The 144,179-nt window shown below is 36.4% G+C and overlaps 2 protein-coding genes, 1 long non-coding RNA gene and 1 pseudogene across 5 annotated transcripts; 1 reads left to right on the forward strand and 3 right to left on the reverse strand.

The window, feature by feature from the left end:
- Positions 1 to 8,487: 8,487 nt before the first annotated feature.
- LOC148274871 (uncharacterized) lies at positions 8,488 to 16,227 on the reverse strand (annotated as a pseudogene). The gene is made up of 4 exons (XR_015824177.1): positions 15,595 to 16,227; positions 13,348 to 13,633; positions 12,281 to 12,931; positions 8,488 to 10,577 (listed from the first exon to the last, which is right to left on the reverse strand). The product of XR_015824177.1 is annotated as an uncharacterized LOC148274871 (transcript).
- Positions 16,228 to 16,251: 24 nt separating this feature from the next.
- On the reverse strand, positions 16,252 to 22,729 carry LOC148274872 (uncharacterized). Its single transcript, XR_015824178.1, has 2 exons — positions 22,524 to 22,729; positions 16,252 to 16,838 (listed from the first exon to the last, which is right to left on the reverse strand). It is a non-coding gene; the product is annotated as an uncharacterized LOC148274872 (long non-coding RNA).
- Positions 22,730 to 25,100: 2,371 nt separating this feature from the next.
- On the forward strand, positions 25,101 to 63,207 carry LOC148274873 (uncharacterized). 2 transcript variants are annotated; one of them, XR_015824179.1, is made up of 10 exons: positions 25,101 to 25,244; positions 49,114 to 50,776; positions 51,478 to 51,616; positions 52,750 to 52,845; positions 53,470 to 53,589; positions 53,665 to 53,756; positions 56,223 to 56,321; positions 56,618 to 56,766; positions 59,843 to 60,059; positions 61,529 to 63,207. XR_015824179.1 is itself a non-coding variant. In XM_088236503.1 (10 exons), the coding sequence occupies exons 2-10, from the start codon at positions 49,143 to 49,145 to the stop codon at positions 61,592 to 61,594; spliced, it is 2,643 nt and encodes an 880-aa protein (XP_088092629.1). In that variant the 5' UTR covers positions 25,117 to 25,244; positions 49,114 to 49,142; the 3' UTR covers positions 61,595 to 63,207. The 2 variants fall into 2 exon arrangements, 1 of the variants encoding a protein (XP_088092629.1); XM_088236503.1 differs by having other exon boundaries at positions 25,117 to 25,244; positions 53,634 to 53,756.
- Positions 63,208 to 74,054: 10,847 nt separating this feature from the next.
- fra (neogenin protein frazzled) lies at positions 74,055 to 139,698 on the reverse strand (the record flags this gene model as incomplete). The annotated part of the gene is made up of 31 exons (XM_088236501.1): positions 74,055 to 86,896; positions 88,421 to 88,540; positions 89,494 to 89,615; positions 91,361 to 91,469; positions 91,575 to 91,692; positions 91,769 to 91,905; positions 93,826 to 94,002; positions 94,760 to 94,909; positions 97,733 to 97,839; positions 98,640 to 98,784; positions 99,916 to 99,957; positions 101,772 to 101,966; positions 104,285 to 104,443; positions 105,335 to 105,482; positions 107,207 to 107,487; positions 109,057 to 109,218; positions 113,822 to 113,942; positions 114,797 to 114,970; positions 117,924 to 118,139; positions 118,724 to 118,888; positions 119,591 to 119,717; positions 122,314 to 122,959; positions 126,021 to 126,136; positions 127,465 to 127,628; positions 127,937 to 128,078; positions 131,720 to 131,807; positions 132,727 to 132,833; positions 133,424 to 133,575; positions 135,297 to 135,451; positions 137,283 to 137,416; positions 139,524 to 139,698. Coding segments are annotated over 31 exons (4,997 nt in total), but the record flags the coding sequence as incomplete, so codon positions are not given.
- Between the last annotated feature and the right edge of the window lie 4,481 nt (positions 139,699 to 144,179).

Below are 144,179 nucleotides of genomic sequence, written 5' to 3' on the forward strand. Positions count from 1 at the left end.
AAATTAGTATGTCTACCACACCGATGGTGCATAGGGAACTTTCTTTCAGATGTGATTTTACACTGGAATATTCCTCTGACCGGCACCGGAAGCGATTAAGACCGATCGAGACTATGGACGTAATTTTACCAAAAACCACGGTAAAATTCCGTAATTTACTGTATTTTACGGTAATTTTCGGTAAGAAACGAATAGACGTACTAATTTTTATTTTTCGAGGACATATTGTTGTAAAAAATACGAGTAGCTTTGTTTTAGGACACATTACGTGACAGTGAAAACCGGGTTTTAACTTAAGGATTTACTAAGGATCATACTGAATGGTCATTTCTTCTGCAGCCTTATTCTCTCCACTGCTGGATAAAGGCCTCTTCCAAACGTCTCCATTCCTTCCTATCACCCGCTTTCATCATCCACGTTTTACCGGCAATAGAGGCAATGTCGTCGACCCATCTTTTCTGTGGCCTTCCAACACTTCTTTTGTTTGCCCACGGTCTCCACTTTATTATTCTGGGTGTCCACCTGCCATCATTTTGCCTCGCCAAGTGTCCTGCCCACTGCCATTTCAATTTCGCAGCACGATCCATGATATCCACGACTCTCTTTTGTCTCTTAGACATACACCGATCATCTGTCTTTCCATGGACCGTTACGTGCATTTTAATTTCTGGCTACTTTTTTGTATTATAGACATGGTTTCTAGTCTGTATGTTGTCACCGGCAATATGCACGATTCATATACTTTTCTTTTCAAGCATATAGGGACTTGTTTATTTTCAAAAATATATTTAAGTTTGCCGAAAGCAGCTCAACTTAGCCCTATTCTTCTTGGTAACTCCGCTATCTGGTTATCTTTACCGAGTTTGACTTTGTGTCCTAGATAAATATATTCATCAACCACTTCGATTTTATTACCGTTAGTGAAAATGTTTCGTCCTGTTGAACTCATAATCTTTGTTTTATGAATGTTCATTTCCAAACCAATCCTTTTTGAAGCCTCATGTAGTTCTATAATCATTTTGCCTAGTTCATCCATGTCTTTACTTATGACCACTATATCATCTGCGAATCTGAGGTGACTCAAGTACATGCCATCGATCTTTACACCCTTATTTTCCCAATTTACGGTTTTAAATACATCCTCTAAGGCTAGCGTAAAGAGCTTTGGCGATATTGTGTCGCCTTGTCTGACACCTTTCTCTATTTTGATTTTATCAGTTTTTGTGTCCTCATTAATCCTTACATCCATAGTAGCTTGTCATAAATGAATTTTATTAATCTCATGTATCTAGAATCAACTCGGGCATTTTGGAGTGCTTCAATAACAGCCCATTTTTCAACTGAGTCAAACGCTTTACGATAGTCGATAAAAGCTAAATGTAGTGTTATGTTGTATTCAGTTGACTTTTCTATGAGTAGTCGAATTGATTGGATGTGATCTCTAGTTCCAAAGCCTTTGCGAAAGCCTGCTTGTTCTACAGGTTGATAAGAATCAAGTTTTTGTGTTAATCGGTTAGTTAGTATTTTTGCTAACAATTTATAGAGGTGCGACAGTAGACTGATTGGTCTATAATTTTCGAGATTGTCACTGTCGCCATTTTAAACAATAATTTAATTTCTGCATTTTGCCAATCGTCAGGTATTTTTTCCTCTTCTAAACATTTATCAAGTAATATTTTTATGGCTTCTGTTAGCTTTCTACCACCTAATTTTATCATTTTGCTAGTAATTCTGTCTTCACCTGGGGCTTTACTATTTTTCATATACTTCAGGGCATACTCAATTTCGTTATGCTCAATTTCCGGCAATTCTTCAGATCCTACATTCATTATTCACACCTCTTCTTGCACGCTATGGTTTGTATTTGATGTAAAGAGTTCCGTGTAGAATGTTTCTATCACTTTTGAGATTAAATCCTTGTCTTTGACTAATTTTCCATCTTTGTCTTTGATTTTTGTTGTGTTTACCGCGTGATTCAATTCCCTTTAACACCTTCATGTTTTTATTGTTTTCTATTGTTTGCAATATGAGGTTTGTATTATATGTTCTGATATCTTTTCTTATTTCTTTTTAGATTTCTTTGTTTAGTATTCTATAATGATCCGAGTCTCTATCAAGTGTTTTCCTTTCTTCCATTTATGTTAGAGTGTCATTTGATAATTTGTTTGTTTTTTGCTGTCTAAATGAAATCTTTTTGAGAGACGTGTGGATACTTGTGGTTATTTTTTCATTTAAGTTGTTTATTTCCATTTGTTTAAATTCATTTTCGTCATCTAATTTACTGTTCAATGGTTTCTGAAAGGAGCGTCCCAAACTTATAATTAATCTCGACAACCACCCGATGGATCTAAACCTGGTTTTCACTGTCATGTAACGTGTTCTAAAACAAAGCTACTCGTATTTTTTATATCTTCGAAAAATAAAAATTAGTACGTAATATTCGTTTCTTACCGAAAATTACCGTAAAATACCGAAGAATACCGTATTTTACCAAAATCTGGTAAAATTTTCGTAAAATACCGCGGTAATTTTACCGCCTTGCATCTCTAATTGAGACACGCTGTATTTGCTGTTCCAACACAGTGGCCTGTGTGCCATCAGGTGTGGATAAGGGTGTGAAATTTGATCGTATGATTATTTTCTCATTAAGTAAATGTTTTAAAACTTAAGGAATGATTTCAAATGATAAAAGGGGTAACTAGATGCACACTAAGAAAACTCTTTTGAACGTGTTACCGAGGTATTTGTTACATTTATTATTAGTAATGTGGGAATAATCGGAATATTCGATTATTAAAAAGATCGAGACATTTTGAAATGCTAACAATTAATCGAGTTCACTGGTACTAATCGGAAAAATAATCGAGATATCTCGAGTGAATTCATTCGAAGTGGTTTTCCGAGACAATCGAGATATGAATTCGGACTTGACATTTCGAGACAATCGAAATATGATCTCGGACTTGACATTTCGAGACAATCGAAACATCAATTCGGAATGGATTTCGAGACAATCGAGATACGAATTCGGACTTTACATCTCGAGATATGATTTCGGACTTGACGTTTCGAGACAAACGAAACATTAATTCGGAATGAATGTCGAGACAATCGAGATATGGATTCGGACTTGACATTTCGAGACAATCGAAACATCAATTCGGAATGGATTTCGAGACAATCGAGATACGAATTCGGACATTACATTTCGAGAATTGATTTTGGTCTTGACGTTTCGATTATTCCCATCATTTATTGGTAGTTTCAATGTTTTAATTACATATTTAAGTTAACATGTTACAACAGAGATGAAAAAAAGATGAAAGAGCTCTCTGTGCATGCTTCCATCCTCAGTTATGTGAACTCGACAGCAGGGACGGAGGAGCATATGAAGCAAGTGAGGCTGAGCCTCACTAAGAAATCGTTGCTTTTCACAAGTACCTAATATGTATTTTGATTCGCATTACATCAACACATTATGAAGATAAAAAACTAGCAACCAATATAAAAATGCTCAAAGATGCCTTTGCATGTACAAACATGGTCCGTACTGCGTTATTTACTGTAGGTTCCTACATAACATTTACGCAAATTATACGTATCCTTAAAATCTGAGCTTCACTAGATATTTGGTATTAAAGACGCCACTGCTCCCAAGTATTTAAAGCTGTCAACTTTCTCAATCCAGAGACTGATCAGGGTCAGGACATGACTTTTTACACATGATCCGAGTCTTTTTGGTATTAATAATAAAACACTAAATAAATGGGTATTTTTTATTACAGCTATTTTCAAATTAATACAAATGTATATGAAATTAAAATACTTAATACTTACGGAAGATTTGAGGAAATGTGGATGTTCAAACATGAGCAAAATGATGATTTTATTATTTTTTTTTTTTTGCACCACAACAGGCCAGGATGCCCAATTACAGTGGTGAATTACATCACAGAACACCCAGGCTTGAGAAAAATCTAATTAAAATTTTTGTGTTCTCACCGGGAATCGAACCCGGAACCTTCCGTGCGTGAGTCAAGCGTCTTGACCACTACGCCACGGAGGCCGCCAATGAACGCCAATGAATGTTACACTGTGTGTAAAGTGGCCACTTAAACCAGCCAATGACGGGTCATAAGCCGTATAAATGCCTAGACTTCCATATTCCCTTCTCGAAAATGGTTTCGCTCTCTGTTGAAATAAATTTAAATAATGAACATGCTTAAGTTATCGAAGTCATAAGTCAACGCTCTCGTGTCGGTTTGTATTTTGTTTTCCTCGTAAATAAATACAGCTCACTGGCGAAAAATCGGCGTTTACTGTAAAAAATAATACAATATATTGCATTTGCAAAATAGTAAGGAGTATCTAATACAAAAAAGAGAAAATAAATTAAAATTACTATGGCGGCTGCTTTTCGTAACATTTGGCTTGCCGACCGCCGCGCATGATAAATAATAAATAAATAAATAAAAATAGCAGTTTTGGAATATTTTCCATATTTACACCGGTGAAATTCAAATATGTGATTGCGCAGCAGGATTATACGTCGCGAAACGTAAATATTTTGACATTTAATATTAGGTGTTCGCGGATGTTGCATTGTGAACGCGAATACGATAAACAACCATGGTGAGAAATTGTTTTCTCGTGCCGCGAGAGTGGTTCCGAATAGCACCCCCCGTTGTTTTAAGCAGAACATAGAAAATAATTTACTGTACCCGATAACACCAATATGGACTGCTTTCTGCATAACTGAGTTCAAATGTTTTCCATCTCTGTTGTAATATATTAATCTTAATTACTACTCGAGGGGTTGAATCTAATCCTTGTCTCCATAAATTGGAAAAAATTAAAAATATTTAACATTCTCAGATTTCAAAGTTTGCATCTAGTACTCTTAAAAGATGGACCTATACTATTTTGTTTAAATTATATTAAATATTTATTAAGTTATATTTAATATTAATGTTGATGTGGTCTGACGACAGATATTTTGATTTCAAAATGGTCGCCCGGTCTGCTTTTGCTAAATAAGCTTATAAATGGATTAGTCAATTAAGGCGATCTGATCATTTACAGCGCTTATGACCTGTCATTTCTTTAACAATTTTAATACACACATACATTCCGTCGTTGCGCCTTGGAAACCGAATTCGCATTCATTTTACCAAATACGTTTTATCAATATTTAAAGCATTAATTTTGTCGTTAAACATTTTTTTGGAAGTCTTTAAATATTTGTATATAACCAATTACCGAATTTTCTGTGACTCTCGGTTTTGAAACGTACCCGTCTCTTCGAATTCGCATTCATTTTACCAAATACGTTTTATTAATATATAAAGCATTAATTTTGTCGTTAAACATTTTTCTGGATGTCTTTAAATATTTGTATATAACCAATTACCGAATTTTCTGTGACTCTCGGTTTTGAAACGTACCCGTCTCTTCGTCAGGACAATAATTAAACCAACATGCAAAACCCACTATACATCTTCACCATAGTTGTTGCACAAAAATATAAAACCAATACGACATGCATTTAAAAAAGCATATAAAATGCCATAAGAAAATAATTCATTCCCTTACGCATAAACTAGAAATATTGTGTTGGTACCTACCTACCTACTACATGAATTACAAATCAATCAAACAACCTTTCAATATAGCCCGTTATCCGATGTTCCATTGTATACCTATTAAACTCACGCTCCTCCCTTCAACCCCTCCCTCTTTTTTAAACCATTTCTCCCACAACCAATATTTTTATAACCAATCAGTGCATGTGCTTATTAAAATGCATGTCGTGTTGGTTTTATATTTTTGTGCAACAACTAAATGAAGGTGTATAGTGGGTTTTGCATGTTGGTTTAATTAGTGTCCTGATGAAGAGACGGGTACGTCTCTAAACCAGTAGACATCTCAAAGCCGGTAAGTGGTTGTATACATTTTTTTTTGTAATAAACTATCTAAAAATAAATTTATGTATCGTGTAATCATTGCTTCATTTTTTTATGTTTTGTATTTTTTTTATTACTCCGCGTGTGGCGTCACTAGTTCTCTTCGGTGAGCTGTCCTAATTGGTGGGTTGGCTTCCCGAAAACCGACAATCCAACACAACCCTGTTTTAAATTTTTGAGGGCTCAGGGCATGTCTATGTGTATTAATTTGTCAACGCCTTTACCATTTTTATTTAATTTTTGTTACTCATTTTTAAATTTAGAAAAAACCGACTCAACTTTTTGCTCATCAAGTTATGACAAAAGGATGAAGAAAATCAAATGCGTCGTCGTTCTACAATTATGACGAGATGATCAAACTGTGCTGCATTTGCGTGCAGTACCATATGCACCATTGGGTCCGGAAGAAGAGAATAATGATGACTACTGTCTTTTCAACCGCCCATTTCAATAATGATTGTATTTCATTCACAGAAAAACCTGGTTCATTTAGTCGCTTGTATTTTTAATCTCCAAGGCTTAAGTATAAAAATTTGTATAAAATTAGATCTAATATTAATAATATATATAATATTGTATTGAGGAAGAATGAGGGTGTTTTGTATCGCTGATCCAAGGGGTGTGTTTCATAATAAAGTTTTTATGCAGAATTTTGTTTCATTTCAAGTCGCAAGTTCCCATGTTTTTTACATAGTTTTCTCAAATAACAATTTCTGCATTTTGGTGAAGGATGCAAGTCGCTATTAGCTGATTGGCAGGGGGAGCCGTTTGAAGCTCCTTGCTGATTTACCAGGGAAATATCACATACTACCAGTGGCGGATTTGCCCTAAGACCCAGGCCTAGGGCGGCCAGAGGCGGCCAAACGTGACAAAAAAAAAAGAAAATACGGGCGAACGTTATACACGTAAAGAGGTGCAGCAAAAGAATGGTCGGAAAACATCAGAATCACTACTTTTTTCGTTATAATTGACACATTTATTTATTTACATACGTTTATTGTACATAATTTGAGACTTATTTTTTTTAAAATAAATATTTGCGCAACAATGTTTGATTATGTCCAAATGCTTGCAGACTGGCTGGATTTCCTCCCTAGGGAGTTGTTCATATTTAAATTTATTTCAACAGAGAGGGAAAAAGTTTTAGAGAAGAAATTTGGAAGTCTAGGCATTTACAGGGCTTATGACCTGTCATTGGCTGGTTTAAGTGGCCACTTTACACACTGTGTAACATTCACCATTCTGCCCATGTTTGAACATCCACATTTCCTCAACTCTTCCATCTGTTGACTTTTGTGAAGTGAAAGAGCTGAAACCTTTATCACGTGGGTGAGATTCATCCGGCTGAACCAAATCACCTGCTAGGCAACGCCTGGAAACAATTTTCCAATTTTTATACTTCTTCTTTTACCAGGTAGTAATTCAACAATGTTTGATTATGTCCAAATGCTTGCAGACTGGCTGGATTTCCTCCCTAGGAAATCTGTTGAAATAAATTTAAATATGAACAACTCCCTAGGGAGGAAATCCAGCCAGTCTGCAAGCATTTGGACATAATCAAACATGGTTGAATTACTACCTGGTAAAAGAAGAAGTATAAAAATTGGAAAATTGTTTCCAGGCGTTGCCTAGTAGGTGATTTGGTTCAGCCGGATGAATCTCACCCACGTGATAAAGGTTTCAGCTCTTTCACTTCACAAAAGTCAACAGATGGAAGAGTTGAGGAAATGTGGATGTTCAAACATGGGCAGAATGGTGAATGTTACACAGTGTGTAAAGTGGCCACTTAAACCAGCCAATGACAGGTCATAAGCCCTGTAAATGCCTAGACTTCCAAATTTCTTCTCTAAAACTTTTTCCCTCTCTGTTGAAATAAATTTAAATATTTGCGCTCTTATGATTTACCCAAATATTTCATTTTGAAGGCCATTTCCAACGAGTTGTAAATAACTCACTATTAGAAAATGGAATCAAGTTGGGGTAGAGTGGGATTCGAACCACGGACCTTTGGTCTGTGAGTCCGAGACACTAGCCCCGTGACCACAACCTTTATTTATTCATTTACACCTTTTATCGAAAATACAATTTAACGTTCACTTTGCCCAGCTAACAAGGGTACATACCCCGTTCCAAGTTAACAAATTAATAGAGAGCACAGACTATTACAATATAAACTTACTTGTATACACATTTTGATACAAAACTTACTCTTTCATACCAATAACCATAGAACTAACTATGGTTTTCATTCCCCTGTGCCCAGAATTCTCTGGTCTGCCAACAAACATACCAGTCTTGATTTCTTTGATAACAAGTTGTCTTCTTTCAAACGATCACTGAATCAAATTCAATTATAAACACCTCTCTCCCGCTTCCACGCCCACCGAGTCTACTATATACCATTGTGTCTTTCTACTTGTTTTATAATAATTTTCTATGCATAAATATGTCCTTAAAAATGCCCATTGGGCGTATATATAAATAAATAAAATAAAATAAAAATTATGAAATTAAAACGCGTGTCTTTATCCACTTTAATTTATTTAAAAGAACAAGATTTATGGATTAATCTTCCCATCAGCATTTATACAGTGAGATTTTCAAAAGGCGATTATTGCAGGCTTCTGTATGAAAGAGACCTGGCTGTTTTTAGCAGAACAAAATAGACCTTACGGCACCTGATAACACCAATATCTCATTTTTTCTAAATTGTGGACTGGCTGCTTTCTGCGTGACTACGTTCAATGAGGAAGTTCAGTGGATTATAAATTTATTTTTATTAGTTAACAGATCATCAAACTTTTGTGTATCGTATTATCAGCGCTACGATTTTTGAAAGTTTTACGTTTCTGAAATTAATCCGCGTGTGATGTCCAAGTTCTCTTCCGCTTCTCCTCGGTCAGTTCCGCCGATGGGTCCGTTGGCGGTAAGTAAATTAGCAAACGTCCACAACTCTCTTATCATTGATTAATTCAATAAACTATAGTCCTTAAAATATAGCTTGATTAGAATAACATTTGTCAGAAAAAGTGACGACATAACTTACTGTAGTAACGTCTAAGAAGTTATTTATATTGACACATGAAAAATCATTCATATCTGGCGTGTTAATTCATTTTTTAAATACAATGCTAAACACATAAATCAAGATAAATATATAAAATCAGCTTTAAAACTTCATTAGATGCTGTTAGTAAAAAAGCAAAAATGTCTTATTTTTTGGTGAATAATTGTCTTAAACACACTAGAATAGGCTTGTTTTTGCGTTTTATATTAACAACAACAACAACAACAAACCATCACGCCGTTTCTCCGTAGGGGTAGGCAGAGAGGATAGAACGCCATAACACTCTATCTTGGCATACAGACCTCGCTTCCTCTACATTCATACATCTTCTTATGCACGCACGCCGATTATTCCTACTTTTGACATGTCCATCTTCGAGTATTTGATGGACTCGATCGTGCCATGTTTTTCTCGGTCTTCCTCGTTTTCTGCATCCATCAACATTTGCATCGTAGATCCTTTTAGCCCTTCTTTCGCTGTCCATTCGCTCTACATGTCCGAACCGACGCAGCACCCCTTTCTTGATTCTGTCGATAATGCGTGTCTCGGCCTTACACACTTCACGGATCTCGACATTTGTGCACCTATCATACATCGTTTTACCACACATTCGCCTGAGGGATCGCATTTCGACAGCATTCAACCTACTTTCATCACAGAGTTTCATGTTTGCATGAAAAACCTGATAAAATCGATTTGATCGGTACATGATCAGTGATCAGTAATTTCCCATCACTATTGACATTAGTTTGACAGCTGTCATTCTAATCAAGCTATATTTTAAGGACTATAGTGACATTGTTCAAAGTAGTTCATATTTATTTTTTTTAAAATTACATTTTCAAGAATCTTTGCTGTATGATTTAATGCTCTGATTTTTACCACGCATACGAAAACATTTTTTGTTACCAATTCCCCGTAGGGCGGAAGTTTCTCATAGGCTAAGTTCGTACAAATGAAATAATATAAAATTACAGCATTGCTGAAACCGAGCTTAGCTCACATTACGATTTTTTGTGGAAACCCCCCGTGGTCAAAACCCGCAATATCGCCTCCGCCCTGCCGGAAATTGAACCCAGGACCTGAAGAATGGTAGGCGAACGCGTTAACCGCCACACAATGTGATGGGCGAATTTCCACTGGTGATGATTCAGCTCTGTGATGATTTAAATTTCGCAATAAAACGCATAAGAATTATGATTAGTTATCTTCGTCAAGCGCGGTCTCGTTGCCGACAAGTGGGTCGGTTTTGGCGAGCGAGGCGTTTTTTTCGTATTCCTCTTCGTCGTCGTCGTCGTCGTCGTAGTCTTCGTCGTGCCGCGCGATGAGGAGATTGTTGTCGTCGTCCTCGTCCTCGTCGAACCCGAAGCAGTTCTGCATGTCGAGCTTGGTGTCGACGGGCTCCTTCGGCTGCTTGACGACCGGCTTCTTGTCCTCGTCGACCGCCTCCATGGTGTTGATGATCCTGACCGTCTCGCGGCCGTCCTCCTCGAGTTGGATCATTTCGAAGACGACGTACTGCCCATCTTCGTCCGAACCGTCTTCACCTAAAAAAAATTAAGGACATTATTCAACTACAGCGAGACCTGGAGAGTATTCATAAATGGACTGAAAAATGGCTTCGCAAACATACATAATATACAGTAAAACCTCAATTTTACGTTCCTCAATTTTATGTTTTCCCCCTTTTTACACCGAAATGTTCAATACCCATTTTTCTTCATACATTCTCATACAAATATTCCCCCCAGTAAACATTTTTTACATTTTATATCACCCCGGTTTTACGCTTAATAATTTTCGGAAATCATTTGATGCGTCAAAAAAGCCAAAATTACATCGTAATAATGAGGCCGCAGCCCGCGCGCCACCGCGTGTGCCACGCAAATGAAGAATAAAAACAGGTAAACAACTAATAAAAAATAAACACTGATCAAGCAAATTAAAATTGCACAAAAAGCTTAAATAAAAATGATCTTAAAAGTCCCAATCAGAACTAGCTCCCTCGGTATATTTGAAAATCTTAATGTCAAATCTATAAAACAACTTTATGTAAAAGCTTTGTTACTATACGCACGTAAACATTATTCTCTATCTTCCGTTACAAAAACAAGAGTTACTAGATACTCCACCCTGATGCTGCAAAAATATAACAAAATAAATACAACCTTCGGTCAAAGAGGATTGGCCTACTACTCGGTTAAAGAGTACAATCTACTTCCATTATCCATAAGGACAATTAGTAAGTTCTCACGATATAAAATTGCTATTAAGAAATGGATAGTTGAGGTGGGTAGCGCACGGATCGATGAGTGGATCAAGCCAAATAAATCAATAAATGTTAGGATAATTTATACAGCGCCATTTTTGTGAAAATCACCTCGAGGGCGCTGTACAATAAATAAATATCCCAACACGTCTTGCGGCTACAGAGCGCATGGACGGTTGGGATTCTAATTCCTCGTCTCCAATTATGATATATATGAGCTAGAAAACATCACGTCTTGCAGCTACAGAGCGCATGGACAATAAGAAATCTAGCCCCTATTTACATTTTTATTTTTAAAAAAATTATTTAACAATGAAGTTTAGAGTGTAAGTGATATTTTAAAAACGAAATAAAAAGTACATTTATAAAATTGGAAGTTAGATAACAACAAGTCTCGCAGCTACTGAGCGCACGGACGGTTGAAATTCTAGACCCATTTACTAAATTTAGATATTTGATAGTTGATAACATTTACATAATGTGATAGTTAACATCACAAAAAGTCTTGCAGCTTCAAAACGCATCGACAAATGGAATTTCAACAACAAGAATGATTTTCAAAAGTTAATAATAAAAAATAATTTTAAAAAACGCAATAATAATACATTGAGCAAAGAACTAGCAGGTAAAATGTGCGAACGGTTTATGAAATTTGTTCTATTGGTTTGTATAAATTGGTTATGTTTGTTATGAATATTTTAGTTTTTTATTGTTTATTGTGTTAATGATAATTAGGTTAATTGGATGAATTACGTTTTTTGTATTGTTCTTATTATGTTAACTTTGTTAAATAGCTAATCTTAGGCATGTTTCACATTTTGTAAAATGTTTCCCTCGGCACGGGACACCCCCACCCAGTGAAGGAACATTATTCTGTATAAAAAAAAAAAGAATACAAACAATGTAAAAGTATAAATAAATAATGTGATCGCACGTCGATAGTAATTTGTGATTGAGCTACTGTAGAGTAAAATAAATTACCTTCTAAAATAATCTCGGTGCCGTCTAATTCGTCCACGTGTTTGACTTTCTGCTTGCGTCCGATCTTGAGCGCTATGTTCTCCTCGTGGACGTTGGACTCGGGATCGTGCATGGCGAGGTGTCGTATGAGGTTGCCCTGTGAATGAACTTCCGGCCGCACTCCTCGCACTCGTGGTTCTTGGGGCGCGGCTTGGGCGGCACGTACTCCGGTTGTGGTACAGGTTCTGGTGGCGCTTCAGCAGCTGCTTCTGCCGGAAAGCGCTGGTCGCACAGGTTGCAGGTGAAGGGCTTCTCGTTGGTGTGGATCAGCATGTGCGAGCTGAGGTGCAGCGCGGAGATGGAGGCGTACGGGCAGACCTCGCACCGGAAGGACTTCTCCCCGTCGTGCGTGCGCACGTGCACCTTGTAGGAGTAGCGGTCCGGCAGGCGCTTGCCGCAGCGCTTGCACTCGAGCGGCTCGGTCGCCGTGTGCAGCTTGCGGATGTGGCCGCGCAGGTCCGCCTTGCGCCCGCACTTGGCCGGGCACAGCTCGCACTGGAAGGTCGGCTTGCGGTCGGGGTAGTGGGTCAGGCGGTGCGCCTTGAGCGAGTTGGATTGGCTGAAGGAGGCGGTGCAGAGTTCGCACGTGTACGGCCTTTCTCCCGTGTGAACCTGACCAAAGTAGACCAAAATAAATGTTAGCTCCTGTCTATAATAAAAGGCAATGTTTGTTTGTGCGTCCTCGGTGGACTGAAATACTAAGGGACCAATTTACGTGTGGTTTTCAGAGAAATGTAGATCTTTGCCGCGAGCCTGTTTACAGCTATTATAACGAGTGATGCTTATAATGAGCGAATTCAGTCGGTCCCGTCTTCCTCGTAATAACCAAGTTCCACTGTTTAAATTTATTTCAACAGAGAGGGAAAAAGCTTTTGAGAAGGGAATATGGAAGTATTTTATGAACAACTCCCTAGGGAGGAAATCCAGCCAGTCTGCAGGCATTTGGACATAATCAAACATTGTTAAGTTCCACTGTAATCATAAAAAGATATAAACTGAAAGAAAGTAAATTAGGAGCGAGGGATTACCCGGATGTGGCGCTTGAGCTTGAAGGTGTCGGGCGAGGCGTAGGTGCAGTGCGGGCACTGGTAGGGCCGCTCGCCGCTGTGGCAGCGCCGGTGGCGGCGCAGCTTGCTGTACTCCACGGCGGCGTAGTCGCAGTCGGGGCAGCGGTGCGGGCGCACGCGCGTGTGCCGGTAGCGCACGTGCCGGTGCAGCTCGCCCGTGGTGGCGAAGGCGGCCGGGCAGTGTGAGCAGTGGTGCGGCCGCAGCCCCGAGTGCGTGTTCTCGTGGTTGTTCAGCGCCGCCAGCGACCTGGCGGCAAAACGACCGACTATTAGACGCCGGCTCCTTTTATTCATTTATGTCGACAATGATATAAAAACATTAAAAAAATACGATTTTGACTTACAGCGTCATGGGCGAAGTGATTTCTAAATTACAAAACTTTAAAAAATCATAGCAAGATAATATGATACATAAAAATGTTTAAAAAGACCGGTGAACTTCATAATTGCCTTTGCTGAGTTTTTAAATATTAATTTGCAAGAGGGGGTAAGCCATTGTCCTGCAAAGATAGCCTGCCCCTTCATGCTCGGGACAGTGTCTTAGTCCATTGTCCTGTTCTTGTGCGAACCCTGCTTTAGCCCTACGTCGATATTGTTATTCGATCGTCTCCTCAAACACCCATTTGAATATGAACGCACTCACAGGTAAAAATACATGTATAAAAAAACTTGCGACATTAAACATCTTTCATTGTGCGAAAGACAAATAAAAAAATATATAAAAATAATACGTAAAACTTAAGTGTTAATACAAAGACATGGCAGATATTAGAAAACACGGCACATTGAAAAAATAATAACCTCATTTTGTTCAGTTTATACTATTGCATAGAATTAAGAATAGTCCAGAAGCCGCATACGCACATCAAACAGAAGGCGACTCAACTATTCATAAATGAGTAGGTTTACGTTTTGACCAATTAGTTTCTTTGTAATTAATTAATTAATTCATTGTGGATAACTTATATAGCACCATTTGCGTAATATAATACCTCAAGGGCGCTTTACAAAGTGATTATATAAAGATATAAATTTAATTTCAACTTTTTAATTTAAGAAAAATAATGTACTTTGTCACCACATGCTAAGAATTTATTCAAATGATTTAGAGAACAAGTGGGTTTTAAGTTTCTTCCGAAATATCACTTCACTCTCACAGCCTCGCACCTCTGCTGGGAGAGCATTCCATGCCGCAGGGCCTGCGACCGCAAATGCACGTTCGCCGAATTTAGTGCGCTGTTTGCGTAGAGGTATAATAACTTTTCCTTTCGACGTAGCTATAGCTGATCTAAGCGTAAGACGTCTGTCAGCTAGTTCATCTGGAATGCAGAGTTCCCTTAGATATTCCGGAGCAGAGTTGTGCAGTGACTTATACATGAGCCAACAGAGTTTGTATTCCACCCTCTGAGGTAAACGTAGCCAGAGTAATTCCTGAAGTAGTTGAGTGACATGACTGAATTTAGAGATTCCAAAAATAAGTCTCGCTGCGGCATTCAATACAGACTGTAAGTGAGTCATTTTATTCATTGGTAGACCTGCAAAGATACCATTACAATAATCGACTCTAGACAAATAATCTACCCACTAATGTTAGAGACGCCCCTTCTTTATTTACATTTAAGTCAAGATTGAAATGTCACTATCTAAATATTTAAATTGTTCCTTTATCCTTCTTCTTTCCTTCCCATCCCCTCTCCTCTCTTCATAGTATAGTTAATATTTTTTTTATATATATTTATTTTAGTTGATCTTTGCTTTTAATTTTTGTACAAAATTGTAGGATTCAATATGTCCATGTATTTATAATTTTCTCAAACTGAACGGTTTGGGTAGGTAGGAAGAAATCACCTTAAGGCAATTATATGTATGTATATTGTATATGTATATAAAGTGTCAAATAAAATAAAATAAATAGACACTACAAACGCATTTATTAATTGACGGGCGGCTTCAACTAGCAAATTTTTGCGTATGCATTTAATCTGTCTCAGCTGGTAGAAGTTCTACTAATTTGAGCGTCAAGAGAAAGGTCAGAATGAGGGAAGACTCCCAGTAGTTTAACGGTGGGTAAAGCCGTACTCCTTACATTGGGCAGTGCCATATCCTGAATCAAATAGTCTCGTATGTCTCTATCAGGTCCCCCCTTTCTCGCCGCTCCTGCGTGAAAATGAGCCGTATATATAAATAAATAAATAAAACATTTTTTACCTAAATCCTTTAGCGCACACGCTGCACTTGTGGGGTCTCTCCGCGGTGTGAATCTTCATGTGTCGGGTGAGGAGGAATCTCTTGGAATTGGAGTAGTTGCAAAACGTGCACAGGAAAACCTTCGCTCCGGCCGCCGCCTTCGCACCCTTCGGCTTGACGATCTGAGACTTGTCGTTTTCGGGTTCGGATTCGACGGGGGCCTCGGCGCCGTCGGCGTTGTCGTTGTCCTCCTCCGCGAAGTCGTAGACCGTCATGTCGTTCTCCTCCTTCTCGCCCTGCTCGTCCTCCTGCACGATGTACACGTAGCTGAGCTCCTCCTGCGGGGACGCCGGCGCGTCATCGAACGCCGGCTCCTCGGCGACGGCCGACTCGCAGTCCACGAACTCGGTGTTCGCCGGCTGGAAGTAGAACTGGCCGTCCTCGTCGACGAAGTACGTGCCGGGCTCGTTGGCGTCGGCCTGCTCGTCCGGCTGCGTTATCTCGATGACGGTTTCTTCCGCGCCCTCGAGCTCCTTGTTGAACGTGTCGATGTACTTTTGAATCTCCATCGTCGACTCGCTCTTTATCTTCTGCTTTCTCGTCGACCTCACGCCTGCGTTCGCCATCGTAATGGAAATATTACACTTTATATATTTTATTATATTTTTTCTAATTAAATTCTAACAAAACACCCACCCTTGTAAAGCAAAAAAAAAACACTAATTAATAAATAATAAACTACTTATTTAAAATTTGTCTTTGTACATATACGAAATGAAGCACGGTGGTATAAACTCATAGCTGCCTGTTTATAAATAAATAAAAAAATGTTAGTACATCTATTTTTTACACTAAATTGTCTTTGAGCATTTGAAAAGTAAACCAGAAAGAATGTAATGATAATTTTACTTTCCTTATTTAAAAAACACATAGACGAATCGTTAATAATTGTCTTCACACTATATTTTCACTGCATTGTCTCTGGGCGAATTTAAAATCAAAATTATCAGACATCAAAGTGAAAATGAAATTATTTGATTGCTTCAATTTGATTCTTATTATTGAATCATGTTATTCCCTTGCGAGTGTATTTCGGCGAGTATCGAAGCCCACTGCTGGTTGACTTGTCTGAGTTGGACGTAGTTTGAGGTCATAGTCTCCAAGTCTTTCCTGACGCAGCGGATGACTCCGAGGAACTTGACGAGGGTTTCGGCAGTCTTCTGGAGGGCGATCAACTCGATTCGGAGATCTCTGATATCAATTTCCTGCAATGAAACACACATTTAATTAAATTTATGAATGTATTATTATTTTCTTTATTTATTTATTTATACTTTTAATTTAAATTTATTTCAACAGAGAGGGAAAAAGCTTTTGAGAAGGGAATATGGAAGTCTAGGCATTTACAGGGCTTATGACCTGTCATCGGCTGGTTTAAGTGGCCACTTTACACACTGTGTAACATTCACCATTCTGCCCATGTTTGAACATCCACATTTCCTCAACTCTTCTCTCTAGACTTCCATATTCCCTTCTCAAAAGCTTTTTCCCTCTCTGTTGAAATAAATTTAAATACGAACAACTCCCTAGGGAGGAAATCCAGCCAGTCTGCAAGCATTTGGACATAATCAAACATTGTTATACTTTTAAATTGTATTTTTTTTTATACAGAATAATGCTCCTTCACTGGGGTGTACCGTGCCGAGGCAAACATTTTACAAAATGTGAAACATGCCTAAAATTAGCTATTTAACAAAGTTAACGTTTTGAATCGGGTTGTGGTCCTGTGGCTAGTGTCTCGGACTCACGGACCAAAGGTCTGTGGTTCGAATCCCACTCTGCCCCAACTCGATTCCCATTTTCTAATAGTGAGTTATTTACAACTCGTTGAAAATGGCCCTCAAAATTAAATATTTGGGTAAATCATAAGAACGCAAATATTTCTTTTTATATAAAAAAAAAAAAAATAATAATAATAATAATGACAATAAAAAAAAACGTAATTAATCCGATTAACCTAATTATAATTAACATAATAAACAATAAAAAACAAAATTATTCATAAAAAACATAACCAATTTATATAGACCAATTAAAAAAAATTCATAAACAGTGCATACATTTTACCTATTTGGCTTGATTCACTCATCGATCCGTGCGCAACCCACCTCCACTATTCATTTCTTAATAGCAATTTTGCAATCTGGAATACTACCTCCCATGATAAATTACAACAGTGCTACTAAAAGTGAATTTATTTATTTATTTTACATAAACGGCATAAATTGCCTTTAACATATATTGAACATAAATATGAAAAAAAAAATACATTCATAAAAACATAACAAAAAAATTATAAAATTGCATAACTATAACAATAGTAACAAGTAGGTAAATACACATAAGCAACCAAAAATATTAACGAAATAAATACTTAAATATGAAAAAACAAAAAAAGGAAAAATATTTTTAAATTTAAAGAAAAGTTTAAGAATAATATTAAATTATTGATAAATACTTAATATATTTCAAATATTCTTTCAAATATACATACAAATTGATGCGTCAATCCTTAAACCACTCTCATGCGCATGTTTGTCTAATAATAATGTAAAAAATAAATACAATTGAGCGGGAATTTTGCATACCCATTTTAAACAAAATAATACAAACTAAAATGGACACCAAGTTGTTGGAACAATAGACATCTTCCCACTCCGGCAACTACACGTGGACCGGGCCATCTTCCTGGAATTTAGCAAACAACATGTGTTTGCACATGTGCGACACTGCGACAGTGACTACCCAAAATCTACGAAAGCTACCCTTCGGATATTTTTATCTGTTATGTTATCCATAGTGTTGAAACGGTGCTTTATCTGTTTAGTTTTTTAATGTTTACTTTTTAGCATGAACACTTTACAATTTTTTTAAAAATATATATGTAAATCAAAAAATGTAGTACTTCCTGTAATTAGTACACATATTATTTATATTCTTATGTATTTCATTGCTTTATGTTTGTTTTATTATATATTAAACTATATTATTTAACTAACTAACTAACTAACCATCACGCCATTTCCCCGGAGGGGTAGGCAGAGAGGATAGAACGCCACACCACTCTGTCCTGGCACACTTCCTTTGCTTCCTTCACATTCATACATCTTCTCATGCACGCACGTCGATTATTCCGACTTTTCTCATGACCACTTTCAAGAATTTGTTGTACTTGATCATGCCATGTCTTTCTCGGCCTTCCTCGACTTCTACAACCAGACACATTCGCATCATAAATCTTTTTAGCCGTTCTTTCATCATTCATTCGCTCCCTCCACATGACCGAACCATCGCAAAAGACCTTTCTTAATTTTGTCGATAATGCTTAACTCAGCCTTGCATTCTGCTCTAATTTCGACATTATTATTTATATTATTAATATTCAAAGCATTAACTTTGTGGTCCAACATTTTAATATTATGTTAATAAAATTTGTATAAAACCACTCACCGACTTATCTGAAAAGTATCGACTTATCGACAATCGGAAAAGAAGAAAAAAGGGAGGGGAAGGGTAGGGTGACCATTACAATGAAATATCGAATAATGGACTATATTGGAAAGTTACTTGATTATTAATTAATAGGACATTATTTTTCAAAGCCTTCTTTATGTAAAAAAAATCTCCATATTATTTACTTTCAGTCCTTTATTATTTATGTGTAAAACTTGAACACCGGTATCTTTATTAAATTCATGATTTGAGTCTATGATGTGGTTGGCGAATTCTGAGAAGTAGACATCTTTTCCGATTGTTAATCCTTTTGAAATTATTGAACCACACGTTAACTACTGTAGTAGCATTTTATTTTTATCAAACAAAGAAAACATAGATAAACTAACTGTATTACAAAATAAAGCCATAAGAATCATTTTGAAAAAAAAACATATATACGAGGGTAAAGTCGATGGTAAATGAAATGAAATTATTAACATATAAACAAAGAATATTTTACAATACAATGATATTTGTTCATAAAATTATAAACTCTAATAAAAAAACAGAATTTTGGAAAAAAATTGATCGGAACCAGCATGAACACGATCACAATACTAGAGAAAAGAACAAAATTAGACTTCCATTTAGGAAAAAGGCAAAGTCACAAAATTCCATTTTATTTCAAGCAATTAAAAAGTATTACGAAATGGAAAAAAATATTTATGAAGAAAAAAACATATCAAAATTTAAAATAATGGTCAAGACATATGTGATAAACAATTTATAAATTAAATATATTTGCAATGTTATTATTAGAACACACATAACAATATGTATGATATGTGTGCCCTATTTTAAGATTTAAATAAAAAATTAAAAAATAGTCTATCGCAAGAGGCTAAATTAGCAGTTCATAATGGAGTTCTGGTACCAACCCTAATGTATGGAAGCGAAGCATGGAGTTGGAAAAAAAGGGACGAAAGTAGACTGAATGCTGTTGAAATGCGATCCCTCAGGCGAATGTGCGGAAAAACAATGTATGATAGGTGCCCTAATTTCGAAATTAGAGCAGAATGCAAGGCTGAGTTAAGCATTATCGACAAAATGAAGAAAGGTCTTTTACGATGGTTTGGTCATGTGGAGCGAATGAATGATGAAAGAACGGCTAAAAAGATTTATGATGCGAATGTGACTGGTTGTAGAAGTCGAGGAAGGCCGAGAAAGACATGGCATGATCAAGTACAACGAATTCTTGAAAGTGGTCATGTGAAAAGTCGGAATAATCGACGTGCGTGCATGAGAAGATGTATGAATGTGAAGGAAGCAAAGGAAGTGTGCCAGGACAGAGTGGTGTGGCGTTCTATCCTCTCTGCCTACCCCTCCGGGGAAATGGCGTGATGGTTAGTTAGTTAGTTAGTTATAAAAAAATATTAGCTTCATAAGTCATGAACCCTCGGTGGTGGCGTAGTGAAGCATGTGTCTAACCTGAATGAATACAGTTATTTATTGACGTTCTATAGGACTCCGGTAGCCTGTTGTACTCGCTACAAGCAAGGTATAGCGGAGACCTTAGACCATACCTTGTCGTGCGTGATCCAGGTACGTGAATATATACTGATGGACGTCACGATTAAAGGTATAGCCAATATTAGTCAGAGAGTCTTTATTCACACCTTGAAGCACCGTTTTGCAATCTCATAATACGGTATGACCAAAAATGGGAGAATGTCAGTAAGTTTGTAAATGTCTTACATACATTAAGATTGTTAATTTTAATCAAATTTTTCTGCTGAAATTTGTATTACTGCGAAAATTGCTTTACTGAAATTTTATCAACTACCTTTGGTTTAAAATCTTCTCCTCGTATTGCTTTTAAATTTTAAATATTACTTGTTATACCTGTTGTTCTTTCGTTTTTCTTTGCTGCATTGACATGTTTTTGTACTTTTAAACTACTTTTAATTAATATTATGTTAATAAAATTTGTATAAAACCACTCACCGACTTATCTGTCTACCGGTTTCGAGACGTAACCCGTCTCTTCGTCAGGACACTACACCAACATGCAAATACCACTACACACCTTCATAAGTCATTAACCCTCGGTGGTGGCGTAGTGAAGCATGTGTCTAACCTGCATGTCGATTTTATATTTTTGCAAATCTACTATGGTGAAGGTGTGTAGTGGTATTTGCATGTTGGAGTAGTGTTGTTGTCCTGACGAAGATACGGGTTACGTCTCGAAACCGGTAGACAGATAAGTCGGTGAGTGGTTTTATACAAATTTTATTAACATAATATATTATTTATGTTTAAGTAAAATGTATATTTGTATAATAACGATTTTTAATTTCTTACATTTGATTAGCTAGGCATTTATAATGAAGTAGTTTTAGTTTTTCTTTTTTATGTTATTGTTTTATTAGTATAGGACTACTTATGCTCTAAAGATAGAAAATCTCCATCTTAGAACAGGCTCTGCCATGTTAGGTGGAGACTATCATAAACAGAACACTCTTGTTTTCATTTTACATTAATTGGTTTTGTATATATTCCCTGTTATTAAGTATTTATATTATTTTTTGCAATATTTTTATAAATAAAATAATGTTTATTTTTGTAAATTTATTGATAATTTTAAGTTGCTAGAATTTCACCCGCCCATGCACTTTGTAGCTGCAAGACGATTAGTAATCTAGCTTCAATTGCTAAATGTTATCAAATATCCTAATTTAGTAAATGGGGTCTAGAATTCCAACCGTCCATGCGATCAGTAGCTGCAAGACTTGTTGTAATCTAACTTATATTTTTATAATTTTTTTTTTAGTTTAACTTTTTAAAATATCACTAAAACTCTGAACTTCATTGTCAAATAAAAAATGTAAATAGGGGCTAGATTTCTTATTGTCCGTGCACTCTGTAGCTGCAAGACGTGCTGTAATCTAGCTTTTTTTTACTATATATATATATATGTGTGAAGAACTTTTTAAAGAATAAATGCAAAAAAATAGACAGATTAAAAAAAAAAAGAAAAAACATTCTTATCTAGACCACATACGTGCCTATAAAATAAGCCATACGCAAAATCTTGCAACAGCGGACGATCGAAAATTATCAATTATATGATTTTGTGCAATAAATCCAAATACAAATCATGATTAAACATAAAATGACTAACGGTATACAGATCAACAATGATGAAAATTAGTGGTTTTGACATGTACCGTTTTCGCAATGTAGAGCACAGAAAGATCGAAGAAAGTGGGTGACAATAAACGACACATTCGATTGATTTGGTTCATAATTGTAATTACGATAAACACGCGATAAATACTGTTTAAGACGCGAAATAAACAAAGATTTGTCACAAGGCGAAGTTATAATAAAGAATAAATCGTTTACTTGAGCGCTATGACATAAGGACTAGCCTAACGAAGCCATTGTACACTCACCTCTTTTCCGTTGGAGAATTTCGACGCACTGCTCATAGCCATTTTAATAATAATTTAGATGTTTTTGAAAAGTTAAATCACTAAATATCTATAATTCCCGCGCAAGCGCCAAAATCTAAAAGTTATGTCTTTCGGCTTTACAAAATGGTCTGCAGATGGAGACGAGGTGTCGTTCGAAAATACCCGTTGACAAAAATGGCCGCCGCGCATCGCATCGCTATCGAACATGCCTTTTTCCGCAATGGCATCTCTAGGCTTGAACAAAATTCGAATTAAGACCATTTACGAACAGAGTGGGATTTCATAAATAATTTTAGTCCTGTTTTTTTTTAATTTAGCTCTAAATATCAATTTACAAATAATCATTACCTATAATGTTAACAGAATTCTCATTTGTACATTGTTATTTTTTTTTTCTATTTATCAATTAATATAAATCTACTTTTTACTGCCCAGTGTATTTAAATATCAACAATAAATCATTACGACGTTTCCAATAGGGGTAGGAAGAGAAGATAAAACGCCATAAGCACTCTGTCGTTGCGTATGGATCTCCCTTCCTCTACATTCATACATCTTATCACGTAAACACGGAGATTATTCCAATTTTTGACATCACCCATCTTCAAGTACCTATTTGTTGAATTTGGTCATCATATCTCTTTCACCGTCTTCCCCATTTTCTGCGTCCATTTGTTTTTGCATGGTTAATCTTTATAGCCGTTTTTGAACTGTCCATTCACTCTACACGTCCAAAGCAAAACTATTTTCAAGTTTATCTCGATAATGCGTATCTTAGCTTCTACTGTGTTTTGAAATGTGTTTTTGCTACGTGTTTTAATGTGTTTTTAAATATATATTTTTTAACGGTGATTTTTACAATGTTTTTTTACTACATTTTCGCCATGACTAATACTTTTTTATTTTTTTATGTTTTGATTACTGTTTTTATAATTTGACTGTCATAGAATGAGGTTAATAATTATATATGTAGATACAGTCAAAGCAACTATAGATAAATGTATAATTTTATGTATGGTAATAAAAATAAATAATAAATTGTAATGGCACTATAGTTACAAACAATGAGGAAGTTCAGAGGTTTTTTTTAAAAAAAATATTTGTTAATAAACTGTTAAACTAAGTCGAAATTTTTTTTTTTTAATTTTTATATATCGTATTATCGGCGCTACGATTTTTCAAAGTTTTGTATTTCTGAAATAACTCCGCGTGTAACGTCAGAGGTTCATTTCCGCTTATTCTCATTCAGTTCTTCCTATTGGTCCAGAAGCGACAAGCAGACCGGAAATCTTCCATAGCTCTCAGATCATAGGTTGATTCACATGAACCAGTGACGTCATTTAAACTAGTGCGTTTTTATCAAAGTATTTTTTATTATTTTTTCTGTACATTTTCAAGAAACTTTGTGGTACAATTTAATGCTCTAATTTTTACCCCGCGTAAGAAAACATTTTTTGTATCCAATTTCCCGTAGGGCTGAAGTTCCTCATTGCAAAACGTCTCAATCATTATTTTACATGAGAAAAGATGACCAGTCTTACACTTTACGGTCAGTTGATAACTTGCGTGTGTTGTATTGATTATGATTTTTTCAAACTAAAAAGTATATTAAATACGAAAAATGGCATAAATTCCTTATAAATGCGTATTCTCCTCTATTTTGAATATCCCATTAAACAATCATGTATATTCCTACAAATTAAGTTCACCGGATTGAATGGGGTCCTATTCAATCCAAGATTTTTCGAAATTCAACTAATTAGTATAATTTATTTTAACCCCGCCTCATTTGCAAAGTTTGGCAAAAATAATCAATCCTTTTAAAAATAAAAAAAAATACTATAGCAAAATAGTCCGTTCTTCCATACATTAAAATTTATCAGCACATATGTAGTTTACCCTTTTAAACAACTTTTTAAGTCTGACGACATAGCGAGAGCTAGTCAATCAATTACTATCAATCTTTATAATATATAAGAACTTCTTATTATATATTTTTAAAAAGTTAATCTTTGTAGCTGCAAGACTTTTTACCATTTTAGCTTCCATATTATGTAAATAAAATTAACATAATTTTTTTCCTAACTAACTTCAACTGTCAACATTGTCTAGATTTTTTAGCGACCATGCGCTTTATAGCTGCAGGACACAAATGGAATCAAGGACATGCACATTATTATTTGTAAATTAAAAACGCTTAAACTGAATCACTTTTTTGCAGCATAAATGGGGGCTAGATGTCTAAACGTCCATAAGCTTTGTAGCTGCAAGGCGTAGTGGGATGTGTATTGTACAGCGCCTTTGAGGTCGTTATCATAAAAAGACAAGCAAACGGGCATAGAGGATAGAATGCCATATCACTCTGTATTTGCATACAGACCTTGCTTCCACTAATGCACCTCCTCATTTTCACAAAAATGTCAGCATTCTAAAATAAAAAAAAACTAAAATCATGCCCATTTATATAATAATGTGTTATGAGTGTACGTAAGTACTGATATGTTAAAAATTTGTTCATATTATGGTAATCATTTTCGAAAAGAAACGCGCGCATGCGCAGCTCAGCTCGGCCACTGAAAGGAACGCGATGCCGCCATTTTGACAGTTGTTTGCCTTTTGTGTATTCTTTAACTTATTAAAGATTTCGCGAAATCAGGAAGTGATCCTCAGTTTATTGTGTATATAATGTAATAGCAACAGGTAAAAACATTTTTTAATTTTTCAATTCCAGCCTTCCGTCCGTATTTACAACGCAAATGATACGTATGTATACGCTCAATACAAAAATAAAAATATTCTATAATGCCGTATTAAATGTTGGTTTTCTAATTGAAAACTGCTTCGCGGTTGTTTATTTTAGCGGCTATTGTTTTTAAAAACATGTGGGGACGATGGTGGCTTGTTAATTCGTCGTGTTTTTACGAAAAAACAGTGCATTTTTAAGGCGGGAACCATTCTAAACATAGACATTTAAAAAAAAAACAATATGGATTCACGTTAATTTTACGAGCGTCGGGTGGTTGTAAATATGCACAAATTTCAACTAATTATTTATTCGTCCCATCAATTCAAAGAAATACACCCGCGACTTAGATTAATGTTTATTTAAAAAGGGGGTGTGCGTTGCCAAAAAAAAAAGTATATTTCGTAAGGAATTCAATATGAATGCACGCAATTATTAAAAATAAAAGCAATCTTTAAATGTTTTCTTGTTATTCAATCTTTTGAATATGCTTGTATCAAAAAAATATCATTCAGTTTTCAAACAGATTTTGAATTTGAACTTGTTATTATTTAAAACAAAACAATTTAAATAAATCTTTTTTGTTCTCTGTTTGTACACTTTTAACGTGTATTTGTTCAAAATTGGAATAAAAGTAGTCTTCATTTGTTTTCTTAGTCCAACAATGTTTCGAGGATGTCCAAATGCTTGCAGACTGGCTGGATTTCCTCCCCAGGGAGTTATTCACGAGGGGAATAGGCGAATGTTGATGGATGCAGAAATAGATGAAGACCGCGAAAGACACGGCATGACCGAATCCAACAAATAGTGGTAATAAGGGGTGCCGCGTCGGTTTGGACATGTAGAGCGAATGGACAGTGAGAAAACGGCTAAAAGGATCTACGATGCGAATGTTGACGGATGATTGATGCAGAAAACGAGGAAGACCGAGAAAGACATGGCACGATCGAGTCCATCAAACACTTGAAGATGGACATGTCAAAAGTCGGAATAATCGGCGCGCGTGCACGAGAAGATGTATGAATGTAGAGGAAGCGAGATCTGTATGCAAAGATAGAGTGATGTGGCGTTCTATCCTCTCTGCCCACCCTTACGGGGAAACGGCGTGATAGTTTGTTGTTGCTGTTGTTGGAGTTATTCATGTTAAAATTTGTTGCAACAGAGAGGGAAAACACTTTTATGAAGGGTATATGGTAGTCTAGGCATTTACAGAGATTATGACCTGTCACTGGCTGGTATAAGTGGCCACATTACACACTGTAACTCCTATATTCCCTTCTCAGGGGTGTTTTCCCTCTCCGTTGCAACAAATTTAAATATATACAACTCCCTGTGGAGAGGATCCAGCCGGTCTGCAAGCGTTAGGACATACTCAAAACATTTTACAGAAGGGAGTATAGAAGTCTTGGCATCCACAGGGCTAATGACCTGTCATTGGCTGGTTTAAGCGGCCACTTTACGCACCGTGTAACATTCACCATTCTGTCTATATTTTTTTGAAAATAAATATTTGCATTCTTGTAATTTACACAAATATTTAAATTTTGGTGGCCATTTTTAACGAGTTGCAAATAAATCACTACTAGAAAATGGAAATCAAGTTGAGGTAGAGTGGGGTTTGAACCTCGGACCTCTGACCTCTGATCCATGAGTCCGCATCACTAGCCACGGGACCACAACCCGATTAAACATCTACGAATTCTGCCCATATTTAAACGTCCACATTTCCTCAACTCTTCCATCTGTCGATTTTTGTGAAGTAAAAGAGCTAAAACCTTTATCATGCGGGTGAGATTCATCCGGCTGAACCAAATCACCTTTTAGGCAACGCTTGAAAACAATTTTCCAATTTTTATACTTCTCCTTTTACCAGTTAGTTAATTCAACAATGGTTGAGTATGTCCAAATGCTTGCAGACTGGCTGGATTACCTCCCTAGGGAGTTGTTCATATTTAAATTTATTTCAACAGAGAGGGAAAACATTTTTGAGAAGGGGAATATGGAAGTCTAGGCAATTACAGGGCTTAAATGTTTTCCCTCTCTGTTGAAATAAATTTAAATATGAACAACTCCCTAGATAAGAAATCCAGCCAGTGTGCAAGTATTTGGACATACTCAAACATTGTTTAAATAAACCAAATTATTAATGGCGTTCTTAATCATTTTGCAAAAACGTTAGAGAGGGGGGACAAATTGATCAATGTAAATTGATCGAATAAAAAAATAATTCATTTGATTTTGTTCATGAAAGGGTATAAATGTCTTATTTTTTGGTGAATAATTGTGATAAACACACTATAATAGTTTTTTTTATTTTTTTAATTATATAAATAAAACACGAGTGATACTTTAATCCACAAATTTGGAATATCCAGTGACTGCTTTCATCGCTTTCGCGACATCTTCGAGACTGGTATCTTTATTAAAGAGTTAAATGTATTTATACAGAACAGAGGTAAGGATAGATAATTCAAAGTTATATGTAAGTAAATTAAATAAAGTTATTTTTATCTTAAGGATCATTATCAACAAATTTTCTTTGGGTTAACTAATGAATTGATATAATGCTATTTTAATGAGTTTAAGTTAAAGTATCACTCGTGTTTTATTTATATAATAAATTACAATGAACTTCCATCGAGAATTTTCACTTACAAACTTAAATGTTTTACACTATAATAGGCTTGTTTTTGCGTTTTTATATCAATTTTCGGAAACGGAGTTTCGTGTTTGCATGAAAAAACTTTTACAATCGATTTGATCGGTGATCAGTAATTTCCCATCACTAATGATTTTAATTTGACGGCTGTCATTCTAATCGAGCTATATTTTAAGGACTATAGGTCAGTTATTTTCCGGCCATCCTCCAGAGTAGGTAAATTAAAAAAGTTTGACAAAGACATGCGGTTGATTTGTTGTATAGTAATATGCAGTTTGAAATTACTGCATCTTATGGATGTTTATGTGTGTATATGTATGTTCACATGTATGTATGTATGTATGTATGTGTATATATGTATGTATGGATATGTATGTGTGCATGTACGGGTATAAATATGTATGGATATGGATGAGGATGATATATAGATATAGACTTACATATAGATATAGATATAAATATAGATATAGATATAAATATAGATATAGATATTGGTATGGATATAGATATAGATATGGATATGTTAATAAATAATGTTTTTAATAAAATGCTTTGTGCCTATTAAATATATACACACTTCTGTTTAAAATTTTGGTACTCCGGTTCTATATTTATTTATTTTTTATCTTAAAATTGCGTGATAATTCACTTATTTTTTGCTTTTTTTTTTACATCTTCTAAATATTTTTTTTGAAAGCATCAATTACATGTAATTTTTTTTCGCTCCCTGTATCTAAGTTAGTAGTAATTATTATTATAAAGCCATGTAGGACTATCATATGATTAATTGTAAAGGATCTTTACCGACAAGCCATATTCATTGGCTTGGTGAGTCCTGTAAAAAAAATTAAAAAATTTCAAAAATGTCTTAAAATAACTAAAATGTAATATTGTATGTAAATAATAAATAAAATAAATAAAAATTTTCTTTAGACTCTTTCAACGTTATTTATTCTCTATGGTTTTATGCGTAGTAACTAGGAGGCCCAGTATGACCTTGCCCTCCACTTAAAAACACATAAATAAATATAATTTACATCTTTTCTTATCTCTGCTGTGGGAGTGTTCGCAATATAATTGTTTTTCTTTGCTACGCCTGATAAACCTTTTGTGTGACTTGCGATCTGCGTATGCGTCTTGCGTCGTTTACTCTAGGATTAAATTGGTTTTATTAACTCATACACGGACGAATCGACGTCACGCTGATATCATCATCATCGTGGCGGTCGTGGTGTCGTAATTGAGACGCTTGCCTCGCACTTTGAGAATTTTTCATTCAATTTTATTTTTTCATATATATGAACTTTACAAAATGGAATATCTTAATTCATACATATAGAAATAATTAAAATAATTAGGTATATATAAAAAAAATACATAATATTGAATTATTTAAGACAGCGTCAGCACAGATTGTTTCATATTCCGATATACAGGAGCACCCTGCCGTTGGAAGGGCTACCGCTACACTGAACAACATCGCTCCGGATAATCTGTTCCATGTATCCGAATGGGTTTTCCGGAGCAGGATTCTCCTACTACTTTAACATGAGACTCTTTCGTATATTTTTTAATATTTTTTATAATATTTACGTATTGAATATATGTTTGTAATGTATATGTTATATTTAAAATAAATTAATTGAATGAATTAAATATCCAGAGAATAATATGTTAAAAAAGTAAGAGAATCTTGTAATGAAAAAGACTTGAAAAATGACAATGTCCAAAGTAATATTGTTCAACATAGAGATAGCCCTTCCAACAGGCATTTGTATATTGGAATGTGAAACAGTCTATGCTGACGCTGTTTAGATAAGTATATTCTTAACGTAGGATTCATTGAATCACTTATAAACGTCAATAAATTGCAACTTGTTTTATCGCAGGAGGCTAAACTAGCAGTTCACAATGGAGTTCTCGTGCCAACTCTAATGTATGGGAGCAAAGTATGGAATTGGAAAAACGGGTATGAAAGTAGGTTGCTGTCGAAATGCGACCCCTCATGCGAATGTGTGGTAAAACGATGCATGATAGTTGCACAAATGTCGAAATCAGTGAACTGCGTAAGGCTGAGACACGCATTATCGACAGAATCAAGAAAGGGGTGCTGCGTTGGTTTTTTTTTTTATACAGGAGTTGCTTAATTATTTACCTTGCTTATAATATACAAGGTTTATATTTCAAAAGTGGATTTTTCTGCAATTAAATTTCTTTAAATTTATCTAAACTGTTGAGATCAGGAGGGATATTCTAATGTGGACCAATCAGGAACTTCTCAGCATTTGCTCATGTCGAGAGGAAACCACTTAAAACTCTTCAGGAGAAGCCGGCCTGTTGGCAGCAGTCAACAGGCCTGCCGTTCCACTAGAGGAGTGTTGGGCATTTTGTTCCCTACTTTGGTTTATTTTACCAATTGCCCGCACTATATTGACCATGTGTGATACTACCTCTCGTGTGAGTTCTTTATTACCTATCACCGAAGGGATGTCGCATAGATCTTCACCCAGGCCTCTGCATCGCGCCTCCAGCTGTGGCGCTGCGTTGGTTAGGGCATGTAAAGCGAATGGACAGCGAAAGAACGGCTAAAAGGATGTATAATGCGAATGTTGATGGATGCAGAAAACGAATAGAAAGACATGGCACGATCGAGTCCATCAAATGCTTGAAGATGGACATGTCAAAAGTAGGAATAATCGGCGTGCGTGCATGAGATGTATGAATGTACCGGAAGCGAGCTCTGTATGCAAAGACAGAGTGATAAGGCGCTCTATCCTCTCTGGCTACCTCTATGAAGAAACGGCGTGATAGTTTGTTGTTTGGAAATAGCGAGGAAACATTAGTTGACATTTTAGTTAGCGTTCTCTCCATATATTCACCCTTATAACAAGCTTCTTCTCAACAATATTGTCAACAGCTGAACAAAAACTCTTCAATCATTTAAAAACATCATTTTTGAAATAAAGATCTAAGTAATAAAATCTAGATGGGGGACTATAGTCCTTAAAATATAGCTTGATTAAAATGACAGCTGCCAAACTAATGTCAATAGTGATGGAAATTACTGATCACTGATCATGTACCGATCAAATCGATTTTATCAGTTTTTTCATGGAAACATGAATCTCTGTTTCCGAAAATTGATATAAAAACGCAAAAACAAGCCTATTATAGTGTGTGTTTAAGACAATTATTCACCAAAAAATAAGACATTTATACTTTCAACAATGTTTTGAGTATGTACAAATGCTTGCAGACTGGCTGGATTTTCTCCCTAGGGAGTTGTTCATATTTAAATTTGTTGCAACAAAGAGGGAAAACATTTTTGAGAAGGGAATATGGGAGTCTAGGCATTTACAGGGCTTATGACCCGTCATTGGCTGGTTTAAGGTTTCAGCTCTTTCACTTCACAAAAGTCAACAGATGAAGTTGAGGAAATGTGGATGTTCAAACATAGGCAGAATGGTGAATGTGACATAGTGTGAAATTGTAAAATTTTTTATTCGATCAATTTGTCCCATCTCTAACGTTTTTGCAAAATGATGTAACCTTGTAAGGACGTCGTTAGTAATAAGGTTTATTTTAGTTTTGTTTTTAGTTTTAAAGCTGATTTTATATATTTATGTTGATTTATATGTCAAGCATTGTATTAAAAAAATAAATTAACATGCCAGATACAAATGATTTTTCATGTGTCAATATAAATCACTCCTTGTACGTGACAACATTCACCATTTTGCCTATGTTTGAACATCCATATTTCTTAAAAATGACTACCGAGCGGGTGAAATCCAGTCTTTAGTCTACCAAAATTTGGATAATCTCTAATAATGTACCTGATTGGTGTTTTCGCCGACAGCATTGACAAAGTATCCCACATATGGTTAAAATTGCGTGTAAAAAATCCAAGCTTTGTGAACTTAGTAAGCACAGGCTCGGCACCTCATTACAATTTACTACTTCTTTTGTAGTTTACGAATGACATCCTTGTTTCGGGGGTTTTTTACGTTTTTTTTTTATTATTTACATTCTTTAGTCGGTGCATAATTGCGCAGGTTTGGAGAGTCCGGTCGTCAATTTTAAAAAAATATTTATGTTGGTATACATGCGTCTGAAGTATGCTAAAATTTTCAGCTGTATTCAACGTTTACTTTGTGGCAGCCGCTAAGGTCAGACGTGTTTTCATGAGCTCGGCTATTTTTGTTTGTTAAAAAAAGTGGATCAAAGAATTTGTATCAAATTTTGTGTAAAAATTTAAATAAAGTGTAACTAAATGTGTGAAATGTTAACAAAGGCCTATGGTGAGTCTGCTATGAGTAGAACAAGAGTTTACGAGTGGTTTAAGCGTTTCTAAGGTGGCCGTGAAGACGTTGAAGATGAGGAACAGCCCGGACGCCCCAGCACATTAACAACCGATGAAAACGTGGAAAAAAATCATAAAATGGGTATGATTGATCGCGGAATCACAACCAGAGAAGTCGCTGATGATGTGGGCATATCGATTGGCTCATGCCATGAAATTTCTTCAAATGTTTTGGGTATGAAACGCGTGGCAGCAAAATTTGTTCCAAAATTGTTGAATTTTGAACAAAAACAGCGGCGAATGGAGGTTGCTCGGGTGTCACTAAATGACGTTAACGACGATGCAGAATTACTGAATCGTGTTGTAACAGGTGACGAAACGTGGGTTTACGGATATGACGTCGAAACTGAGGCATTCTGGATCACCAAGACGAAAATCGCCGAGCTCGCCGAACACGCCTAACCTTAGCGGCTGCCACAGACAAAGTAATCAATTAACACAGCTGAAAGTTTTAGCATACTTTAGGGGCATGTATACCAACATAATTTATTTTTTAAATAGACAATCGGGCTCTCGAAACCCGCGAAATTAAAAAATTCCCATTATTTTCTGAACACACCTCGTATATAGGCATATTATTTAACGTGGAACATCGCCAAGCTAAGCTTCAAATATTAATTTAATTAAAAATAAATAATTACCCCCTGCTTGCTAAAGCACGGACGATCTAGTTTATTAGGCACAATAGTTGGTACATATTTGAATAGTTATTTGAAATTTGAGCCCAAAGCAAACAACAGTAGCTTGATTTGATGTGTTATGTTCCACACGATGACACGTAGATATTTTTGCCTACATAATATCATACAGTGTGATTTACAATCTTTAAATTACTAGCGCTGTGGTAAAACTCGGCTTTCCAACAATACATTCAGCTCGTCTGAATTTTTGTAGACAAGACGAATACTGATTTCAACTCGGAGAACATCACAGGAAAAAAAAAACATAAAAGGCAAACTTAATAATTTCTATAATTTATAAAAATATAATTTACTCCCTTTATAGAAAAATCATCGGCCTCGTGGTGTAGTGGTCAACGCATTTGCCCGCTGTGCAAAAGGTCGCGGGCTCGATTTCTGACATGATTGATATGAAATATTTATTTAAAAAGGTGTCTTCACACTAGAATATTTCATTCTTGCTCAAACTATAATGCTTTTTTTTCATCTATTGATATATTTAACATGCCCCTTGATTTATTTAAAAATAAATTAAGACTCATTCTTTCTGGCTGCGATACGCTCCCACTTGCTATTCAATAATGCTCACGCTTACACATACCTGAACACTTCACACGCTTTTGTTATACCACAATTTATTGATTTATTTATTCATATTTTTTCCAACTATGATTTAATATGTATGATTTTTATTTAGAAACTTCGCTGGTCTTCATATTATTTTGTTGACTGTTTGTTTCTGTAAAATAAAAAATAAATGGTCCCTGGACTGGTACCCGAAGCGTAGAATTGAAGCGTAGCGTGAAGGCACTGATGGAATAAAAAAATAATTCATTTGATGTTGTTCATGAAAAAAGTATGGATGTCTTATTTTTTGGTGAATAATGGTCTTAAACACACTATAATAGGCTCGTCTTTTGCGTTATTATATCAATTTTCGGAATGATTGCATGAAAAAAGTGATAAAATCGATTTGATCAGTGATTAGTAATTTCCCATCACTAGTGACATTAGTTTGACAGCTGTAATTTTATCAAGCTAAATTTTAAGGACTATAGTGTGAAATCACAGCCACACAAGAGATATCTCAAAATTTTGCTCTCTAATTTAAGAGGCATATTAATACGAGAAAGTTGTTTGTCGCAAGAGCCCAGTGGACGTTTCCACGCCACTAGATCCTCCGGCCTTGCGTCGTGCGCATGTTACTACGCGCCCCTCCGTGTTGCCATGAGTGCATTCCCGCACGCCAAACTAATAGTTGCGAAGGTAATGTTGGCGCTTTGCAAAGTGTTATTTTAACTTCACTCCGTATCCCCAAAGAGCCTCGTCTACACATCACTGGGAGCTCCTGATGACAAAAGGTTTTTTGATAATAATGTGCTTCTCACTAGCAACAATTAGAACCTGCAATTCTTGGTAACAAAGGTCCATGGTGTATACAAGGGAAGCGATTTGCTGATGAATGTTGATAAATCGAATGTGATGGTTTTTGAAAGGGATGAAAGTATGAACAGTCAATTGTCTTTTGTATGCTGACGATGCCGTGCTTCTTGCCAACAACCAAGAGGAACTGCAATTTTTTATAACAAAAAAGTCTACGATCCAACAATGTTTTGAGTATGTCCTAATGCTTGCAGCCTGGCTGGATTTTCTCCCTAGGGAGTTGTTCATATTCAAATTTATTGCAACAGAGAGGGAAACATTTTTGAGAAGGGAATATGGGAGTCTAGGCATTTATAAGGCTTATGACCTGTCATTGGCTGGTTTAAGTGGCCACTTTTACACTCAAAAATGTTTTCCCTCTGTTGCAATAAATTTAAATATGAACATCTCCCTAGGAAGAAAATCCAGCCAGTCTGCAAGCATTTGGACATACTCAAAACATTGTTGAATTAACTACCTGGTAAAAGGCGAAGTATTCAAAATTGGAAAATTGTTTTCAGGCGTTGCCTAGTAGGTGAATTGGTTCAGCCGGATGAATCTCACCCGCATGATAAAGGTTTCAGCTCTTTTACTTCACAAAAGCCAACAGATGGAAGAGTTGAGGAAATGTGGATGTTCAAACATAGGCAGAATGGTGAATGTTACAGTGTGTAAAGCGGCCACTCAAACCAGCCAATGACAGGTCATAAGCTCTGTAAATGCCTAGACTCCCATATTCCCTTCTCAAAAATGTTTTCCCTCTCTGTTGTGATAAAAATCTGCTGATGAATGTCGATAAATCAAATGTGATGGTTTTTGAAAGAAATGAAAGTATGACTAAATGTGAAATCACTGTGAATGGAGTTATACTAAAACAAGTAGATGAATTTGTGTGTCTGGGAGGTATGTTTACGAGGGATGGAAAAATTGAAAATGATTGAAAGGAGGGTGAGTGCACTAAAATCAACCGGGTCGTGGTCCTGTGGCTAGTGTCGCTCGCGGACTCACAGATCAGAGGTCCGAGGTTCAAACCCTACTCTACCACGATACTATTTTCTGATCATCGCCATTCCCTTTCCGCACCAAATGGTGCATAGGGCACTGTTTTGGTACACCAGTCGCAGGGCGTCTCGATCATTTTTGTCACACGAAGGTAAGGTGATCAGTCTCACGCTCCAGATACCAGTCCAGGGCCCCGATTGCAATGGGAAGTTGACGGAGTTATCTTCGACTGTCCATAAAGAAATGCCGATATTTGTGTACGAAAATGAGCATACAGGGTGTTCTTTAAACCCTGTCACATCCGAAACCACAATGATCAGCATGGGCGAGAAGACATATTGGCATGTTTAAAAAAATATTTAGTATGAAGAAAATTTGTAAAAATAAAATATTAAAATGACAAACGGTTGCTTACTTCTGCAGGGGAGAAGCGAGGAGGGCGCGGCCGCATGGTCAACGGTGTGTCAGACTCCCCCCTCCTCGTTTCTCTCCTGCAGAAGTTAGCAACCATTTGTTTTTTTTAATATTTTATTTGTTCTAAAAAAATATTTTAATGTGCCAATATGCAGATGATACGCAGATTTATTTTTATTGCAAACCAGGCCAGAGAAGTGTGCTTGTCAATTTAATTGATGGATGCATCAAGAAAATAGGAAACTGGATGGCTGAAAACAGACTAACATTAAACCCATCAAAAACTGAACAACTGTGGGTGGCTTCAGCCAGACGACAGAATTTGATTCAGGATACGGCTCTACCCAATGTAGGGAGTACCGCTTTACCCACCGTTAAACTACTGGGAGTTTTACTCAATTCTGACCTATCTCTTGACGCTCAAATTAGTAGAACGATAAGTTCATGCTTCTACCAGCTGAGACAAATTAAATGCATACGCAAAAATTTGCCGGTTGATGCCGCCCGTCAATTAATAAATGCATTTGTAGTGTCTAGAGTCGATTATTGTAATGGTATCTACGCAGGTCTACCAATGAACAAAATGACTCGCCTACAATCCGTATTGAATGCCGCAGCGAGACTTATTTTCGGAATCTCTAAGTTCAGTCATATCACTCCACTACTTCGGGAACTACACGGGCTACGTTTTCCACAGAGGGTCGAATACAAACTCTGTTGGCTTATGTATAAGTCACTGCACAAGTCTGCTCCGGAATATCTAAGGGAACTATGCATTCCAGATGAACTAGCTGACAGGCGTCTCACGCTTAGATCAGCTACGTCTACGGCGTTAAAGTAAAAGTTATTATACCTCTACGCAAACAGCGCACTAAATTTAGTGAACGCGCATTTGCGGTCGCAGGCCCTATGGCATGGAATGCTCTCCCAGCAGAGGTGCGAGGCTGTGAAAGTGAAGTGATGTTTCGGAAAAAACTTAAAACCCACTTGTTCTCTAAATCATTTGAATAAATCCGTAGCACGTGACAACAAAATAAATTGTTTTAATTAAATTACAAATTTAAAAGCTTCAATTAAATTAATTTAACAATAGAATCACCATTTAAAGCGCCCTTGAGGTATTTTATTACGAAAATGGCGCTATATAAGCTATCCATAATAATAATAGTAATATGTCTTCTTGCTCATTCTGTTCATCGTGGTTTCAGATGTGACGGGGTTTAAAGAACACCCCGTATTTTCATGAACATTTAAAGTATCTTTTTCGGCAACCTATAACTGAACGTAGTTATGCAGAAAGCAGCCAGTCCACAATTTCGAAAAAAATTGAAATTGTTTTTTTCGGCTGCAGTTAGGTCAATTCTGTGTTCTGCTAAAACTGCCAGACCGTTTTCATACAATTTAACTGTCATGATAATCACGGCTGAGCGGTGGAAATATTAGCAATAAAATAAAACAAGTTTTACATAAAAATAATCTTTTAGTTTCATTTTATAATAAAAAATCTTTGGGCCAAACGTTAATTAATAGTAAAGATCAGGTCGACAAATTGGGAAATAGCGGAATAATATACGAACTAACGTGTACTTACATTTATTTGTTTATAAATTTGTATAAAACTGCATCTATAAAGAGTATTGCTTTCAATAATGGCTACGAACTTAATTCAATTGACAATATTTTGAATAAAAAACTTAACAACAATATTTTGAGTTTGTCCAAATTTTTGTAGACAAGGACTGGATTCAACTCCCTGGGGAGCTGTTTATATTACAACAACAAAATAAATTCTTTGAATTAAATTACAAATTTAAAAGCTTCAATTAAATTAACTTAACAATAGAATCACCATGCAAAGCGCCCTTGAGGTATTTTATTACGAAAATGGCGCTATATAAGTTATCCATAATTATTATTATTATTATTATTATTATTATTATTATTAACATATCACAACAGAGATGAAGAACATTTAAGAAAAGGTAATATAGAAGTCTAGGCATCTACAGGGCTTATGACCTGTCAATGGCTGGTTTAAGTGGCCACTTTACACACTGTGTAACATTCACCAACATTCATTTTTTTTACTTATATTCTTGTTTGTAATGTAAAAGAACTAATGTATTAATTGTTTATCATTTGTCAAAATCAAAAGCATTCCAACTGTCGCGAAGATTTGATCATTCACTCGTTTCATGACGGTGCTATTATCTCAGTTTCACTTTTCTTTGGCTGGCTGCTTCCTGCATAACTACGTTCAATTGAACATTTTTAGAAGAAATAAATATTAAAATACAGTCGAACTCGGTTATAAAGATCGCGGAAATAGCCAGATCTCGGATGTGACGAGGAAACATTAGTCGACATTTCAGTTCACGGTTTTCTCCATACAATTATTCACTGTTATAACGAGCTACGTCTCGGACATACCGAACAAAAATATTGTCAAAAATTACACAAAAAATTCAATTGTTAAAAACATCATACTTGAAATAAGAGAACCTAGAGTCCTTAAAATATAGCTTGATTAGAATGACAGCTGTCAAACTAATTTCATTAGTGATGAGAAATTACTGATCACTGATCAAATCGATTTTATCCGTTATTTCATGCAATCATGAAACTCTGTTTCCGAAAATTGATATAAAAAACGCAAAAACAAGCCTATTATAGTGTGTTTAACACAATTATTCACCAAAAAATGAGACATTTATACTTTTTTCATGAACAACATCAAATGAATTATTTTTTTATTAGATCAATTTGTTCCATCTCTAACGTTTTTGCAAAATGATGTAACCTTGTCAGGACGTCGTTAATAATTAGGTTTATTTTAGTTTTTTTTTTTTTAGTTTTAAAGCTGATTTTATACATTAATGTTGATTTATGTGTCAAGCATTGTATTTAAAAAATAAATGAACACGCCAGATACAAATGATTTTTCGTGTGTCAATATAAATAACTCCTTTGACGTTACTACAAAGTTATGTCGTCACTTTTTCTGACAACTGTCATTCTAATCATGTTACATTTTAAGGACTATAAGTACCTAATTGGATTTTTGCCGACAATATTGAAAAATAAACACACATGATTTTTAAAAAATACAAGCTTTGTGAACTTAGTAAGTGCCGGTTCGGCACATTGCTACAATTTACAGCTGCTTTTGTAGTTTACGAATGACACATTAAAATTTATTTCAACAGAGAGGGAAAACATTTTTGAGAAGGGAATATGGAAGTCTAGGCGTTTACAGGGCTTATTTTTTTTATTTTTATTTAAATCTTAAAGTAGGGCACACATATCATACATATTGTTATGTGTGTTCTAATAATAACATTGCAAATATATTTAATTTATAAATTGTTTATCACATATGTCTTGACCATTATTTTAAATTTTGATATGTTTTTTTCTTCATAAATATTTTTTTCCATTTCGTAATACTTTTTAATTGCTTTAAATAAAATCGAATTTTGTGACTTTGCCTTTTTCCTAAATGGAAGTCTAATTTTGTTCTTTTCTCTAGTATTGTGATCGTGTTCATGCTGGTTCCGATCAATTTTTTTCCAAAATTCTGTTTTTTTATTAGAGTTTATAATTTTATGAACAAATATCATTGTATTGTAAAATATTCTTTGTTTATATGTTAATAATTTCATTTCATTTACCATCATTTTCATTTCATTTTATGACCTGTCATTGGCCGGTTTGAGTGGCCACTCAACACGCTGTGTAACATTCACCATTCTGCCCGTGTTTGAACATCCTCATTTCCTCACCTCTTCCGTCTGTTGACTTTTGTGAAGTAAAAGAGCTGAAACCTTTATCAAGTCAACAGATGGAAGAGTCGAGGAAATGTGGATGTTCAAACATGGGCAGAATGGTGAATGTTACACAGTGCGTAAAGTGGATTCTAGATTACGCTGATGTTTCCATGATTGATTTAAGCTGTGAGCAACTCGATACACTTGAACGACTCCAGAATACATGCATAAGCTACATTTTTGGTCTTAGGAAATATGACGACATTTCTGATTATCGTAGGCAACTGAAATGGCTGAAAATTAGACAGCGGAGAGACTGTCACTCCCTCTCACTTCTGTTCAATGTACTTCATAGTCCTAACGCTCCTATATACCTGCGTGAAAAATTTCAACGCTTATCAGTTCATGATTTACCTCTTTGTTCTAATTCTCAAGGCACTCTCTCAATACCCATCCACAATTCCTCTTTCTTCTCTAACTCATATAGTGTCCATGCGGCTCGACTGTGGAATCATCTCCCATCCACCATCAAAGATGTTACTACATTATCTCTGTTTAAATCACGTCTGAAGAAACATCTCCTTTCTCTTCCTTATCTCTCCTCCTTTCCTTTTTCCTCTTTCCTATTTTTTCCTTTTTCCCATTGAGTAATAGTTTTGATTTAAGGTAATTTATAAACAAATACGTTTATTTCTATTTTTATATATCTTTAGCTTTTAATCTTTTTTTTCTATTGAATATGTTCTGTAACTTGAATTATAAAAATAAAACTATTATTTTATTGGTTGGTTGGAAGAAATTACCATTTGGCAATAAGCCCGCCAATGTACATAATAACATTATGTACAAAAAGTTAAATAAACAAATAAAGTGGGCACTTTATTTATGCGGGCAATCTCACCCGCATAAATAAAGGTTTCAGCTCTTTAACTTCACAAACATCAACAGATGAAAGAATTGAAGAAATATAGATGTTCAAATATAGGTAAAATGCTGAATATTACACAGTGTGTAAAGCGGCCACTTAAACCAGCCAATTACAGATCATAAGCCCTGTAAATGCCTAGACGTCCATATTCCCTTCTCAAATATGTTTTCCCTCACTGTTGAAATAAATTTTAATAAAATTTACCACTTGAAACTTAATATGGAGCTTGGAATATAAAAGTCTCTGTATTTACATGCAGAGTTAAATAAATATGGACAATCAAACATGTAAAGCAGTATTTATCATAGCATCACTTCGTTATCGTACTTCATCAAACCTCATGGTGCAAACTGATAGAAGCATTTCATCAGATAAATGGTTCCTTATCTTTGGGCATCTCGCACACACAGCGCACTAACTAAATATAGCTTTCTCGTGATACTGTTAAGCCTGTTTATTTTGAGCGCGACCAAATCTCTCTAGACTATTACGAGTCTGATCAGAACGCTGGTCCGTTGACCCGCCCGTTTTGACTCGCCCCAAATTAATTTATTTACCGTTCACTGCCCGATTTTTATAATCAATTAAATAAATAAGGGACATATGGCCTATTTCAACATTATCTAACTAACTAACTAACTAACCATCACGCCATTTCCCCGGAGGGGTAGGCAGAGAGGATAGAACGCCACACAACTCTGTCCTGGCACACTTCCTTTGCTTCCTTCACATTCATACATCTTCTCATGCACGCACGTCGATTATTCCGACTTTTCACATGACCACTTTCAAGAATTTGTTGTACTTGATCATGCCATGTCTTTCTCGGCCTTCCTCGACTTCTACAACCAGACACATTCGCATCATAAATCTTTTTAGCCGTTCTTTCATCATTCATTCGCTCCACATGACCGAACCATCGCAAAAGACCTTTCTTAATTTTGTCGATAATGCTTAACTCAGCCTTGCATTCTGCTCTAATTTCGACATTAGGGCACCTATCATACATTGTTTTTCCGCACATTCGCCTGAGGGATCGCATTTCAACAGCATTCAGTCTACTTTCGTCCCTTTTTTCCAACTCCATGCTTCGCTTCCATACATTAGGGTTGGTACCAGAACTCCATTATGAACTGCTAATTTAGCCTCTTGCGATAGACACTTATTTGCTACGACAGACTTTAAGGCACCATTAACTCTGTTACCGGCACTAACCCTCCTTTCAATATCCTTGTCCATATTTATCATTATCTTGTATCCCTAAAATGTTTGAAGCTATTATTGCCAGCAAAATCACGCCCATGTTTAAGAATATACTGATCGATGAACAGCATGGATTTAGATCTGTCAGATCAACCACCTCTAACCTGGTAGATTATACCCAGGTTATTGTCAAAGCACTCGAAAATGGTCAGCAGATTGACGTTCTCTATACAGATTTTTCTAAGGCATTTGACAAAGTAGATCATAAAATTCTCATATATAAATTACATGCCTTGGGAATAATACGGGGGTTAAGGGTCATAAGGGCGAAACTACAAAAACACAGTTTTGAGATAAATGATAAAACAGTTTCAAAAAATAATACTGTCTTTTAAGGGTAACAAATAAAGAAAATAAAAAATACAGTTAATAGAGCATAAAATGTTTCAGAGACAAAAATATGAAACGACGACGCTTTCGTCTATATGACCCTAACTTGCGCTTACATTAGTAAATTAACAAAATGATGTAAAAGGTGTTTTATTCTTCTGACTTTAAACAAAACGCTTCATTTGTAGTTTCACACAAATTTATCTAGGTAACTACTTATCGGATGAGTTTCATCTTTTTGTCACTAACAGGATATTTTGTTTGGATATTTATTTTATTTAAATCTTAAAGTAGCGCACACATATCATACATATTGTTATGTGTGTTCTAATAATAACATTGCAAATATATTTAATTTATAAATTGTTTATCACATATGTCTTGACCATTATTTTAAATTTTGATATGTTTTTTTCTTCATAAATATTTTTTTCCATTTCGTAATACTTTTTAATTGCTTTAAATAAAATTGAATTTTGTGACTTTGCCTTTTCCTAAATGGAAGTCTAATTTTGTTCTTTTCTCTAGTATTGTGATCGTGTTCATGCTGGTTCCGATCAATTTTTTTCCAAAATTCTGTTTTTTTATTAGAGTTTATAATTTTATGAACAAATATCATTGTATTGTAAAATATTCTTTGTTTATATGTTAATAATTTCATTTCATTTACCATCGACTTTACCCTCGTGTATCTGTTTTTTTTCAAAATGATTCTAAAGGCTTTATTTTGTAATACAGTTAGTTTATCTATGTTTTCTTTGTTTGATAAAAATAAAATGCTACTACAGTAGTTAACGTGTGGTTCAATAATTGCTTTGTAAATAGTTTTGCAGGAGTCCTTATCAATAAATCTTCTGATTCTTCCCAAAATTGATATTTTTTTTGCATATCAGATTAGTACTTAACACAAAACAGCATTTTTTGTAGTTTCGCCCTTATGACCCTAAGCCCCCGAATAGATCCATTACTCTCATTTACTAAATCGTATCTTAACTGGCCATCATCATCAGCCGCCTCTTGTCCAATGTTGAACATAGGCCTCCCCCTTTAGTCTCCATATTTCCCTATCCTGAGCCAACCGCATCCAACCACTTCCTGCAACTCGTCTTGTGTCATCAGACCACCTTGTCTGAGGCCTGCCGACACTTCTTCTACCCGTTCTGGGTCGCCATTCCGGGACTTTTTTGGTCCATCTAGAGTCTGTGATTCTGGCCATACGACCAGCCCAGCTCCATTTCTGGTTGGCAGCCCTATGGACCACATCGGTGATCTTTGTTCTCGCTCTAATCCATGTATTGGTTTTTCTGTCTCTCAACAAAATGCCCAGCAGTCTCCTTTCCATGGCTCTCTGTGTCACTGATAATTTGTGTAAATTTTTTTTTCGTGAACACAAAAGTTTCACAGCCATATGTCAGTACACGGAGAACACAAGCATCAAAAAGTTTCTTCTTTAAGTAAATTAAATACTTCGGAGATTTTAGGATATATTTATTTATTTATATACGGCATTTCTGCCATTTACATATATGTGGTATAAAGAGTGCTTAGAAATAAAAAGATTAAAAATAAAAAAAATCGAGTATGAAATATTAATATACTCGTACTATACACATTATTAATTACTTGAAATACATACATATTTTAAAGAAATTATACAATAACAAAATACATTAATCAATCAAATTATAACTATTCCAACCCAACCTTCTGAAAATGATTTGCTCTTTTTGATAAAAATATGTTGGTCACTTTATTTTTTAAGTTAGGCAGAGATAAACTAAATATATCAAAATGTGATGCATATTCATTCCCGGTATTCTGTAATCTAACAATAGGTGAGTTATATTGAGCTACCGTTCGAGAATTTTGACAATAAAATATTGTAGATGTTCTGCTTAATCTAGGTGGTACATAGAATGAAATCAATTTCAGTAGATCAGGGGTATATGAGAGCTTACCAAAGGCGGCCCATGCTAAACCTCGCCTTCTTTCTAGTTCTACCTCTTGATTATCTTTGCCGAGCTTTATTTCATGTCCTAAGTATATATAACTATCAATCTTTTCAATTATTTCTCCATTTACTAAGATGTTACATGATTGGTTTGCATCACTCATTACTTTAGTTTTTGAAGCATTCATTTTCAAGCCTATTTTCAGGGATGCTGTATTAACTTCTTGACTGGTAGGAAACAAAATTTTCGGATCAATAACTATTTATCAACCAGTGCTGATGTCACATCGGGTGTACCTCAGGGTGCTCATTTGGCACCCCCGCTTTTCAATTTGTCTATTAACGATGTTGCTAAATCATTCTCTTACTCTCGCTTTTGGCTCTTCGCGGACGACAACAAAATTCTCAAAATAATTCAAACTTTACAAGACTGTTTTCGTCTTCAATCAGACATTAACTCTTCTAACCGATGGTGTAAAGTCAATAAATTAAAACTAAATATTACAAAATGCAAAATAATGTCATTTCATAGAACAAAACAACCAATTTCCTTCGAGTACCTATTAGAAAACTCCAAAATTGATGTAGTCAAGTCCATCAGAGATTTAGGAGTTGTTTTGGACTATAAACTGACATACAACGAGCATATAGATAATACAGTAAATAAATCACTGAAATTACTTGGCTTCATCAACAGAATATCCTCTGATTTTACTAATGTCCGTACAATCAAAACTCTTTATTGCTCGACTGTTCGCCATATTCTAGAATAGTGGTCTGGTCTCCATTCTATGTCAATCGCATAAATCACATTGAATCAGTCCAACATCGCTTGCTTCGAAAAATAGCGTGGATGCTCGGACTAGAGAGAGATAATTATTCTTACGCTGAAATAGAGTCAATGTTAAATATTTCTAGTCTACAAAAACGTAGAACTAATATTGACTCCATATATATGTTCGGCATACTAAATGGTATAATCGATGTTCCATCATTACTGGGACAAGTAAAATTCAATATTCCGACTCATAGATTGAGAAACAATGAAGTACTGTTCATCGATCAGCATAGAACAAACTATGGCCTTAATTCTCCAATGACCCATCTTTGTCGTATTGTTAACTCAAGACAAGATCATCTGGACTTTTTTGGTTTAAGTTTACAAGGATTTAAACGAGCACTAAATAAATAGCCCAGATCTTGTCTCGATGTCCCTTATGTTTGTCAATGCTTCTTTTCTTTTTTTTAATGTTTTAAACTATTATTTTATGGTAATATTTTATTTTATTTATACTTCCCTTTGTTTCACCCTGTAGAGGATGAGGGGTGGTTTTGTCAGCTCTTTAACCTCACAAACATCAACATATGAAAGAATTTAAGGAATGTAGATGTTCAAATATGGGCAGAATGGTGAATGTTACACAGTGTGTAAAGTGGCCACTTAAACCAGCCATTGACAGGTCATAAGCCCTGTAGATGACTAGACGTCTATGTTACCTTCTCTTAAATGTTCTTCATCCATGTTGTAATATGTTAACGTAAACAGCTCCCCAGGGAGTTGAATCCAGTTCTTGTCTACAAAAATTTGGACAAACTCAAAATATTGTCGATAAAGTTGTTTTATAGATTTGACATTAAGGTTTTTTAAATATACCGATATGTTCATTGAAGGTAAGTTTGCAGTCCACGATAACTCCGAGGTCCTTAATAGACTTGACTAAATTAATATTATTTATTCATCTCTTGTGAGTACTTTTTATAAGTTATCTTTTATTTTGCCTAAAATCACTCTTAAAATTATTTATTTTTCCTTAGTGGAATCAATAATAAGATATGGTAAAAAGTCGTGGGGACATTCGACTAAAACTAATATTAAAATTATCTAGGGTCTACAGTACTCTATAGTTAAGCGAATTGTACCTGCAGAGATTTACGAACAAAGAAGTTATAATGATCTCCTGTACAAAACAATCAAAACTCTGCCTGTTCGAGGACTACTGTGGCTTTGCATCATTTTGGAACAATTTAATAGTAATACATTCAAGTTTCCTCTCAAACATAACCATAATACACGCTTCACGTCCAATGATGGCTTGGTAGTACCAAAAGTATGTAATAAATATGGAAATAGAACTCTCAAATATTTAGTACCTACAATTTTTAATTTATTACCAAAAGAAATTAAATTTAACTCACATTGTAACAAGAGCAAAATAAAGGAGTGGCTACTCGATCAAGAGTTTATATATGAATAGTAGCTTAGGTGTAAATATTTTAATTTTTCATATATTTTCTTGTATTTAAAAAATAAATTTAAATATTATTATTTGTATGAACATGTTTATTCTGATCTTTCCGGCTGTTAATTTTTATCTTTTATTCATTGTTTTTATAAATGTAAATAATATTATTAAACAAACAAACAAACCATCACGCCGTTTCCCCGTAAGGGTAGGCAGAGAGGATAGAACGCCACAACACTCTATCTTTGCATACAGATCTCGCTTCCTCTACATTCATACATCTTCTCATGCACGCGCGCCGATTATTCCGACTTTTGACATGTCCATGTTTAAGTATTTGTTGGATTTGGTCATGCCATGTCTTTCTCGGTCTTCCTCTATTTCTGCATCCATCAACATTCGCATTGTAAATATTCTTAGCCGTTCTCTCGCTGTCCATTCGTTCTACATGTCCAAACCAGCGCAGGGCTCCTTTCTTGATTTTGTCGATAATGCTTGTCTCAGCCTTACATAATGTACGGATCTCGACATTTGTGCATCTATCGTACATAGTTTTCTCACACATTCGCCTGAGAGATCGCATTTCGACAGCATTCAGCCTACTTTCATCCCTGTTTTTCAGAGTCCATACTTCGCTCCCATACGTCAGGGATGGGACCAGGACTCCGTTGTGAACTGCCAATTTTGCCTCTTGTGACAAGCATTTATTTGCCAAGGCCGATTTAAGTGCACCGTTCACTCTGTTCCCACCCTCCTTTCAATATCTTTCTCAATAATATTCAATAATAATTCTCAATAATAATATTATTAAGTTAGTATAAATATAATATATTATATATTCGGTATTTTTATTTATTTTAATTTATTACCTCCATGGAAAACGCAAATGTCAACATTTATCCTTTTTTCACTTAAAATTCTCATTTATTTTTTATTTTTTGTCACATTTAATGTTTATATCTTTTTAATTTATGAAAACTTAATTGGTCTTTTTATGTTAAAAAATTGTTGTTTTTAGTACTTATTTTGTATGACTGTATGTTTTCTAAATAAAATAAAATAAATAAATAAATAAATAATCTTCACCAACAAGCTACAGAAAGTGGCTTGGTGGGATTTTAGTTTTAGTAAAAATATAACAAGTGTTTTTTTTTTTTATTGTAAAAATGTATAATTATACTATTAAAATAATTAAAAAAAAAAAAAAAAATTCTAAAGAAACCCACAACATTCATTCTGGTTCGATATGATTTATCCGGCCTACATAATTTTCAATACTGACAATATCCAATGACGATTGGATTTAAAGAAACCTTTCTCTTGTATAACGAGTAACGCTTATAACGAGCAAATTCAATCGGTCCCGTCTTCCTCGTAATAACCAAGTTCGGCAAGATTTTCTGGTGTGGTACGAAACGGTCTTGGAAAATTCGGCAACGAGCCGCAAATCAGATTTAACTAGACATTTTCACACGCACAGCATTCCTATTTCTGCGTTTTTATCTTCCAACTATTATACGATCGTACAGAAAATCAGAAAGCTGTCAAAATAAGATAAAATCCTTATCTGCGTTGGCAAAAACCCCCCGCATCACCAATTTATTCACTTGGCCACACCGAATGCTGCATAATATGAGGCCGCAATAATCAAAATGCCCCTCTCTATTATCTATGGAATACCGGAAATTAATTTATTTAATTTTATGAGGCCACAATAATCAAAATGCCCCTCTCTATTATCTATAGAATACCGGAAATTAATTTATTTAATTTTATGAGGCCACAATAATCAAAATGCCCCTCTCTATTATCTATGGAATACCGGAAATTCATTTATTTAATTTTATGAGGCCATAATAACCAAAATGCCCCTCTATTATCTATGGAATACCGGAAATTAATTTATTTAATTTTATGAGGCCATAATAACCGAAATGCCCATCTTTATTATCTATGAAATACTGGAAATTAATTTATTTTATTTGGGATTTTTACAACTATTACATAAACAAAATGACAATATTTGAGTTTGTCCAAATTTTCGTAGACAAAAGACTGGATTTCACCCCCTCGGAAGAAATATGGATGTTTAAACACAGGCAAAAATACCTCTGTTTTGCATAAATACATTTAACTCTTTAATAAAGATACCAGTCTCGAAGATGTCTCGAAAGCGATGAAACCGGTCACTGGATATTCCAAATTTGTGGATTAAAGTATCACTCGTGTTTTATTTATATAAAAAATTACAATGAACTTCCATCAAGAATTTTCGCTTACAAACTTAAATGTAAACATAAATGATAAAACATAGTATTAAAAAGTTAAAGCTTAATTACATAACAATGAAATACATATTAATAGTAAAAATAGTAAACAAAAAATCCCACAAAGGCATGGCCTGTTCGTGGGGGTATACAAGAAAATGCTAATGAATTTTCGCTCCTATAATAAATAATGGACGGTTATAATATTTTTGTGTAACATAAGAAAGAAAAAATAAAATATTCTGTAAAAGATTATATGGTATTTTTTTATATTTATAGTAATAAAAAAAGGAAATAAAAATTATTTTTAAAAAAACACAAAAATATTCCTTATAAACAAAATAAATCATAGAAAAAAAGAGTTCGTATCTTTAGTTTGAATCCAGGATGGTGTGTGTTTTTTAAAAGAAGGAAAATTTTTAAAGTTTGTAATCAATGAAAAAATCAGAAAAAAATAATTAAAAATTTTTGGGCCTATAAAATATGCATGTCTCTGTGCGAGCCTCGTTTTACAATGTGTGTTTATTCTTGTTTCAGTAAAGTATCTCTGTCCGCCCACTCCCAAGATGTGGCTCCGCAGTGAGAAACGGGAGCGACACCTCCTGGCGGGGGCCCTAGGGCCTGCCAGGAGCAGCCGAGGGGGGCCCAAAGGGGGCCCTAAAGGCGGTCCCAAGCCCAGCGGCTGGAAGCAGGCCATAAAGAGGAACATAGCCCGCAACGGCATCAAGGGCATAGCCAAAACTGTGGACGCCATAACACAGAACCCCGCAAAACCCGCCCCGAAGACTGTCAAAGAAAAATGCGTGTTTGCTAAAAGTATGGAGAAAGGGTCCACCATCGCAGTCAGGTGCTCTCAGCGAATGAACGCTTCCTCCCGGGGCACCAGCCCCCAGACCAAACTCAACGGAGAAAAAATCACCCCACTCCGACCGAAGGGCCTCTTCCTCAACCGGCTCGAAACTAAAAAAACACAAGTCAAATCCGTACCGATCAAGCCGGAGAAAGACATCATCAACGGCACGCTTTGTTCCCGGATCAATTCAAACATCCGAGTCACGGGCGACAAGCAGATCGGCTTCGCGCGGAGCACGCTGCAGTGCAAGGCGGCGAAGAGCGTCCTCGGAAGCAAGGACGAAAGAGAAAACCGCGTCGTCAACACAAATCCCAAGCAGAATGGCCTCAGAAGCAACGTACCTTACTTGCCGTCCCCGCGGAAAAGCAGGCGGTTAGAAAAATCCGAACGTTCCACCGTCGTCAACGGGTCCCCTTCTCGGAAGGTACGGCAACTGCCCAAAAGGCCCATCAGCCAAACCGTGCCGACGACGGTAAAAAAAGTCACCGTCAAACGACACAGCAGCACCGATGTCGTCAAGTCGAATGACGCGTTGAAAGAAAAGTCCCCCGAGGTCCCGACGGCCGAAATTGTCGCCAGCGATTGGGCGGCCATCGACCAAGAAATGACCATGTATGATAAAGAACTCGGAGCGATTAGCGATTTAGAACGAATGATGAGCGAAGAGTCGGATTCCGATGCGAATATAAGCGACGCTAATCTCTGCTTACAAGACGACCGCTTGACCGAGTTCATAGCCATCGAAAATGCAGACTACGTCGAGATCAAGTCCATCGACAACCAAAAAGACCTGATAACTTCGAAAATATTCACAAGATGCAGCAGTGTTGACAGAAAAAACTTTTCGATCGACTGCAAAATGGGTAACGTCAAATGCCGGAAGGCGTCGACGAGTTCGCGGAAGAACGCCGTCGATGTTTACAGCAAAAGTGCAAAACGGCGTTCCTCGGCGATCGAGCTGACGCGGTCGTACTCGGCGAACAAAGAATCGCTGCGGATCGACAAACTGTCAGAAGACCGCATGCTGAAGATAATGGACGCCGATATCGTCGAAATCGACGAGCAGCTGGAGGTATCGGCGTTTGAAAACTTCCAGAAGTTGCCCGTGCTGAACCTCAGCAGCGCCGACCTCGAGGAACTGATGGTGAAGAAGTCCTCAGCCCGCGTCGAGGAGCTGCCCTGCGAGGAGAGGCCGCGGTTGGGGAAGGTCGCCGACGACGTGCTGGAACAGAGCGAGCAGATCCTGGCGAGCTGCGCGAGCGTCCTGCAGGGCATCCAGCAGCCGGACTTCATATCCATGCTGGACGAGGAAGATGAGGGAGATATATGTAAAAGACAAAGACGAAGGTATGTTCTTTTCATCTTCGTGTGATAAAATAAAAAAGTTATCACATATTATTATATAATATTAAGCGAGCAGCTTTAAGCTGATCTTTAAATTTGTTGCAACCAAGAGGAATTTTGAGAAAGGAATATGGGAGTCTAGGCATTTACAGGGCTTATGATCTGTCGTTGACTGGTTTAAGTGGCCGCTTTACACACTGTAATATTCACCATTCTGCCTATGTTTAAACATCCACATTTCCTCAACTCTTCCATCCGTTGACTTTTGTGAAGTAAAAGAGCTGTGTTTGTCGGCCTCGTGGTGTAATGGTCAGCGCGTTAGCCTGCCATGCAAGAGGTCTCGGGTTCGATTCCCGACATGGTTGATATGAAATGTTTATTTAAAAGGGTGTTTACACACTAGAATATTTCATAGTCCCTGGACTGGCACCTGAAGCGTAAAGACTGATCATCTTACCTTCATGTACCAAAAATGGTCAAGATACGCCGCTGTTGGTGTACCAATGTAGTGCCCTATGCACCATTAGGTGCGGAAAGGGAATGAAATGATGAAAACAGCTGAAGCCTTTATCATGTGGGTGAGATTTGTCCATCCATCATTCATTAACAATTATCAAATAAAATAATCCTTGCAGTCTGACGAAACGAAAACAAGTGGAGAAAGTGGAGAAGGAGCTTCTTGATAAAACATGTCTCGTTCCCAGGTTCTCGTCATGCAGGGCGGGCGCGGAGCCGGAGGGCTCGGCCATCGAGAGGCTCGAGGCCCTGAGCGACCTGCAGCTGCAGCCGACCAGCTTCCTGCAAGACATCAGCCAGAGTCTGGCCGCCCCCGCCGAAGAGTGGGTGAGTTCCGAACCCAGTGACTGAGCCTCAGCTCGATGACCAATTTGTATATATATATCCACTGTTGAGATTCTTACCATTCAGTAAACACAATTGAGATATTTACTATTCAATATAGCTTACTATTCCTTATAGTTTACTATTTAAAATACATAGTTGAGATACTTATTATGTAACATACTCAGTGGAGATACTTACTATTCAATGTAGCTAAATATACGCAGTTGAGGTCCTTACTATTTAATATAGCTTATATAATATAATCATGGTGGAGATAAATTCTTACATTCACTTATTTTTTACCATTAGATTTAGAGTGTCCAATTACAATAATAGCTTGTCCAATTACTATACCCTATTTAATATAGCTGAATATTTAATATACACAGTTGACATCCTTACTATTTAATATAATTATGGTGGAGATAAATTCTTACATTCGATTATTTTTTACCATTAGATTTAGAGTGTCCAATTACAATAATAGCTTGTCCAATTACTATAGCACCCACCCTATTTAATATAGCTGAATATTTAATATACACAGTTGACATCCTTACTATTTAATATAGCTTATTTAATATAATTATGGTGGAGATAAATTCTTACATTCACTTATTTTTTACCATTAGATTTAGAGTGTCCAATTACAATAATAGCTTGTCCAATTACTATAGCACCCACCCTATTTAATATAGCTGAATATTTAATATACAAATTTGACATCCTTACTATTTAATATAATTATGGTGGAGATAAATTCTTACATTCACTTATTTTTACCATTAGATTTAGAGTGTCCAATTTCAATAGCATTTCCAATTACTATAGCACCCGCCCTATTTCATATTTAATACACACAATTAAGATACTTACTATTCAATTTACACAGTTGAGATACCTACTATTTAACATACACAGTTGAGATACTTACTATATATTATACAGTGTGCGATATTTACTATTCAACAAACACAGTCGAGATACTTACTATTCAATACCCATTTTTTTTCTCAATATTTTTACATACTATTAAATCAATTTGATTCTCCTAGCTGAAGTTTTCACAACTCGATACAGTTTTCAATACTCGAATGTCTAGAACTTGGTATTTATAGCTCACCCTATTCCAGCTATCCGGAGCGGAAGGCGACGTGAGATTGGACGCCCTGCAGTCGGAGAGTCCCGGCCTCATGGGGTGTACTGACTCCGAACCCTGCGATGATCAGGTCGGAATAAAAACTATTTTTTAATCAGTTCAAAAGTTTTATTTAAATTTATTGCAACAGAGAGGGAAAACATTTTTGAGAAGGAAATATGGGAGGCTAGGCATTTACAGGCTGGTTTAAGTGCCCACTCTGCACACTGTGTAACATTCACCATTCTGCCTATGTTTGAACATCCACATTTCCTCAACTCTTGTTGAATTAACTACCTGGTAAAAGAAGAAAGAAAATTGTTTCCATGCGTTGCCTAGTAGGTAATTTGGTTCAGCCGGATGAATCTCACCCGCATGTTAAAGGTTTCGGCTCTTTTACTTCACAAAAGTCAACAGACGGAAGAGTTGAGGAAATATGGATGTTCAAACATAGGCAGAATGGTGAATGTTACACGGTGTGTAAAGTGAAAGTGGCTACTTAAAACAGCCAATGACAGGTCATAAGCCCTGTAAATGCCTAGACTCCATGGTCCCTTCTCAAAAATGTTTTCCCTCTCTGTTGCGACAAATTTAAATATGAACAACTCCCTAGGGAGAAAATCCAGCCAGTCTGCAAGCACTTTGACATACTCGAAACATTGTTTAAAAGTTTTATCTCCGAATAAAATTAAATGTATCTGTCTCTATGCTGCAGGACGAGGGTGTGGACGTGGAGCCGTGCGACGTGGACAGCGGATCCCTTCAAGCTCCAGCATCCGCCGACCAGATAGCCGCCTGGGTGGACGCCTTTGATCCTTACCTCTTCATCAAGCAGGTATTTACCCTAATTCATTTCTCGTCCTTTCATCTTTGTATTAGAATCCTAACTCATTTTGTCTCTTCCGCGCAGCTGCCCCCCTGGAGTCTGTGTTGCCGGGCGCCCCGCGAGGCCGCTGCCCCGCCCTTCCCCTGAAGACCAGAACGAGCCCGGAACTCAGTTTGGTAAGACTTTAATTTCATTTATTCGTTTACAAAAACAGTCGACAAAAGATATACTTTCAGTATATTTATTTATTCGTATTTTTTCTCTTACAAACTATAATTAATAATAAAAATAATGTGACCCCACTGGGGGGTTACCCGTGCCGAGGACACTTAACAATAAACTTTTTTTTTTTAAATATTTTTACATTTGAAAATAAACAAAGAAGACTAACTTAATCAACAGAGATAATTAACAAAATATTTGCACAGTTTTAAACATAACGTATTATTAATAATTAATTTATGTACATCTATATTATTTGTATTACAAAACGCACAATAAAAGAACATAAACATAACATAAGCTATGCACTTGTGGAGCGGTTGATTCAATATTGGTTTGGGCGAATGAAACAATCCATTTTACTTCTACCTAGCTCCACTATCCATTTTTTTATAGCCTTTTTGAACATTTTCTCGTTACTAATTGTTTGGATTATATATACAGTAAAACTGAGGAAAACGCCGAAGTGAGGAAATGAAAAATGCATGGAAAAAATAGGAATAACATAAAAATAAAGTTGATTTGCTACACTATAGTGTACGTATACTTCCAGAAATCTTGTAAAAATGGTTATAAGTGGAAATTGACAATATTTTTTTTACCTATTTTCAATGATTTCACTAAAAATATTTTTATATTTTTTCAAGTGTTTTTTTATTTGATTTAAAAACAGCATGTTAAAATTATTTTATGTGTAAATAAAAAAAAACGTAAATAGAATTTTGAATTAACATAAAATATTATACAATAATTTTTCCCCTAAATGTTGGGAAATTTTATTTATACAGTATCACTTTTTTCTATGGCATCACTAAAAACAACTGTCATATAGATCGAGGCAAAATTGTTTCCACTTTTATGACAACTTTTTAAACCATCTTTTTCATAAGTTTAAATATTTCTATTGGTATGTTTTAAACATCGCAATTTAATGATATTAAAACTTTATTGTTTCTAAACGTTTGTCAACTGCGTATCATGATTTGTACAAGTCAATATGACGTTTTCGTTCAAATGAAAACTAAGACTAACCCTAAAGGAAGACACTTGAACAAAAAGGTCAATTACACTGCACCTGCTTTGAATTTAGGTTAAGGCAATAATTTGTCTTTTATAGTTGTTTGCTCCTTTTTATTCGTCATTCGCGTGGCACACGCGGTGGCGGCATCATTATTACGACATAATTGTGGATTTTTTGACACATCAAATGAATTCCGAAAAAATTTGAGCGTAAAACTGGGGTGATAAAAAATGTAAAAAACGTTGATTGGGGGAATATTTGTGTACGATGGATGCGCAAATGTCGAGATCCGTAAATTATGCAAGGCAGGGACGAGCGTTATTGACGAAATCAAGAAAGGAGCCCTGCGCTGGTTTGGACACGCAGAGCGAATGGACAGCGAAAGAACGGCTAAGAATATTCACAGCGCGAATGTCGATGGATGCAGAAACAGATGAAGACCGAGAAAGACATGGCATGAACAAATCCGACAAATACTCGAAGATGGGCATGTCGAAAGTCGGAATAGTGGGCGCGCGTGCATGAGAAGATGTATGAATGTAGAGGAAGCGAGATCTATATGCAAATATAGAGTGTTGTGGCGTTCTATCCTCTCTGCCTACCCTTACGGAGAAACGGCGTGATGGTTTGTTGTTGTTCTAGTATTATACAAAAACATTTAAGTTTGTAAGTGAAAATTCTTGATGGAAGTTCATTGTAATTTATTATATAAATAAAACACGAGTGATACTTTAATCCACAAATTTGGAATATCCAGTGACTGGTTTCATCGCTTTCACGACATCTTCGAGACTGGTATCTTTATTAAAAAGTTAAATGTATTTATACAGAACAGAGGTGAGGATACATAATTCAAAGTTATATGTAAGTAAATTAAATAAAGTTATTTTTATCTTAAGGATCATTATCGACAAATTTTCTATGGGTTAACTAATGAATGGATATAATGTTATTTTAATGAGTTTAAGTATTTTATTTAATCACATTTAACCACACTCACGAAGGATGGGACACCAACAATAAAATAAAATACTTAAACTCATTAAAATAACATTATATCCATTCATTAGTTAACCCATAGAAAATTTGTTGATAATGATCCTTAAGATAAAAATAACTTTATTTAATTTACTTACATATAACTTTGAATTATGTATCCTCACCTCTGTTCTCTATAAATACATTTAACTTTTTAATAAAGATACCAGTCTCGAAGATGTCGCGAAAGCGATGAAACCGGTCACTGGATATTCCAAATTTGTGGATTAAAGTATCACTCGTGTTTTATTTATATAATAAACTAATATTATACGACTTGAAACGTGAAATTCTCTTCTGTTGATTTATTTATTTTAAAATTTAAAAAAATATTTAATTTACGCGAACTTATTATTCTCAGGTGCTCGATCTGGACGAGACTCTGGTGCACTGTTCCCTCCAGGAGTTGCCGGATGCTTCCTTCAACTTTCCGGTGCTGTTTCAAGACTGCCGATACACGGTGAGTCTGTCTCCACGTCTAGAGAAGAACCAAATGGCAATTTATTAACATGTGTGCACGTTACACAGTGTGTAAAGTGGCCACTTAAACCAGCCAATGACAGGTCATAAGCCCTGTAGATGCCTAGACTTCTATATTACCTTCTCTAAAATGTTCTTTATCTCTGTCGTAATATGTTAATATTAACAGCTCCTCAGGGAGTTAAATCCAGTCCTTGTCTACAAAAATTTGGACTAACTAGAAATATTGTCGATATCTATGTATGATCATATCTGAGTTTTTCCGTTGCATCGCAGGTACACGTACGCACGCGGCCGCACTTTGCCGAGTTTCTGTCCCGAGTATCGCAACTGTACGAGGTGATCCTGTTTACCGCTTCCAAGCGCGTGTACGCGGACAAGCTGCTCAATCTGCTGGACCCCACGAGGCGGTGGATTAAATACAGGTGACCACATTATCATGGCACCCGCGTTCCTTCAATTTCGCGCCTTGGCAATAATTTTTCTTTTATCTGACAAAAATTCTATTGTAGTCCCGTGGTAGTGTTGCGAACCCACTGATCAGAGGGCCGAGGTTCCAACCCCACCACCCCAGCTTGATTCCCATTTCTAATAGTGAGATACAGTAAGACCCTTATTTTATGTTTTTCAAGGGAGCGACTTAAAAAAGTGTAAAACCGAGGAAAACGCTGAAGTGATTAAATGAAAAATGCATGGAAAAAATGAAATTACACCAAAATATATTTATTGTAATAGACTATGATGCAGTTCTGTTAGCAAGCAGCAAGGATGATTTGCAGCAAATAGTCTCTAGAATGTATGATGTATGCCTGGAGAGCGAATTGGCGATGAACGAAAGTAAGTCAAAAGTTATGGTATTTGAAAGGGGAAGTGAGGTTACTGACTGCATAATAAATTTAAACAACGAATGTCTCGAGCAAGTAGAAGAATTTGTGTATCTGGGAAGCATGTTTTCAAGGGATGGAAGAGTAGAAAAAGATGTTGAAAGAATGCGGTGAATGCGGGCAGCAAAATGAACGGCGTACTAAACGCAGTAATTTCGAATAAAAATATGTCAATTGAATCTAAACTGGCAGTGCACAACGGAGTTTTAGTTCCGACACTTGTGCATGGAACTGGCGGAGGAAGGATGAAAGCCGAGTGAACGCGGTTGAAACACGATCTCTTAGACGAATGTGTGGGAAATCAATGTATGACAGGGTTACGAATGATGAAATCAGGCGAGAGTGTAAATCTGAGTCAGGTATAATTGATAAGATTAAGAAAGGGTCTCTGAGATGGTTCGGTCACGTAGAACGAATGGACGACGAAAGAATGGTAAAACAAGTATATATGGCGAAAATGAACGGCAACGTGAGACGAGGACGACTGAGGAAGACGTGGCACGATCGGATAAACCAAAATCTCAAGTCTGGTCATGTCAAAAGCAGACAGAACCGAAGGGCATGTATTTATTTTATTTTTATTTAAATCTTAAAGTAGGGCACACATATCATACATATTGTTATGTGTGTTCTAATAATAACATTGCAAATATATTTAATTTATAAATTGTTTATCACATATGTCTTGACCATTATTTTAAATTTTGATATGTTTTTTTCTTCATAAATATTTTTTTCCATTTCGTAATACTTTTTAATTGCTTTAAATAAAATTGAGTTTTGTGACTTTGCCTTTTTCCTAAATGGAAGTCTAATTTTGTTATTTTCTCTAGTATTGTGATCGTGTTCATGCTGGTTCCGATCAATTTTTTTCCAAAATTCTGTTTTTTATTAGAGTTTATAATTTTATGAACAAATATCATTGTATTGTAAAATATTCTTTGTTTATATGTTAATAATTTCATTTCATTTACCATCGACTTTACCCTCGTATATCTGTTTTTTTTCAAAATGATTCTGAAGGCTTTATTTTGTAATACAGTTAGTTTATCTATGTTTTCTTTGTTTGATAAAAATAAAATGCTACTACAGTAGTATGACAAGATGTATGAATGTGGAAGAAGCTAGGAATGTATGCCAGGATAGACGTGTGTGGCGGTCCATTCTCTCTGCCTACCCCTACGGAGAAATGGCGTGATGGTAGTAGTAGTCGTAGTAGACTGTACTAAATATACAGCAGAAAAATGGTAAAAAGTGTCATAATTGGAGAATATTGATATTTACCTATGTTTGCATTAATAATTCATTGGCTTCCGTTGTCCTCTTCGCTATACCGGATGAAATTCCCTTCTTTATGTACCAACTTGTAAAAACAATTATACCTCGAATTCATTCATTAGACGTACCTGTAGAAATTATAATGGACTCAGTATCAATGTAGACATTTTTAACTGGACGTTGCATTTGTACAGAAAATTTCTTCATGGGGTCGATTATCTGGGATAGTTGCTGAATGTGCATCTTGAGTGGTTTTTGCTATGTATATGTGCCGCGTGTAATGTACATGTTTGTGTATGTTTTATATGTGCGTTCGTGTGTGTGTGCGTGGATGGCTCGGAGTGTGCATTCGGTATTTTTATTTATTTTAATTTATTAACTCCATGGAGAACGCAAATGTTAACAATTATTCTTTTCTCAATTCTTATTTATTTATTTTTTTGTCACATTTAATGTTTACATCTTTTGCATAATTTATGAAAACTAATTGGTCTTTTTATGTTAAAAAATTGTTGTGTTACTTGTCATGTATGACTGTATGTTTTCTGAATAAAATAAAATAAAAATAATATTTTGTATTTTTAACTGTTTTTTTTATTGAATGTTAACTGTTTTTTTTTATTGAATATTTTTTACTAAAAACACAAATTTTTTTTTTTTATTTGCATAAAATAAATACAATGATTTTTCTCCTAAATTTTGGATTTTTTTTTTTATAGCATCACTTTTTTTAGCATGGTAACACAGAATTTCAACTGTCATTTACATCGCGGCAAAAATTAATGTTTCACACTTTTATGTTTAAATAATTTTACGTGGATATTTAACCTTAAAATCACGAAAATAAAAATTTTCATTTGCATAAAATAAATACAATGATTTTTCTCCCAAATATTGGGAAATTTTATTTATATGGTATCACTTTTTTTAGTATGGTAACACAGAATTTCAACTGTCATTTACATCGCGGCAAAAATTAATGTTTCACTCTTTTATGATAACTGTTTAAATATCTTATTTTCACTATAAACTTTAAATAATATTTATATTGCCAATTTTTTTAACTTTCTGCATTGTAATTTATTGATGTAAAGACTTTTTCCTAAACATGCGTCAACTGCATGGCACAATTTAGTAAAATGTCCAAATTAGACACTTCAACAAAATGGTCAATTACACTGCAACTACTTTGAATTTAGTTTGAGACAATAATTTACACATTTTTTTTATTTGCCTCGGTTTTATTCTCCATTCACGCGGGGGCGCGCGGCTCGACGTCTTTTGACGTAGTGAATGAGTTTCGAAAAAATTTCAACTTCAACCCTTCCACTTTTTGCAGACTGTTTCGCGAGCACTGCCTGCTGGTGAACGGCAACTACATCAAGGAGCTGAGCATCCTCGGCCGGGACCTCAGCAAGACCGTCATCGTGGACAACAGTCCGCAGGCCTTCGGCTACCAGCTCGAGAACGGCATCCCCATCGAGAGCTGGTTCGTGGATCGCGGCGACCGGGAGCTCTTGAACCTGCTGCCGTTCCTCGAGCACCTCGCCTCCAAGGTAAGACGGCGAACGAGGATCGAGCTGTCGCCGAGCCCGAGTTCTCAGCGGTCACTAGGTTCAAACTGAAACCAGATGCTCGACTTCGAGACCAAATAGGGTTGTTGATGGGTGGAATAGGCTAGAGCTGGTCTCAACGTTTACTCTCAATAACGAAAAAAGTTTAAAACTGAGTAAAACTTTAAATGAAATGAAAAATGTATGGAAAAAATTAAACTTCATTAAAATATAATTATTGTACAAGACTATACTAAATCAACCATATTTTGAGTTTGTCCAAATTTTTGTAGACAAGGACTGGAATCAACTCTTTGGGGAGCTGCTTATATTAACATATTACAACAGAAATGAAGAACATTTAAGAGAAGGTAATATAGAAGTCTAGGCATCTACATGGCTTATGACCTGTCGATAGCTGGTTTAAGTGGCCACTTTACATACTGTGTAACATTCACCATTTTGTTTATGTTTGAACAACCATATTTCTTCAACTTTTTTATCTGTTGATTTTAGTGTAGTTAAAGAGCTGAAACCTTTATTGATGTAAAGATATTCATTTGATTGAATTATTTCACATACTAGGCAACGCCTGAAAACAATTTTCCATTCTTTAAACTTCTCCTTGGACCGGTCTTTCGTCTACAAACATTTGGACAAGCTCAAAATATTGTAATGAACCATTCTGCTCATATTTTAATGTCTTTATTCCTTCAATTCTTTCGTCTGGTGATGTTTGTGAAGTTAAAGAGCTGAAACCTTTATTTATGCGGGTGAGATTCATCTAATTGAATTGTTTCACTTACATACTAGACAACTTTCAGGCGTTGCCTAGTATGTAGGTGAAATAATTCAATTAGATGAATCTCACCTGCATAAATAAAGGTTTTAGCTCTTTAACTTCACAAACATCAACAGATGGAAGAATTGAAGGAATATAGATGTTCAAATATGGGCAGAATTGTGATTGTTACATGGTGCGTAAAGTGTCCACTTAAACCAGCCATTGACAGGTCATAAGCCCTGTAGATGCCTAGACTTCTATATTGCCTTCTCTTAAATGTTCTTAATTTCTGTTGTAATATGTTTTCCTTCTCTGTTGCGACAAATTTATAACTAAATAACTCCCTAGGGAGGAAATCCAGCGTGTTTACAAAAATTTGGACATACTCAAAACATTAAACTGTCTCTCTAAGATTTAAAAAAACGCGAATGGGCGATTGTTGAAATTCTGCGTACGCACCGTTTTGTCAAATTTTATTTGTTCGGAATGCTAATCGCCTTCTTCAACTTCTCAAAAATGTTTTCCTTCTCTGTTGCGATAAATTTATATATAAACAACTCCCTAGGGAGGAAATCCAGCGTGTCTACATACATTTGGACTTACTCAAAACATTGTTAACCAAATTATTCCCTTTAATTTAATGCAGAAAATATCCCACATCTTTCGTAATATATCTTTTTACTTACAGAAAGAAGATGTGAGGCCGCACATACGCGAGAAGTACAAACTCTTCACGTACCTACCGCCCGACTAATGGACTCGCGTATCGCGATCGAAGGTCGACTCGCGTACAGCATTCAAACTCACTCCAACTCGGAATCCATCGCTTCCCGTATAGCAAACTACTCGTAATTATAATTATCATTAAGTACTATTAATTAATTGATAACCGCATATTTTTATTGTATGTTTCGTTGTTTTCTTTTTTAAGTGTACTTTTATGCCATCGTCGGCACGGAATAAACTGTCTCTCTAAGATTTATCTAATGCGAATGGGCGATTTTTGAAATTCTGCGTACGCACCGTTTCCTCAAATTTTATTTGTTCGGAATGCTAATCGCCGTACAATTGAGACTGACCAACTGAAATTTTAATATTTTTGTTTGATTTGTTTAAAAATACAATTGTTAGTTATGTCTAATAATCTGTTTTTATGACATACTAAAATTGACAATAATCACTGATTATGACGCTTAATATTTTTGAAAAATCAGTGATTATGACGTGTACTAAAACTAGTCAATAATCAGTCACTATGATATCCCAAATTTTTTGAATAATCACTGATTATGACATACTGAAAATTGTTTCATCTTCAGGAATCGAACTCAGGTACCCAACTACTACTGGAAGATCAAATAATATGAACAAAAAATGTGAATCAAGAATCAATAATTTTTTAAACAATAATCAGTCGAGGACTGTGTGAGAAATGAAGTAATAAGAGAACGGACGCAACAAACTCCGGTGACAACTGTCATCGAGCAAACCATCATTGCCTACTTTGCGAGGCATCGGGTTCTTGGCGTCCTGGACGTAGTCGGCAATTTATGTCAGAACTACAAGACGCGAACCTGACTTGGGAAGACGCACAAGATCTGGCAGCTGATAGAGATGCATGGAAGCTCCTTGCGGATACCATATGCTTCAACTAGAAAGCGGACATGGAACGATGATTGTATCAGTTGGTCTAGTAAAATGTACGCCCAAAAAATCATCCACAATGGTGCGATCCGGACGTGCGTAGATTTGAAACGATCGCCCATTCGCATTGTGTGTGCGTTAGACGCACGTCAGTACAAACACAACGACAAATTAGCTGCGCATGATCGGAAAACAGCGGTACTTAAATAAAAATATTTTAATGGTGTCTCCCAGCATGAACGACGCAGCTAAAATGTTACATTTTTATATAATACTCATTTCTGGCGCGTTTGTAACGTTGTTTCCAACGCACACAATTTTTTTTTTTACACAGTATGTTTATGTTCGCATTGGTTTTCAATTTTTTGCATAATAAAATTATCAGAATTGTAAATCGACGAAAAAAATCTCAATATGTTCCTCAAATGTCGCACAGTTTCTATTGTATTTTGTATTTTTAAAACTAATTGGAGATCGCACATTGAAAGAAATTATAATGTTTTAAAGACACTGAAATTAATTGTCAATAATCCGGTATTATGACGTATTAAAAAAACAATAATCAGTGATTATGACGTACCAAAAATTGACAATAATCTGTGATTATGACATGCCGAAACATTGAAATAATCGCTGGTTATGATATATGCAATGTCGACAATGATTATGATGATCTGTTTCGTGTTCACAAAGTTGTGTCCCTTTCTGTCCGAATGAAGAAAACGAGAGGACACAAGAAAAAAAAATTACAATAAATCAGTTAATAATTCATAGCGTCTTCACCGTACACTGCGCAGATATCGCGAGCAGCTTTGCCAGCTTTATTCCCTCGATTGAATGTCTAAATATTCTTTTTGGCACAAAGTTCGACATGCTTAACGCTATCAAAAAATATGCTGTTTTCACTTTGACGGAATAACGTTTACCGTCATTTTAAGCCTAATGGCGGAGCTTCACGACGAAGTTGGCTGATGTATTGTCCGGTGCAAAAAGTGCATCTGTCAGGAAACAGAAATCACTCCCTATTATATTTTATTTTATTTATTTATTTACAATTCTTGATGGAATAACTTATATTTATATATATGGTACTAATTAAAAATACTCGATACACTCCCACTTGTTTATTCGATCAATTCGAACATGTTATCAATAAATCCTCAAAACTCCTTGGATTTATTAACTGAAGCACAACTGACTTCAAAAATATCAATACCCTTAAAGCTCTCTTCTGTTCCCTAGTTCGCCCGCACCTCGAGTATTCCTCTGTTATCTGGTCTCCGTATTATGATGTTCACATCAAGAATATTGAATCAGTTCAACATCGATTTTTAAGAAAGATAGGCTGGAGGTTGGGCTTATCCGGAGACCAATATACAATACGTATAATGAGTTAGAAACTAGCTTCAATATATCTTCTCTTCAAGACCGTCGAAATAAATCCGACCTTCTAGTCCTATTTAATTATCAACTCACTCTTTGATGCGCCTGAACTACTGAGCTCAATAAAATTAAATATCCCAACTAGAAACCTCAGACAAAACTTACTCTTTCATACCGATAACCATGGAACTAACTGTGGTTTTCATTCCCCTATGCCCAGAATTCTCAGGTCTGCCAACAAACATACCAGTCTTGATTTCTTTGATAAAAAGTTGTCTTCTTTCAAACGATCACTGAATCAAATTCAATTATAAACAACTCTCTCCCGCTTCCACTCCCACAAAGTCTACTATAAACCATCGAGTCTTTCTACTTTTTTTATAATAATTTTCTATGCATAAATGTGTCCGTAAAAATGCCCATTGGGCGTATATATAAATGTAAATTATTACACCATCACTATTATATATTTATATAATGAATACTCCAGAATTTGCGAATAATCAGCGATTATGTTTTAGTTTTCAAATGAGGTCAACAATGCAAAAAATGCCATTAGTTAATTTTATTACAATCTTTTTTTTTATGATGACTAATTGTAAAAATCACGGATTATGATCAACGGTAAAATGTCAATAATCAAAGATTATGACGGACTGAAAATCGTATCGAAGCAATAGTACATAAAATTAAGAATAGTCCAGAAGGAGCGTAGAATCATATTTGGATACATCGGACTGTGTCCAATAATGCCCCCCACTTTCGCCGCGCGCATTCGCGATGTCGCCGCGTAATGTTGCGCGATGGGAAAAAATATAATAATAACACAAATGTAAGGTAAAAAAAAGCAATCTGTTAATTTCTCTAAAATTTTATTGCGCACGCGGAAGTATTGATTGACACAACAGAGTAGATAAGTAAAGGGTCATTTAATAAGAACAATTGAATTAATGAACTTTCAACTTAAAATTATAAAACGATATTTATTTGACATAAAATGGATATTTTCATATCATGTTAAATAATATTTGATGTTTTAAAGATAATGTCGGTCAAATGTCCACCACAGAGTTGTTTAATCCGAGGTCCAATTTTCTTTAGTTCTTTCATTAGATGAGCAAAGTAGGGGAAAAAAATTTACTACCCTGGCAACACCAATGAAACGTTCATTTTGTTTCTTCGACAATCTGACGGATGGAAAAATAATTCAATTTTTAATTAATGCATTTGCTACATACACATTCATTTTCTAATAACACACGCAATGTGATCCCATCCTGTTTCTTTAAGATCCCTGCAGTATTTCTACACTTTAAAAGGACACAACACGGCCTAGTTGAATTCAAATCAGGAGTTGCGTACTGAGCGACGTCTACAAAGAAACTAATGGGTCAAAACGTAAACCTACTCATTTATGAGTAGTTGAGTCGCCTTCTGTTTGATGTGCGTATGCGGCTTCTGGACTATTCTTAATTCTATGCAATAGTATAAACTGAACAAAATGAGGTTATTTTTTTTTCAATGTGCCGTGTTTTCTAATATCTGCCATGTCTTTGTATTAACACTTAAGTTTTACGTATTATTTTTATATTTTTTTTATTGGTCTTTCGCACAATGAAAGATGTTTAATGTCGCAAGTTTTTTTATACATGTATTTTTACCTGTGAGTGCGTACATATTGAAATGGGTGTTTGAGGAGACGATCAAATAACAATATCGACGTAGGGCTAAAGCAGGGTTCGCACAAGGACGGGACAATGGACTAGGACACTGTCCTGAACATGAAAGGGCAGGCTCTCTCCGCAGGACAACGGCTTACCCCCACTTGCAAATTAATTTTTAAATACTCAGCAAAGGCAATTGTGAAGTTCACCGGTCTTTTTAAACATTTTTATGTATCATATTATCTTCGCTAAGATTTTTTAAAGTTTCGTAATTTACAAATTACTCCGCCCGCGATGTCATAAGTTAAGATCGGTGAGTTTTTTTTGACATTTTAAAGGAGAACCTCGTGTCTGTCAAAATTCGCTAAATGTTGAAAAACGCGGCTACCCAGAATCTGAAAATCTATCACAACACGTAACAACGCTGTAATGAGAAAGTTTAGCCTTATGGGAAATTGGATATAAAAAATGTATTCCTACGCGCGGTAAAAATTAGAGCCTTAAATTGTACTGCTGTTTTTTGAAACATATTAAAAAAAAACTATTTGTAAATTTTAATAAAACCAAACTGCTTTGAACGACGTCACTAGTTCTTATGAATCAATTAATGATATGAGAGTTGCGATTGGTTTCCGGGTTACGGTAAGTCAACTGACCAATCAACAGAACTGACTGAAAAGAAGGAGAAGAGATTTTGAGACGTCACATGCGGAGTAATTTAAAATCGTATCGCTGATAATACAATAAATAAAAATTAAAAAATATTTATGTTGTCTTAGTTTATTAACAAATACATTTTTTTAAAACCACTTAACTTCCTCATTGATTGGTAATGGTTCACCTGAACCTGTGACGATTTAAAGTAGTTTTTTTTAATTTTTAAAATTTATTTTGGAGAAAATTGACCGTCCAGTTAAGTGCTCTGATCTTTACCGCGTGTAAGAAAACATTGTTTATATAAAATTTCCCATGGCGCTGAACTTCCCTCATTGTAGCTGCTGTGTCAAAGATGCTGTTGCATCTTCGTATTAAAAAAAAGATTTTCGCGCGTCGTCGCGTATTCGTTTTTGCAGCTTTCCGCATTTGAACTGCGGTCGAATTGTCCTATTATCCTGTCCTGCGCGATTCTAGCTGTTCACGAAGCTGGGACAGGACAGTATCGTCCTGTGTGTTGTATTGTTCTCGTGTGAACCCCCGCTCGACTGACCACTTTAGCCAAAATCCTTTATATTTTTTAATTTTTAATATCACTTTGATCTCTTTGATTGCCCTTTGAATATAACGCATATAAATGATATATAAATTATGATGGTTAACAGCTAAAATATCTAATAAATATGATACCCGTAAAGTATTACTATCCTATAATATATCGATCAAATTAATAATAATTTGAATTTGCCGGCTACTAATTTAAGAAGAAAAAAATAGAGACATATTTAAGGATATCAGTCATGATAAGAAATAAGAGAACGGTTGCGGTCGGCCGGGCCATTTACCGCGGATGCCTCCTGAGAGCCTTAACCGCGCTTGTCTACTTTACAAGGCATTGGGTTCTCGATGTCGTGGACGTCAGCGGTCCACGCCACGACTGCGGGTCGCGGACTTGACTCGGGAGGACGCTGGCAGCGGACAGCCGACAGAAATGCCTGGAGACTCTTCGTGGACACCATATGCGTGGAACGCCCTCCCAGCAGTTGTTTCATTACAATATTTTGAGCTTGTCCAAATGTTTGTAGCCGAAAGACCGGTCCAAGGAGAAGTTTAAAAATTAGAAAATTGTTTTCAGGCGTTGCCTAGTATGTGAAATAATTCGATCAATGAATCTCATTACAACAATAAAGGTTTCAGCTCTTTAAGTTCACTAAAATCAACAGATAAAAGAGTTGAAGAAATATCGTTGTTCAAACATAGACAAAATGGTGAATGTTACACAGTGTGTAAAGTGGCCACTTAAATCAGCCAATGACAGGTCATAAGCCCTGTAAATTCCCTTCTTTAAAATGTCCGCCATCTCTGTTGCAATTTCAAATTATTTGACTTAAATTACAAATTTGATAGTTTTAATTAAATTAATTTATCTGTAAAATTACTTTGTAAAACGCAATAAATGTGCGTAAAACACAATAAACTGTTGGTGTAACGGTAAAGACTAATTGATGTTAGTAAAAATATAGTATTTAACCATTAACCAACTTTTTGTGTCTACCGGTTTCGAGACGTACCCGTCTCTTCATCAGGACACTCACTTCACCAACATGCAGATACTAAAATACACTTTTGCCTTTACTATCATCGTAGTATTTACAAAAAAATGCATCATTCCCTTTCCGCACCTAATGGTGCATAGGGCACTGCATTGTTACACCAATCGCAGCGTATCTTGATCATTTTTGTTACATGAAGGTGAGATGATCAGTCTTACGCTTCAGGTACCAGTCCAGGGACTATGAAATATTCTGGTGTGAAAATCCCCTTCAAATAAATATTTCTTATCAACCATGTCGGGAATCGAACCCGAGACGTCTCGCATGGTGGGCAAACGCGCTAACCGTTACACCACAAGGCCGCCTAAAACGCCTTGCAAACGTCACCATGTCCGAACATGCACTAAAATTAGTTATGTCATATTTAGCGATATGTTGCAGAATGTGTTTGGGTAAGGGGGGGAGTTTAGGAAGGGGAGGAGTTTAGGAAGGGGAGGGACTAAGAGGTTGAAGTTACACGATTGGTTAATTTTTAAATAAAAAATTGGGTAACTATATTGAAATAATATTTGATTATTTATTATCGAAAAATTATTTTTTAAAGCTTAAAGTGAAACTGTATTTTAGAATTTGCATGTCGGTGTAGTGATTGTCCTGACGAAGAGACGGGTACACACAAAGTTAATGCTTTGAACTTACTAACATCAGACTCCGACTCCTCGGTGCTATACGAGCTCCTGACGTCACTGCGAACTGTGAAGATCTATTGTGACGGGCCCCCGTGATTGGTTCTCGTCCTCCAAGCCCAGATCTTTAAAGAGCCTGACTACTATTTTGCTAAAATAATATGTGTTAAGTAAGCTGTTAACCATCGACATATTTTTTTGTAAAAGTAAACAATTTTACGTAATGTTATGTGTATTTCATCAGTGTTTGTAAACCCAGTCGTAAAAAATATGGTTGTAAACTAGCTGTAGTTTTAATTTTACAAATTTTTATTAATAATTTTTGTACTTTGTTTTTTACGAAGGAGTGACCGATGTTCGTAATTATAATCACACGTGTTTTTACAATTAAATTACAAATGTCATTTTTAGTTTTGAATGTCCCGGGGCCCCGGTTACAAACGCTACCTTCATCGTTACATATCGAGACGATATAAAGTAAAATCGATATTTTGTCGGCAACCTGTAATAGGGAAATATCCTCAGAGTAATGATGCGTAACCTAGAGAGGAGCCCAAACGTAGGAAAACCATTCTATGACTATTGGGTATTGAGTTAGCTACAGTTTGCAGCAAAACAATGGGCCGTACTCAGGTCGAGAATTGCCAAATGGATATTAATTTGCATTGTAAATACTTTTAAATATGTACCTGTGTATTTATTATTGCAGGGTTTATAATTTGTTTTTCTAAAATTCGCCTAAATTTATTTTATAAAACTGAAAATACATGTTTGTGTTTATTTTTTTATTTATTTATTCATTTTATTCACAATATATTTATGTTACATTTATTGAGACATAAATCCCAACTCCGTGGAACCAAAGTCCCATGTTGAGTTTGTTTGTTTGTCCGTCACATCTCCGAAACGCCGAGTCGTAGCGGCCTGAAATTTGGACACGTCATTTTAGATGCGATTTCAAGGTTAACTGATATTTTCAAGCAAAATTTGAATCGACCTCTACTCGATACAAACTCAAACTTTATATGGATGCCTAGTGCGGCCCCGACATATTGCCCGTAATCAACTGTCATTATCAACAGTAAACATACTTCAATTCACAAATTTATCCCCTAAATTGAGAAAAAATAGTATTTGAAGTAAATATGTTGATATAAGGAAAGTTTTTAAGCAACATAATACACTTGTCGGGACAATAAATGCTAAAAATCAATGTAAATCATGGGAAAATATTCGGAATCAATTTCCTGTGAAAACTGACTCCCTTAACAGCTTTGAGGCTCCTACTGCTGCAACCAAACATACTGCAATTCACCATAGTGGATTTTTATTTATTATAACGTAAATATCCAAGTAATTTATAAGCAATACCAAGCACAGCGACAAAAGCATCCGATCAACCGTTTTGTTGATGTTGTCAAATAAAACAAAATGGCCACCAATTGGTTGCTAGCCAACAGACCAACATCGCTTGCGTTCTATGAAACATAGTGTTAGGGCTTCTCTCTAGGTTACGCATTACTACTCTGAGGAAATATCACATACTACGAATACCGGCAAAAATGGATTTAGAAAAATTAGTTATATTTTCAAAATCAGTATAAATATTCTGTAGAAAAGTTTTCATACATAAATTTTAAAATAAAATTGTTGAAAAATATGTCTCCACCACAACGCAACATGTTTGGCCTCGACAATTGTCACGTCAAGATTTGTGACGGTGTTTCTATTTAAGTTTCAACGGTCACAAACAAAGTTCAAAATTTATCCAGGATTTAGAAAAATTAGTTATATTTTCAAAATCAGTATAAATATTCTGTAGAAAAGTTTTCATGCATAAATTTTAAAATAAAATTGTTGAAAAATATGTCTCCACCACAACGCAACATGTTTGGCCTCGACAATTGTGATGTCAAGATTCGTGACGGTGTTTTTATTTAAGTTTCAACGGTCACAAACAAAGTTCAAAATTCATCCAAATCGTGGCGTGGCCAATGCAATGATCGTTTTTGCGAGAATTTAAAAATTACAAAAAAAAAAATTTACGCACAAAATTCAATTGGCGGACTTCGCCGCTCGATTTTATACATCCAAAGTTTTTCTTTCTCGGCCAAGATTTTAAACATCCTGTATTCTTCATCCGCCCGGACACGGGCAAAAATAAACTTCGGTGACATTGATAATTTTTTGTAAAAATGTAAGAGTGATCAAGTGATATATATGTTTAATTTTACTAAATAATTAAGTTTTGTGCTGCAAGTATATATTTTTGTTAATTATTTCAAAAATTTATTTTAAACATTATTTGTATTCGGTTAATGAAAAAAATGTTTCAATTCGTATTCGGTTATTGTAAAAAAAATAATTCAATTTGTATTCGGTTGTTGTAAAAAATCATTTTGTTTTGTATTAGGTTATTGTGAAAAAATAACAGACTCTTGTTCGATTATTGTAAAAAGAAATCTTTTTACAAGAATCAAGCATGTTTTTTTGTGTGTTCTAATCTTTGCAGACAATTACTGGATCTAACCATCTAAGGATCGTGATTGATAATTTCAACAAAGATGGAGAACTTCCGTCTGAACAGAACACGGGAGCCGTATGATCATGTTTTCTTATGATTCACAAATATGGATTTTTCCGCTTTTAATTAGCTTCTGTTTTATGAGTGTCGGGATCAGGAGGGATATTCTATAGCCGGCCGATCAGGAAGTTCTCTAGCGTTTGCTCCAGTGACGAGGAAACCGCTCGAAACTCTTCAGAAGAAGCCGGCCTGTCGACAGTCATCGACAGGCCTCCCGTTCCACTAGAAGAGTCCTGCTTTGGTTTATCCTACCATGTCCCGCACTCACTTGACCACGTAACATAGTACCTCTCGTGTGGTCATATTATAGTCATGTTTAATGATCCATATTTCTGACTGCAAATTTTTTCGCACAGCAAAAGGGCTGAAGTTGTCAACAGACAGAGGAATCGACTAAACATGCACGTTCAAACAAACTAACCGTCACGCCGTTTCCCCAGAGAGGATAGAACGTCACATTGCTATCTTTTCATACAGATCTCGCTTCCTCTACATTCGTACATCTTCTCATGCACGCGTGCCGATTATTCCGACTTTTAACATGTCCATCTTTGAGTGTTTGTTGGATTTGGTCATGCCATGTCTTTCTCGGTCTTCCTCTATTTCTGCATCCATCAACATTCGCATTTTGCCGTTCTTTCGCTCTACATGTCTGAACCAGTGCAGAGCTCCTTTCTTGATTTGTTGATAATGCCTATCTCCGCCTTACATTATGTGCGGATCTCGACATTTGTGCATCTATCGTACATAGTTTTGTCACGCATTCGCCTGAGAGATCGTATTTCGACAGCATTCAGCCTGCTTTCATCCCTGTTTTTCCAAGTGCATACATCAGGGTCGGGACGAGAACTCCATTGCGAACTGCTAATTTTGTGCCTGCACGTTCAAACATGGTCAAAATGCGTTATGTAAAGATCTGTCTCTGTTGTAATGTGCGTATTTTGATAATTTTCATCGCATGGAAGGTAAGGTGATCAGTCTTAGGCTTCAGGTGCCAGTCCGGAGACTATGAAATATTCTAGTAGACATTTAATTCAAATTAAATGTCGACCGCATCGGGAGTCGAACCCGAGACCTCGTGCATGGTAGGCGAACGCCCTGACCACTAAACCACCATGCGGACAAAGATATATAAAAAAATAACTCAGTTTTGCGCTACATCTTTTTTTTTTAATTCTGCTGAATCATTTCCACATTTAAAAAAATATACTTAGGATGGTTTTTAAAATTGTTCTTTTTAAAATATAACAAATTCTCTAAATATTGTAAGTAGCAAAAATAGAAGTGTTTATTATATATATTTTTTTGTAAATAATTAAAATAATGTAAAATAAAAATTAAAAATATTTCGGTACATAGCTAAAAAAAATAAATAATTTTTCAAAGTTTTGTTCTAAAGAATTTTGTAAAAACTTATCCTAGCATTTTGATAGTTTTAGTATGTAATTTATAAATTAGAATGTTCTAGAAATAATAAAAATGATTTAAAAGTTTTTTTTTGTTAAATTTCATTATTGATCTCTTCCTTTCCTTTATCAACTCCCCCCTGGGCACCGGACACAAAATGTCTCGACTTGTCGGAGCCAAGAAAGGTTGACATTTACAAATGTCAAATGTGTTGTGCATTTTATATCCTGTTTTGAGGATTCTACTTCATTTGGTTGGACCAAAATAACATGACTAAAGTATTGTAATTTATTTATTTTTTCTTTTTGTATTTATTTTTTAGTGAAGAACAGAAAATATTAAAGGAAAAATAATGAAACCCACTCTCCGTCAAAACCGGCTGAATTAAATAATCAAATAAAGGTAATAATAATTAATAACTTATTTGTAGTTTATAATTTTTATTTATGTTTCAATAGCACCCAATATAAAATGATTTAAATTAGTGATCAATATGCACGATAAAATATTATGTTAACATATTACAACAGAGATGAAGAACATTTAAGAAAAGGTAATATAGAAGTCTAGGCATCTACAGGGCTTATGACCTGTCAATGGCTGGTTTAAGTGGCCACTTTACACACTGTGTAACATTCACCATTCTGCCTATGAACATCTATATTCCTTCAATTCTTTCATCTGTTGATGTTTGTGAAGTTAAAGAGCTGAAACCTTTATTTATGCGGGTGAGATTCATCTAATTGAAACTTAACTTAACTTAAACCAGCCATTAACAGGTCATAAGCTCTGTAGATGCCCAGACTTCCATATTACCTTTTCTTAAATGTTCTTCATATCTGTTGTAATATGTTAATATAAACAGCTCCCCAGGGAGTTGAATCCAGTCCTTGTCTACAAAATTTGGACAAACTCAAAATACTGTTGTTAAAATATTATGTTTTGAAAAAAGCACAAGACTTTGATATTTTCTTAAGCCGGTTTTTAGCGTGTTTTAGTGAGTTATTTTTTTCAGGTAATCGATGCGTCTTGATACAAACAAACAAACCATCACGCCGCTTCTCAGTAGGGGTAGGCAGAGAGGATAGAACGCCATAACACTCTATCTTGGCATACAGACCTCGCTTCCTCTACATTTCTACATCTTCTCATGCACACACGCCGATTATTCCTACTTTTGACATGTCCATCTTCGAGTATTTGATGGACTTGATCGTGCCATGTCTTTCTCGGTCTTCCTCGTTTTCTGCATCCATCAACATTTGCATCGTAGATCCTTTTAACCATTCTTTCGCTGTCCATTCGCTCTACATGTCCAAACCAACGCAGCACCCCTTTCTTGATTCTGTCAAGTTGCATTCAAATTATATATAAGTTTTACACGGAAACTAAGTCTAATCGATCAAATCAAATAACGTAGAATACTTTTATTACCTACGTCAGACCTACATATAGTCTGAATAACAATTTAGTCGAATAGCAATAATCGGTTTCAAAAAAGTGTTCTTTGTGAAAAAATGCTTAGTCTGGATATATCCATTTTTGATGTTAACCGACAATTATAGCCAGTGCCACTTCCACTTGATGACGGTCAGCACCGGGGGTCGCTGCGTCCGCTGTCTCGAAATAAAACTCCAGGTTATTGTCCATTTCGAATAAAAATGGTGTATCAACATATTTTATTATTAATTTTCGATACAAAATGACATTACACTCGTAGATAATAAATAAATATAAAAAAAATACAAAATACTGATTAGTAATATGGTCGGGTATTGTACAATGTTACAACCGATGTGAGTCAGGTCCGAACGACTGAAAACTTGCGTCTTAAAAACTAAAAACTGTCTTAGAGAATCTTCAAAATATACAATATTTAACGACCACATGAAGTTGCAAGAGCGTAGATTTGTACTTCAAAATATTCAAGCGAAATTCTCCTCATTTCCCTTGTTACTGTGAACTTTAGGGCCTAAAATGGACTTTTCGTACTACTTTTTGAATAAACGAATTCATATCAGTCGTCAAACAACGTCGTTGGTGTCATAAACAGTGCAGAAAGTTTGGTGTTTTTCGATTTCAAGTTTCACTGTTTTTTTCAGAAAGAAGACTATAAAGTATTTCTTCATTATTGATTGTATTTGGGGTGGATTCAAGCTATAAAATCCACCAACATTGTCAGTATTTCGATAGTTTTATTCAAATTCAGCGTGGGATTTTTTATAAAAAGTATTAAACAGTCAATAGAAAATTTTATAAAGTATTAGTAATAGCAGCTTGCCCACCACATACCGCACCATGCATCTGAGGACATAAGTCTCCTTAGCGGTGCCCACATACACGGAAAATTTGCTCGTTGTCAAACGAGAAAAGCTGCCCGAAGGAGCTCTCTGAAATCTGGTAGCCGTAGCATCTTTGTGCTGAAAGAAAGTAATCCAGAAGTATATAATATGTACTTCGTTGGATTGAGAAGAGAGGGAAGTGAATTCTTCACTGACTGGGATTAAATTGATTGGCATGATCAATTCGCCGAAATGATTACAAAACTTTTTAAAAGCCTCGCAATTCTTTTTAGAAGCCACCAGATCTGTATATCCGACAGGACCTATAACAGGGCCGCGGATAGTAGCGAGAAGCTTTTAGAAATGTATCAATCTTATTTTAATAGTATAAAATTACGATTTTTACAAACAAATTAGCACAGCGAGCGGGTAGATTGATTTGAAAATGAACACCAGACTAAAGGTGCCTGTTTTATTCAGTATTTGTAAAAATACCGTACTATTTTGTTATTTTTATACAGTTTTGCGATGTAATCTTTGTTTTATTAGTTTTATCTAAAACAAAGTGCAAAATTTTAGCTATCTTAGTCTTACATAGACGTCGTTGCAGAGTTAAAAGTACTTAAATACACAGTTTACATAGAGCCCAACTGAGAATTGTAATCTATCAGCGATTACGTTCAGTTTTCACGTAAAAATTACAACCGCAAAAAAAGGATAAAAAATCAGCGTTGGGGTACATTTTGCATCCCGCTAGTCTGGCAATCGAGCGGTTAACTCTTGTGTGACTGCTGTGTAACACGAGTCTACGTACGATACGAGTCTCGATATATCTCTTTTATTTAAATGGTGAAGTTTTTTTTTTTTTCTAATCTTCAAATGGACATTTTCACATTAGATTTGGAAAGTAAAATTAGTATTAATATGCTGGATTTAAATACAAAATATATTTATCGTCGAAAGTTATGCCTATGCCGCAATAAATCTGTTTTACAGCATAAGAAAGAGCACGAGTATTCTCGTATAACTTATAACAAAGAAGACAGAGACGCTGTTCAGTGGCAGATGTTCGTGTGAAAGAGACAAAAACAGAAGATACTGGCAGTGAACAGGAGTGCACGCTAGTTAAATGATCGGCGTATTTATGATTTTTTAAATTTAAACAATAGATGTCGTTAGTTTTCTCTATATTTTCATTCGCCATAGTGGGCCAACACGCATGTGAAATATTAAAATTATTTGTTACTTACAACAATATTGTAATTTCTGTAAAACGTAATATAAAAAAACATCATTAAAAATTGCATATTTTAAAAATTCATTAAGACAGTAGGTGGGTATTACAACAATGCATCAAATTACAATATATAAGCTTCAATACAGGGCAATTTTCAATCAAATCTCTTCGTACTGGCTAAACCTGGCCAGGGGCACTCGGTAGCCTGGCTCTCTGAAGATCTAGTCACAATAGATCTACGCAGGTCGGCAGTGACATCATGAGCTCATATAGCACTCTCCCATCTTTAGCGATAGTTTAAATTTAATAATAAATAAATATTTTAATAAAATCATTACGCTATAAAATATAATACATAGATGCCCTGTATCGAAATTAGCACAGTAACAATTTTTTCTTGTATAACTTAAATTAAAATATACACTTGTAGGAATCGATGAACCCATAAAATACATTCTTGTATAAATAATTCTAAATTGGTGTAAAAATTTAAGTTAAATTAATAATAATTCGTAAAAATGGTCATTTTAATTTAATATACAACAACGTTCCTAATATGTCCGCGCTAGGGCTTACGGAGATGCCGTTTTGCTCATTAGCATTAGAACAAAGACGTTTTAAAATTTTGATCAGCGACAACTTTCAACAACACTGCTGACGGCCAGCCATTATTGCTGTAAATTGCATCTAAATTTGTTGCGGCAGAGGGAAAACATTTTTGAAAAGGGAATTTGGAAGTCTAGTCATTTACAGGGCTTATGACCTGTCATTGGCTGGTTTAAGTGGCCACAACTGGTATAAGAAGAAGTATCAAAATTGGAAAATAGTTTTCAGGCATTGCCTAGTAGGTGAATTGGTTCAGCCGGATGAATCTCATCGCATGATAAAGGCTTCAGCTCTTTTACTTCGCAAAAATCAACAGATGGAAGGTTGAGGAATTGTGGTTGTTTAAACATGGACAGAATGGTGAATTTGGTAATGTATCCAAAATAAAACAAGTTTATTGGATTATAATTCTTCTTTATTTTTTATAAAATATACAAAGGGTATATTGTGACGCGTTTCGTCTTGTTAGGACATTTTCAAACCAACTCATACAATTTACCCTTAGTATATTTTATAAAAAATAAAGTAGAATTATAATCCAAGAAACTTGTTTTATTTTGGATACATTACCAAATTAAATATGGAATTCTACCAATTGTCTGCATACACAATAAATAAGAATGGTGAATGTTACACAGTGTGTAAAGTGGCCTAGACTTCCATATTCCCTTCTCGAAAATGTTTTCCCTCTCTGTTGCGACAAATTCAGTTCTAACAGATGTCTCCGCGTGTGTGAAATCCAAAATCCTTCGGGATACTTGCCCTCGAGCCATAAAGCGCGTACGAAGGCACGCGCTATTTTGTACGGCCGCCCCCCCCCCCCTTGATGCGCTTACAGAACTTAAACGGGTACAGTAAATAGAACGTCGTCAAAAGTCGTCACCCTATCGGAAGATGCCATAATTTTTGCCAATGGCGGCATATGTCAGTTTTGCTTTGACATTTGTGAAGTAAACGGATACACAGAATACACGTCAACAAGACATGAAGCGCTATACCCTTCAAGAATGCGGAAAAATTGTTGAACGAAATAATTAGTCGGCGGTGTTTGCGCAGCGAGAATTTCGTCCGACGCCAACTGGGCAAACACGGCGCTAAGCCGGTCGCCTAGAAGAATATGGGACAACACGAGATGCTGCCGGGTCTGGCCGGCCACGGAGCAGCCGTTCCGCTGAGAATATCGCAGCTGTGGCAGAAGATGTCGCAGAGGACCCCGGAGTGCCGACCGGACGACGTGCCACGCAATCGGGCATCGATCGGCGGTCTTTACAGAGAGTTTGGGTAAAAGACTCGAAGATGTTCCCTTACAAAGTGCAAACCGTGCATCAGCTGCTGGCTGTTGACCACCAAATGCGCGTAACCTACGCTTAAGCCATCCTAAATTTCTTGGGGAAGACAACTTTTTATCTATGTAAATATGTGAATAAGCAGAATTATCACTTCTGGGGCAACAAAAATTCGCATATAACCCATGAAGAGTCATTACGCCCATTCATTTACTGCACGATGTGGTGTTTACGCTGCAAACGACTGCTGCAGACAGCGAGCGCTACAGAGACGTGCTCAACAACTTTCTTCTTCCTCAATTGAATAGATTGGGATTGGAGGACATGTGGTTCTAACAGGATGGAGCAACGGCGCATACTGCACGAGTCACAACCGATATTCTGAGGGCTGCATTTCCGGGTAGCTTAATCTATCATTTTGGTGATCTGCACTGGCCAGCAAGATCGTCCAATTTAACCGTTTCAGATTTCTTTTTGTGGGGTTTCTTGTCACGAGTCACGAGTCTATGTCAACGAGCCTCAGACTTTCGAAGCTCTCGGAGAGAACAACCGTCGAGAATGCGAGAACCTATCGCCGGAAGTTATGGAAAGAGTGATGGAAAATGCCATAAATTGTTTCATTCGTAAAAAAAATACAGCCAAAGAACATCGGGTGACAACTTTTGCGCCACCTTGTACATCAATCTGATGTTATGTCACATTTAGGAAAAATGTGTGTGAAACGTTTCCCGTGTGTAAAGAGGGTCCAGTGTACCGATTAAGGAAATAAATGCATATATTACAGTGCAAATTAATATCGCTTCGGCAGTTTCGACCAGAGTACGAGCCGAGCTGACTTCGTGTTTATTAAACCTAATTCAATTTTTGAGCATTTGGCCAGCTCAGTAAGCGGTAGCGCGCGCGTTATTACTCTTGAGTTCAAATTGTAAAACAATTACAGGATTTTGTCAAACTGTCGTTGTATCTAGTAATTTTATCAACTCTTTTGAGAAACGAGCGGGTATATTGATATAAAATAAATTAATCAAAATTGTATTGACCTACCAATCAGTTGCATTGTAAATGTTTAAAAAACACATTGAACGCAACTTCTAGTGAATATCGTATGCGTTATATTAACTTAATGAGGAAGTTTGGTATTTGTTATATTTTTTTCAATAATTACCGTACTGTTGTATTTTTTAATTACCGTTATGTCTGTATTTTTTTCCGCTTATATTAGTAGTCGGCATAACACAGAAAAGTTTGTTTTTAGTTCGGCAGTCGGCCTCTGGTTTTATTTACGTTTTAAAAACCAAAGAAAACTCTTTTTCAATGTAATTTCAAGTAGGCATAAACTTCCTCGTTAAATTAGGTCAGACCCCGAGTGATATCAATAGCACTTGAGTGATGTATGTTCCAATATTCACAAGCGACTAATCTTATTGAACGCATTACCTAATTTCCGCACACTAACAAAAATCATACGTATGTATTTAACAGTGTGTATATGTGTTGGGTATATGTTTTATTCTTATTTTATGTACATAAATATGCAATACGATGCAAGCAAAAAATAAAACCACACAATTTTTGTCGCCGGTGACAAACTATTTACATTTGTCACTGGTGACAAACAAATAGCATAGATTTACATTTGTCACCAGTGACAAACAAATAGCATATATTTACATTTGTCACCGGTGACAAACAATTTTCATAGATTTACACTGTTTATCACCGGTGACAATTTTTTACATAGTTTTTGTCACCGGTGACAAAAGTTTTGCATAGTTAAAAATCACTAATTATTTTCTTCACTTATTATTTTCTCTGCATCTAGGCGAGTGAAGAAAACAGTTCTGGGTTTGAAATAGAGCCAGACCACAAACGAATGTTTCCACTCAATTTGGCAAAAATTCTGACTAAGGAAATCGAGTGGGGACGAGTTCACCTCGCGGCATATCGGTTGGGATGTTTGCCAACATTGCCTCGATGTCTAGAGTTCGATTCCTCGCAGGGCGGATATGAAATATTAGTTTAAATGGTGGTTTTAGACTTCAATATTTTGCTGTACCAGGATAGGCATCCGAAGCTTAAGTTCATTACAGTTATTATCATCACACTCCAATTCGCACCTGATGATGCATAGGGCAGTGCATTTAAATTAACTACAGAATTACAACAGAGATGGAGAACATTTGAGAGAAGGGAATATGGAAGTCTAGGCATTTACATGGCCTATGACCTGTAGTCTACTGGTTTGAGTAGCCAATTTACATACTGTGTTACATTCGCCATTTCGCCTATGTTTGAGCATCCGTATCTCTTCAATTCCTTCATCTGTTGATTTTCCCTTCTCTAAAATATTCTCCTTGTGAAATCCAGTCTTTTGTCTACAAACATTTGGACAAACTCAAAATATTGTAATAAAAAGGTTGCCTGTTGTACAGATAAGTGCCCTAAGCACCGTCGGGTGCGGATGGCGATATGATGATGACGAATTATGTAGTCTGAACCGTATTTAAAACCACTTTTATAAGTCAAGAATATGCCATTATTTTTTTTTTTTTCTATATTCTCCGACTGATACAAGTCGCTCGTGGGATTAATTTTTGCTTGCGCGTATTTACATTCAAGTTAATAATGCAGTGTATGTATTTCTAGGCTTATTTTATACAATTGTTGCATATAAAATCTAGGCCGATTATAAAAAAGTGCACGATAATTCTTAACAGTGTAAATACCAAATTACAAGTGACTGTTAAATTGCCTCCACGATCCTGCGCTTTGACGCCATTGGATTATTTCCTATTGGATGAAACAATTTGACGCCATTGGATTATTTCCTATTGGATGAAACAATTTGACGCCATTGGATTATTTCCTATTGGATGAAACAATTTGACGCCATTGGATTATTTCCTATTTGATGAAATAATTTGACGCCATTGGATTATTTCCTATTGGATGAAACAATTTGACGCCATTGGATTATTTCCTATTGGATGAAACAATTTGACGCCATTGAATTATTTCTTATTGGATGAAACGCCCACGCGCATTGCAAAAGAATCCCCGTTTTCGGGAGGACGCCGGTTAAACCTGGAGATGTGAGAGCGCTTGCCCCCGTCCTGATAGATCGGCACAATCGGGGCTTGGTGGGCGACAACTAATTTACAAGGATTGCAGTGACGCGACGTCAGGAGCTTATACATGTGTTTCTCACGGTGAACTCCTAATATTTTTTTTCCAAAAACTCTTACAAAAACCCCTACAAAAATAAGATGTATCAATCAAGCACCAACACAAATTTAGAGCCATAACTGAAAGCTATATCGTCCCCAATCCCCCCTCAACCCCAAGAACAACTTGTTTTCCAGCAGGGTAGTTTCAGACTGGAATAAATTGCCGAGTCTAGTTGTCCATTCCATTTCGGTCAGCCGGTTCAAAAATCGTTTGGGTGCTTTTTTGAAGGAAGAAGAACTTGGACAAAAAGCAGTACACAAGATATGGCGCATCAGCAAAGGCTGTCTTGCCTATAACGAAAAATAATTTTAATAATTGAGAGAAAAAAAACAGAACGCGAACAAGGAAAGCGGCTGGGTAGGGGTTGTGTAGAGGTTTGCAAAAGGAATGCTAGTCCGAGAAGTTCAAGATAAAGATTTAATCCATTTTGAGATTATGAAAAAAAAAGAATGAAGGAAATTACACAAAAAACAATGACACTGCTACAGAACTTCGCCAAATGATCAACAGATGTCACCTGTAGAAAATACCTTGATAGTGTGCAACATCCGAAAATTGTGAAGATGTGGAAATGACAAACATTAGGCGGAAAAGTAGCCACTTAAACAGGTCATAAACCCTGCAAATGCCTAGACTTCAGAGAGGAGAGGTGAAGAGCATCGAGAGGTGTACGCCTCGCAGTGCAGTAGTTGATGCGTTTTCCTCCCGCACTTGAAGTACCGTGTTTGATTCCCGATTGGGCAGGATTGACGTGAAATATAAGTCTCAAAGGCTTTACACAGCGATATTTAGATGCCCAAAGCGAGCGATTGATCACCTTATCCAGCATATATCGATCAGTGCATCGGTGTAGTGCCCTCTACACCATCAGATACGGATAAAGGTAAAATAATGATATGATAGTTAAATTAACACTGATCATCTGGTGTTCATGAATTCATTATGGTGTTCACGAAGCTTCTCCAAGGCTGGTATTCGGAACTCGATTATAGCGCGGTATAGCACATTTTAACATACTAAATACGCGTTATAGCACGTTTTTACGTACCTAAATATGCGGTATAGCACGTTTTTACGTACTAAATACGCGGTATATCCCGTGTTTACGTACTAAATACGCGGTATAGCACGTTTTTACGTACTAAATACGCGGTATAGCTCGTTTTTACATACTTAATACGCAGTATAGCACGTTTTTACGTACTAAATACTCGGTATAGCACTTTTAACATACTAAATACGCATTATAGCACGTTTTTACGTACCTAAATATGCGGTATAGCACGTTTTTACGTACTAAATACGCGGTATATCCCGTGTTTACGTACTAAATACGCGGTATAGCACGTTTTTACATACTTAATACGCAGTATAGCACGTTTTTACGTACTAAATACGCGGTATAGCACATTTTTACGTACTAAATATGCGGTATCGCCTCCGCTTGGCGACAGTTGTCACTGGAAGGAGTTTGATGCGTCTGATCTCTTATTACTGATATTTTAATTAACAATTGAAAACCAAACGATTATCGATGAGGAACATATATATGCTTAAATCACATAAACAATGACAGGTAAATCTTCTGCATATCAATAAAATTATACTAATCAAATCATAAAAATATTTTAAATTAAAATCACTTAAATATTTTAAACAAAATAGTTGCCTGATATCCAGCGAGTTCCGTTTGTATTTCTTGAGAAGATCACCCCGACCTATTGATAAGGAGTTGGCTGATTGTTGCCTCCGCTTCACGGTGCTTGTTTGAAATGCCGAATAAAATAGGAAATCCCGCCGCTTGCGAGATAAGGTACGCAATTCGTTTCTTCGGTGCGAAGAACATTAAACCGGCCCACACTCATCGACAGATCTGCGAGGTGCACGGAGAAGGGTAAATGAATATTTCCTATCAACCGGGTCGGGAATCGACCCGCAACCTCTCGCATGGTGGGAAAACGCGTTCACCGGGGTCTTTTTAGCCCGCGTGACCGCGCACAAGAGTGGTGGTGGCGTTCTACTAAATTGCGGAGGTAAGAAGGGAGTTTGATTGTAAAATTTTCAAAGTCCAGTCAAGTAAACGACAGTAAGTTATATGTTTTTAAAAAATCAGTATTACATTTTAATTTGTGTTACAATAACAGTCTTATGCGCTAACATAATAGGGTCTTTTCACAAGATATTATTTTTTATAAGCATCAAATACGGTGTTTTGTAATTGAAAATGTCAATGTTTTGAATATGTCCAAATGTTTCCGGACAGGCTTGATTTCCTCCCTAGATTTCAGATCCAAATTTGTTACAACATTGAGGGAATTTTTTTTCTGCAAGGGAATATGGGAGTCTAAGTCAGTGGGTGAATTGGCAACTTAAACCCGCCAACGACGGGTCATAAGCCATGTAAATGCCCGGATTCGCTGATTAATTGATGATCAATGGTTTTGTCAATAAAGGATCTTGGCATTACTTTGGATAGTAAACTCTCCTTTAAATTTATTTCAACAGAGAGGGAAAAAGTTTTTGAGAAGGGAACATGGAAGTCTAGGCATTTACAGGGCTTATGTCATTGGCTGGTTTAAGTGGAACACTTAACACACTGTGTAACATTCACCATTCTGCCCATGTTCGAACATCCACATTTCCTCAACTCCTCCATCTGTTGACTTTTGTGAAGTAAAAGAGCTGAAACCAACTCTCCTATCGTGAACACATTGATAATATTGTAAACAAATCTTTCAAACTTCTTGATTTTATCAAAAGAATGACACGGACTTCAAAACTCTTTACTGCTCACTAGTTCGACCCCATCTAGAATACGCTTCTCCCAATTGGTCTCCATTCTGCAGGACTCATATTGACCATATCGAGTCTGTCCAACACCGTTTTCTGAGAAAAGTGGCATGGTTGCTCGGATTGCAAAGAGGAAATTATTCCTATTTTGAAATAGAGCAATCTCTTAATCTGTCTTCATTGGAGAGACGTAGAACTGAGATGGACCTTATAAGCATTTTCAAAATACTTAATGCTAAAAGTGATGTCCCATCTCTGTTGTGATCAATTTCTTTTCATGTTCCCAACCGTGTCACCAGAACTCAACATCTGCTATTTATAAAATCTTCTAAGAGCAACTTTGGTTTTTATGCCCCAATGTCCAGAATGTGTAGATTAGTCAATTCATCACACGACTTGGAATTCTTTGGTATAGATCTTCCGGCTTTTCGTTGATCTCTTCGCCACTAAAACAGTGTGGGATAAAGTTGGATTGGCATGGTTTAGCTCGAAGTCTTATGTCTTTCGTTTTTATGAATATATTGTATTGCCCTTGTTTGTCTTTGCTACATAGTTTTATGTTTATTTTGTTCAGTTTCTTGCATTTATGTTTCTTCACCTAACTGTTGTAATTGGCTTAGGCCGTATACATATTAAATAAATATGATATGGTATAAAATGACCTAGATATGCAGTGATTGGAGGGCCAACGATGATGATACTAAAAGTGAGACGTTTCGAGGCCTGCGGGACAAACGGCACGTATTTCATTACCGCGCCATACTCAATGTTTGTTACTAGGCGGGCATAACGCATGACGCACGACGCCGACAGCGAGCCATTTTGGAAGCGCTAGTTTTAAACCGGAAAATTATGAATAAAAACTAGTTTTTTTCGCATTGATGGCTAAATCATTAGAATCGTAAAAATCCGATCTAAATATTAATGGATTTTCAACAGAGATGAAGATTATTTTGAAGAAAGGAATACAGGAGTCTAGGCATTTACAAGGCTCATGACCCGTCATTGGCCGGTTTAAATGGCACACCGTATGACATTCACCATTCTGTCTATGTTTAAACATCTGTATTCCTTTGATTCTTTCATCTGTTGATATTTTTTAGACTAAAGAGCTGACACCCTTATTGACGCCGGGTGAATCCCAGTCCTTGTCTACAAAAATTTGGACAAGCTCAAAATATTGCGATGAAACCGACCGGTCCATGAAGAAGTTGAAAAATTGAAGGAATATAGATGTTCAAACATAGGTGAATGGCGAATGTTACTCAGCGCGTAAAGTGGCCACATAAACCCGCCGATGACAGGTCAAAGGCTCTATTTGGACAAACTCAAAATATTGTGATGAAACTGACCGGTCCAAGAAGTTGAAAAATTGAAGGAATATAGATGTTCAAACATAGGAGAATGGCGAATGTTACTCAACGCGTAAAGTGGCCACATAAACCAGCCGATGACTGGTCATGAGCTCTGTAAATGCCCAGACTCCTGTAATCCCTTTTTTTTTCCGTCGCTGTTGTAATACATTGATATTATTGACCGCCAAGTGGGTGAATCCAGTCCTTGTCTGCAAAAATTTGGACAAACTCAAAATGCATTTTCAACATTATTCCCAATTTGTGAAAACACCCCATTACAAAGTGAGGTAACATTAAGATACACATTCAGATATGAAAAACACAGAAATTTCGTAAATATTACAAAAAGTTTCCAAAGTCCATTAATCACATAAATATACGTAAGCATATCGATAACAATGTAAAAAAACGTTTCCCTAATATACAGATACGAGATATGTCCGGAGAGTACGTTCCGTTTGTATTTCCTGGCACGGCAGCGCGGCGATCGCAGTCCTTAGCAGAGTTGACGGATTATGAGTTAGCTGATCGCTGTGTGCGCTTCGTGGTGCTTGTTTTAAATGGCGAGAAAATCTCGAAAAGGTCTGTAATTCGTTCCAACATTCATCGACAGATCTCTGTGAGGTGTACGGAGACTGTGCGATGAGCGATTCAATGGTAAGGAGATGGGTGAGAGAGTTCAATCATCTTTGATCAGTGGCCACTTTACACACTGTGTAACATTCACCATTCTGCCTATGTTTGAACATCTGTATTCCTTCAATTTTATTTTTAAGGTTAAAGAGCTGAAAGCTTTATTGATGCGGGTTAGATTCAATTATTTTATTGAACAGATGGAAGAATCGAAGGAATATAGATGTTCAAACATAAGCAGAATTCTGAACATTACACAGTGCGTGTGCAGTGGTCACAAGCCCTGTAGATGCCTATACTTCTATATTCCCTTCTCTTACATGTTGTTCATCTCTGTTGTAATATGTGAATATTAACAGCTCCCTAGAAGATTGATTCCTTTCCTTGTATAAAAATATTTGAAATTTATGGCATTTCAAACAAGCACCACGAAGCGTACACAACGATCAGCTAACTCATAACGGTATCAACTCCCCAATTGGTCGAGGTAAGTACCGCACATGCTATGAAAGGAAGGATATACAAACAAAACGTACTTTCTGGGTGAACCTCGCATGAAAAAATAATAATAATACAAAAATTGTATATATAATCTTAATCGTTGCTATAATACATTTGATTTAATTCGCGTACGTTCGTGTGTATACACGTAATATTATCACCAAGTTATATCGTCAATTTGCACGCACGTTAATACTAATATATTTATTTACAATTTTCAAACAATAATATCAATTCGTGACTTGCGATCGAACCAATTCTATACATATTTGTTACGATGAATTATTCGCATCGCAACCTAAGATTAGTGAATTTTTTACTACGGCACGTCACCGGACGCGACGCGGCGCGCGAGCGGCGCTCCGTCGGCGCCGATCACGGGGATGAAGACTTAGGTCTAATTGGTCCGACGGAGGCCGCCTAGCACTCGAACTGGTTGGCGGTTATGGCGCTGAGATCCTTCATCAACCCCTCCAAGTTGGCCATCTCTTGATGAAGTTGCTCCGTGGAGCAGGACGGCGCCAACGGCTCCAGCTCATCGTTGGAGTGCGGCACCAACAGACCTGGAAAATAAGATCGGTTTGTCTCGTGCCTTAAGTGTGATTTTTAGTAGGGAAATATCGCATACATGAATACCGATTAAAACCTCGTTTTCGTGTTCCTCGATTTTACGTTTTCCCGCTTTTTGCACTGAAATATTTAGGTCCCATTTTATCCCATACATTATCATTCAAATATTCCCCCAACTAAAGTTTTTTACGTTTTTCATAACCCCGATTTACGTCAAAATTTTTTCATAACTCATTCGATCCGTCAAAAGACGAGCCGCGCGCCGCCGCGTGAATGGAGAATAAAATCGAGGTAAATAAAAAAATGCGTAAATTATTGTCTCCAACTAAATTCAAAGTAGGTGCAGTGTAATTGACCTTTTTGTTTAAGTGTCTAATTTTGTCATTTTACTAAATAGTCACATGCAGTAGACCTAAAAAAAATACAAAATATTCTCAATGAAATCATAGGTCATCAAATCATGAACAATCCCAATTATGACAGTTTTTCATTTCAATGGCCAGTTACACTGACCCTACTTTGAATTTAGTTTGAAACAACAATTTGCACATTTTTTTATTTACCTCGATTTCATTCACCATTTTGTGCAAACGCGGCGCCGCGCGGCTCGGCTTCTTTTGACAGATCGAATGAGTTTTGAAAAATTTTCAACGTAAAACCGGGTCATGAAAAACATACAAAATGTTGATTGGGGGGATATTTGAATGAGAAAATGTATGGAAAATATGGAACCTAAGCATTTCGGCGTAAAAGGCGGGAAAACGTAAAATTGAGGAACGTAAAAACGCGACATGTTTGGCATTGATAATTGTGATGTCAAGATTCGTGACGATGTTCTATACAAATTCAAACGGTTAGGAACAAAATTGTAAATTAACATGAATCATTGCGTGGGCATGGCCAATGCAATGATCGTTTTTGCGGGAATTCAAAATTACAAATTTAAAAATATTTTTTATGCTACTAATCAGAAGAAAAAATATATTTTATGCTACTAACCAAAAGCAAAAATATTTTTTATGCTACTAATCAGAAGAAAAAATATATTTTATGCTACTAACCAAAAGCAAAAATATTTTTTATGCTACTAATCAGAAGAAAAAATATATTTTATGCTACTAACCAAAAGCAAAAATATTTTTTATGCTACTAATCAGAAGAAAAAATATATTTTATGCTACTAACCAAAAGCAAAAATATTTTTTATGCTACTAATCAGAAGCAAAAATATTTATGCTACTAATCAGAAGCAAAATTATTTTTTATGCTACTAATCAGAAGCAAAAATATTTATGCTACTAATCAGAAGCAAAAATATTTTTTATGCTACTAATCAGAAGCAAAAATATTTATGCTACTAATCAGAAGCAAAATTATTTTTTATGCTACTAATCAGAAGCAAAAATATTATTTCTTGACAGTATTTCATAGACCGTGAATACTTCAAAAATGAAAAAAAAAGGTGATATTTCCCTATTCGGTTTTGTCTACATTTTTGGTTGGTGTTGAAGTCGTACCTTGCTGAAGTCGGTTGATCTTGGAGGGAAGCGAACTGGGGGAGTGGCTGGTCGGCAGGGCCGGCACGAGGGGCTTCTTGTACGGAGACGTATTGGTGGGCCGGATGGTCACGGATACAGCTGCAACCACACACACAAATAATGCTTCATTTTACCGAGACATCAATTGTAATTATGGACTAAATACTGCCGCAACTCTATTCCTATTTTCCAGCAAACTTGTTTGAGAATAATTCAAAATGATCTTTGTTAATTTTACTGACTCCAGGGGGTTAAATCCAGCCTTTGTCTACAAACATTTGACCAAACTCAAAATATTGTAATAAAACCAACTGGTCCAAGAAGAAGTTTAAAAATGGAAAAATTGATTAGATTGTGAAATAATTCAATCAGATGAATCTCTTCGCAACAATAAAGGTTTCACCTCTTTAACATCACTAAGATCAACGAATGGAAGAATTTAAGAAATATTGACGTTCAAATTTAGGCAAAATGGTGAATGTTACACAGTGTGTAAAGTGGCCACTTAAACCAGCCAATGACAGATCATAAGCCCTGTAAATGCCTAGACTTCTATATTCCCTTCTCTAAAATGTTCTACATCTCTGTTGTAATTTGTTAATCTAAATTTGTTGCAACAGAGAGGGAAAACACTTTTGAACAGGGAATATGGGAGTCTTGGCATTTACAGAGCTTTTGACCTGTCATCGGCTGGTTTAAGTGGCCACTTTATACACTGTGTAACATTCACCATTCATTTGTTCAACTCACATTTGTTCAACTCTTCCACCGGATGACTTTTGTGAAGTAAAAGAGCTGAAATCTTTATCGTGTGGGTGAGATTCACCCGGCTGAACCAATTCGCCTACTAGGCAACGCCTAAAAACAGTTTTCCAATTTTTATACTTCCTTTACCAGTTGATTTGATCAACAATGGTTGAGTATGTCCAAATGTTTGTAGACAGGTTTTTTAGACTGACTTTTGACGTGTCCATCCAAGTATCGTCAAATGCGCTCAACGGGGGTCGCTTGCGTCTAAAAACTGTATCGGCCGATTTGAAAAGCTCCATTACCGTGATGATGCGGCGTGTGGGGCGCGTCGCTGGGAGGGGGCGCAGGAACACTAAAACTGCGCAGGGGGTGCACGGGGGCCCGGCTGAGAGTGCCCGCCGCCCCGGCCTCTAAGCTGTCTCTCCTGCAATCAAACGTCGATTCAATTCGTCAGTTCATCGATTCGTCCCGTCAATATGTACCAACACACAGGCTAAGAACATTTTACAATACAATGATATTTGTGTTTAGTTAATTAATTTATTCAGAGCCGGCTCGTGGTTTGCACGTGCGCAGCGTCCCGGTAAGAGATTTAACTCTCCCTTCCCGGCGATATGTAGGTAGTACACATTACATCTAATAACTTTAATATCTCCATAAATATAATTAATTATAGGTTAAGATTCTCAGAACTTCTTCGTTATACATTTATGTATTAGTTAAAAGATGTTTTTATTAAATAATGAATGCTTACTGGGAACAGAAAAATCATTTGAAAAAAAAATGGAAATAAATCAGAAATACAATAGAAAGTTTACCAATGTGTTGCATGTTGCCGAGTACGAAGTAAAATAGTTATTGATTTAATTGATTTATTTTTGCACCACAACAGGCCAGAACACCCAGGCTTGAGAAAAATCACATTGCAATTTTTGTGTTCTCACCGGGAATCGAACCTGGAACCTTCCGTACGTGAGTCAAGCGTCTTGACCACTGCACTACGGAGGCCGAGTTATCTTTATACAGAGTGTTCTTTAAACCCTGTCACATCCGAAACCACCATGATCAGTATGAGCGAGAAGACATATTAGCATATTTAAAAAATATTTAGAACAAAGAAAAATTTTCAAAATAAAATATTCAAAAAAAACAAATGGTTGCTTATTTCTGCAAGGGAGAAGTGAGGGGAGCGCGGCGCAGTATCAGACTCTCCCCTGCAGAAGTAAGCAACCATTTGCATTTTTTGATATTTTATTTTTCAAAATTTTATTAGTTCTAAAAAATTATTTTAATGTGCCAATATGTCTTCTTGCTCATACTGATTATCGTGGTTTCGGATGTGACAGGGTTTAGTGAACACACTGTATATATAATTATTCTGCACGTGTGTATGCCACTGAACTGCTCCAAAATGGCTCGATCGATCGATTCGAGGGTGAGAGAGACAAGGATACGAGCGAACAGAAAAGTTTCTAGTACTTCTCCCAGATGCCAGTTAGTAGCTTCCCGACTTTCGTCGGGGGCCGTTCTGTCGCCAGTGCTGCGAGCATGAGCTAATGTTTTTAGCATTCAAATAAAAAAATATTATCACTTTTGAGTTTGACTAAATAATTTAAGCAATTGCTTATACAGGGTGTTCATTAAACCCTGTCACATCCGAAACCACCATGATCAGTATGAGCGAGAAGACATATTGGCACATTAAAATATTTTTTAAAAATAAAATATCAAAAGAGCAAATGGTTGCTTACTTCTGCAGGGGAGAAACGAGGGGGGAGAGGCATGGCTCTGATATACCGACAACCGAGCTTCCCTCACTTTTCCTCTGCAGAAATAAGCAACCATTTGTTTTTTTTTTAATTTTCTTTGTTCTAAATATTTTTTTAAATATGCTAATATGTCTTCTTGTTCTTGTGACAGGGTTTACAGAACACCCTGTATTTATTCCATTTTTTGCATGTGTAATGACTACACAGCTTCATAATGTGCGGATATTTTTGGGACTTCAGAGCTGTCGGATTTAAAAAGAGAATGATCTGTCTTGTGTTCTCCGTTTACAGCATGTTTGACAGCGCCCTCTGTTGTCGGTTTTGCATACTGTGCGATATTCGGGCATGTTACAATATTATGTCGAATGACCTAAAAATATACGATAACGCGAGAACTTACGGTGGGTGGAGGGCCTCGTAAGCCACGTAGTGTCCCTGCTCGCGCTCGCGGGCCTCGGCCGGGAAGCCCTCCGAGGCCGGGGAGGGGGAGGGGCACGACATCTGCGAGCCTGAGGGGACAACCGAAGCGCACATTTTATTTCAATCAACTCAGAACCGAAAAAATTCATTTCGACGTCACGGAAAAATTGTGTCAACGGTTTTGATATGCTTACACGACATGGGCGAGATCCCCATGGACGGCAGGGGGTGGTGGTGGCCGAGGGAACTCAAGGAAGACTGCGAGGGGAGGGTCGCAGAGATGGAGCCGGCGGCCGACAGCAGCGGAGTGTTCTGGAAACGAGAGCGGATAATTGTTAGAAAGTGACGAGAGGGCGAAACCTTCCAGCATTCCGGTGGGTCTGCTCACCTGGTCCATGCTGAGGTGGTGGCGGGAGGGCTGCGCGGGGAGGGGGTACTGGGTGCGCGGGTACATGGGCCTCATCCCGGGAGGGATGGCATCCGGGTTCGGTGAGTTTAGGCTGCACGCGTTTATGGATGACATGGCTGCAAAACAAACATGTGATTAGTGCATGATTGACACATGATTCACATGTTATTTGTGCGATAATTACAACATGATTTACATACAATTTCCATTAAATAATGCAAACTATACGAGGTATGATAGAAATAATAAAAATATGAATGAATTTTTATAGCAGCAACTGTTGACGCTACGTCCATTTTAAATAATAAATCCGAAAGCCTGATTCATTGAGGTAGTCAGTGCCAAGTTTGAATAAATATATATTATACTATTTAGTATGCCGAACATAAATGTGGAATCAATATTTGTTCTACGTTTTTGTAGACTAGAAATATTGAACATTGACTCATAAGAATAATTACCTCTCTCTAGTCCAAGCATCCACGCTACTTTTCGAAGCGAGCAAAGTTGAACTGACTCAATGTGATTTATGCGATTGACATAGAATGGAGACCAGACCACTATTCTAGGAGGCATATTCTAGAAGAGGGCGAACGGTCGAGCAATAAAGAGTTTTGATTGTGCGGATATTAGTCAAATCAGAGGATATTCTGTTCATGAAGCAAAGTACTTTCAGTGATTTATTTACTGTATTATCTATATGCTCGTTGTTTGTCAGTTTAAAGTCCAAAATAACTCCTAAATCCCTGATGGACTTAACTACAACAATTTTGTGTTATGCAGGCGTTGTTATATTAAAATTATAAATTTAAAATTATAAATTTTAGGCGTGAAACATGCGTAATAACAAAACTAAAAAGAAGGGGATATATTCCTTGGTACCTACTCTCTACACTACGCACACAGATGCGTTTCTACTATCATCTCCCAGGGAACAGCCAAATGTGAACCAAGTGTTTTTACAGTTATTTACTAGGAAAAAGACAATAGATCCTGTTTACTGCATACGAAAATAAAATAGGGACGAGTTTGAGTTTGGGTATCGTCTATTGTCTTGTTAACCTTAATAATAAGTTAAGGAATGCTATCTCTGTTTAGTTTTTTATATTTTACTTTTTGTGCTGTTACATGTTCACTTAATTGCCATACTTACTAGTTCTTTGCTCAATGTATTATTATTGTGTTTTTGTATTATTTTTTATTATTAACTTTTTAAAATCATTCTTATGTTGTTGAAATTCCATTTGTCGATGCGTTTTGAAGCTGCAAGACTTTTTGTGATGTTAGCTATCATATTATGTAAATGTTATCAACAATCAAATATCTAAATTTAGTAAACAGGGTCTAGAATTTCAACCGTCCATGCGCTCAGTAGCTGCGAGACGTGTTGTTATCTAAATTCCAATTTTATAAATCTGCTTTTTATTTTGTTTTTAAAATATCACTTAAACTCTAAACTTCACTGTCAAATAAAAAATTAAAAAATAAAAATGTAAATAGGGGCTAGATTTCTTATTGTCCATGCGCTCTGTAGCTGCAAGACGTGATGTTATCTAGCTCATATATATCATAATTGGAAACGAGGAACTAGAATCCCAACTGTCCATGCGCTCTGTAGCTGCAAGACGTGTTGGGATATTTATTTATTGTACAGCGCCCTTGAGGTGATTTTCACAAAAATGGCGCTATATAAATTATCCAAACCTTATTATTATTATTATTATTATATAAGTCGTTCAAAGTTGTTAATTTTTATTTGAAAAAATTTCATAGATTTTCAAGAAACTTTACTGTACAATTTAATACTTTAATTTTTACAGCACGCAATAAAACATTTTTAGATTCCAATTTCCCAGAGAGCTGAAGTTCCTCGTTACTTGACTACCGGAGAAACTCCATTATATTCTCCTTTTAATGAGATTCAGGTTTTAATTCACTCCCAGACACAGAAACATCATTAAAAGTGCACTGAATAGTATTTTTATTTTATAAAATAAAAAAGGACGACTTTAAGTGATCTTTTCCTTTAAACTTACAATTGTCTCTATTAAAATGTTCTACAGACAACATCGGCTTGGGCTTGGGCGTCATCAGCATCCTCCCGCTGCCCGACTGGCCGCCCGTCGACAGCAGGGCGGAGTTGCGGGAGGAGGGCGCGCCCGTGGAGGACGTCCCGCCCAGCGAGGGCTCTCGGCAGGTCGGCGACGGGGATCCTGATTCGCCGGCGGGATCGAACGCGATTACGATTGGCCGGGGGGGGACGGGGCGAAACAAAACAGAAAAAAGCGGGCGTGAGCGCAACAAAAATCGGTGAAAGTGCAAACAAAACAGTGGGAAATGAAAAATGAAGGGTGAAAAAATTATTAAAAATTAAAAAAGCATAAACTCCTCGGCCACATCACTGGACTGGAAACGCCCGACCTTGAGGTGATGGCGCTACATAAATCATCTTTTATAACAAACCATCCAGCCGTTTCTCCGTCGGGGCGGACAGAGGATAGTCTTCATTGGAGAGACGTAGAACTGAGATGGACCTTATATGCATTTTCAAAATACTTAATGCTAAAAGTGATGTCCCATCTCTGTTGCGATCAATTTCTTTTCATGTTCCCAACCGTGTCACCAGAAGTCAAAATCTGCTATTTATTAAGTCTTCCAAGAGCAACTTTTGTTTTTATGCCCCAATGTCCAAAATGTGGAGATTAGTCAATTCGTCACACGACTTCTTCTTCCGGCTTTTCGTAGATCTTTTCGCCACCAAAACAGCGTGGGATGAAGATGGATTGGCATGGTTTAGCTTTATAAATATAATGTATAGCACTATTTTCTTGCCTCTTCGGGCTCTATAGACCCGGGCTCGGAGGGCGAGAACTATAGCCAGTCACGATAGATCTGCACGATCTCGGATGATTTACAGAGCGCCATCTTCACGTCCGTCGCTCCCAACATGTTGTTCGTCGCGGCACTTACCGACATACGTGGGGACGTAGTGGCGCTTGTCCAGCGAGGAGCACGGCGGGTTGGAGTGCACGGGGGGTATGGCGGTGTCGTACTCGCAGCTGTCACGCGACGGCCGCGGGAGGGTCATGGACGTCACGCCCGACACGCCGTCGCCTGAACCTGGAAACGTTCGAGCGCATTAGCGGGCGAGGGAATATATCACGGAGATAGCCACCCCCTACTCGTGGTCGAAGGCGTAAGGATTATTTCTCATTTGAGACATTTTGAAAAATCGCAATTTGAAAGTTTGGAGACCGAGGAAAGATCAGTCTTTTTAATAAATTTCATTGGTAAATGTTTCCTTCTGATACATTAAAATATATCGGGAAGGTTTTTTAATGAGGCAAGGTGGCTGATATTTGGTTAAGTGACTTTTGCTCGTTCATAATCTGGACAATGCAAGCCATGAGTTACGTTTAATATTTAATTTATGTACATCTATATTATTTGTATTACAAAACGCACAATAAAAGAACATAAACATAACATAAGCTATAAACTTGTGGAGCGGTTGATTCAATATTGGTTTGGGCGAATGAGACAATCCATTTTACTTCTACCTAGCTCCACTATCCATTTTTTTATAGCTTTTTTGAACATTTTCTTGCTACTAATTGTTTGGATTTTACATACAGTAAAACCCCCTTTTGACGTTTTTCAAGAGAGCAAGAAAAAAAAGTGTAATACTGAGGAAAACGCTGAAGTGAGGAAATGAAAAATGTACGGAAAAAATAGGAATTACATCAAATTAATTTGCTACATTATAGTGTACATATACTTCTAGAAAAATTGTAAAAACGGTGATAAATGGAAATTGACATTATTTTTTTAACCTATTTTCAATGATTTCACTAAAAATATTTTTACATTTTTTCAAACAATATTATGTAATCTGTTTTTTTATTTGATTTAAAAACAGCGTGTTAAAATTATTGTATGTGTAAAAAAAAAAAAAAACGAAAATAGAATTTTGAATTTGCATAAAATAACCTAAAATAATTTTTCCCCTAAATGTTGGGAAATTTTATTTACACAGTATCACTTTTTTTTCTATGGCAACACTAAAAACATCTGTCATATAGATCGCGCCAAAATTGTTTCCACTTTTATGACAACTTTTTAATCAATCTTTTTTATAACTTTAAATATTTCTATTGTTGTTTTAAACATCGCAATTTAATGATTTTTAAACTTTACTGTTTCTAAACGTTTGTAAACTGCGTGTCATGATTTGTACAAGTCAATATGACGTTTTTGTTCAAATAAAAACTAAGACTAACCCTAAAGGAAGACACTTGATCAAAAAGGTCAATTACACTGGAATTGCTTTGAATTTAGGTTCAGACAATAATTTATTATTTATTAGTTGTTTGCCTGTTTTTATTCTTCATCCGCGTGGCACACGCGGTGGCGCGCGGGCCGCGGCATCATTATTACGACATAATTTTGGATTTTCCGACACATCAAATGAATTACGAAATTTTTTAGGCGTGAAACCGGGGTTATGAAAAATGTAAAAAACGTTAATTCGGGGGAATATTTGTATGAGAATGTATGAAAAAAAAAAGGGTTCTGAACATTTTGGTGTAAAAAGCAAGAAAACGTAAAATCTATATTTTTAATTTGTGATTAAAAATTCATTTTTATTTAACGCTTGTGTGGCTGTGATGTCACACTAGTCTACATACGATACAATACTTAATATATCATTTTATTTATTTAAATGATAAAGTTAAAATGTAAAGTTTAAATGATAAAATAAGTGTCTATCGCAAGAGGCTAAATTAGCAGTTCATAATGGAGTTCTGGTACCAACCCTAATGTATGGAAGCGAAGCATGGAATTGGAAAAAAGGGACGAAAGTAGACTGAATGCTGTTGAAATGCGATCCCTCAGGCGAATGTGCGGAAAAACAATGTATGATAGGTGCCCTAATGTCGAAATTAGAGCAGAATGCAAGGCTGAGTTAAGCATTATCGACAAAATTAAGAAAGGTCTTTTGCGATGGTTCGGTCATGTGGAGCGGATGAAGGAACGGCTAAAAAGATTTATGATGCGAATGTGTCTGGTTGTAGAAGTCGAGGAAGGCCGAGAAAGACGTGGCATGATCAAGTACAACAAATTCTTGAAAGTGGTCATGTGAAAAGTCGGAATAATCGACGTGCGTGCATGAGAAGATGTATGAATGTGAAGGAAGCAAAGGAAGTGTGCCAGGACAGAGTGGTGTGGCGTTCTATCCTCTCTGCCTACCCCTCCGGAGAAATGGCGTGATGGTTAGTTAGTTAGTTAGTTAAATGATAAAGTTGTAATTTTCCTAATCTTCAAATGGACATTTTCACACCGGATTTAGAAAGTAAAATTTGTATAAATATGCTGGTTTTTAATACAAAAAATATTTACCCTCACTATGTCGAAGAATAATTATACATACGAATGAAAATGATGCCAATACCACAACAAATCTGTTTTCAGTAAAATATATATAATATATATATAATAATATATTTATACAGTTATAATAAGAAAGAGCACGAAAATAGAACTTATAACAAAGAAGACAGAGGCGCTATTCTTTGTCCGGTGTTTGTGTGAAAGAGACAAAAAAAATAGAAGAGATTCGTTCAATCAGCTGGTTATTGGCAGTAGGCGAGAGTGCTATTAGAAAACGGGAATCAAGTTGGGGTAGAGTGGTGTTCGAACCACGGACCTTTGAGCCGTGAGTCCGAGACACAAGCCACGGGACCACAACCTGATTCAAAATCCGCTTTCATACAGTCGTCCATGTATAGGTTAAACAATCATGGCGACATCCACATACACATCCCTGTTTTTGGGACCCTTGGGATCGCAAACCACTCGTAAACTCTATATAGATGAAATAAATCTTATTTTTACTTTAAGGACAAGAAGCAAAAGGGTATTTATAATATTAAGGGGACATACCAGACGTGCTATGGTGAGATTTGTCCATTTGCTTCAGTTCCATCTGATCGTGGTGTATCCAAAGGTCCGGGGGTTTGATATTTGAAGCGTTCGATTTCTGGTACGTACTGTGAAACAAATTGAAAACATAAATTTATAATCTCATACAGTAGATAAATCTAAAATCAATAGATTCAGCATGTTGAACACATTAATATAACGTAGCTGAATGTAAATACTGAGCAATGCAGTTAGTCATATATTGCTAAACAAAACTATATTGTTTATTAGTTAAGGTATAACTATAGTCCTTAAAATGTAGCTTGATTAGAATGACATTTGTCAGAAAAAGTGACGACATAACTTTGTAGTAACGTCTAAGGAGTTATATTGACACACGAAAAATCATTCGTATCTGGCGTGGTAATTTATTTTATTAATACAATGCTTAACACATAAATCAACATAAATATATAAATTGAGATTTAAAACTAAAAAAAAACTAAAATTAACCTAATTATTAACGAAGTTTTTGCAAAAACGTTAGAGATGGACAAATTTATCAATGTAAATTGATAGAATAAAAAAATAATTCATTTGATGTTGTACATGAAAAAAATATAAATGTCTTATTTTTTGGTGAATAATTGTCTTAAACACACTATAACAGGCTTGTTTTTGCGTCTTTTATATCAATGGAAACAGAGTTTCATGATTGCATGAAATAACTGATAAAATCGGTTGGATCAGTGATCAGTAATTTCCCATCACTAATGAAATTAGTTTGACAGCTGTCATTCTAATCAAGCTATATTTTAAGGACTTTAGTTAGGGTATAACTAGATGTTCAAATTTTATTTGTACAACTTTCTAAACAGCCCTACGGCCCATTTTTGGAATCGACAATATTGAGTCACGAGTTCCCTACCTCTTGGCTCTGGTGTCAGGGCTCGGAGTGGGGTTGGAGCCGTTCCTCCGGCAGCAGATAATGGTGGTCGCCACGGTTCCCACTATCAGCAGCGCCAACACGCCCACTCCGACGTACACGTACACCGAGAATCCCTGGCGGGGCTCTGTAAAACAACGACAAAACTGCGTGAACAAAGCCGAAAGACCGTCCGGACAGTGAGATCCTGCAAATGTGAAGAGGTCACTCGGTTTTTAAGGGTTCTCCTGAGGTTAGATGACTCCCATAATCCAGTTCTTGTGGACAAAAATAACAATTTAGACAAACTCAAAATACTGTTAAATAAATAAATTAGAATCTGGATTGGGTTGTGGTTCCGTGGCTAGTGTTGCACACTCACAGATCAGAGGTCCGGGGTTCGAACCCTACTGCACCCGAACTTGATTCCCATTTTCTAACAGTGAGTTATTTACGATTCATTCAAATGGCACCAAAATCGAAGTATTTGAGTCAATCATATAAATGCAAATATTTATACACGGTTTTTCAGGGCCAAACCGCGAAACTTCAGAGGAACATTTTACATGGTAAGCTTTAAAAAAAATCTTAATAAAATTTTTCCAAAATGCAATTTTTTTTATAATATCAAAATGGAGTAAATCTTTAATTTCTTGGACGAGCATCCCTCCCGCAACCCCCTTCCCCTCTTCAACAAAAAAATAACATAAAAAACGTATTTTACTAACGAAGCGATACGCACCAAACGCGGACAAGTGAAGCGGCTGGGTAGGAAAGGGGTGGGGGTTTGTGGAGGGACTGCTTGTCTGAGAAATTAAGGATTTACTACATTTTAAGATGATGAAAAAAAAAAAAAAAAATGACTTTTTGGAAAAAATTATTAGGATTTTTTTTAAAGCTTACCAGGAGGAATGTCCCTCTGAAGTTTCGCGGTCTGGTCCAGAAAAACCGTGTATATATATTTTTTTTTTATGTATATATTTGGACCCCTTTAGTAGCCTTACGTGTCATGTACAAGGCTAAGGTACCCGGAAAAAATCGTTTTTATTTGTCTTGGAAATGGGATGATCGATCACCGATTTTGGTTAATTACCTTTATGAGTCCAATCGCCATTGTCGCAAAGTCCAAGAACAATGGCGCGTGATAACTACATTTAACGACAATGTGGAGATGTGTAAGGATATTCCATCTTTCCTGCATTCTGCTTCGAGAAATTGTCAATATTTGTGTACATAATGTTTGTTTACCCAATAAAATAAATAAGAAAATATTAATTACCTTTTCCATATGAAACTGTATCGGCTTCTTCAATACCATTACCTACGGAAACAAAAAGTACACAAAATAAAATAAAAAACAAAAAAAAGACCAAACGCATTAAGATTATATTTTTAATTGAATCGGCATTCACTTCGTAACACTTCATTATAAATTATTATGAAAATAAAACTTTGTTATCAGTGTTACACAATTTTATTCTTTTACAAGAACACAACTATAGTTTCGGGAGAGCACTCCTCCCATCGACGGGTGATTTAAAACTTTTTCGGGAGTTTTAAATCACCCGTCGATGGGAGGAGTGCTCTCCCGAAACTATAGTTGTGTTCTTGTAAAAGAAAAAAATTGTGTAACACTGATAACAAAGTTTTATTCGCATTAAGATTACTTCACAAAGATCAACCTGTGAAAGAATTTAGAAGTTCAGTGGTTTTTGAAAACAAACAACAAACAAACAAACCATCACGCCGTTTCTCCGTAGGGGTAGGCAGAGAGGATAGAACCCCATAACACTCTATCTTGGCATACAGACCTCGCTTCCTCTACATTCATACATCTTCTCATGCACGCACGCCGATTATTCCTACTTTTGACATGTCCATCTTCGAGTACTTGATGAACTCGATCGCGCCATATCTTTCTCGGTCTTCCTCGTTCTCTGCATCCATCAACATTCGCATCGTAGATCCTTTTAGCCGTTCTTTCGCTGTCCATTCGTTCTGCATGTCCAAACCAACGCAGCACCCCTTTCTTGATGCTGTCAATAATGCATGTCTCAGCCTTACACACTTCACGGATCTCGACATTTGTGCACCTATCTTACATCGTTTTACCACACATTCGCCTGAGGGATCGCATTTCAACAGCATTCAACCTACTTTCACCATCATTTTTCCAATTCCATACTTCGCTTCCATACATTAGAGTTGGAACTAGAACTCCGTTGTGAACTGCTAATTTAGCCTCCTGCGATAAACATTTGTTTGCCAAAGTAGATTTAAGTGCACCATTTACCCTATTCCCGGCACGCATCCTCTTTTTAATATCTTTCTCGGCCTTTCCGTCCCTAGTAAACGTACTTCCCAGGTATACAAATTCTTCTACCTGATTCAGAATATCTCAGTTCACGCTGATCTCACATTTAGTTATATTTTCATCCCTAGATTTATTTCAACAGAGAGGGAAAAAGTTTTCGAGAAGAAATTTGGAAGTCTAGGCATTTCCCTCTCTGTTGAAATAAATCTAAATATGAACAACTCCCTAGGGAGGAAATCCAGCCAGTCTGCAAGCATTTGGACATAATCAAACATTGTTGATATTTTCATCCCTTTCAAAAACCATCACTTTGGATTTATCAACATTCATTAGCAAATCGCTTTTCTTGCATACATCGTAGACTTTTGTTACCAAGAATTGAACAATACCCTACACTAAATATATCGGGATACGTGGGAATAACTATTGCAAAGGTTCATGAAGTCTGTTTAATACGGCATTACAAGTATACTCTGTCCGTGAATTGTTGCTACAAAACGGTGGCACCTGTCTAGTCATTCTTCCAGGCACCCTGAAGGTGATGAGAGGTAATAGTTCAGGGCAATCCCATATTGAATTAACAATTTTGAATAAATTAAAAAGGTGTATGATTTTTCTTATATCGTTAAGTTTTAACAAATTTAATGTTTTTAGTAAAAAATCGTAATTAAAAAATTCATGACTGATTCTAATATTCAAAATAAATTAATGTAAAATCTGTAATTGGTCTTACTAATTGAAATTGTTTTCTTGTACTGTGAGTTTGTCAAAAAGACCGTACGAATTCCACAATGCGTAAAGAAATCTCGCGTTGTCCTTACCGGCGGGCGTGGTGTACGGCACGTGGTGGCTGAAGGGCCCGTAGCCGCGCGCGTTGCGCGCCTGCACCTTGAAGTGGTACTGCGTGGCCGCGCGCAGCGGGCGCACGGCGGCCGCCGTGCCGCCGCCCACCACGGCCTGCACCACCCAGTCGCGGTCGCGCTTGTTGCGGTCCGTCGTGTACAGGATCACGTAGCCTGGGGAGAGAAAGACGGCCATGTTTACCGACGCCGGCGGAAGTTAGAGCCGAAGGCGAAATGTACAAGGTCAACAGGGGTGAAGCTAATGTCCGCACTACCAACTCTTTTGGGAGGGAAAAAAATTGAGAAGAGAATATGGAAGTCTAGGCATTTACAGGGCTTATGGCCTGTCATTGGCTGGTTTAAGTGGCCACTTTACACACTGTGTAACATTCACCATTCTGCCCATGTTTGAACATCCGCATTTCCTCAACTCTTCCATCTGTTGACTTTTTTGAAGTAAAAGAGCTGAAACCTTTATCATGTGGGTGAGATTCATCCGGTTGAACCTTTATCATGTGTAAAGTGGCCACTTAAACCAGCCAGTGATAGGTCATAAGCCCTGTAAATGCCTAGACTTCCATATTCCCTTCTCAATTTTTTTCCCTCTCTGTTGAAATAAATTTAAATATGAAAAACTTCCTAGGGAGGAAATCCAGCCAGTCTGCAAGCATTTGGACATAATCAAACATTGTTGAAGTACACTATATTTTGAATGCCTTAACCCCAGTGCGGGTTTTTTCTCCTAGATTAAACTTACAGATTACACAAATTATTTGAAGATTCTTGATTTGGAAAACAGTATTTCAAACATTATTTCTTAAGGGCTGTTTTTCTTCGAGATGGTACTTTTGACATAAGACCATAATTACTTTCATGCGTCATTTTGCAGGACATATGGCGCTCGACGCGGCCGTTTTTAGCACTATCCTAGAACAATTTGGCCTATTGACATTTTGATTGAATACCTAATATTCACTGAATTCATAGTGCTATTACTTAATTATTTTTTAATGAGTTATGTATTAAAGTAATGGATAATATATCTATTTAATATAATAAATCTCGAAGTTACGTCGTTTGAGTTGATTTCATGGATGAGAGTTGTTGTATCACACAGAACCGAGAAAAATATCAATTCATCGTATATATTACTTACATTATATTATGTACCTCCTATGTAGGTACAAATATATGATATTTTTTTATAGCTTACCTGTAAATAAAATCACCATTCGCCGCTGCTTTATTGTTCAACTGTTTGCCCTCTTCTAGAATATGCCTCCGTGGTCTGGCCTCCATTCCATGTGAATTGCATAAATCACATTGAATCAGTCCAACACCAAAAGTAGCGCGGATGCTTGGACCAGAGAGAGGTAACTATTCATATGCTGATATAGAGTCAATGTTCAATATTTCTAGTCTACAAAAATGTAGAACTAATATTGGCTCCATATATATGTTCGGCATACTAAATGGTTTAGCCCTGTAGATGCCTAGACTTCTATATTACCTTTTCTTAAATGTTCTCCATCTCTGTTGTAATATGTTAATATAAACAGCTCCCCGGGGAGTTGAATCCAGTGCTTGTCTACAAAAATTTGGACAAACTCAAAATATTGTTGTTAAATGGTTTGATCGATGTGCCATCATTACTGGGATGGGTAAAATTCCATATTACGATTTGTAGGTTGAGAAACAATGAAGTACTGTTCATCGATCGGCATAGAACAAACTATGGCCTTAATTCTCCAATGACCCATCTTTGTCGTATTGTTAACTCGAGACAAGATCATCTGGACTTCTTTGATTTAAGTTTACAGCGATTTAAACGAGCACTAAATAAATAGTCCAGATCGTGTCTCGATGTCCCTTATGTTTGTCAATGCTTCTTTCTTATTTTTTAATGCTTTTAACTGTTATTATATTGTAATATTATTACCCTGCGTTAAGTACTGAATTTACATTTTCTATACTGGCAACTCATATAAGACAGTACATATCCCGTTCCTTCCCAAATCCTTCCTATTTCAAATTCTTGCGCTTCTACCGTCCTCTGAGCAAGTCACATTTGAAAAGTTGTCTCTCTGATAAATCTTTATCATATACTGCGTCAGCATATTCGTACAAAGTGAAGTTAGTGTGTTATAAATAGACTAAATTGTACAGTTCATCAACATCTACATGATATCGGTATCCGTGCTGCGGCAATAGTGAAGTGCTCCATATAAGAAACAATCGGAAGAACTTTAAAAGTGAGTAACAATTTCCATACAGTCCACAAAACTCTTATACCCGCTGTTATCAGTGCTCAATGCCTGAAAGGCATTGAACTGACCAAACACCCTGTTAATTGTAGTATAAATGGACTAGACTTATAAATATATCAATAAATTTTCCCTTCATGGATTGTCGGCCGTACCGGAAACCGAATTATAGGGGGGTTACCCGCACTTTAACAGAGACAGGATATTCAAGAAGAGGAAGAGGTTAACCTGTGATGGCGCCGTTGGCCTTGGTGGGCGGCAGCCATTGCAGCGTCACGGCAGACGACGATGCCGAGGGCAGCGCGCGCAGCTCGCGCGGCGCGGAGCTCGGGGCCGCCTCCAGCGTGCTGTTCACCACAACCATGGACCAGGGCGACTCCCGGTTACCTGGACAGGCGAGAGGAATGAGTTAGAAACGAGATCCCAAATGGCGACAAAATTAAGTTAGCCGGAAAACTTAAAATTTCTCGCAACTGGGAGGGAAAACATTTTTGAGAAGGGAACGACAGGAACCAGCCGATGACAGGTCATAAGCCCCGTAAATGCCTAGACTTCCATATCCCCTTCTCAAAAATGATTTCCCTCTTTGATGCGACAAATTTAGAAATCCAGCCTGTCTGCAAACATTTGGCCATACATGTAACGAAATTTTGTTAAGTCGAAATTTTCCATAATTATTTTTTTAAACGAAAACAGATCTTACTACAAAGATATATCGAGTTTCGTATTTATGTGATATCATAGCCACCACAAGTATTAAGTTACTTGAAAAGTAAGGTTAGGTTAGTTTACTAGTAAGGTTAGGTTAAGTTAGGTTACTAAAACGATTAGGTTAGTTTACTAGTAAAGTTAGGTTAGGTTACCAAAAAGGTTAGGTTAGTTTACTAGTAAGGTTAGGCTAAGGTTAAGTTACTAAACATATTAGGTTAGTTTACTAGTAAAGTTAGGTTAGGTTAGGTTAGGCTACTAAAAAGATTATGTTAGTTTACTAGTAAAGTTAGGTTAGGTTACCAAAAAGGTTAGGATAGTTTACTAGTAAGGTTAGGTTAGGTTAAGTTACTAAAAATATTAGGTTAGTTTACTAGTAAAGTTAGGTTAGGTTACTAAAAAGGTTAGGTTAGGTTAGGCTACTAAAAAGGTTAGGTTAGGTTAGGTTACTAAAAGATTAGGTTAGTTTACTAGTAAAGTTAGGTCAGGTTACCAAAAAGGTTAAGTAAGTTTACTAGTAAGGTTAGGTTAGGTTACTAGTAAAGACAGGTCGGGCGACGGGCAGCTCACCTTTGACCACTTTGACGGTGAACTCGTACTGCGTAAACGGGCGCAAGTCGTCCAGCATGCAGTTGAGGTGCGAGGTGTTGAAGTACTTCTGCCTCTGGGAGCCGACGGCGCTGTAGCGCACCACGTAGAACCGCTGGTCGGTCACCATCTGCAACAGGCGACGACATTCACTAGGAAGACGGGGTTTCGAGGAGCGAGTACGTCACAACTGAACCAGACAGCGAAAGGTCATCATCCAGACTTCTAATTTACGTACTTAGGAATGTTCTCCCTCGCATCTTCTGCAGTTCACTCCTAGGCCGCGATTATAAAAGCTATCTTCATCGGTACATGCCGAGACGATACACTTAACTTCTGTACTATCTCGGCATGTTCTAATCGAATCCCACCAATGAATGACCCCAAAAATGTGGTTGGCATTCCTTACTTAATTAAAATTGTAAAAAGTTCTCATTTATATTTCAAATAGGCTTCTGTGATAAAAAGTAGCCACTTCAAAGCGATTATAAACTCCAATAAATCCCAACTCAAGCAAAAATGCGTTCTCTTGAACATGATTTTTGACAATTACCAAGACGGTATGCTTAACTTTCGTCTGTATTTTAATTTATATTTTTTTGTTTATTTTTCCATACATATTATTTACATAGAAATATAATTACAAAAATACACTTTAGAAAAATACATCTTAAAATTAAGCCACAACATGAATTGTAAAAAAAGCCCACAAAGACTGAGGCGTCTGAGCGTGGGCCATTCCTTTTTTAATTATTAAAAAGTTTATAGCATATAATAAGGTATGACATGACCGTGAAAAGAAAAGAAAAAGAAAAGCATTTATCAACAATATTTTGAGTTTGTCCAAATTTTTGTAGACAAGGACTGGATTCAACTCCCTGGGGAGCTGTTTATTTTAACATATTACAACAGAGATGGAGAACATTTAAGAAAAGGTAATATAGAAGTCTAGGCATCTACAGGGCTTATGACCTGTCGATGGCTGGTTTAAGTGGCCACTTTACACACTGTGTAACATTCACCATTCTGCCTATATTTGAACATCTATATTCCTTCAACCAGCCATCGACAGGTCATAAGCCCTGTAGATGCCTAGACTTCTATATTACCATTTCTTAAATGTTCTTCATCTCTGTTGTAATATGTTAATATAAACAGCTCCCCAGCAGGGAGTTGAATCCAGTCCTTGTCTACAAAAATTTGGACAAACTCAAAATATTGTTGAAAAATTACCTGGTCCATGAAGAAGTATAGAAATTGAAAAAATAACATTTTCAGGCGTTGCCTAGTATGTAGGTGAAATAATTCAATTAGATGAATCTCACCCGCATAAATAAAGGTTTCAGCTCTTTAACTTCACAAACATCAACAGATGAAAGAATTGAAGGAATATAGATATTAAAATATGGGCAGAATGGTGTATGTTGAACAGTGTGTAAAGTGGCCACTCAAACCAGCCATCGACAGGTCATAAGCCCTGTAGATGCCTAGACTTCTATATTACCCTTTCTTAAATGTTCTTCATCTCTGTTGTAATATGTTAATCAAAGCATTTATTTTTAATTTCAATTAATTTTTTTTTTAGAGAATGCGTCTTTCTGTTCCTTCCATGCTAATCCAAGACCTCAAACCTACTTTAAACTCTACCAGAGATTTGATGTTCTGTAGTTCCTTAGTCGGAAGATTGAAGGATCTTGGGCCAACATTTGTATTTATCTACCGAGCGAATGACTCGATGCGCACACTCAGGAAGATAGCAAAACAGATGGAAAAAAATACAATAATAAAAATGATTCTTAATGGTGGCAACGTTTTTACAACTCGATGCTCTTAAATTTTTTCAAACATCATTACCTGCGACTTGGTCAGGGTCGTGTCCGTCCAGTACACGACGGCCGTCGTGCCGCTGAGCACGTCGGCCTTGACGCCCACGGGCGGCACGAGGCCGGGCCCCCGTCCCCGGCCCCCGCCCTCCGCGTCGCCGCCGTCCTTGTCGTCCTCGTCGTCGCCCTCGTCGACGTCCAGGTCCCCGTCGGCCTCGCTGGGGTCCTTGCTGCGCACGGTCGCGTACACGGGCGGCCCCTCGCCCACCTGGTTGCTCGCGCGGAGGGTTATCACGTATTCCGAGTTCGGCTCTGCGAAAAGATCATTTGTCGCACGTATAAACATGAAGATAAACCAGATCACACAGACCAGAACTCGTGACGTCACGAGAGGTTCAAGTTTAGGACAGCTTAGTTTTGGTATTTAAATTTGTTGCAACAGAGAGGGAAAACATTTTTGAAAAGGAGCATATGGGAGTCTAGGAATTTACAAGGCTTATTACCTGTCATTGGCTGGTTTAAGCGGCCACTTTACACACTGTGTAACATTCACCATTCTGCCTATGTTCGAACATCCATATTTCTTCAACTCTTACATCTGTTGACTTTTGTGAAGTAAAAGAGCTGAAACCTTTATCATGCGGGTGAGATTCATCCGGCTGAACCAGTTCACCTACTAGGCAACGCCTAAAAACAATTTTCCATTTTTTTTTTATACTTCTTCTTTTATCAGGTAATTCACAGTAATTCACTCAATAATACAAACCAATGACAGGTCATAAGCCTTGTAAATGCCTAGATTCCCATATTCCCCTTTTTAAAAATGTTTTCCCTCTCTGTTGCGACAAATTTAAATATGAACAGCTTCCTAGGGAGAAAATCCAGCCAGTCTGCAAGCATTTGGACATGTTCAAAACATTGTTGAAATCCTCTTCTGCTTCTTCTTCCTCTTGGTCTAGGTCGTGTGACCTGTTTGTGACGGGGGCTCTCCTGGTATGAGGACATCCAGAAGTCCATCTTTTCAGCGGCCTTCCAAGTTTTATTCATTTTAACAAATAAGTAACATACATAATTGTATTTTTGTTCCCGCAAAGCCGAAGCTTGTCTGCGAGTTACATTACATTTTATTTTTTTTAAATTTATAAGTAAGTACATAGTTTAATAATAATTGAAGAATAAAATATATTTATACACTTAAGTTTCACTCGCTGTTTAATAATTTTTTGACTATTTTTTAAAATGAAATTAGGTTTTTTTCTTCACGATTTTTAGCTGGTATTAAATTGTACAGTTTTGGTACTACACTACCCATTGTTCTGTCACCATAGTAGTTTTTCTGTCGCGGTACCATCAGCTGCTGTGCCGATACTTGTCGGGTCACGATCTGGTGGTTTATTTTGGATTTAAAATTGCAATCGAGGAAATGATCTGTCATTATCTTATACTGACACTGTTTGTTAATTGGCAAAACGTTAACAAAATCAAATAATATTTTATTGTTGTCTTTTGCCTCATTCTTTATTTTTACAGGTACGATAATTTTTAAAATTTGTACCTGTAAGTTCAAGACTCTATCCGAATAAGATTTAAAACTTAGTCCCCATATTCTTAATCCATATTGAATAATTGGGTCTGGTTAATAATAATAATGGTTAATAACTGAGGTGGTTAATTTAGGGATTTTTCATTTTTGCATGCGTTTACGCTTTGCTTCATATCTGGGCACACTGATGATCAAACGTCACATAAATATGAATACGTGAAATCAAATATGATGGTTTTCATTTTGAATATTATTGCGACCTCGAGGCATTGTCTTCAGTCTAAACTGCGGAACTTCCCCATTTCCTCCCATCAGCATCTCGGTTCCAGTCTACTCACCGAGTCCCGTGATGGTGAAGTGGCGCACTTGCTCGCCGAGACTCTTGAAGTAGACGTCGGGGATGCCCTTCCCCCAGGTGAGGATGTACCCGCTGACTCGCGTGTTCTGGTTGCGGAGGGGCGGGCCCCACGACACGTATATGGAGTCCGATCCCGCTTGAGCTAAGAAAAAATAAACACAACATTAACCTTTAAAAGAACCTGATGAAAAATCCCTAATAATGTCTGGATAATTTATATAGCGCCATTTTTGTGAAAATCACCTCAAGGGCGCTGTTCAATAAATAAATATCCCAACACGTCTTGCAGCTACAGAGCGCATGGACGGTTGGGATTCTAGTTCCTTGTCTCCAATTATGATATATATGAGCTAGATAACAGCACGTCTTGCAGCTACAGAGCGCATGGACAGTAAGAAATCTAGCCCCTATTTACATTTTTATTTGACAATGAAGTTTAGAGTTTAAGTGATAATTTAAAAACGAAATAAAAAGCAAATTTGTAAAACTAGAAGTTAGATAACAACAAGTCTCGCAGCTACTGGCGCACGGACGGTTGAAATTCTAGACCCCATTTACTAAATTTAGATATTTGATAACATTTACATGATATGATAAAAATAATATGATAGCTAACATCACAAAAAGTCTTGCAGCTTCAAAACGCATCGACAAATGGAATTTCAACAACATAAGAATGATTTTAATAGTTTAACACACTAGAAATATAGGATTTCCGTTGTTTCATTTAGTTCTAAAGTTTATCCTAATAATTAAAAGAATTTAAGTTAAAATTAACTAGATTGCCTTGTAATATTATGTTGAGAGGAAGGGGTATATAATAATGAAAGAGTGCTTGATCAAATTCCCATGTAGGTTTTATAGTCTTTTAACAAATAAAGGTCTTAAGTTAATTCTTAATACTACGGACTTATAACTAAACTTAATACAACCAAAAAAACGATCTGGAGGCAGCAGCATCTAGCTGCGGCGAGGGCGCGCGGTAAGCGCGTAGGCGGCGTCGTGTCTGTGGACGACGCGTGGAGCTGCGTGTTGCAGGCGGAGTTGTTTGCGGCGGCAGCGTCCAGCTGCGGCGAGGGCGCACGGTTAGCGCGTAGGCGGACGTCTTGTCGACGACGCGTGGGGCTGCGTGTTGCAGGCGGAGTTGTTGTTTGCGGCGACAGCATCCAGCTGCGACGGGGATGCGTGGTTAGCGCGTAGGCGGACGTCTTGTCGACGACGCGTGAGGCTGCGTGTTGCAGGCGGAGTTGTTTGCGGCGGCAGCGTCCAGCTGCGGCGGGGATGCGTGGTTAGCGCGTAGGCGGACGTCTTGTCGACGACGCTTGAGGCTGCGTGTGGCAGGCGGAGTTGTTGTTTGCGGCGGCAGCATCCAGCTGCGGCGGGGATGCGTGGTTAGCGCGTAGGCGGACGTCTTGTCGACGACGCGTGAGGCTGCGTGTTGCAGGCGGAGTTGTTTGCGGCGGCAGCGTCCAGCTGCGGCGGGGACGCGTGGTTAGCGCGTAGGCGGACGTCTTGTACATGGCTGCAGGCGGCCACGTGGTGAAAGCTGACAGACTGGGCCATGAAACTTCGAAGGTCCGGAGTTTGGAGATTCAACCGAAAGGCTGGGACAAGTCCGAGTACTTGTCCTGCGACGAGTTTCGCGACTTTCTTCTCCCGACTAAAAACTCCCTCGACTATCTTCCCTCAACTGAAAACACTTCGGAGGTCCGGAGACCTGCCACTCAACTAAAAAAACTTAAGGGCTGTGGCCCATTTTATAGACCCACCCGATCGTGTCTGTCTCCTTTCCCCCTCACACATATAGCACAATTAGAATGTTGTCCTTTTTCAACCCTTATTACTACACAAATCTTACATCTAAACTTATATCCAACAAAACTATAATAATATTTATATTTATAATTAACTTACACTAACTTAATTAAATCAACTTAAATACAAACATGGAGATTAAGATATAATTTATTTATAATTTCGCCTCGTGGTTGATGGTTGATAGAGGTTCCTGGACCGGAACCTGAAGCGTAAGCTGATCGCCTTACCTTCTATGTAAATGGGAATCACTTAACGAACTGATCCGGTGCTATATGCACCACCCAGTGCGGATAGAGAAATGAGGATGAATAAAGATATGCATGTCGAATAAAGCGTCGGGTTCGATTCCCGGCAAGGAAGATGTGAAAATTGATTTTTAATTTAAATTCTAGGCTGCACTGTTTTTATCGTTCCTTGATTGGAACCCGAAGCGTAAAACTGACCATCTTGCCTCCATACATATGAGTGACCGGAATATCTGTCGACCGTGTTAGTACCCTATGCATCTTTCGGCATGCAGATAATCCGAGCAAGGTTTCTCACGTTCCGGAGACGGGAAGTTTTACATTTTATGATGGGGTAGGATTAAGTCCGGTCCCTTGGAAGAATTTCGGGATTTACTTCGTTGTACGGAGTCGTGTTTTATTGACCTCTGTTAATAAGTGCAAAAACCCAAGTATTTAACCGTGGCTAGTTGCAAGGAATTTACTTTAGCTTTCAAAATTTCCCAAAACGCACGTGTATGATTATTTATCACTATCGGCATCCTTAGTTAAAAACCCAATTTTATTATTTACTTATTTTTGCCAATGGTTTTATGGGTAAACACCGCTTTGGTGTTTTTCCATACATCAAGTTAATAATAAAAAATAATTTTAAAAAACGCAATAATAATACATTGAGAAAAGAACTAGTAAGTATGGCAATTAAGTGAACATGTAACAGCACAAAAAGTAAAATATAAAAAACTAAACAAAGATAGCATTCCTTAATTTATTATAAAGGTTAACAAGACAATAGATGATACTCAAACTCAAACTTGTCCCTGTTTTATTTTGGTATGTAGTAAACAGGATTTTTTGCCATAATGTCCGATACATTCCCATATGTAAATGATAAATAATCATAAACATTATTGGACACTACTGGTAACACTGAACTCCAGGCTGTTCACACTAACCAACTCAACACGCCACCAGCAGCTACCGAACAGAAGTCAGCGAAGCCAGACCTTCTCCAATCAGTTTAATATTATTGATAAGTCAAGTCAAAAACTTAGAAATAACATTGACTCCATGTTTATGTTTAATTTCCTGAATGGCTTTATTGACATACCATCGTTACTGGAACAAGTGGCATTCAATGTTCCGATGCGCCGGTTGCGAAATAATAATGCGCTGTTCCTCGATCAGCACAGCGCAAACTATGGCTCGCATGCACCAATGTCCCGATTGTGTCGTATTGTAAACTCGAGACAAGATCTGGACTTTTTTGGTGTAAGTCTTTATAGATTAAAAAAATCACCGTTTCTATCTTATATTTACGGGTTCGTATCACACGATCGTCAGTCATTGATAAAGAAGTACGTTTATAGAGTATGGTGTATAGAACACTATGGAATCTAGTGAAAAAATAAGTAGTTGACCCATACGAAAATACAACCAACGCATGTCTGCAATTGAGACTGGCGCCCAACGTGGAGCTGAATTGTTTCAATCTTATATTTATGGGTTCGTATCACACGACCGTCAGTTTTTGATAAAGAAGTACGTTTATAGAGTCTGGTGTATAGAACACTATAGAATTTAGTGCAAAAAAAATAGTGGACCGATACGAAAACACCACCAATACATATTTCCAATTGAGAACGTCATCCTACACTGGCGCCTAACGTGGTACTGAACTGTTTAAATCTTATATTTATGGGTTCGTATCACACAATCGTCAGTCATTGATAGAGTATGGTGTCAGAACACTGAAATCTAGTGGGGAAAAAAATAATGGACCCATACGAAAACACCACCAATGCATATTTCGTATTAAGAACGTCATCCTACACTGGCGCCCAAACAGGTGCTGAACTGTTTCAATTTTATATTTATGAGTTCGTATCACACAATCGTCAGTCATTGATAGAGTATGGTGTCAGAACACTGTGAAATCTAGTGGGGGAAAAAAATAGATGACCCATACAAAAACACCACCAACGCATATCTCCAATTGAGACTGGCGCCCAACGTGGAGCTGAATTGTTTCTATCTTATATTTATGGGTTCGTATCACACGATCGTTAGTCTTTGATTAAGAAGAACGTTTAAAGAGTTTGGTGTATAGAACACTGTGAAATCTAGTGAAAAAAAATAGTGGAACCATACGAAAACACCATCAATGCATATTTTCAATTGAGAACACTGGCGCCCAACGTGGAGCTGAACTGTTTCAATCTTATATTTGCAGGTTCGTATCACACAATCGTCAGTCTTTGATAGAGTATGGTGTAAAGAACACTGGAATCAAGTGATGATTTGAGATGACGGAACTGTCCATAGATTTCACGCACGCTCAAGGATCAAAACGAGTCTATAGATGTAACAGGAACTATTGTTCACTAATTATCGGCTAGAGTTGGTGGATTAGCCGTTTGCGCTACAAATACATCAAGCGAGCGAGTTGAAAAGAGCCGTCTGAATCAAACCAGCTTTGCGTAGTAGAATAAGAAAGCGTACGTGGCGATTGACGAGGGGAGTGTGAGAGGGTAAGGGATGCGTTGAAAATAAAGATGCGTTTTCTTAACAAGATGAATCAACGTTACACGCTAAAACCGTATTTATGGAGAGTATCGCTACAGCATATAGAAGACAATTGACAGTAATCACCCATTTTTGCTCCCATTTTAAATCTAGTAATAATAATTAAGATAATAATACTTTTCAGCGGGCTCGGTTCCGCGGGGACCTGACTCTCATCCAAGTCATTCTGGAGGGTCTCCACGGTCATCCACTCGGTAAAGGGGCCCGTACCATTCACGTTGAAGGCACATACACGGACCTAGAACAAATCAATATGAATCATTTCATAATTACCAACAAACATTTTCTTTGATATATGGTTTTTCACTCAGTTTAAAAACTGCTCCGATTTTCAAGAGGTTCTTGCCTATCTTGTAATGTAAAATAAAAAAAAACAACTTTGTTTTTAACCACTTATTTTTCATTTTTTCTACCGACCGGTTTCAAAGCTATACAAGCTTCTTTATCAAGGTATACATAACTAATGAATTCTATCCTATTTTATTTTGTCAGTGTTTACTAAATATTACATTAAGAGCTAATAAATCGAGTCTTTTTGTCTTGTAAGGATGGGAAGCGTAATGTGAGATGGATCACCATCATCATCTTCATACCCTTTCCGCACCTAATGGTGCATTTTTTAATATTATTTTTTTTATATGGGAGTTGCTTTATTATTTACCTTGCTTATAATATACAAGGTTACCTAATGGTGCATAGGGTACTGCATTGGTACACCAATCGCAGCGTATCTTGATAATTTTTGTTACATGGAGGTTAGATCGGGTTGTGGTACCGTGGCTAGTGTTGTGGACTCAAGGGCCGGAGATCCGAGGTTCAAACCCCACTCTACCCCAACTTGATTTCCATTTTCTAATAGTGAGTTATTAATTGAAATATTAGGGTAAATTATAAGAACGCTGATATTACTATTTTTTTAAAATCATTTTTTTAAAAATCAGTATTACGTTTCAGGAACCAGTCCAGAGACTATGAAATTTGAATAAATTATTTCATATCAACCATGTCGGGAACCGCACCCGAGACCTTTCTTTATTGCATTTATTAAGTACGAATTGATTGCACTAATTTATACGAAGCAGCGGGCCTCACCTGGTAAGCGGCGCTGCGGTCCAAGTCCTTGAGGAGCACGCTGCGCGTGTCCGCGGGCGTGGTGAGCAGCGCCGCGCGCGCCCGCCCGGTGTGCGGACGGTAGCGCACCTTGTAGCCCGTCAGGTCCCCGTTGCGGCTGTCCACGGGCGGCGCCTCCCAGCTCACCATCACGCTCTGGGAACGGAGAGGTGTACTATAGAGCGTATTGCGACCTTTATTTTACGAATTGTATCATCGTCGCTAAATTTTGTAATCCTCTTGTATAATGCCAGTTCTCCTATATGGCTGCGAATCTTGGCACCTTACCAAAGCTCAGAACACCAAACTTCTGAGTTTTGAGAGTAAGTGCTTGAGGAGAATATTAGGTATAAGGTGGTTCGATTTTATAACTAACATTGAAGTCCGGAACGGACGCAGCAGCCTCCTATAAAGAGCGTCTTGAGGATGCGGCGGTGGACCTGGCTCGGACACGTGCTGCGCATGCCTCGGGAGAACCTAAACCCAAGTTGCCTCTTCTTTAAACCTGCGGGCTCACGCTGTCCTGGAAGGCCGTCGATGACGATCTTTCGACTCTATTCGGCGGAATTAAGGCGAAAATGCTGGCTGCTGATGGGTCTCCCGGAGGCAACTGGTGATGTCCACATGCTCGCAGGAGCAGGTGTAGAAAAGAAGAAGGACCAGGTATTCTACTATATCGTATGACATGATTGGATTAGTTTGTAGAGACGACAAAGTTTGTTTGTATTTCAGACATTTAAAAGTTGAACATAATTTGTACCCCAAACATGCTAAACATCTAAAAACATGGCTGCCTCGGGAACCAGAATACAATTGATGGATTGGTACATTGGTACAGTTGGTACAGTAGGTACATTTCTTTATTTTTCTTATCATTGTATCTTTTAGTTTTTCTTATGTTATCTTTAATTTTAACTAAATGCATACGGCAGTGCATTGGTACACCAATCGCATCGTATCTTGATCATTTTTGTTACATGAAGGTAAGATGATCAGTCTTACGCTTCAGGTACCAGTCCAGAGACTATGAAATATTCTAGTGTGCAAACACCCATTTAAATAAATACTTCACATCAACCATGTCGGGAATCGAGCCCGAGACCTCTTGCATGGCAGGCTAACGCGCTGACTACTAAACCACGAGGTCGACAAGTTTACTATACAGTCATACAATATTAATTTATACCGTTTATTATTTAAGAATGTATTTTGAGTAAATTTTCCCAGTAACCATTTTTTTACAAATTCATTAAATTAGAAAAATAGCACTCTACGAAGAATACAGATTACCTATAATGACATGTTTAGTGACATCGACATACTACATTGTAAATACCATATTTTATCAGATCAGTTAAAGACATTTTAAATTTATCTCCTGCTTGACTTATAACTTTTAATTTGATTTTTAATTTTGTCTTTCAATTTTAACTTTTTAATTTTAATTCTTAATTTTAACTTTTAATTTAAGCTTTTAACTTAATTTTAATTTAAACTTTTCATTTTAATTTTAACTTTTACTTTTAATTTTAAACATTTGATTTCAACTCTTAATTTATACTTACCTACATCTACTACCTGCATCGAATAATTTATTGTTAGTTGTGATTTTTTTTTACAATTAAATTGAAATGTTCATGGAAGCAGAGAGAGAGGGAGGAAAGTAGAGTAGCTTTACAATGTCTTCTCCTTTTTATGTAATGTTTTTATTTTTACTTTTTTAGAATTAAATTATTTTTCCCCTCTCCTCCTGCATTCATTAGTGTGAAATTAATTGGTCTTACTTTTTTTTATTGTTCTTTTGTACCTTGTTTTATATAAAGACTGTATGATTTCATTAATAAATAAATAAATAAATAAAATTGAATCCGGGTCATGGTTTTGCAATGTTTGGGTAGCAGATTGAATATTTTGGGGCCCAGAAACCTGAAATTTCTTTGCCCAAATTTTGAGTTTGTGATAGACCCCAAGACCCATCCTCTAGTTTGACTTCTGGTAGTGAGGGAGTGTTCCTTTTGGGATTTGGTAGAATAATTTGCTTTCACCAACATTATTATTCTAAAAATATATAATTGCCTTATATCTAGGATCTCAAATTCCTCAAATAACTTGATGCTAGGGTACCTGAAAAGCTTTTTAAAAAAATTTTTAACCATTGATTTTTGAGCGCATTCGAGAGGTTTTAATATCGATTTATTGGTGCCTCCCCATCCTATCAGTGGCGAGCCGTGATTTATTTAATAGGTAATCTATTAAAAATGTTCATTAATTTGTACTACATGTAAGTAATGTAATTATAAATGACTATTTTTTGTAATTCTGTGAAAATCAACTCAAACAACAATTATTATTAAGCACGCGATAAACGTAGTTTTATTCTACACTATTTTAATACAATACTTGCATAAAAGTTTATTAACAAATACCACAATGACATTCCGCAGATATTTCCATTATGATCTGTCATTGACAGTACTGTCAAGACTTGAGCGCTGGCCGATTTCTTTTAAAATGAATAATGCCTAAAACGGCCACTGCGAACGCCACCTGTCCTATGTGATACATAATATGTCAACGGTATCCCATCAAAGAAAAATAGTCCTTCGGAAATAATGTTCGAAATACTAGTTTCTAAATAGAGAATCTTCTAAAAATATTTGTAATCTGCGAGTTTGTTTTAGTACTAAAAAAGCCGACTTGGGTTAAAGACGAAAAATACAGTGTACTTTTTTGTATGGAAGAATAAGCTGAGGTAATCGGCTAGTTTCATCGTTCAGTAAGAATGGGCTGGGCGCGCTTCATAGACATTTTTTTGTAGAAAGATATAAACGGTGATTTATAATAAATGACAATTACTTTATTTTTTTTCCCATAAACATGGTTACTATAATTTATTATTATTTAAAGTCAAATATAATGGTAAGCTGTGCATAATCGCTTACTTTGAAGATTCGCCCCTGCATCCTATTATGCCATAAGTTATAATTGAGTTACATAAACTGCTGCACTTGGATGTATTCCTAATAAATGTAAAAGCCCGTAGGGCGTGTAAAATCATAAATAAATTTAAAAAAATATTGCAAAGCCGCCACGATCCGTTTCCACTCACCGAGCTGGTGTAGGGCTGCAGCGTCAGGTTGAGCGGCGGCAGCGCGGGCGGCGCGCCGGGCGTGCGCCCCTCCTCGCGCCCCGACGGGGGCCCCGCGCCCGCGCCGCCGTCCCCCAGCGCCGCCACGCGCACCGCGTACGCCGTGAAGGGGCGCAGGCCTGCCAGCCGCGCCCGCAGCTCGCCCGTCACCAGGGAGCGCTCCTCGCTCCAATCGCGCTGTAAAAAAGTTTAAGTGGCCACTTTAAGCACCGTCTGACATTCATTATTCTTCCTTTCTTTTCACATCCACATTTCCTCAACTCTTTCATCTGTTGACTTTTGCGAAGTAAAGGCGCTGAAACCTTTATCATGCGGGTGAGATTCATCCGGCTGAACCTATTCACTTACTAGGCGACGCCTGAAAACAATTTTCCTATTATTATACTTCTTACACCAGTTAGTCAATTCAACAATGTTTCGAGTATGTCCAAATGCTTGCAGACTGGCTGGATTTCCTTCCTAGGGAGTAATTCAGATCTAAATTTGTTGCAACAGAGAGGGAAAACATTTTTGAGAACAGAATATGGAAGTCTAACAGTTTAGCAAGATTTAAAGACGGTTTCGAATTACACTATTATTTAGGAAGGTAGGTTTTTATGTACAGTTTATTTTGGCATCAGTTTTGTTTGCGTTTGCCCTCATATTTTGCGATAATTTTCCAAAAATATCACAGTCGACATTTGATATTTTTAGAACGAGGTCTTCAATAAGTATATAATTATTAAGTTGCGAAGCTCGGGAGCGTCGAATGATGAACTGACCTCGCTCCACAGCAGCTGGTACTGGGACACGCTGACCTTAGAGCCGGGCACGGGCAGCGGGGGCAGCCAGGAGACGTCCAGGGCTTCGGGGCCCGCCGGGAGCACGCGCAGCTCGCGCGGCGCCCCCAGCGAAGCGTCCTCCGACTGGGTGCTGATCTCCAGGACCTGACAGAAGTTGATACAGTCGATAACAAAATTTTACTTAAAATGAAAACAACAATATTTTGAGTTTGTCCAAATTTTTGTAGACAAGGATTCAACTCCCCGGGGAGCTGTTAATATTAGCATATTACAACAGAGAACATTTGAGAACAGTTAATATAGAAGTCTAAGCATTTACAGGGCTTATGACCTGTCATTGGCTGGTTTAAGTTACCACTTTATACATTGTGTAACATTCACCATTCTGCCTATATTCGAACATCTATATTTCTTCAATTATTTCATCTGTTGATGTTTGTGAAGTGATTTCGCATTTTGACAGCATTTAACCTACTTTCCTACCTACTTTCATCATTATTTTTCCAATTCCATACTTCGATCCCATGCATTAGAGTTGGCACTAGAACTCCATTGTGAACTGCTAGTTTTGCCTCCTGCGATAAACATTTGTTTGCCAAAGTATATTTCAGTGCACCGTTCACCCTGTTTCCGGCACTCATCCCTCCTTTCCATCCCTAGTAAACATACTTCCCAGATACACAAATTCTTCTGCATGATTCAGAATATCTCCGTTTACACTGATCTCACATTTAGTTATATTTTCATCCCTTTCAAAAACCATCACTTTTGATTTGTCAACATTCGTAAGCAAATCGCATTGCAAAGCAGATAAGTTAAGTGTATTTAAATGGTGCGCGGACATACCTGCGTACTGGTCCCGGGCCCGTTCTTGTTGTACGCCACAGCGCGAAAGTGGTACGCCGTATTGGGTACAAGCGCCGGTACGTTCATCTTGTGCACGTCCCCGCGCGTCGTGTTCATGATACGCTCGCTGAAATCACATCCGCACAGGCATGAATTTAAGGAAAAAAGTCGAACACTAAATTCGTTAAAATTAATTATGGAAATAAAAGACAAGTGATGCTTCTTCACGGCTAAGGTGCAATGGGCAGACTCGCCAATATATGGAATTTTTTTATATTTTTTAAATTTATTATTTACATGCAATATTACATTTTTATAATTTTTTTAAACATTTTTTAAATTATTTTTTTTTACAGGACTCACCAAGCCAATGAATATGGCTTGTCGGTAAAGATCCTTTACATTAAAACATATGATAACACTACCTAGTTGTATGACAATAATTACTTCTAACTTAAATATATGGAGCGAAAAAAAAAAGTACTCATAATTTATGTTTTCAAATAATATTTAGAAAAATGTAAAAAAAAAAGCAAAAAATAAGTAAATGGTATCGCAATTATAAGATAAAAAATAAATACAAAACCGGAGTACCAAAATTTAAAACAGACGTGTGTACACATTTAATAGGCACAAAGCATTTTATTAAAAACATTATTTCTTAACATATCTATTTCCATATCCAGGTCTATATCTATATCCATATCTATATATATATATATATACCCGTGCATGCACACATACATATCCATACATGTATATATATATATATACACATACATACATATGAACATATATATACACACATATAAATATCCATGAGAATAATACACAATTGTAAATTCTGTTTTATATATATCTTTGATGGTTTGGTCACGTAGAACGAATGGACGATGAGAGAATGGTAAAACAAGTATATATGGCAAAAATGGACGGCAACGTTAGACGAGGACGACCAAGGAAGACGTGGCATGATCAGATAAACCAAAATCTTAAGTCTGGTCATGTCAAAAGCAGACAGAACCGAAGGGCATGTATGACAAGATGTATGAATGTGGAAGAGGCTAGGAGTGTATGCCAGGATAGACGTGTGTGGCGGTCCATTCTCTCTGCCTACCCCTACGGGGAAATGGCGTGATGGTAGTGGTAGTGGTGGTGGTATATATCTTTATTTACAAATATTCAATTTTATTAATATATAAACTCCTGATTGAATAGCCAGTCTATCATTTTGCCCTTGTCACTTTTGGTAGTGCCATTTCAGTTTCAGTGCTGCAGAGCAGCGTTTATTTTATAATTAAAAAATACATAAAAGAATTTGTTACCCACTAAGTCCAAAGACTTTTCGGTGGGAAACATTTTTTAATTTTTTTATGACAGGTTTATATTACATTTATTTTATTTGTATTTTACAGATTTATTTATAAACAGGCACTATAAAGTATCTAGAAGATATTTCTTCAGTTCTTTTTTTTTCATTCGAAGATTTTTCATGTTGATGATGGTTTGTGGGAGATCATTGAACAATCTTGGAACAACGCAATTTAACGTTCGCTCTCCGAAGTAATTTTTAATTCGGGGAACAGACAGGGAGCCACTGGGAGGATTTCTAAAATTGTTTGCTAACAAATTGAACATAACTGGAACCACATATTTTAGAGTTCTTTTACCATATTTGTTGCTTGTCTTTGGAATCACTAAACCTTCATTTTGTGCGAATCTTGTGTAATAACCATTTTTCTTAGTTCCAAAATAATCGAAGCATTGCTAAAAATATGAAAGATCATCTTGTTAAAATACGTCTTTATCCTTACTGACTTCTTTTCATTTTCAGTCATACACATATTACAATTGATTACCCACTAAGTCTATAGACTTCGGTGAATCTTGAATACCTTTAATTTTCACAAAAGCTATGAAACCAGTCCACGGTTATTCCAAATTTGTGGATTTAAGTATCACTCATCTTTTGTTTCCGTAACATTAAAAAAGCTCTTTTTAAAATGAAGGAAATATTTCAGAATTTATTGAAACTACACTCTCTTCAAAAGACAGCAGTATTTTTAAAAAACCTGGAAACTACAGCAGTATTTTAGAATATGTAGAGATTACACTCTCTTCGAATGACAGCGGAATTTGAAAATATATGGAAACTACTCTCTATTCAAATGACAGCAGTATTTTGTATATGGAAACTACACTCTATTCAAATGACAGCATTATTTTATATATGGAAACTACACTATTCAAATGACAGCAGTATTTTATATATGAAAACTACACTTGATTCAAATGACAGCATTATTTTATATATGGAAACTACACTATTCAAATGACAGCAGTAGTTTATATATGAAAACTACACTTGATTCAAAGGACAGCAGTATTTTATACATGGAAACTACACTCTATTCAAATGACAGCATTATTTTATATATGGAAACTACACTATTCAAATGACAGCAGTATTTTATATATGAAAACTACACTTGATTCAAATGACAGCAGTATTTTATATATGGAAACTACACTATTCAAATGACAGCAGTATTTTATATATGAAAACTACACTTGATTCAAATGACAGCAGTATTTTATATATGGAAACTACACTCTCTTCAAATGACGATATAAATATTTTTTAGAATGAAGGTAAATAACACTTCGTATTTCGGGATTATTGAAAGTTATAAGGAGAAATATTTTTAAATGCATTTTCTTACCGGACGAACCCTTTGACTTTGTAGATCACAGAATAGGCCAGAACGTCTCCGTTGGTCGTCTGCGGCTCACTCCAGCTCAGCGTCACGAACCTGGCCTTGACGATCAGCGCGGCGAACTCCAGCGGCTCCGACGGCGTCTTCCTCGCCGCCGCGGTCTCCTCATTGTCCTCGGCCCCACCTACATTATCGGGAACATCGGGAAAATGCGACAAGGAGACGGGGGTCGTCGTGTCGTTCGACAAATTTAAACCACCGCCGGCGGTCGACGTGTAAACCAGAGAAACCTCCCCCAAGACGTCGCTCTCCGTCAAGTCGTGACCCAGCGACGTATCGTGAGATCTCGACGCCTCGCCCGTCGACATCTCTCTCTTCCCGTTTATCTTCGCCATGAACGGACTGCCGGAGCTCCCGTCGCTGCTTTTCAAAGACGTCAGAATGGACTTCGCGTCGAACGGCTTCGCGGCGTCGAAATTCTGATGTGGCGGTTTGTACCAAGACTCGAACGTTCGCTTCGGTAACTTCTCGCTCATGTACGGATCCGGGTTGTCGGATAGAAAGTGGTTTTCGAGCGAGTCGGGCGGGTGCAGTTTTCGCTTGTGGCTTTTGTGATTTTTTATGGTTTTAGGCTTTTTCAGAGTGCTTTCGACTGTTTTTAAATAAAAAAATTACACAAAATTCCAAATAAAAAAAAAAACATTAAAAATAATACACAACACGACACCGATAGGAGTGGTCGGGATGGCGGGAATAAGGAAAAAAGAAAAGAAAAATAAAATAAATTAACAAAAAAAAAATACAATAAAATAAAACAAACATACAATCACAAAACAAAAACAACATAAAAAATTTATAAATTCAACAAAAAACATGCAGCTTCATAAAAAGTAATAAATAATAGCTAAAGAACTTACTAAAAAAAATAACAAGATAGGAAATTAATTGTTATCAAACACAAGAGATATATACAATAAGTATTACTGGGTTGCGTCGTTCGACGCTTCGCATTACACGACGTTGACTACATCGAGCCCGACAATGGACGCTGTAATGCGATCCAAAGCGTACGAACGACACGCGCCATAACAACCCAGAAAAACTAAGAAATTTAATCAGTAAGAGACGTGCTTATGTTCCTTGATATGGTCAACACGAATTTTCCTTACAAAAATTTGAATTTTCAACAGCCAAAATTGAATTATATATGTCGTCGCCAAATAGTTAGATCAGCCACTCCACCGTGGGGCTAAGCTGTTCGTTAAATGTCAGCATTCAACCGAATGCCTGGGCCGTTCGATGAATGAACGTTTGAGTGCAGAGTTGAACGCCACATAGCCTATTTAATTTTAATAATTTAAAAAGTGTTTTGTTATTCGAAGTTAGGTTAGGTCGAGTTAAGTTTGATAGTAAAAAAACTTTTTACAAAGACACAACCTAAAATGAGCATTTTGCAGAAAACAGCCAGATCTAATATTGAATGATACCTTATTAAAACGTGCATTTTTTACTTTAGGTGACATAATTTTCTAATCAGCATCTACATATACCGTAAGACTTTCCTAGTGTTGTCAACAAATTGTACATAACTCACATTTAGAAAATGGGAACTAATTTTTGGTAGAGCAGGGTTCGAACCTCGGAGTTTCGATCTGTGAGTTTGCGACAGTAGCCATGGGACCACACCCCGGCGTTAAATATATCCTACATAGCCCAAATAGTAAATTTATCCTACATAGCCTGAATAGTCCATTTATCCTACATAGCCCTAATAGTAAATTCATCCGACACAGTCCTAAAAGTAAATGTATCCGAAACAGCCCTAAAAGTCAATTTATCTTACATAGCCTTAATAGTTAATTTATCCTACATAGCCTTAATAGTAAATTTATCCTACATAGTCCTAACAGTAAATATATCCTACATAGCCCTAACAGTAAGTTAATCCTACGTGGTCCTAATAGCCTAGCCTTAATAGTAAATTTATCCTATATATGTAATTCTAATAGTAAATTTATCCTACATATGTAATTCTAATAATAACAACAAACATTAAATATGTACAAAATGTTCAAAATGCACTTGTCAAATTGATTGCACCCAATTATGTATACAATTAGAGGAATAATACCCCATTTATGTATAATAAATCAAATGTTTTACCAGCTCTTAGCGGTATTTTATGGAGCAAAATTATTATCCAACAGATGTTCAGCTCGATAAATAAAAATAAATTAGAACACAGCTATCTAACAAGATTTACATCTGTTGATGGCCTAGTAGTACCAAAACTTAAAAATAAATATGGACAACGTACGTTGGATTATATTGTTCCAAAAGTATTTAATTTGTTGCCACTTGACATGAAAACATGTCATAGTAAAAATAAAATTGAGTTTCTATTACGTAAGTGGTTAGTAGATAAAACGTTCCTATATTGATTTATTATTTATGTAATACATTTTTTAATTATTTTTTTTTTATCCCTCATTGAATACATTTTTGTTATTTTCTTGGGTTAACCTTCTCTTTTCTTTTCTTTTATTACTTTCTTATTTCATTTACATTTTAATTTTCTTATTAATTTTTTTTTTCTGTAGATATGAATTGAAATTCTCGATTTACTTTACTTTGTTTAATTTATTTTTTATCTTGTTTTGATTACATTTATGAGCACACACTATTTATATGTGTCTATTATTTTTTTTTTTCTTATATTTAAAATATATTTAAGTAAATTACTATTCTTTAATTTTAATTGTATTATTTTACTCTGTTTTCTTACTTAAAAAAAAAAAAATATTTTTTATGTTTATTGTTTTATACGTATACAGTATTATGTCTGTACTCTTCTTATTTGATTATTAATTAAAACTAATGTCTGAGCACCCGATGACAAACTATTATTGAATAGTTTATCGGGACAAAATATATCTTAATACTTTGTTTTCTTTATAATGTATTAATATTGTAGTAATATGTATATTTTATTGAATAATGTATATTAATCCTACATAGCCTTAATAGAAATTTAACCTACATATGTAATTCTAATAGTAAATTTATCCTACGCACTAATAGAAAGTTCATCCAACATAGCCTTAAAAGTAAATTTATCCTACATAGCCTTAATAGCAAATTTATCCTGCATAGTCCTAACAGTAAATATATCCTACATAGCCCTAACAGAAAATTGATCCTACATGGTCTTAGTAGTAAATTTATCCTACATAGTCCTAACAGTAAATATATCCTACATAGCCCTAACAGTAAATTGATCCTACATGGTCTTAGTAGTAAATTTATCCTATAACTAGGATAGGGCTAAGGGCCTAAGAGTAAATTTATCCTATAAGTAGGATAGGGCTAAGGGCCTAAGAGTAAATTTATCCTATAAGTAGGATAGGGCTAAGGGCCTAAGAGTAAATTTATCCTATAAGTAGGATAGGGCTAAGGGCCTAAGAGTAAATTTATCCTATAAGTAGGATAGGGCTAAGGGCCTAAGAGTAAATTTATACTACATAGCCCTAATCATTTTCCAGAACACCTGTCTTACCTACTTTGGCTCGGAATTGATTAAAGCAAAAAAGTTGTTCTCATTTTTAACTTTAAAAAAAAAACATTCATTGACTCTAAAATAACCATTAATCTCTTTAAAAATATCTAATGTCTGTTTCGCTTTCTAATGGCTAGTGCATATGGCCGCGGCTTACCAGCGGAGAGGACATTGAGGCGTGCCGAGGCCTGTATGTTCCCGGCCGCGTTGGACGCCACGCACTGGAACATGCCCTCGTCGACAGCCATCAGCCCTTGGATGCGAAGATTGTAACTGAGAGAACAAACGACAGAGTTAAAAATGTTTCGAGTAGGTCCAAATGTTTGTAGACAGGCCGGGTTTCACTCCCTAGGGAGTAATTAAGATCGATATTTAAGTATAAAAATTGTTAAGTGATTTCAGCCTTTGTGATCGTTACAACCAAGTTCGACTGGATATTATAGTTCTTAAAATATAGCTTGATTAAAATGACAGCTGCCAAATTAATGTCACTAGTGGTGGGAAATTACTGATCACTGATCATGTACCGAACAAATCGATTTTATCAGTTTTTTCATGCAAACATGAAACTCTGTTTCCGAAAATTGATATAAAAATGCAAAAACAAGCCTATTATAGTGTATTTAAGACCAAAAAATAAGACATTTATACTTTTTTCATGAACAACATCGAATGAATTATTTTTTTATTCAATCAATTTACATTGATCAATTTGATCCATCTGAACGTTTTTGCAAAATGACGTAACCTTGTAAGAACATCTTTAATAATTAGGTTTATTTTATCAACAATATTTTGAGTTTGTCCAAATTTTTGTAGACAAGGACTGGATTCAACTCCCCGGGGAGATGTTTATATAACTTCACAAACATCAACAAATGAAGGAATTGAAGGAATATAGATGTTCAAATATGGGCAGAATGGTGAATGTTACACACTCTTCTCTTTCTCTTTTCTTCATTTACACTTTCTCTTCTGAAACTCTTCTTCAGCTCTTTAACTTCACAAACATCAACAGATGGAAGAATCGAAGGAATATAGATGTTCAAATATAGGCAGAATGGTGAATGTTACACACTCTTCTCTTTCTCTTTTCTTCATTTACACTTTCTCTTCTGAAACTCTTCTTCAGCTCTTTAACTTCACAAACATCAACAGATGGAAGAATCGAAGGAATATAGATGTTCAAATATAGGCAGAATGGTGAATGTTACACAGTGTGTAAAGTGGCCACTTAAACCAGCCATTGACAGGTCATAAGCCCTGTAGATACCTAGACTTCTATATTACCATCTCTTAAATGTTCTTCATGTCTGTTGTAATATGTTAAGGTTAATTTGACTTTTTTTTAGTTTTAAAGCTAATTTTATATATTTATGTTGATTTATATGTCAAGCATTAAAAAAATTAATTTACACGCCAGATACAAATGATTTTTCGTGTGTCAATATAAATCACTCCTTAGACGTTACTACAAAGTTATGTCGTCACTTTTGCTGCTAATCAAGCTATATTTTAAGGACTATAGATTATGTTGATCATGAAACTAAGTAAAAAAAAAAAAAAATTAAAAAAGTTTTCTCGTTTTTGGTGAGACTTACCCTCCGACGAGTGCCATGTCGTGGTTGTTGGGGGTGATGACCTCTCCGTTCTTCAGCCAGCGGACGATGGGTTCGGGGCGGCCGTACACCTCACACAGCAGCTCTACGTCTTGGCGCTCCAGGGCGGAGGTGTCCACGGGACGCTTTTCGAACCTCGGAGGAACCTGAGAGTACAAATTGATTAATTTTTTAGTCTTTTCTTAATGAGGAAGGGGAGGTAATGTTGGACGGTCTGATGGATGTTGACAGACCATACAGACTCGGTTAAAAGCGGCGAGAATTTCGGATTATTCAATCAGTTGGTTAGCTCATGGGTTGAGAAATGGGAGACTCTCAGGGGTGCCCCATAATCAAGCGATCGATATTTGTGGAATTCTTGTCTTATAGAGAATATGTAGAATAGTTGGCAAATGATATTTTGACAAAGGAGCCCATTTGCATAAGAACGGTAGGAATTTCAGATCATTCATACCTGAACGTCCAGGATTGCCGTGGCATCAAGGGAGTCCTCTCTGTTGTCCGCTCGACACTGATACGAGCCCGCGTCGGCTTCCATGACGGTGCTGATGTACAGCACTCCGCTTCCGAGGAGTTTGAACCTGCTGTCCAAGTGGCTGGAGATCGAGGAATCATCAGTCAATAAAGATCTATTCCATCGTCAACTTCAATAATGAGGAATTCCAGCCCAACCCGAAATTAAATTTTAAAAATGTTTTCGTGTACACGTGAATATTTAAAAATTTCGGAGTAGGATGAAATATCTCAAAAACGCATGAAAAAATAAATAAAAAATGTTAAAAATAGTATTCATTTTAAAATCGTAAATAATGACGTCACTCCTTCCTTATATCTACGTGTAGTATTTCCGGTTTCCGCTTTAAAGCCCCTGCACCTTGTAAGAAACGTTTTGACCATAGAAAAAAAAAGAGAATAATTTATATAATTCGACATTTCAACCAGAGATTATGTCAACTTTCTAGGTTTTTCTAAATCGAAACGTTCGTAAAAACAACCATAACATAGAAATGAGCAAATTACGATCAACTAAATGAAGTAATCAAAGCAATATTCCATAGATTCTTGTCAGGTCAGTGAAAGTAAGAACGCCAACCGTTTCATGACGTCACTACTGAAAAGTGACACACTGATTACAGTCATTTGACGCGGTATTTGATAAATGTAACTTTCAAAAATCATATCTTTGTAAATAATGCACAAAAATATATATATATATATATATATATTTGCTTAGTTAAATAGTACGCTAATAGAAAAAAAGATTTAGAAAACAGTGGAATTCCTCATTGGAGATATTGAATCATTCTGACATTGGGAATAGTTGCTCCAATGTACGAAGGTGCTGGATGCGAGTCGACTGTACATAAAAGAAGCATCGACACACTTCTGGGCCGTAACTACAAACACTATCTTCATCAGTGCATACCGAGAAGGTATATTTAACTTTTCTACTATACGAACCTTCCTTGGTATGGCAAATTTTCATCTACCGACGTGTCGATATGCATTTTCATCATAATACGAGTAGTACTACACACGTGCGTTTCCAGAAACTATCTACTAGCCAGCGGGCCACATGGCGACGGTATCTACCTACTGTCTACAAAAGCTTCTCTTCGGATATCTATCTCCCTTTGTTAACCATGGAGTTGAAACAGTGTTTGATTTATTTAGTTTTTTATTGCTTACTTCTTGGTACGAACACTTGACCAATTTACTACTATACTCTATTTTTTATAAATTTATTGATATTGTTTTAACTTTGCTGGAATTCCTCTCATCCATGCGCTTTGTAGCTGCACGATGATTGGTTATCTAGCTTTAATATATCAACTTTAAAATACCTTAATTTTGTAAACGGGGTCTAGAATTCCAATCGTCTATGCGCTTAGTAGCAGCAAGGCGTGTTGTAATCTTACTCCTTTTTACTATTCATATTATTATTATTTTGTAATACACTAAATTTATTTGTCAATTTTTAAAATGTGTAAATGGGGGCTAAATTTCTAACTGTCTATGCGCTCTGTAGCTGCAAGACATCCTGTAATCTAGCTCCTATCTATTTTAATTTTTGATTGATCTTAATTGAAAACGAGGAACTAGAATCCCAACCGTCCATGCGCTCTGTAGCTGCAAGACGTACTGGGATATTTATTAATTGTACAGCGCCCTTGAGGTGATTTTCACAAAAATGGCGCTTTATAAATTATCCAACTATATATATATTTACACCATATGATCAAATTCAACCAATAACTAACGCTGAAACATTACTTCCCATTCAATGTTAGACTGAAATTCAGGTATTTCTCTCACGTATTTAAAATAGGCATCTGTGAAATTATTAAAGGAATAGTTCCGAGATATTTTCAAAATAAACTAAAAAATAATGAGTTCTTTCATAGAAACTATCCAACAAGAGGATCTCAAAATATAAGGCTGGAAAAGAAATCAAAATCAATGTCCCAGAACTGCCGCATGTGCAAGGGAATACAATTAATTATTTGAGGAAATGACAGAAAGCATAAAAAATTAAATAAATGTCAATATATTTCAAATTGAATGTAAAAAGTATATATGTGAAAAATATTAGGTAGTATATAGTGTAAATAGTGAATATAATTAATGAAAATTTACATATGAAACAGTGAATATTATAAATTAGGATATTAAGTGTATAATAGTGATAAATAATGTTAGAATAAGTATAGATGTAAATAATGTGTTGTAAATATATATAAGACTATGTTAATCATAGAACTAAATAAAAAAAAAAAAATTAAATTTAAAAAAGTGGCCTCTTCAAAATGATAAAAAAATTCTAATAAATCGCAATTAAAGCAAAAAATTCTAGCTTGATCATGATTTTTTACGACATTTGTCAATTCTTAAGACAGTATAATTGATGAAACTAGCTGATTACTTCAGCTTATTTCTCCATACAAAAAAGTACACTATATCTTACGTCTTTAACCTAGTCACGTTTTTTTAGTACTAAAACAAGCTTGCAGATTACAAATATTATTTGAAGATTCTGTATTTGTAAACTAGTATTTCGAACAGTATTTCCGAAGAACTATTTTTCTTTTATTCAGTATGTTAGCTCTTGGGTTGAAAGATGGGAGACTCTCAGGGGTGCCCCGTGATAAAGCGCTCGATATTTGTGGAATTCTTGTCTTATAGAGAATGCGTAGAATGGTCGGCGAATGATATTTTGACAAAGAAGCCGAACATCTTTTTTAAAAATCTATACCCTTTAGTATATTCAGGTACTGAAATGACTGATAACAATTATAGTACCGAGATTAGAGCACGGTTATCGGCAGCAAGCAGATGTTATTATGGCTTGTTTAAACATCTGGGATCCAAATTATCCAAATTGCACACTAGAAAAACTAAGACCATTATTTAAAAAACCTTCGGCGTATTATGTATCACATAGGACATGTGGCGTTCAAAGTGGCCATTTTTGGCATTATTTATTTTAAAGGGAATCGGCCAGTGCTCAGGGATGACTCAAGTCATTGTGGTATTTTTTAATAAACTTTTGCACAAGTATTGTAGTATCAAAATAGTATACGTAGAACAAAGCTACGTATATCGCATGGTTAATAATAACAAATAACAACAGGGATGGAGAATACCTTAAATGAGTGTAAAGTAATTCAGTCAGATGAATCTCTTAACAACAATAAAGGTTTCAGCTCTTTAACTTCACTAAAATAAACAAATGGTGAATGTTACACAGTGTGTAAAGTGGTCACTTAAACCAGCCAATGACAGGTCATAAGCCGTGTAAATGCCTAGACTTCCAAAGTCAATAATAATTGTTGATTTTCACAGAACCACAAAAAAAATAGTCATTTATAATTATATTGCTTACATATTATGTACTTATATGTACAAATTGATAATTTTTTTTTGTAGATTACCTATAAAATAAATCACCGCTCGCCACTGGTAGATATGTGTATATGCAAGATATGCAAATTACAAAACTGTAAAAGATCGTAGCACTAATAATACGATACACAAATTATTTCTTTTTAAAATTTTTAGGTTAGTTTGAAAGTCTCATAACAAATAAAAACATAAAAAATTACTGAAATTGCTCATTATGTTTTTGCTGTCGCTACAGGAACAAACAAAACTCTTTCTAACAAACTTTTTTGGCATAGGAACTCTATTATAAGCCCACAGAATTATAATACAGTCACTTAGAAGTTGGAGTGCTTACTTCAAATCTACGGCCACACCGTTATTCAGCCATATAATCTCCGGGCGGGGGTTCCCGGAAGCTGCACAGTCCATCGCCACGGGGGAACCTAGAACAGTTCAGATAAATATATTTTATTTCTAACCCTTTTATTCTTAACCTTTCTAAACATCGCGGGAGAGTGCGGTGACTCTTTACATACAAAACGGGGTTTCTTTATGCTCAGGAAAATGATCGATTCCGATCATGGAAAATTTTTAAGTCTGTTCATTGTTACAAGAATTTCCAAATAAACAAACCAGCCGACGATACGCGAAAAAGAATAGCCTATTTTACAAATATCAACTTTATCAAAACGGCACGGTCAAATTTTAGTGGATTGACATTTATTAGATTCGTTAGTACCTATTTAAATTTAATAATATTTATAATTTTCGTTTCTTACAAAACTCTATAGTTAATGACTTTAACATATTACAACAGAGATGAAGAACATTTAAGAGAAGGTAATGTATAAGTCTAGGCATCTACAGGGCTGATGACCTGTCAATGGCTGGTTTAAGTGGCCACTTTACACACTGTGTAACATTCACCATTATGCCTAAATTTGAACATCTATATTCCTTCAATTCTTTCATCTGTTGATGTTTGTGAAGTTAAAGAGCTGAAACCTTTATTTATGCGGGTGAGATTCATCTAATTGAATTATTTCACCTACATACTAGACTAGGCAACGCCTGAAAATATTATTTTTTCAATTTCTATACTTCTTCATGGACCAGGTAATTTATCAACAATATTTTGAGTTTGTCCAATACTGTTAATATTAACAGCTCCCCAGGGAGTTGAAACCTTGTCTACAAAAATTTGGACAAACTTAAAATATTGTTGTTAATGACTTTCATACAAATATCAATAAAACCGCAAATGTATTAACTATACACCAAAGATATAACTTAATTGTGATGGTACTACCACTACACTACCACGGGACCACAACCTGGTTCCAATACAGTAATTCTTCTCACCTTCTATGACAGTTTGTGACAGTGGCTCAGCTATGAACTTAGGAGCTGTCACAGTTTCGGCCAGTGACAAGTCTGTGTTGATGGTCAACTGGGCTTTGTTGCTTAATCTGAAAATTGAAAACATTCATCTTCATGTGTTGTATCTGGGAAGCATATTATCAAGAGACGAGGAAACAGATAAATACAAAGTAAGTAGCAATGAAAGGTTTTGCATGTCTCGGTGGTTGCCCCTAGGCAGAATGGACAACCATGTTCGGCAAGATATTCCAGCCTGAAACCACTCTGCCAGAGAACAAGTTTGTCCCTGGGTTGAGGTGGAATTGGAGAGGATAGAGCTTCCAGTGATGGGTGCTCGGATTGAGTCGATGCATCTCTGGCACGGGGCAGTCATAGTGACCATTTAGGATCTTTTATGTCTCTATCAAGTCTCATCTCTTCCTTAAATCGGCTGCCCCTAGGTGGAATGGACAACCATGTTTGGCAAGTTATTCCAACCTGAAACCACTTTGCTGGAGAGGAAGTTTGTCCCTGGGTTGAGGCGGAATCAGGGAATATAGAGCTTTTAGCTATGGGTGCTCGAGTTGAGTCGATACGTCTCTTGCAGGGGGCAGTCATAGTGACCATTTAGGATCTCCTCTCTTCCAATAAAGGCTGTAACTAACCTTTTCAGCAAGTTGGGGATTTTGATAGCACTCACCTATAGTCGGCACCACCGTATCTAGAGACATTGCACCTGTAGGCCCCACTGTCCTGGGGCCCAACAGGGTCAATCTCTAGAGCCCCCGACGGTAGGACAGTCATGCGGGTGGCGTCTAATCGTATGGGCGCTTCATTTTTCAGCCACTGGATCTGGAAACAATAAATCGATATGTATAAACGGCAATGTTTGTATGTGTGTCCTAGATAGACTGAATAACTACTGGACCAATTTACGTGCGATTTTTAGCCAAATGTAGATCTTTGCCATGAGCATATTTATAGCTTTTGAAATCTTAAAATTATTAATTAGAAAAAAGTAAGAAGGGTAAATGCTTTTTTCATCAATGTTTGATTATGTCCAAATGCTTGCAGACTGGCTGGATTTCCTCCCTAGGGAGTTGTTCATATTTAAATTTATTTCAACCGAGAGGGAAAATTTTTGAGAAGGGGATATGGAAGTCTAGGCATTTACAGGGCTTATGACCTGTCATTGGCTGGTTTAAGTGGCCACTTTACACACTGTGTAACATTCACCATTCTGCCCATGTTTGAACATCCACATCGTTTACCAGGACTGTATTCGCCGAGAATGCATGTATAAAAAAATAGAAGGATGTTGTTTTTTGTGTATTAAAAAAGTTGTTTTTGAATGTTTACAAACAACATTCGTTTTTTATGGATCCCAATCTTTATTTATTCCGTTAATTTCTTTTACTGGATTTTTGGTAATCTAAAATAAAAATAACGAATATTCAATACATTTTTCAAAATCGCTGTTGGTGAGACGAGCAGAGTTTGACATTTGCAAAAGAATTCTGAGAAGAAAGAATATGAAAATTAATTATTTTTAGTTTGGGAATTCAACCATAAACAAGTACCTAGGTACCTACTTAAATTCAATATTTGAAAATAAATAATTTTTGATTCTGGAATTTAATCACAAACAAGTACCTAGGTACCTACTTACCGATAAAAAGTTATATCATTTTTTTACGTTCATCCAAACGGTTTTTACACGCTTTCACGACACAACTAAGCATTTCGGTTTCGAATCAAATATCAAGCTCACGTCAAAACCCGACTGGCGGTTAAAGAACGACTAAATACGCATAGGGCAGAACTGAGCGTTTGGGCATAAGTTAAGTGTCATAATTTCAGAGGCTTCCGGGTGCTTCTATGTGCATTAATAGGTCGATGATTTTATTAAAGAACACCGAACCAGTTTCTATGGTTACATAAAAGCATTTTGAAGTAAAGTTTTGAAAGTATCCTTAATAATAGGAAACGCTGTTCTACATTTAAAAGGGTATCAATTAATTTGGCGGTGTATTCGTTATTTATTGAAATTTGTTAAATTCAATTTCAAAATCGCCTTTAGACAAAGGAACACTAACCAATCGGGGTAACATTGATGATATTTTCTGTATTTGGACTGGGACAGAACGCCAATTAAACTTGTTTCTAAAATTAATATAAATATATATTTATTTTTTTTACTTTTGTACATAATGTAAATTGTACATTGGCGGGCTTATTGCAAATTGGCAATTTCTTCCAACCAACTGATATTTACGTTAAAAACTTTAACAAAAAAAAAATACTTAAGAAATTCAAAAAGATAATCATTTAATTTTTTTAGACTTAACATTAACAATCAAAAACAACCAAATATATTTAAAAATATATCGGAAACTAACGTATACAGATACTGTCATTGATAATTCATTCACCCATCCATTTTCTCACAAGCAGGCTGCCTTCTATTCGAGGTTGTGTTAAGCCATTTTTTTTACCACGCTTGAGTCATCGGGTCTAATTCCCATAAAGGTCGATGCAATATGTTCATTTGATTTACCGAAATTCCTTATTACCTTAACGTCTAGTGGTCCCGACGGATGGTGCTGCCTAGTGACGGCCATCGGCTTGGAGTACGCTGGGACCCGGGACCTGACGGAGCAGGGGAAGAAGGCTGACTCCCGGGGGTAAAGCGTCAAGTCCTGGGGCTCCGCGTCGAAGATCGGCAGACCTGGAACGAGTTCAACTCTCTACACAACAAAATCCTCCTCTACTTTAATCTTAATTGTGAAAATGATTATCATCTACTAAAGCGAATGTTAAAAATTTGAAATAAAAAAATATTGAATTCCTGACAATAGTTTTTATTATCTTTGTTCATTTCATTAAAGAAAAATATTCCTCCTTTAAATATAATGATGTTGTGCTGTAGTTGTTTTTAATTTGGGAATAAAGATATTACGACAATTCTTTTTATATGACAGTTTTATATCTAAAACATTACATTTTTAAAATAATTGAACTAAGCGATGAACATTTGTATTGGCACTCTGAGCAAGACAATGGCTTCTCACCAGAATGAGTCAATAAATATGAGTGATTTTAAACTACGTTTAAAAACAAACAAATAAACCATCACGCCGTTTCCCCGTAGAGGTAAGCAGAGAGGATAGAACGCCATATCACTCTGTCTTTGCATACAGACCTCGCTTCCTCTATATTCACACAGCTTCTCATGCACGAACGCCGATTATTCCTACTCTCGACATGTCCATCTTCAAGTATTTGATGGACTTGATCGTGCCATGTCTTTATCGGTCTTTCTCGTTTTCTGCATCCATCAACATTCGCATCGTAGATCCTTTTAGCCGTTCTTTCGCTGTCCATTCGCTCTACATGTCCAAACCAACGCAGCACCCCTTTCACGGTTCTGTCTCGAATGCTAGTCTCAGCCTTACTTAGTCTCACGGATCTCGACATTTGCGCACCTATCATACATCGTTTTACCACACATTCGCCTGAGGCACAATGAGGATTGCATTTCGACAGCATTTAACCTACGTTATGGTTAAAATATGCACCTATTAGTTTAAAAATTAGTATTATACAATACAGAAATTACTATAACAATATAAATGGAGATTATTAAATAGAAACTTACAATATATAATATACTGATTACTTGGGATTTGAAAATAAAAATCTTATCAAGAATTTAGCGCAAAAAGACATGTGATATACATATTCGCCCTCTTCTAGAATATGCCTCCTAGAATAGTGGTCTGGTCTCCATTCTATGTCAATCGCATAAATCACATTAAATCAGTCCAACATCGCTTGCTTCGAAAAATAGCGTGGATGCTCGGACTAGAGAGAGATAATTATTCTTATGCTGAAATAGAGTCAATGTTAAATATTTCTAGTCTACAAAAACGTAGAACTAATATTGACTCCATATATATGTTCGGCATACTAAATGGTATAATCGATGTTCCATCATTACTGGGACAAGTAAAATTCAATATTCCGACTCGTAGATTGAGAAACAATGAAGTACTGTTCATCGATCAGCATAGAACAAACTATGGCCTAAATTCTCCAATGACCCGCCTTTGTCGTATTGTTAACTCGAGATAAGATCTGGAATTTTTTGGTTTAAGTTTACAAGGATTTAAACGAGCACTAAATAAATAGTCCAGATCTTGTCTCGATGTCCCTTATGTTTGTCAATGCTTCTTTCTTTTTTTTAAAAATGTTTTAAACTATTCTTTTATTGTCATATTTAAACCTTATAAATTGTATACATGGACAATGTCCGTTAATAAATAAATAAATAAATAAAATGTCATTTCACAGATATCGATCAAGAAAAAATCTGTTTAATCGAAAGATATATGTCTGTACATTAGAAAGAATATTAAACAATCAAAAAATAAATCAATGGTACGACATTTTTGGTGGAAAAACAGCTGCCGCCAACTTCAGAAGAGCTAAAGGCCACAGACAAGTAGCTCCAACGAGCTGCAGCGCATGCGCATACAGCGTAATGGTGGTCCACTTACTAGGCAGCTGCACGGTGGCCACTCGGGAGACGATGGTTCCCTCCCCGTCGGCCGTCAGCAGGCACTGGTAGTCTCCGGCCGGAGCCCCGCTGCCCAGCTGCGTCAGCTGCAGGGTCCCGTTTGCCAGGATGCTTCTGCAAAGACGGGAGCACTACATGTTGCAACTGGAGAAAACTTGCGCTTTTGTAGATAATTACGATGATTTTAAAGGAAAAACTGCCGAAGCGAACGATTGAGATGATAAAGATAAAGAACAAGAAGTTGGTGATGATAATGATAAACATAAAGGGGATAGTGATGGTTAAGGAGAAGACGATGGTGGGGATGATTGAGATAAGATATAACAAGAAAGTAGTGATGATAATTATATGTATAAAGGGGATATGATGATTAAAAAGGAGAAGACGGTGGTGGGAATGATTAAGATGGTTAAGAAAAATATGATTATGGCGAATTCAAAGGAGAGGATGATAATGGGAATGGTCGGGATGATAAAGAAGATTATGGCGAAATCAAAGGAGAGGATGATAGAGGGAATAAATGGGATGATAAAGAAGGAGAAGATTGCAAAGTAGAAGATAATTATGGGAACTATTGAGATAGAAAAAGATGATTATGGCGAATTTAAAGGAGAGGATGATAATGAGAATGAATGGGATGATAAAGAAGGAGAAGATTATAAAGTAGAAGATACTTATTATTGAGATAGAAAAATATGATTATGGCGAATCCAAAGGAGAGGATGATAATGGGAATTATTGGGATGATAAAGAAGGAGAAGATTGTAAAGTAGAAGATAATAATGGGAACTATTGAGATGGAAAAAATATTATTATGGTAATTTTATGGGAAGGATGATGATGGGAATGATTAGGATGATAAAGAAGATGATTGTAGAGTAGAAGAAAGTATGGGGTAATTTTGGTGCCTTCAAAGGAGAGGATGATGGGAAAGAGGGAAATGATAATTAAGGAAAATGTTGTAGAGGAAGATGGAATAATAATATATTTATTAAGATGGCTAAGAAGATGACTAGGGTATTTCTAAAGGGGAGACCTTCTTCTTCTCCCTGCCCCTATATCCCGGTTCATCCAAGGTCGGGCATCCTTGTACGTAAGCGCCAGGATCTTCTGTCCTGGGTTGTCACAATTGAAACATTCTGGGCTGCCAATTACTCAATAGAAGACCACCATGTTGCTGGGGGTCTGCCTCTACTCCTAGTTTTAGCTGGGATGTCAAGCGCTCTTCTTAGTGAATAGTCCTCATCTCTACGCATGACGTGACCATACCATCTCATCTTGCTTTCTAGTTTTTCAGCTATCGGTGCCACTTTGAACAACCCGAACGAATGTAGAGGATGATGACGAATAATGATTGGGATGATTGGGATGATAAAGAAGGAGATAATTTTAGAGTATAAAAAGTAATAATTGTGTCAAAGAAGTGATTATAGTCATTTCGAAGGAGAGAATGAGTAATTATTAGGATAATAAATAAGGAGAAGATTGTAAAAGTAGAAGATAATTATGGGATTTATGAGGATGGAAAAATAAATGATAATTGCAATTTCAAAGGAGAGGATGATGATGGAAATGATTGGGAAGACAATACAAGAATATTGAAGAATAGAAGATAATTATTGGAATTATTAAGATGACAAACAAGATGATTGTGGTAATTTCATCGGCCTCGTAGTGTAGTGGTCAGCGCGTTTGCCTAACATGTGAGAGGTCTCGGGTTCGATTTCCGACATGGTTAATATGAAATATTTATTTGAAAGGGTGTTTTCACACCAGAATATTTCATAGTTCCTTGACTGGTACCTGAAGCGTCAGACTGATTATCTTACCTTCATGTAACAAAAAATGATCAAGATACGCTGCGATTGGTGTACCAATGCAGTGCCCTATGCACCATTAGGTGCGGAAAGGGAATGTTGTTGTTGTGGTCATTTCAAAGGCGAGGATGATGAATGGGATGGGAATGATTAGGATGATAAATAATGAGAAGATTTTAGAGTTGAAGATGGAATGATTATGGCAATGATTGAGATAGCAAAGAGAATGATCACTGTAATTTTAAAGGAGAGGATGATGGAAAATACCGATATAGAAAGAGAAGATAGTAAAGAAGAGAATTATGAGGGTGATAAAGAAATTAAAATGAAAAAGATGACAACAATAACAACAATTCTGAATTGAACCAAAACAATACAACAGACTACCGCATCGCGTATCTCACCTGTAGGGGTCTCCGGCGGGGTCCAGCGGCGGCGCCTCGTCCAGCGGCGCGGCGGGGGCCCAGCGCCAGCGCAGGCGCGCGCCCCCGTCGACCGGCGCGCACTGCAGCGCGGCTGCGCCCCCCGCCGGGGCGGCCGCGTCCGCCGGCTCGACCTCGAACCGCAGGCCGGATGACCCTGCAAAGGAAATTCAATTTTGATTTGGGTACGAGAGAAAATGATTGGATGACCATCTATGTTCAAAATGGTTTCGGATGCGTGCGTGTTTTTTATTGAATCTGCACCATTCAGCAGTTTTCCTGTGATGTAAATCACCACTGTGATTGAGCCTTCTGGCCTGTTGTGGTGCAAAAAGTAATCTTCTTCACATTCTGAAATTACTCCGCGTGTGACGTGGCTAGTTCTCTTCCGCTTCTTGTCGGTCAGTTCTGCCGATTGGTCCGATGAAATACCGTAAACCGGAAATCTTTCACGACTCTCTTATCATTGGTTGATTCATATGAACTAGTGACGTCGTTGAAAGTGGTTCATTTTTATAAAAATATAATTTTCGAGAAACTGCCTTACAATTAAATGCTCTAATTTTTACCGCGCGTAAGAAAACGTTTTTGTATCCAATTTCCCGTAGGGCTGAAGTTCATCATTCCCATCATCATTATTTTAACTATCTTAATCGCCCACATCAGCTTTGCTATCTCAACCATTCTCATTATTATTTTAACTATCCAGACACAGCAACATATTCTCTACTATCTCAACCATTCCCATCATCATTATTTTAACTATGTTAACCACACATATCTGCATATTCTTTACTATCTCAACCATTCCCATCATCATTGTTTTAACTATCTTAATCACCCACATCAGCTTTACTATCTCAACCATTCCCATTATCATTATTTTAACTATCTTAACCAAACACATCAGCATATTCTTTACTATCTCAACCATTGTCATTATTATTTTAACTATCCACACACATCAGAATATTCTTTACTATCTCAACCATTCCCATCATCATTATTTTAACTATCTTATGATCTTCACCGTTCTCATTATTATTTATCTCAACCATACCCATAATCATTATTTTAACTATTTAACCTCACACATCAGCATATTCTTTACTATCTCAACAATTGTCATTATTATTTTAACTATCCACACACATCAAAATATTATTTACTATCTCAACCATCCCCATCATCATTATTTTAACTATCTTATTATCTTCACCATCCTAATTATTATTTATCTCAACCATTCCCATAATCATTATTTTTAATATCTCAATCATACCCATCACAATTTACGATCTTCAGATAAACGATAGAACTAAAGGCGCGGAGACAAATTTTGTCTCCAGACGGACGACAAACAGACTCTCGAGTCTCTGTTCCCGCCAGTCTGGTCCGGGAGCGGGCAATAACGGGCGTGACGTCGTCAAACGACGGAAGTGAACGGGGGGAGGCAGGGGGTATTAAGACGCGAATACAAGGACGACAAACATATCAAATATTTCAAATCACTGAAGAAAAAAGCATAAAATATTTAGGCGTTATAATTGATAAAAATATAAAATGGAAGGAGCAAATAAATAATATTGAAAATAGAATGAGAAAACTTATATATGTATTTATTAGATTAAGGAATATATTAACCATCGAAAAATTAAAATCAATTTACTTTGCATTTGCCCAATCCATATTACAGTACGGAATAATCGGATGGGGTGGTGCTTTTAAAACAAATACTTTACCGGTTGAAACAATACAAAAAATAATTTAAAAAGATATTTTGAAAAAACCGTCTACTTTTCCCACTGTTCAATTATTTTTAAAAAATAAGGTTTTAGATATAAAATTGCTAAATAAAAATAATTGTTTGCTTCAAATACATAAAGATAAAATAAATAGTAGTATTTCTAGGTCAAAAAACGTAAGTACGCGACCTAGAACAGGTGGTAATATCTTAATTCATAAATTAAAAACAACTACAGCAAAACATCATTATACTTACAGGGGAATATTTTTCTTTAATGAAATGAACAAAGATGATAAAAAGTACAGTCAGGAATACAATATATTTGAATAGAAGTGAAAAATTACATCTATAATTCTTCTTTATGTAACACTGATTGAAAACATCGTTTATATTTTTTTTGTAATTTATTTATGCTATCCTGAAAGTATTATTAATTAAAATAAAATAATCTATTGTAAGACGTCACTCCCCATTATGTACACAAGAATTGTTTATTTCTTTTACGTAATGGGAAACGTTAATGTAAATATATGTATTTGATTAATGTAAAAAATTGTATTTGGTTGTAATATTGTATTTTTAATTGTTTTTTATAAATAAATAAAAAAAGGAAAAAAAAATATACAATTTGTAAATTTGTTTCAGCGTCCGGGCGCATGAAAAATCTCACTTTTGTCACTGTACTTCATAGTCGACGTTACCAACCCTACCGATTTTCGGAGCAATCTCCAGAACTCGATGGATATTCTACCGATTTTAAAACATTTTCCTATATTTACAAATTACAACAGGGATGGAGAATACCTTAAATAGGGGAATATGGAAGTCTAGGCATTTACAGGGCCTGTCATTGGCTGGTTTAAGTGGTTAAGGGGGTGAAATCCTCTTGAGTTAACAGCAAATTTAGAAAGGTTGAAAACCTAAGCTAACCCCCCCCCCTCATATGTTTTTAGCATTTGCGAGAGTAAAACATCTCTTGAGGCTGGGAACTCTGGCCACCTCCCCCCCATGCGCACGGGACTTGCGGGAACAATGATCTACAGGTTGACAATGACGCCATCCATCCATACGCCATACAATATCATCAGAATTTCCATATATTGTAGTAATGAGGCACTTAATCAGCTCACAATTATTTCTTTCGAATGCCGGCGCTGCCGTTAGATCATTTTTGATAATAATTCATAATTAGCACCACACAAACACAGATGCCTCGAAAAATGAATACCATATTTAAAAAGGGTTTTATATTTCACGTGATAACACATTGACGAAGTAATATAAAAGGAATGCCAAGTTTACTAAGTGGCTCAATTTTACGAGTAATTTAAGCTCCCATAAAAAATCTACACGGCATTATAAAATACAATACGGTTGATAGATATTTATTGTTTTGCAATTATTTATTTATTCAATTCCTGGCGAACGCAATAACCAGTACACCATGAGACCGACTAATCTCCAGTCGATTTTCTTTTGCAGGATTTTTACCTGAGAGTACTCGCAAAATTTAAATAAAGATTTATATAAAATTATCATTTATTCTTCAAATTATATTATTAATATTTTTTCAAATCTATTTTGTTAAGTTTTACTACATTATTTTAATCGGGTTGTGGTCCCGTGGCTAGTGTAGCGGACTCACGTATTAGAGGTCTGAGGTTCGAACCCCACTCTACCCCAACTTGATTTACATTTTCTAATAGTGAGTTATTTTCAACTCGCTGAAAATGGTGGCCAAATTTAAAATATTTAAGTTAATTATAAGAACGCTAATAATTTTTTTAATTACTTTATTGACCGAGGCGTTTTTATTAATATTTTTATTACAATCATTAACTATGGAGTTAAAAAATAAAACATAAATATTATTTATTTATTTTAAAGAAACAAACAGTCGACAATAATATAAAAACATATTTTTTAAAATACAGTTTAAAGACAGACCAGCAAAGTTTCTAAATAAAAATCATACATATTTTTAAATTGTGTTACAATAAAAGGATGTGTTTGTGTATTTGTATGAGAGTAAGTGTAGGTGTGTGTTTATGTGTTTTAGTGTGGGAGTAAGTGTTCAGGAGTGTGCATCATTAAATAATAAGTGGGATCGTATCGCAGCCAGAAATAATAAGTCTAATAAGGGGCATGTAAAATATATTGAAAGAGTGTTGTGCATAGTTAGTGCTACAGAGTGGCTTATCAAATTTAAATAGGTACATACGAATCGAATAAATGTCAATCCACTATAATTTGACCGCGCCGTTTCGATAAAGTTGATATTTGTGAAATAGGCGTCATTTCTCCGTCGGGTATCATGCGGCCTGTTTGTTCATTTGGAAATTCTTATAATAATGTACAGACAATGGCCCTTTTCACACATGCCACGCCAATCCTCCCGACCCGGTAACTTTACCGGGTACACCCTACAAACGCATACACAGTGTGTCACCTTTTGTAGGGTGCACCCGGCAAAATTACCGGGCCGGGTGGATTGGCGTGGCATGTGTGAAAGGTGCCTTTAGCTTCGACCGAGTATAAAAACTGCTTTTCAAAGAAATATTTACAATCAAACATATCGGGATACGAACCCGTGACCTTTTGCGTGGTAAGCGATCGCGCTGATCACTGTATTTATTTTGAAAACAACCATATAATATAGTTTCTGGCAACCCTGAAGTAGACGTTGAGCAAACACGGGGCGGGGTGGTAAAGAGGCCAAGATGGCATGAGAAAGCTCACAGAAGGGATTGAACAAATAAATATCTTTATTTGTTCACTTTCGATTGACTAGACATTGCAATCTGTCCGGGTCCAAGCGGACGAAGAATACAGCTCTGTGTGAAAGCGCTGCCCCGCATACCAGAAAACCGTTTAAAAGACCGTTGGTCTTT

This window comes from Micrasema longulum, unplaced genomic scaffold (genome assembly GCF_059751315.1).
Source record: "Micrasema longulum isolate JH-2025_06_02 unplaced genomic scaffold, ASM5975131v1 h1tg001563l, whole genome shotgun sequence".
In the NCBI taxonomy this organism is placed as follows: domain Eukaryota; kingdom Metazoa; phylum Arthropoda; class Insecta; order Trichoptera; family Brachycentridae; genus Micrasema; species Micrasema longulum.

Coding starts and splice junctions, on each gene's coding strand:
- LOC148274873 (XM_088236503.1), top strand. CDS start 49,143: ATGTGGCTCCGCAGTGAGAAACGGGAGCGACACCTCCTGGCGGGGGCC. Junction 50,777..51,477: donor TGTAAAAGACAAAGACGAAG/GTATGTTCTTTT, acceptor TCTCGTTCCCAG/GTTCTCGTCATGCAGGGCGG. Junction 60,060..61,528: donor TCGAGCACCTCGCCTCCAAG/GTAAGACGGCGA, acceptor TTTTACTTACAG/AAAGAAGATGTGAGGCCGCA.